This window comes from Papio anubis, chromosome 13 (genome assembly GCF_008728515.1).
Source record: "Papio anubis isolate 15944 chromosome 13, Panubis1.0, whole genome shotgun sequence".
Classification (NCBI taxonomy): domain Eukaryota; kingdom Metazoa; phylum Chordata; class Mammalia; order Primates; family Cercopithecidae; genus Papio; species Papio anubis.
This window is the reverse complement of record NC_044988.1, coordinates 105,174,576-105,307,759: the sequence shown is the minus strand read 5'-3', so window position 1 is coordinate 105,307,759 and position 133,184 is coordinate 105,174,576. Positions and strand designations below refer to the sequence as shown.

The following is a 133,184-nucleotide window of genomic DNA, read 5'->3' as shown; positions in this document are numbered from 1 at the left end:
AAGCCTGGGAGGTCGGAGCTGCAGTGAGTTGAGATTGTGTCACTGCACTGCAGCCTGGGCGACAGAGCAAGACCCTATCTCAAAAAAAGAAAAGCCTGTTGGTGCCTGTCAGCGCAGCCGTATTCATTCTGGTTGTGCTCCTGTGCCTTTACGACTCCTGGAAAGAGGCAGGAGCCGTTGGCCTCGAGGGGCTTCCCGCATGCCTGCTTCCTTCCCACGTTGCTCTTGGGTTTGAGGGAGGGGACAGGACGGCCCCCGGGTGCTCCCGCTGGCTCCCCCGGGCTCCTGCTCCTGAGGCCGGTTTCCTTTCCCGTCTGGGGACCCGGAGCTGTGGCCGCCCCAGATGGGTGGGGTTCTGTCAAGCGGGTGGCAGCCACAGCTTCGTGTCTCGTGGTTAGGACCTGAGGTCAAGTTGCCTTCATGGGCCTCGCTCGGATTCGCCTGCTGAGCCAGCTGCCTCTGCTATTGACAGCACTCGGCCTTGACCCGGGCCGGGCTCAGCGGAGCAGCCTCCAGAGCCTGCCCTGTGGATCGCGGCCGCTCGTCTGCAGCGGCTCCTGCTGCAGTGGGACCTCTGCTTCGTGGCAGCCTCACTCGGGTGGCAGCCTCAGTTGGGTGGCAGCCTCACTCGGGTGACAGCCTCACTCGGGTGGCAGCCTCCCTCGGGTGACAGCCTCCCTCGGGTGACAGCCTCACTCGGGTGGCAGCTCCACTTGGGTTCAGGTGGGGCTGGTGGTATCTGGAAAACCGCCCCAGCTACGCCTCAGGTGCTGGGACCCGCAGTTCCCGGAGTATCTGGTGTGGGAGGCTTCTGTTCCAGATCGAGGTGGTGATGTTAGGCTTACGTTGCCAGGCTGCCAACCCGTGGCGTTGCTGACACCATGAGTCTGTGTGGCCACACTGCACCGAGCCTGGGCATGGGGCCTGGGTGGGGCCAGGCATCGCAGCCCCCTGTTTATAATGGAGCTCCTCTAGATGCTTCCTTTGCTTTCTTGGCAATGATATTTAGAGAAAATACAACCTGTATACAAGCCTAGCTTTAAAAACCCATTTACTGGCAGGGCGCGGTGGCTCATGCCTATCATCTCAGTGCTTTGGGAGACTGAGATGGGTGGATCACCCGAGGTCAGGAGTTCGAGACCAGCCTGGCCACCATGGTGAAACCCCGTCTCAACTAAAAATACAAAAATTAGCCGGGCAGGCTGTGTGCAGTGGCTCACGCCTGTAATCCCAGCACTTTGGGAGGCCAAGGCGGGTGGCTCACGAGGTCAGGAGATTGAGACCATCCTGGCTGACACGGTGAAACCACACCTCTACTAAAAAATACAAAAAATTAGCTGGGCATGGTGGCAGGCGCCTGTAGTCCCAGCTACTTGGGAGGCTGCAGCAGGAGAATGGTGTGAACCCCGGGAGGCGGAGGTTACAGTGAGCTGAGATGATGCCACTGCACTCCAGCCTGGGCGACAGAACAAGACTCCATCTCAAAAAAAATTAAAAATTAGCTGGGTGTGGTGGCGGGTGCCTGTATTCCCGGCTACTAGGGAGGCTGAGGCAGGAGAATTGCTTGAACCCGGGAGGCGGAGGTTGCAGTGAGCTGTGATGATGCCACTGCACTCCAGCCTGGGCGACAGAGCAAGACTCCATCTCAAAAATAAAACAAAAAGTCCATTGACCATGCAGGAATAGAAGAGAAAAGGTAGCAATGTTAACAAATTGTGCATTTGAGTGTGTGGATTCTCAGACAGCGGCACTGGGGAAGGAAGAGTATAGTCGTCAGTCCCTTATCCCTGTGAGTGGACTCACTCTGACATTGAGAGTGACGCGTTCGGGCTGAGGCCGGGATGGGCTCGGTGACAGCGTCCGTGGGGTGTGGCCGTCAGCTGTGATTCTCAGGAGTGGGCCTCTGTCCTGGATGAAGTTCCAAATTCAGCAAAGGACAGGTGACCTGGTAGCAGCCTTCCTGGAGAACTCAGCGAGAACGAAGACTATGCCAGAAATACTGTTTAAAACCATTTGTTTCAAGGCTCAGGCAGCCCCGTTCTCGGTCTCAGCTGCTGAGGGCTGGGCCGGCCCTGGGAAAGCTGGGCAGGACAAGGCCGTCCCCTGCCAGCTGCTTGGGCCCACAGTCCCCCTTGGGGCAGGGCTGGGCTTGCTGAGGGTCCCGGTGATGGGAGAAACAAGAACGAGCAGCGCAGCGGCTCTGCCGCATCCACAGACCGCCCCCCATGTGCCCCTCACCCCAGCGGGCATGCACGGGCCAGGTGGCTGTGTGGCCTTGTGGGGATCACTGGGAGGCACAGTCGGTCTGAGATGGATCCCCTGTATTTTCCGATTATGAGGCCGGCAGTTAAACGTGGCCTATGGAGAGCCCTTTCCCTCAAAGCTTCACATGTAACCCAGCTTGATGGGTGTTACTTTCAACAAAATGCAGTCAGTGTGGAAACCCAGTGGTGTTTCCCCACCAAACGCTGGGGACTTGGTTTTCTAAGTGTGTTTGAAGTCAGGGAGGTGGCGGAGGCGAGGAAGCACCCGAGACCCTTGTCCGCGGTCAGCCCGTCTGGATGGCTCTGCTCGATGCAGGTGCTGCTCGGGAGAAGTGGGCAGGGCTACGGGCCTGTGAGCCCTGGGCCTCCAGCTCCAGGACCTGGGTCCAGAGATGCCTGTCCCCTACCCTCCTGCCAGGCCACAGGCCCTTGGCCCGTCCCACGCCAGCAGGGTCTAGCCAGCCACAGTGCCCCCCTCGTCTGCCATCCTTTTGGCAAACTTGCAAGTCGAAAGAGAATGTTCTCCTCAGTGGGTTTAAGAGTCAAGGTTGGAAATTGCTTCCCAGGAACCTCTGGACAGGTGTGTCCTCGGGGCGGCTCCCGGTACTGCGGGCTGCGGAGCCGCGCTTTCCAGGGGTTCGATGGCTGCCTGGCTCATCTTCTTGCTGTGGCCTGAGCATCCATGAGGTGGGCGAGGGGTCACACCAACACCTGCCTGATGTGGCGGCCGTGAGGAGGGAAGCGTGTGCCTTTCCTCAGAGATGCTGAGTTTGCTGCCGTTGGCTGGTCCTGCACACGCAGCTTCCCCAGATGCGCCTCCTCCACTGGCCCCGTGTTCTGCTGTGCCCGCCTTTCAGCCCCCCGGGGCCCTGGGGTTGGGGATGCACGTTCTCACTCAGCCCTGTCCTCTGGTGAGCGTGGATCCATATGTTAACCTGGTGGCGGTTTGCTTGCAGTCGTGGAGTTCTGGGAAGAGCCACGGCGGTGAGTGAACACCCTGTGCCACCGAGGCCTTCCCCGGGGCGGTGGGCCGTGCGCAGGTGGGTTCTGGAAGGCACGTCGCAGCCGCCCTGGTGAATGTGGTTTCTGCTCCTGCACCGGCTGCTGGCGGGGTGGGGAGCGCTCTGGGCCTGGTCACGGTCCTGCCGCTTCCCTGGGCCAGGCCATCAGCGCACACATGGGCGAGACACCATCCCTGTGAACAAAGCCTGTGTCCGGCGCGCCTGTTTTAGGGCTGAGGTCATATCTTAGAAGGTGAAACAGAATGGCTGGCAAACTCTAGAAATTCTTCCTTTACGTGGACTTCAGTTCCATGACCAGTAACGCCTCTGTCCGCGTGTGCCTTTGCCACAGTGGCCCATGAGCTAGGGGCAGGCAGCTGCCCAACCCTGGCTCTGAGCGCAGTTTTGTTCCAGATGCTGAGGGCCAAGTGGCTTCTCAGCCCATTGGGCCAGGCTGCCCGGCTCTGGGGGGGCGTGGGTGCTCCCATACCATGTGCCAGTGCACAGCCTTCTGTTGAGATAAGGGCCATCGGTGTCAGTTTGAGCTTCTGCTAAGCTGTTTTTCTTCTTCCGGGCAGGCCCCCGTGGCCATGCTCAGGGCTCTAGACCAGGGTGTGGCGCTGAGGCAGGTCACGTGTATGCAGGGAAGGTGGAGGGAGTTGGAGTGCTCACTTGGCCAGCTTCCCTCCTGCGCAGGTGGCCGAGCTCGGCGATGACACACGTGTTTCCTCGTGGAGTGGGATCACGCTGAGATTCCAGGACAGCGTGGGTCAGCCGCTGGAGGGGTGACTTCCCCTGAGATCGTGTGCTCAAGACATTGCCGCGCCTGCTGTAGGCGCCGTCCACGCAAGCAGGGTATTCCTCCCCCCAGGCACAGAGCGAGGTGGCCCAGCCACTTGGGCCACTACAGCGAGATGGCATGGTGGTGGGACCCTGGGTGAGGAGTCTGAAGGCAGGGGTGGGGCTCACTGTTAGCTGGTGGGGACTGGGGGGCTCCAGGAGGTACCGGTTGTGGGACAGGCTGGGGGTCCACCAGCCCGCATCCTTCTCGAGGTCAGGGCCCTGCTCTGTCCCGTTTCAGGGCTGGCTGGTCGTGGCGGCACTGGGACAACACTAACTGGAACAGGCGGGTGGGAGGTGGGGCTGGGACGGGGAGCGTGGGAGCCATAGACCGCAGGAGCCCGAATCCCAGAGGACAGTCCTGCTGGGGGTGTGGGGACAGCACCATCGGGGCCTCTGTGCATCCAGGGAGCAGGCGGGGCCTGCCTGGGTCCGCCTCAGCCCAGCCGTGGGGTTCGCACCTGTGCCCTTTGCTGCCCTCGGAGGTGTGCTCAGTCCCACAGGAAGGCAGGAGGATGAGCTGCCATTTGTGGGGTGTGGGGTGGGCAAAGCATTCATGTGCTGGGCACAGCCTCAGCCAGAGGAAGGGCACAGTCGGCATTGTGGGCCCAGCGCAGGCTGGTGAGAAGGAACCCTATGTGCAGACGTGGCCGAGTCTCCTAACCATGAGAGCCTCCTAGCCATGAGAGCGCCGCCCAGAGACAGCGTGTGCCCGGCGTGCCCCCACCCACCCAGGGGCTCTTTCCCAGGTTAGGGCTGGGGGTGAAGTGTGGCACCTGCAAGCAGCTTTCTGTGCCCAGCAGAGGCTTGGAAGGCACAGCCGCCTCCAGGTGAGGACGCCTGGTGCCTGGCTGGGGACTGGCTCCTCAGAGGAGAGCACAGCCATGTGGCTCTGGGAGACAAGGGTTTGGATGCTGCAGACTGGGCAGGGCTGGGGGGCGGGGATCCGAGGCAGTGAGTGGCTCTTCGAGGTGCTCTCAGAGCTCGCTTTGGTTTCCCGCCTCACAGTCTCCCCTTGAACAGCTGCACTTAAGTGAGGTCCACCCTTGCCCCACTCCCAGGGGGGCTCCCTGGCCTGGCACACAAGGTAGCTGGTGGGAGCCCCCTGTGGGGTTGTGGGAGGTGGTGTCTGCATTCTGGGCTCCCAAGAGCTGGCTCCCTGCAGAGGAACCTGCCAGTGCACCCCCGGCACCTTCCTGGGATCGAGTCTCCGCCAGGGATGTCTCCTGGCTTGGTCCTCAAGGGCCTGCCAGCCTCATACCCCGCAGGGCACGGTGGGCACGGTGGGCTCTCCAAGGCCAGACAGGACCTTTTTTGCTGGGTTTAGCCTAAGCCCAGGGCTGGCAGGACCAGGGCCTGCAGTCAGGCTGCTCATCACCCAACAGTCGCCGGGGAGCATGGCTGAGTGCCCTGACCCCAACTGTCACTGCCACACAACTGGATGTGGGCCCAGGGCTTTCTTTGGCCAGCAGGTGCCCCACTGTCTTCTCCACATTCCCAAGAGAGGCTCCCTTCTCCCACAACCTGTCCTTAGGGGCTCAAAATGAGTCCCAGCCTGTGTAGGGCCCCCAGTGTGGTCCTCCCACACCTCCCAGGCAGTCCCTGGGCTGTGGGCAGGCTCTCGTGCCAGTGGGGCATGAGCCTGGCTGTCCCCCAGCAGTGGGTCTCTGTCCGCCCTGCATCGTGCCCAGCCTCCCCCAGGCAGCTGCGCTCTTCCTCTCAGCAACCACGTGCCCCCTGGGCCGTGGGGCCCCGCTCCTGCCCTGCACTTGGCTTCTCTGTGGGGTGGGCGGGGATGTCCACCCTCCCACTGCCGCCTCCCAGGCTCCCGAGAACTGCGAGCCCCATCCTGGGCTGGCCTCTGCTTCACCCAGAAGCTGTGGACTGCACAGCCCAGGCATATCCCCTTCCCCTCTGGGGACCTGGCTGACCCCTCGTGGGCTCCTGAATGACAAGGGCCTGGATCCCAGACTTGTGAGGGCCCTTCCAGTTCCCTGTCAGAGTGGACCCCACCCACACCCAAGAGCACGCTCCTGCCCCGGTGTGAGTCTGGGGCACCAGGGCCGCAGCCAGGGGTGCCGAGGGCTGTGGTGGAGCAGGCACTGGACCAGGAGCCCTGTGGCCGTAGCAGCTCTGCAAGCTGACAGGGTCCTGACAGAAGCTCTGGGATCTGCACCCCCGTCCTTGAGTGGAAATGGATGGAGACAGGAGACCCGGTGTCCTGGCTCCGCTGCAGCAGGCACTGCCGTGGCAGGTCGAGGTGATCCTGACTTCCAGGGCCCAGCCTCAGAGTCTAGAGAAACAATTTTACTCGGGCTCGGGGTGGGGGGGACACAGGTGCCACAGAGCAGGAGGTATGGTCAGGTGGGGCCTTGGCTCCAGGGCCTGGGGCCTTCCCGCCCACAGCACTGGCTCTGTCACCAGAAAGATCCTCCTCGAAGTGAGCTCGGAAGCGGACTCGCCCAGAGGGCAGGGGTGTTGGCTGTGGGGCTGTGGTACACTCTGCCTGCGGCATCGCCCGTGTGTGGCCTGTGAGGTGTGTGTGGTGTTGTGGCATGCGTGTGTGCATGCACAGGTGTGTGTGTGTGTGCCTGTGTGCTCTGTGTGGGGGAGCATCACGGGGAGGCCAGGCGTGTGCCCAACTCCCCAAACAAGGCCTCCTGGCTTCCCTTCCGGCTGTCCCGTGGCTCCTGTGGGACCGGGGCCTCTGGTGTGGACCGGCAGCTCTTGGCCCCTGATGGGGATGGAGCAGCTCCAGGGTGCCTGGGACCGGGCTGACACTGCTGGCGAAGGCAGTAGGATGGGCGCAGCCCCTGGGGACAAGGACAGGAAGCAAGGCCAAAGGCACCGCCAGGACAGGCCAGGACAACTTCTTGGCTTCCATGCGGCCTTCCAGAGCAGGGCCACAATGCTGTCTGTGTTCCAGGTTTGGAATGTCCTGGAGATGCTTCTCAGGTGGCCAGCCCTGAGTCCTGCACTGGAACCCAGCGCGGCAGGGCACATCCCACGGCCACATCCCTGTGGTCACAGAGCAGGTTAGGGCACTGGGGGATCCCGGCCTGGCCTGCCCAGGAGAGAAAGGGCTCTCTGTGTGGCCCTGGTGCTCGAGTCCTAGAGGAGCCTGTGGCTGCAGGCTCTCAGATCTCCTCCCCTCGGGCGGGGTCTCTGGCACCTCCGCCTCTGACTCACTGGCCACCAATGGTGTCAGCAGATCCCCGGCTGCCTCAGCAAGGCCCTGTGGTACCTGCTTGCCTCTTGCTTTTGTTGTCCTGAGTCACCACCACGCAGGAAGTCACACTGCCCCGAGGCGGCTGCGTTGCCAGGAAGCCCAGGCCACGTGGAGAGGCCACTCAGAGAGCCCTTGAGTGCAGCATGATAAATGCTGTGTGAAGCTGTCACACCTGGTGTCACTGGTCACTTGAAGTCACCACAGCACCAGCTGGAGGTGAGAGGGTCCGGCTCAGCTGAGACACCGCTTCCATGCAGTGACTGGAGGCAACTCTGTTGGAGAGTTTCCCAGCCTGGGACGGATGCAGGGGAATTTGGAGACTGGTCCCAGCCAGGGTGCATCCCAGGGCGTGGTGGGAGCCGCCCCAATCAGCACGTGCCACAGTTCCTCGCACCCTCTGACCACTGAAGACCTCTGAGGCCAGCCTAAGGAGGACCTGCAGGGCTCTCCTTGTTTTTTCTTTGTTTGTTTGTTTTTGTTTTTTGCACACAGAGGCAGAGTCTCGCTCCGTCACCCAGGCTGGAGTGCAGTGGCAAGATCTCCGCTCACTGCAACCTCTGCCTCCCGGGTTCACGCCGTTCTCCTGCCTTAGCCTCCTGAGCAGCTGGGACCACAGGCGCCCACCACCACACCCAGTTAATTTTTTTATTTTTAGTAGAGACGGGGTTTCACCATGCTGGCCAGGCTGGTCTTTAACTACTCACCTCATGATCCGCTCGCCTCAGCCTCCCAGAGTGCTGGGATTATAGGCGTGGGCCACCGCAACTGGCCGTTTTTTTTTTTTTTAGGTTTTGTGTATTTACTTTAGAGACTAGGTCTCCTTCTGTCACCCAGGCTGGAGTGCAGTGGAGCCCTCACGGCTCATTGTAGCCCGGAACTCCTGGGCTCAAGCCATCCTCCCGCCTCAGCCTCCAGGGTAGCTGGGACCGCAGGTGTGCACCACTGCCCTCAGCCACTTTTTAAATTTCTCTAGAGAGGGGGTCTTGCTACGTTGCCCAGGCTGGTCTTGAACTCTGGCCTCAAGCAGTCCTGCCTCAGCCTCCCAAAGCACTGGGATTACAGGCATGAGCCACAGGGTCCAGCCTCTCAGTGCTTTTTGAAAATGAGCTGCTTTTCTCCTCCGTCCCCAAACCTGAACCTCAGCGCTCCTGGAAACGCCCACACTTGCATTCTGATGCTGAATTAATCACCGTGTCCCCAGGTGGCTGCTCTTGCCAGCCAAGCACTGAGGCCTCCAAACTCAGTCCTGGGATGGAGGTCGTCAGACCCCATGCTTCCCTGGGGCTCGCTGAGGGAGGGGATCTGACCCCACAGGCCCTACCCAGGAGTGAATCTGGGGCCAAGGTGACCCTCGCTGACGGCGGACGCTCTGGCTGCTTCCCTCCTATCCAGGCTGGCCCCGCCACATCCGTGATGCGGCTGCCCTCACGCCACTGCCAGCCCTGGAGCTGTCTGCTGTGTCACTGGCCTCTCAGAGGCTGGGGAGCAGGTGGTGCATGGTGGGGAGGGACTATGGCTGATTTACAGTCCCCAGGGGCAGGAACGGGTTTGGGCTTGTGGGTTTGAGCAGGACCCTGCGAGGGTGGTGAGGACGGGGGGCAGGACAGGGGCGACTCCGTGCGTGCCACTTAGGGCTGGGGATTTTCATGAAAAATGCACACGAGCCCTGAGCTACACCTGTGGGTGCTCCTGCTGGAGGCACTCACTGCAGAGGAGGTTGCTGCCACCCACCGGAAGGGAGGACTGTGCCCTCCTCACCTGGCCTTTGTCCCCAGCTCTGACACTGGCTGTCCAGCCTGCATCCCGTTACACACTGCACCAGGGTGCCCAGGTGTAACCCCCATGAAAATGGCTCTCAGATTCCCACTCACTTCACTCAGTGCAACCAAACCTGGCTGCCCCAGCTCTCAGCTGCTTCCGATGCCTTCATGAGCGCACTGCCTCTGCCTGCACTGGGTCATCGTGGGAAGGATGGCACTGTCCTTTGTCAGAGCATCCACCTCCTGAGAGCATGCAAGTATGCCCCCTACAAACATGCACATGCACGCACCCACACACATGCACATGCACGCACACCTACACACATGCTCACACCTCCATGCATGCACACACACCCACACGCATGCACATGCATGCACACCTACATACATGCTCACACACCTATATGCATGTGCACACACACATGCACATGCATGCACACCCACACGTATGCACACACACATGCACATGCATGCACACCCACACATGCTCACACACCTACATACATGCACCTGTGTGCACACTTACATGCATATGCCTATATCCATTGCATGCATTCCTACATGCATGTACACGGCTACATCCATGCACATGCCTGCACACACCTACATAGATGCAAGCACACACCTACACATATGAACATACCGGCATATGCACACACACCTACATACACATGCACATGCATGCACACGTCTACATGCATGCACCTGTACTCACACCTACATGCATGAACACAGATGTGCATGTGTGTGCACATGCATGCCTATACGCACGCATGTGCTTGCACATGTATATACACAGGCACACACAGTGCACGTATGCGAATTCCCTCTTTTTGCCTCTTTTTGTGCTGTCCAGTTAACTTTCTCTTGGAGGGAAGTGCTCCACGGGCATCCTGTCCAGTACTGTAGCACAGGCTGCATGAGACTCCTGAGCACTGGAGGAGCTGAATTTTTTTTTTTTTTTGAGACGGAGTCTCGCTTTGTCGCCCAGGCTGGAGTGCAGTGGCATGATCTCGGCTCACTGCAAGCTCCGCCCCCTGGGTTCACGCCATTCTCCTGCCTCCGCCTCCCAAGTCGCTGGGACTATAGGTGCCCGCCACCACACCCAGCTAATATTTTTGTATTTTTAGTGGAGATGGGGTTTCACCGTGTTAGCCAGGATGGTCTCGATCTCCTGACCTCGTGATCCTCCTACCTTAGCCTCCCAAAGTGCTGGGTTTACAGGTGTGAGCCACCGCGCCCGGCCTGAATTTTTTATTTAAGTGAAATTGTCATTGTGTCTGGTGGTGTCTGTAGGGGTGCACGGTACTGGCCAGGATCTGGAATTTAGATTTGTGGTTTTTCCTGGCACCAATGCTCAGAACATTTTAGGTGCTGCAAGGAAGAGGTGCTGCTGGTTGGCACCTAAATAGAACCAAAGAACTGTCAAAAGGTTGGGCGGGCAGTCAAGACCTGTAATCCCGGGCATCTGGGAAACCATCACAGCTCACGCCTGTAATCCCAGCGCTTTGGGAGGCCGAGGCGGGTGGATCACGAGGTCAGGAGATCGAGACCATCCTGGCAAACACGGTGAAACCCCGTCTCTACTGAAAATACAAAAAACTTAGCGGGGTGTGGTGGCGGGCGCCTGTAGTTCCAGCTTCTAGGAAGGCTGAGGCAAGAGAATGGCGTTAACCCGGGAGGTGGCGGAGCTTGCAGTGAGCGGAGATCGCGCCACCGCACTCCAGCCTGGGCAACAGAGCAAGACTCCATCTCAAAAAAAAAAAAAAAAAAGGCCCCCAGCATGGGGGACCTGCAGCTGCCAGGCCACTGGTTGCACCGTTCCTGAACCTGTGGGTTTCTTTCACCCTCTGTAGATTCGACACGGCTTGGTGTTTCACACCTTGAAACTACAAGAGTGAATCTGAAAGTTAGTTCAAAAAGTCAAAGGGGTTCACAGCAGCCAAGAGGTGGAGACAACACGAAGCCCACCGGTGGAGGAGTGGGTGGGCAACGTGTGGTCGACCAGACGATGGGGTGTTCTGCGCGCGAGGAGGTGAGTCCTGATGCAGCGACAGGTGTGAACCTTGAAGGCATCATGCTGAGCAGGGCAAGCCAGGCACGAAGGGTCACATGTTGTCTGATTCCATTTCTGTGAAACGTCCACAACAGGCCAATCCACAGATACACAAAGATGGGTGGTTACCAGGCGCTGGGGGAGGGAGGAATGGGGAGTGAGTGCTCATGGCGGGGGGCGCGTTTCCTTCGGGGGGCATGACGGTGTTCTGGAACTAGGTGGAGGTGCTGGCTGTGGTGCATTGGGAATGGATCAGACGGCACTGAATTGTCCACCTTAACAAGGCTGCGTTTGTTATGTGAATTTCTCTCTTTTTTTTTTTGAGACGGAGTCTCACTCTGTCGCCAGGCTGGAGTACAGTGGTGCGAGCTCGGCTCACTGGAAGCTCCGCCTCCCGGGTTCAGGCCATTCTCCTGCCTCAGCCTCCTGAGTAGCTGGGACTACAGGCTCCCGTCACCACGCCCAGCTAATTTTTTGTATTTTTTAGTAGAGACGGGGTTTCACCGTGTTAGCCAGGATGGTCTCGATCTCCTGACCTTGTGATCCACCCGTCTCAGCCTCCCAAAGTGCTGGGATTACAGGCGTGAGCCACTGCGCCCGGCCTTTTATGTGAATTTCCCCCAAATACAAAAAAAAAAAAAAAAAAAAAAATTGCCTCCACCTTTCTTTCCAGTTGTAACTTTTGTGATTTTTAAGGCGTTGAACCCAATCCCTCCATTTTACATCCTCTATGAACTAATCGATGCCACCAAACTACTAAATTTCATTTCCCAGAAAGTTCATGAAAAACCAAAATTCCAAGGAAGAAAAACTTGAGACCCAAGCTAGTCTCATGTTTTTTTATCAACTGTGATTTTTCAAAATTTCCATGCTGGGCCTGAAGTACTGTAAGAATCAGAACAGTTTATTTAAGCAAACCAATATGCATGTTTCGTCATAAAATAATTTCCACATGGTAATACATTTGTTTTTTCTGTTTGTTTTTTGAGACAGAGTCTTGCTCTGTCACCCAAGCTAGAGTGCAATGGCGTGATCTCGGCTCACTGCAACCTCTGCCACCCGGGTTCAAGCGATTCTCCTGCCTCAGCATCCTCAGTAGCTGAGATTACAGGCATGTGCCACCATGCCTAGCTAATTTTTGTATTTTTAGTAGAGACGGGGTGGGGGTGTTTCGCCATGTGGGCCAGGTTGATCTCGAACTCTTGACCTCAAGTGATCCAGAATTACAGGTGTGAGCCACCGTGCCAGACGTTATACAATAATACATCTGTAACAGTGGTATTTTATTTTATTTTATTTTTTATTTTTATTTTTTTTGAGACGGAGACTCGCTCTGCCGCCCAGGCTGGAGTGCAGTGGCCGGATCTCAGCTCACTGCAAGCTCCGCCTCCCAGGTTCCCGCCATTCTCCTGTCTCAGCCTCCCGAGTAGCTGGGACTACAGGCGCCCACCACCTCGCCTGGCTAGTTTTTTGTATTTTTTAGTAGAGACGGGGTTTCACCGGGTTAGCCAGGATGGTCTCGATCTCCTGACCTCGTGATCGGCCCGTCTCGGCCTCCCAAAGTGCTGGGATTACAGGCGTGAGCCACCGCGCGCGGCCAACAGTGGTATTTTAAACATGATGGGCAGGCACGTTTTGGTTTGGGTTCTGCACATTTTTAGCCTTGCAAGTCAGTGGAGACAGAGGTGTGTGCTGCGCTGTGGGAGGTAACTAGCCTGACCGGGAAGGGCTGGGGCACGGAGATCCCCAACCCGGGGCTCCCCACCAACTCCTGGAGCCCAGTCTGGGGGTCGCAGGGGAGTGGGCTGTGCCGCACTCCCATGCATGAGTGGGCGGTGGCCACGCTGACCCCCACACCAGACCTCCGTCCCCAGGACTGGAGGGAGAGGAGGAAACGAGGGAAGTCCTAAAGCTAAGCCAGCTGTTTAGCCCGTTTTCCTGACCGGCGCTGTGGACAGGCCCTGCCTGCTAAATGGTAAATGTTTTAATCTCCAGCGACCTAATTTAGTTCTTTTAAAAGCACAACTCAAAGCAAAAATGAAGCTGCCTAATAATATTTGTTAAAACCCTATTATCAGGAGAAGTGGTAATATGTTGAAATTACCTTTGCAAAAATTAAAAAAAGAAAGTCGGCCGGGCACAGTGGCTTACGCCTGTAATCCCAGCACTTTGGGAGGCCGAGACAGGCGGATCACGAGGTCAGGAGATTGAGACCATCCTGGCCAACATAGTGAAACCCCACATCTACTAAAAATACACACACACACACAAATAAATAAATAAATAAATAAATTAGCCAGGCGTGGTGGTGCACTCCTGTAATCCCAGTTACTTGGGAGGCTGAGGCAGGAGAATTGCTTGAACCCGGGAGGCAGAGGTTGTGGTGAGCCGAGATCACGCCATTGCACTCCAGCCTGGGCAACAAGAGGGAAACTCCATTTCAAAAAAGAAAGTCTATGCGGGGTGGCTCATGTCTGTAATCCCAGCACTTTGGGCAACTGAGGCAGGCAGATCACATGAGGTCAGGAGTTTAACACCAGCCTGGCCAACATGATAAAACACTGTCTGCTAAAAGTATAAACATTAGCTGGGCGTGGTGGCGGGCATCTATAATCCCAGCTACTTGGGAGGCTGAGACAGTAGAATCACTTGAACCTGGGAGGTGGAGGTTGCAGCGAGCCGAGATTGAGCCACTGCACTCCAGCCTGGCAACAGAAGGAGACTCAAAAAACAAAACAACAACAAAAAAAACACCTAAAAAACAAAACAAAACAAACCACTGTCATTGGGGAGATGGTAATATGTTGAAATTATCTCTTTACAAAAATTATTAAAAAAAAGAAAGAAAGGCTGGGCATGGTGGCTCACACCTGTAATCCCAGTGCTTTGGGAGACCAAGGTGGCAGGATTGCTTGAGCCCAGGAGTTCGAGACCAGGCTGCGCAACATAAGACTCTGTCTCTATTATTATTATTATTATTATTGTTATTGATAATGAAAGAAAAGACCTCCTTAGGATGAGGTGAGCAAGCGTCAGCCTGCAGGCCAGATGCCCAGGAGCATGGGCTCACCCTGCCCTGACTTCCAGCTAGGCTGGAGGCCAGGTGGGGAAAAGTCCTGTGCCCCTCCTGAGGGGGAACAGGGCCCGATTTGGAAGGCCTGGGTCCAGGGCGGGACACTGCCACCTTTACCAAGCTTGTGTGACCTTGTTGCCAGGGGAAGGTCTGAATGGGCTGGCCCACTGGGGATATCTGGGCTACCAGCTGGGCCATCCTGGGGCCACTGAGAAGGCAAAGGGCGCAGAGCTCAGCCAGGCCAGGGTTTCCTCTCTCATCACTCCCCACTCCTCCGTCCATGCCCAGGGGCATCTGCAGGGCTGGCCTGGGGCCGCCCAGAGGCTGTGAGGGCCAGAAGGCCTCACCTGGGTCACCACCCAGAGTGAGAGGTGAGCTGGGGGCACGGGAGCAAAAGGGAGGCAGGCAGGCTCCGGGGGAAGAGCCCCAGGAGGCAGGTGTGCGGTTAGGGTTAGGGTTATGAAGGAGGGGAGGGGATGTGTGCGTGATGGTGCATTTTGCCTTCCCCAGCAGCTGGGTCTGAAATGCCTGGGGATCAGGTCACCCAAGAGGGTGGGGTGACCAGAGGCCAGGGTTCCAGAAAGGGCTGGCACCTGACCGTGTTGGATGAACTGGGTCCATGTGCCACAATCCATACCAGGGTGTCCCATTTGTCCCTCTACCTCCCCCCATGGAGGTGGGAACCTGGGGCTGGTAAGGACGATGGCACCTCTCTGCAGGGCCCCCAGATTCCTGACGCATAAGGAAACAGCGCCTACTCGCCCCACTTCTCAGGTCGCTGACCACCAGAAGTCATGAAACACGGGAGGATGATCCACGCAGCATGAGGACAGGCAAGCAGGGTAGGGGAGCAGGGCCAGAGCTGGGGAGCCCGAGGTGGCCTCAGAGAGCACCTGTGTGGAGGGAGGCCCGAGGGTGTCCTGGGCTCGCCTGTCCCAGGAGCCTGATGGCCGGCCGAGCAGTGTGAGAGAGGACAGAGCCCAGTGCAGGACGGGCAAACCCAGGAGGTGTCTGGGAGCACCAAGAGCAGACAGCTTCTCCCGTGGGAGAACAGAGCACAGCCGCTCTTGGGGGAAGGAACGTGTGTGAGGCTGAAACTTGGGCGTTCACCAGGTCTCGGGTGGCACAGACCTCTTAGCTGTTCCATGGCATGGCCGTTCAAAGCTCACCCGTACCTGGCAAAATTGCATTCCTTACTATTTAATTTCTCTCACAAGGGAGAAATTGAATTTAATTCACTTAATTAAATTAGCATTTAATTCACTTAATTAAATTAGCATTTCCCCCTTGGGGGAGTGATGACGTGGTGAGGCCGGGAAGCCCTGCTTTAAGTGTGCCTGCCTGGGCGCCACCTGTGCCAGCCTGGAGCGGCCTGGTGGGAGTGTTAGGGGCTGTGGTGTTGGGTGGGTGTCCAGGTCTGATGGGAGACGGTCCGATTCTCTTGCATACTTGTAGAGAGCGACATTTTTCCGTGGAAGTGTCCACAGGTTTTCTCCCCAGCAGTGGGTTAGCCGTGGGATGGGAGGTCTGTGAGCACCCCTGCTGGGTCCTCCCAGGGCTGGGCCCCAAACCCAGCATACAGTGCCAGGCCTGGTTCAGGCCTCAGGAGAAGCAGCCCTGAGATTCACAGAGGCCAATATCCCTGAGTCTCTGAGACTCAAGTTTCCACATTTGCAAACTAGGGGACATCGTGGGGCCTGGGTGCAGCTCCCAGTCCTGACTCGGCACACAGCAAGTGCCCAGGAGTGGCTGGCAATGTCAGTGTGCCAGGATCTGAGCCTGCCCCGAGGGACTGGGGATGGTGCCCCCAGCCTCCAAGGCTCCCAGCGAAGTGGGGATCCATCCTTAGGGTTCATAGATACGGTGCGCATCCAGAGAGAAACTCGGCAGCTGCAGGGGCACCTCCCAGGTGATAGCTCAGCTTTCAGCGCTCGTGGAGCCCACCCCAACCCCAGCCCCCATTGTTCTTGCTCGCAGTGCTCACTGCCGTGGCTCACAGGCTGTAAACTACCCCCTCCTGGCAGAACAATCCAGTGGGCCAAAGCAATCCTCCTGCCTCGGCCTCCTGGGTAGCTGGGACCACGGCCACATGCCACCACACCCGGCTAATTTTTTTGTAGAGGTGGGGTCTTGCTATGTTGCCCAGGCTAGTCTTGAACTCTTGGGTTCAAGCAATCCTCCCACCTCGGCCTCCCAAAGGGCTGGGATTACAGGAGCGCACCACGGCCTCAGTCCGTTTTTATTTAACAGGTGGAGTTTTTGCGTTGGCTCCGATGGAGGCCAGAGGGGTCAGAAACCTGCCTCCGAACTACCCTTCCCACGTCATTCCTGGACTGGGGTCTTCTGGGGCGCCTCCTTGCAAGTTAGCATGAGAGTCCTCCCTCCTATGGAAGAGTCCACAGGGGCTCTGCCAATGTCCTTCCTGCTCTCATTTTCTGCTGAGGGTGTGTTTTGGTAGGTTCAAGATGCCCAATAAGCTGGGATTTCCTGGGTTCCAGCAGCCCCTGCCATTTCCCCAGGAGCTGGGACTGCAAGTGGGCCCACCACAACCACTCTATTTTTCTCGGGGGGTGGTGCAGAACCTAGGGGAGAAGGGGCCAGACAGCACGGGTGGAGCGAGGAGGGGGCCCATGGGGAACAGAGTGGGGGAGGTGTGTATGGTGTGGTGGGGACAGGTGCAGGGCCCTGGCCTGAGCTGAGGCTCCAACCCTCAGCGGATCCCAACCTGATAAGAAGTTGCTGCACTGTGCACCTCAAGATGAGGGGGGCCTGGCACCACGGGGCACCCGCTGGAGGGCAGAGATTGACCATTGCAGGTGCGCAGGTCAGTGGCACTAAGCAGTCACTGCAACGCAGGACCATCACTTCCCTCCATCCACAGAACTTTCCATTTGCCCACTCTGTCCCCATGAAACACTCACTTCTGTCCCTTCCCCAGCCCGGCAGCCACCTTTCACCTTCTTGTCTCTATGAACCTGATGACTCTGGGGACTGTCAATAAGCGGAACCACAGGATGTGTCCTTCGTGACTGGCTCATTTCACTCTGCATAATGTTCTCAAGGCTCATCCGTATTGTAGTGTGGGTCCAAGTTTTCTTCCTTTTTAGGGCTGAGTAGTATTTTCTTGTGTGGCGAGGCCACATTTTCCTTGTCCATCATCTGTCCACAGACACTTCAGCTGTTCCCACCCAAGTGGAATAAGGTGCCATGAACAGGGGTGTCCAAACACCCCTTGGAGACCCTGCTTTCTTTGAGACGGAGTCTCATTTGTCGCTTGCTAGTTGGAGTGCAGTGGCTGATCTCTAGCTCACTGCAAGCTCCGCCTCCTGGGTTCCCGCATTCTCCTGCCTCAGGCCTCCCGGGTAGCTGGGACTACAGGTGCCCGCACCTCCTGCTGTTTTCCTTGTATTTTTAGTAGAGACGGGTCTCACCGCATAGGGCCAGGGATGGTCTCTGACCTCCTGACCTCGTGATCCGCCCGTCTCGGCCTCCCAAAGTGCTGGGATTACAGGCATGAGCCACCATGCCCAGCCTCTGCTGACAGTGTCTTTTAATGCAAGCAATGTTTTAATTTTCTTGATTTCCAATTTATCTTTTCTTTTGTTGCCTGTGCCTTTGATGTCATATCCAAGAAATCATTGCCAAATTCAGTGTTACGAAGCTTTTGCCACATATATACATATATGTATATTTTTTTGCTACAGGGTCTTACTCTGTCATCCAGGCTGGAGTGCAGTGGTGCGATCACGGCTCTCTGCAGCCACGAACTCCTGGACTCAAGTGATCCTCCCACCTCAGCCTCCTGAGTAGCTGGGACTACAGGTGTGCACCACCACACCTGGCTAATTTTTAAATTTATTGTAGAGCCGGGCTCTCTCTCTCTCTGTTGCCCAGGTAGGATTCAAACTCCTGGGCTCAAGAGGTCCTCCTTTCTTATTTTTCGAGATGGAGTTTTGCTGTTGCCAAGCTGGAGTGCAGTGGTGCAATCTCGGCTCACTGCAACTTCTCCCTCCTGGGTTTAAGCAGTTCTCCTGCCTCAGCCTCCTGAGTAGCTGGGACTACAGCGCACGCCACCATGCCCAGCTAATTTTTGTCGTTTTGGTAGAGACAGGGTTTCACCACTTTGGCCAGGATGGTCTTGATCTCTTGCTTGTGATCCACCCGCCTCAGCCTCCCAAAGTGCTGGGATTACAGGCGTGAACGACTGCACCCGGCCTCAGGGTTGGGGGGGGGTCCTCCTTTCTCAGCCTCCCAAAGTGCTGGCATTACAGGTGTGAGCCACTGTGCCCGGCTTTGCCGTTTATTTTCTTTTTAGAATTTTATAGTTTTGGATCTTACATTTAGGTCTTGGATCCATTTTGAATCTTTCTATCTGTGGTAAGGGCCAAACTTTATTTTTCTGCGTGTGGATATCTACTATTCCCAGCACCATTTGCTGAAAAAGACTGTCCTTTCCCCACTGAATGGTCTTGGCACCCTTATTAAACATCATTTGGCCATGTATGCAAGGGTTTGTTTCTGGGCTCGCTATTCTATTCCATTGGTTTGTATGTCTGTCTTTATGCCAGTGCCACGTTGCTTACTATAGCTGTGTAGAAAGTTTTGAGATTAGGAAGTAAAAGTCCTTAAACTTTGTTCTTTTTCAGACTGTTTTGGCTAGTCAGGGTCCCTTGAGATTCCAAATGAATTTTAAGATGCTTTTCTGTTTCTGCAAAAAATGTCATTGGGATTTTATAGGGATTGCATTAAATCTGTAGATTGCTTCAGGTAGTACTGAGGTCTTAACCATATTAAGTCTTCCAACACAAAATGTCTCTCCATTTATCTGTCTTTTAATTTTTTTCAGCACTGTTTTGTAGCTTTCGTTGTACCAGTCTTTCACCTCCTTAATTCTTGTTTTATTGTTTTTATGCTATTGTATGTGGAACTGTTTTCATAATTTCCTTTTCAGATTGTTCTTTGTATCCTGCTGCTTTGCTGAATTCATTCATTAGTTCTAACAGATCTTTTGTGGAATCTTTAGGATTTTCTTCATATAGGATCATATAATCTAAAAATATTCATAATTTTACTTCTCCCTTTTCCATTTGGATGCCTTTTACTTTTCTTGCCTAATTGCTCTGGCTAGATCTTCATGGAAGGGGCAGAAGTGGATATTTTGCCTTATTCCTGATTCTAATTTTTTTTGAGATGGAGTTTTGCTCTTGTTGCCCAGGCTGGAGTGCAATGGTGTGATCTTGGCTCACCACAACCTCTGCCTCCTGGGTTCAAGTGATTCTCCTGTCTCAGCCTCCCGAGTAGCTGGGATTACAGGTGTGTGCCACCATGCCTGGCTAGTTTTCTATTTTTAGTACAGATGTGGTTTCTCCATGTTGCTCAGGCTGGTCTTGAACTCAAAACCTCAGGTGATCTGCTCACCTTAGCCTCAAAGTGCTGGGATTACAGGCATGAGCCACCGCGCCCGGCCTCTTATTCCTGATTTTACAGGAAAAGTTTTCAGCCTTTCATCACCGAGCAGTGTTAGATGTGGGCTTTGCATAAATGGCTTTTATTATGTTGAGGAAGTTTCCTTCTATTCCTAATCTGTTCAGTGGTTTTATCATGAAAGGGTGTTGAGTTTTGTCAAATGCTTTTTCTGCATTGAGATGATCATGTAGTTTTTTCCTTCATTCTGTTAGTATAGTGTATTACATTGATTTTTTATTTTTATTTTTTTGTATGCTGAGCCATCCTTGAATTCCAGGAATAAATCCCCTTGGTCATAGTGTATAACCCTTTTAATATGCTGCTGAAGTTTGCCAGTACTTTGTTGAGGTTTTTTGCATCAGCGTTCACAAGGAATATTGGTCTATAGTTTTCTTTTCTTGTGGTGTGTATGTCTGGCTTTGGTACCAGGGTAAAGTGGGCCTCACAGAATGAGTTAGGAAGTGTTCCCCTATCTTCAGTTTTTTGGAAATGTTTGAGAAAGGCTGGTATTAGTTCTTCTTTACATGTTTGGTAGAATTCACCAGGAAACCATCAGGTCTTGGACTTTTCGGATTCAGATAATGCTTTTAATGCCTATAAAGATTAAAAATGAAATTAAAAGACTTTCATCGCAAATTTTAAATGGTGGTACAGCACTGCATGTGCTTCTTTACGAATGCATTAAATAATGTAAGCGAGCAGCTGGTCTAGGAGTTATGGTAATTTTGAAGCGATGATGAGCAGAATGGTATTCTGTGGCATCTGCAGCAATGGTGATGTGATGTGAGACATCCATGACTTCTGTAGGAGGTGGAGTCCCAGACACTGCTGATGCTGCTGCAGCAGTTGGTTGCCTAGATTCATAATTCAGGAAAATGTTAAATTTTGATTAACGGCCAGTGATGGTAAAGATGGTATTTTTTTTCTGTCCCAGTTCTCAGTATCAACCTTCTTGGTGTGCTGGGTATGGCAGCTATCCCAAACACCCCCATGGGCCCATGTCACACATGAACAGATTCTGTTATATCTTTCCAGAAAAAAAAAAATGCTGAGAATTACCACAGTAAGGGACATTTTACTTTGAAACATTCACTGGTGTACCCAGCCCTGACCAAGGGCCATGTGGAGGCTGGAGTGTGCAGGTGCAGGGGGTGGTGCCCTATGCAGGAGGGTGGCCTTGGCTCTAGGGTGCACAAGCATGGCCTCTCTGCAGGACCTGTGCTTCCACTAGGAGGCTGGGGTGGTTACATGCTCCTGAGTGTGTTTGGGGAAGGAACTCAGTAATTAGTCACCACGTGTATACGTTTCCTGCAGCTGCTGTGGCAAATTACCACAAATTCAGTGGCTGAAACACAAGCATTTATTCTCTTACAGTTCTGAGGTCAGAAGTCTAAATTATCTCACTCTGGTAAAGTCAAGGTGTTGGCAGGGCTGGCTCCTACTGGAGGCTCTAGGGTAGGGGGGAATCTGTCTCTGCCTTTTCCAGCTTCTAGGGGTCTCCACATTCCTTGGCTTGTGGCCCCTCCCTCTGCCTTCAAAGCCAGCATCTTCTCTCCTCTGACCCCTGCTTCTGTGGTCACATCTTCTGTCCAACTGTGAAGCTCCTGTCTCCCTCTTATGATCATGATTACATGGGACCTACCTGGATAATGCAGGACAAACCCCCTTCTCAAGGCCCTTCACTTAATCCCATCTCCAAAGTCCCTTTTACCAGGTACGATGATTTAAAAGATGTCATCCCCTCCAAAATTCATGTTGAAACTGAAAGTTGGCCGGGCGCGGTGGCTCACGCCTGTAATCCCAGCACTTTGGGAGGCCGAGACGGGCGGATCACAGGGTCAGGAGATTGAGATCATCCTGGCTAACACGGTGAAACCCCGTCTCTACTAAAAATACAAAAAACCAGCTGGGCGAGGTGGTGGGCACCTGTAGTCCCAGCTACTCGGGAGGCTGAGGCAGGAGAATGGCGTAAACCCGGGAGGCGGAGCTTGTAGTGAGCTGAGATCCGGCCACTGTGCTCCAGCCTGGGCGACAGAGCGAGACTCCGTCTCAAACAAACAAACAAAAAAACAAAAAAACCCAAAAAACCTTTGTCTTCCTTGAACATGCACAGTTACTGTAATATGCGTGTTCCCGTTGCAAGGCCCTCTTCCTGAATAAATATCTTTTTAGAGAGCTCCTCTGTTATTTAGGTTAACTAACAACAAACTTGGTACCCACTGTGGTGACAGAAGAGGTAGGGCCATTTAGGACTAGGTCACTAGGGCTCGTCTTATAAAAGAGGCTTCCTGTGGAGTTTGGCTTTTTCTTGCCACTCTGTTCATCCCACCTTGTGAGGACACAGCATTCTTCCCTCCAGAGGAAACAGCAACGAGGTGCCCTCACCAGACACAGGACCTGCCAGTGCCTTGATCTTGGACTTCCCAGCCTTCAGAACCATGAGAAACAAATTTATATTGTTTATAAATCACCCAGTCTGTGGCATTTTGTTATAGTGGCACAAATGAACTAAGACACCAGGTAAGGTCACACATTCACAGGTTCCAGGAATTAAGATGTGGACATCTTTGGGGGGGCGCCGTTGCTGTTACTGCACTATTTTGCTAGTGAGGTTGCAACAGGAAGTCCAGGGGCCTCATCCTGTTGCTTGTATCATAAGCCAATGTCCACTTGGTGGGACCCTCAGGATGTGTCTAGGAACAAGAGGGGAACAGCAGGGCAAACAGGATGAGTTCTCCTCTTGTGCTCTCCGTGGGCAGGCAGGAGCCTCTCAAGGTATGTGCCCATCCAACTCCTCCCCAGAAGACGGGGCCCTGGAGTTACTGGAGCTGTGCCTGAGCTGCTGCTATGCTTGTAGGAGACTTCTGAGCAACTTCCCTCTACCTTCGTCATGTCTAATGATGCTGTAACTTGGTCTCAACATTAAAGATGGAAAAAAGGGCCAGGTGCGGTGGCTCATGCCTGTAATCCCAGCACTTTGGGAGGCCGAGGCGGGCAGATCACGAGGTCAGGAGATCAAGACTAACATGGTGAAACCCCGTCTCTACTAAAAATACAAAAAATTAGCCGGGCGTGGTGGCGGGTGCCTGTAGTCCCAGCTACTCGGGAGGCTGAGGCAGGAGAATGGTGTGAACCTGGGAAGCGGAGCTTACAGTGAGCCACTGCACTCCAGTCCGGGCAACAGAGTGAGACTCTGTCTCAAAAACAAAACAAAACAAAACAAAACAAAAACAACAAGAAAAAAAGGTCAGCCTGTTTTGCTCTAACAAAAATATTTTTCTCCTTTTTTTTTTTTGAGTCAGAGGGTCTTGTTTTGTCACTTAGGCTGGAGTACAGCAGGACAATCCTGGCTCACTGCAGCCTTGACTTCCTGGGCTCAAGTGATCCTCCTACCTCAGCCTCCTGAGTAGCTGGGACCACAGGTGCACACTATTGCTTCCTGCTTTTTATTTTTTATTTATTTTTATTTTTTGTAGAGGTGGGGTCTTATTTTGTTGTCCAGAATGGTCTTGAACTCCTGGGCTCAAGCGATCCTTCTGCCTTGGCCTCCCAAAGTGCTGGGATTACAGGTGTGAACCACCATGCTGGACCAGAATTAGTTTTTTTTTTTTTTTTTTTTTTTTTTGAGACGGAGTCTCCCTCTGTCTCCCAGGCTGGAGTACAGTGGCACGATCTTGGCTAACTGCAACCTCGCCCTCCCAGGTTTAAAGCAATTCTCCTGCCTCAGTCTCCTGGGTAGCTGGGATTACTGGCACATGCCACTGTGCCCAGCTAATTTTTATATTTTTAGTAGAGACGGGGTTTCACCATGTTGGCTAGGCTGGTCTTGCAGAACTGGGTTTTAATAAGCAATGAGAAGCATTATAGCAGCCCTGATAATGAAACTTCGATGATATCGAGACTTCTTCCTCTTCTCCTTGTGGCTTGCTCTTTAAGCCTAGGGGGACTTCTGGTCCCTGGACTCTCCCCTCTTCTCACTTCCCACTGAGGTCTGGCGTCAGCATGGATCCTCACATGCGCCCTCAACTGTTCTGCCCTGGTCAAACCAGCCACTGTCTAGGCCCCACCTTCATCCTGTGTTCTTGGTGAGTGGACATACACCTGTACCACCCGGCCTTCCTGTCCACTTAAGGGATGTCCCCAAGGAGGTGAGAATACTGCCCCACATCCAGCCCAGATAACTATCCCGGGCCTTCTGTGCCTCCAACCTGCCGTGCCTCTGCCCTGCCCTGCCCTTAACCAGTTCCAGGGCCACCAGGGGAAAACCAGCCAGGCTCCCATCCCAGCCCAGCCCAACCCTCCTTCAGTCCTGCACCCTGCTGCCTTCTCTTCTGCTACAAGAGGAAAAAGGGTCTCTCTGCTGGGCTCCTGCTCAAGGGCACACGATGCCTGCTCCCCATCATCAGATCCTGTCTACTGCATCACTCCAACGGGAACCTGTCATCACTCCCATTTTAAACACGCCATTCTGCACCCCATGCCTGTCTCGCTGCTCTCCTTTACAGCAAACTCAGGCATGGAATCCAAATACGCGTCCTCAGAACTCCTGCCTGTCTTTTGTCCCCACCCAAATCTCATCTTGAATTCCCACGTGTTGTGGGAGGGACCCGGTGGGACGTAATTGAATAATGGGGCAGGTCTTTCCCATGCTGTTCTCGTGATAGCGAGTAAGTCTCACGAGATCTGACAGTATTCAATTAGGGCGAGTTTCCCTGCCCACTCTCGCTCTTTGCCTGCCGCCATCCACGTAAGATGTGACTTGCTCCTCCTTGCCTTCCACCATGATTGTGAGGACTCCCCAGCCATGTGGAACTGTAAGTCATTAAACCTCTCTCTTTTGTAAATTGCCCAGTCTCGGGTGTGTCTTTATTAGCATTCTGAAAACGGACTAATACACCACCATTCCACAAAACCTGCACTCGCCAAATCTGAGTCAGCTCCCAGGCCGTAAGCTGGGGACCCCTCTCCTGACTTCTCACCTTTCAGGCTGGCTCCCTAGGCCCAAGCACCATGCCTCAACTTCCCCTCCACCTGAGCAATGGCTCCTTGGTGCCTCTTCCTGTCTGACAGCTCTAAAGGCTCTCTCTGTGGTCACAATTCCCAGTCTCCAACATGGGCCACGCCGGTAAGTTGTTCATCCAACCACTCACCAGCGTTTCCATGAGGGGGCCCAACAGGCATCTGAGACTCACACATCCAAAGCCACAGCCCAAACTCCGCCGGTATTATATTAGGAGAAGTTTGTGGGAGGGACCCGGTGGGAGGTAAAATCCCTGCATACCCTGCCCTCACCTTTTCCATCTTGGTTAAGGATAACTTTCTCCTTAAAATTGCTTACGCCCAAAACACTGTAACTTAAATAAAATGGACAAATTCCTCTAAAGACACAAACAGAGGATCTGGAAAGACCTATAACAAATAGAGATTGAATTCGTAATCAAAAAAGCCCAGACTCAAATGGCTTCAATAATGAATTCTACCAAACACTTAAACAATTAAAGCTGAGTCCACTGGCTTGTGCCTGTGATCCCAGCTACTCAGGAGGCTGGAGGTGGGAGGATCAGTTGAAGCCAGGAGTTGGTGACCAGCCTGGATGGTATAGTGAACACCGATCTTCTAAAAGAAAAAAATTAATAACAATTACAAACTCTTCCAAAAAAAAAAAAAAAAAAAACAAAACACTTACAACTCATTTTATGAGGCCAGTAGGACATTAATTCCAAAACCAGACACAGACACCACAAGAAAACTTCAGACCAATATCTATGACGAATATGGATTAAAAAAAAAATCACCCAAAAAAACTGCATTAACCCGAATCCAGGAAGAGAGATACTCTATGACCAACTGGAATTCATCTGAATGCAGGGGATAAATACCTTTTCAATACCTGAAAGTCAATTAATGTAACACACCACATTCCTAGAACAAAGAAAAAAAACCCATGATTATCTCAATGGACGTGGAAAAATCATTTAACCAAATCTGACACCTTTTCATGATAAACACACTCAACAAACTAGAAATAAAAGATACTTCCTCGGCTGGGCGTGGTAGCTCACGCCTATAATCCCAGCATTTTGAGGGGCTGAAGGGGGGTGGATTACTGGAGGTCAGGAGTTCAAGACCAGCCTGGCCAACATGGTAAAACCCCATCTCTACTAAAAATACAAAATTAGCTGGATGTGGCCGTGTGTGCCTGTAATCCCAGCTACTCGGGAGACTGAGGCAGGAGAATCACTTGAACCTGGGAGGCAGAGGTTGCAGTGAGCCAAGACCCAGCCACTGCACTCCAGTCTGGGTGACAGAATGAGACACTGTCTCAAACAAAAAATAGGTTTTATCAGGTTGAGGAAGTACCTTTTTTTTTTAGACGGAGTTTCCCTCTTTTAGCTGGGATTACAGGCACCTGCCACCACCCCCAGCTAACTTTTTGTATTTTTAGTAGAGATGGGATTTCTCCATGTTGGCCAAGCTGGTCTCAAACTCTGGACCCCAAGTGATCCGGCCGCCTCGACCTCCCAAAGGGTTGGAATTACAGGCGTGAGCCACCACACCCAGCCTGATAAAACCTATTTTTGAAGCACCCACAGCTATCATCATACCCAATGGTGAAAGACTGGATCTGAGATCAGGAGCAAGACAAGGATGTCCACTCTCGCTGCTGCTAGTCAATATTGTACTGGAGGTTCTAGCCAGGGCAGCTAGGCAAGGAGGAGAAATAAAAGGCATCCAGATTAGAAAGGAAGAGGTAAAATGTTCTCTATTCACAGATGACACGCTTTTGTATAAAATCCCAAGGAATCCACTAAAAGACTAGAAGAACTAATAAATGCCACTAAAAGACTAGAAGAACTAATAAATGGGTTTAACAAGGTTGCAGGATAAAAGATCAATATACAAAAAGCCCTTGGAGTCACCCTTGACCTTTCTGGGTCACACTCCACATCCCATCTGACAGTGGATGGCCTCCGGCCTCCTGCCTCCTTCTCAGTCCTTCCTAGTCTGTTCTTCACCCAGGAGTCAGAATGACCCTTTTAAAGACTTAGTCACATCCTTCCCTGTGCTCAGTCTTCCGAAGGCTGCCCATTTCCTGCAGAGAAGGGGCCACAGTTCTGACTGTGCAGGACCTGCCTGCATCCCTTCATGTCCCCACCTCCCATTTCCCACCAGTCCTTCCAGCTCCTGGGTTCTCGACTTAGCGGCCTCTGCTGTTTCTTACACTCCAGGCTCTCATGTCTCAGAGGCGCTGTCTGCCGTGCCCCCTGCTCAAGACACTTCTGCAGATATCCTCACCCTCGACGCCTACTTCCCGCCGGTCTTTGCTCAAATAAGTGCCCTCCTCCTGTGGCTTTCCTTGACTGTTCCGCCCTGTCCACCTCGTGTTCTTTTCAGACGGCTGACTCAAGAAAAAATAGACAATCTCAACAGACCTATAACAAGTGAAGAGTCTCAATTAGTAACCAAAAAACTACAACTCAAGTCATCAAAAAAGCCCAGCCCCAAACGGCTTCAACGCTGAATTGAAGCCTGCACGTGGGTTGGTATGTGAATGATGGACTGCCCGGGTCCTCTGGGCACTCGGCATTTCCTACACGCTTTGACTCTGGCACAGGGTGTCTCGACCAGGTACAGACAGGTTGGGAGCCCCGTGCCGGGTGCCCGCTCCCGGGAAGCTCCACCTCTCCCTGCAGTCAAGGCGCCGGTGGGCGGCACGTGGGCCGGCTCTCCCGGGGGCAGTTCTCTATTCCGGCCATGAGGTTCTCAGACCAAATCCTCGGAATGCAAACTCTCACGGCGTTCCCGTAATTCTCAGCCCAGCGCGGGCCCCGACGCAGGCTCCAGGGGAACGAAGTCAGCGTCCCTTCCGGGGGATGCGCCGGCTGCGCTGCACCTGTTTCTGCCTCAGGGGTCCAAACGCCCATCTTCCCTGCACCGGTACTGGGGCCTGGAGACCGTGGCACGTCCATCTGGTGCCCGTCCACGGGCTGTCGCCTGCCGAGGTCGCCGCCGGCCACACCCACGAGGTCCCCAGGGTGCAGGCGGCGAGAGCTCGGCCGGCCAGGGGGCCGGGCTGCGGCTGAGGTGGGACGAGCCAGGGCCGGGGAGGAGGCACGGCACGGAGAGATGGCTGCTGCAGGCTCAGCAGGGTCCCCGCCGCCAACCCACTCCGCCCACCCCGCGCCGCCGATCCCGCGCCCCGCACCGCAGGCCTCAGAACGTGATGGAAGCAGCGGAGCAGGCGCGGACCGGGGCGGGTCCTATTGGGCCTGCGAAAGGGGGCGGAGAGAGGCGGGTCGACGCCTCACTGGCGCCCTGCGAGCGGGCGGGCGGCACCGCCGGCGGGTGCCACCTACTGCGCCTGCGGAAAGGGGCGGGGCCGGCGCGAGCTTGCAGGCGGTGCCTAGTGCGCCTGCGGGAAGGGGCGGGGCGGGCGCAAGAAGGGAGAGCAGCTGGGGCGTGGGCCGAGGGCATGGGTGGCGTGGCGGCAGCTCACTGCGCCCGTGCGGGAGGCCGCGGCGGTGAGCGCGCTCCTGCTCCTTGGCCGCCGCCTCAGCGGCTGTCGCCGCCGCCGCTCACCCGGGGCCGCGCACGCGCTGCCACCGGCCCCCGGCCCGCGCCCGCCCCCGCCTCCGCCCCCGGCCCGCGCCCTCCTGCCGCCGCCCTCTGGGGCCGGGTGGCCTCCCGGCTCCTCCTCCGCCCGGGCTCGGCGCCCGCAGCATGCAGCAGCCGCGGGGGCGGCGACGGCGGCGGCTGTGAGGTGAGGCGGGGGCCGCGCTCGGGCGCCCCTCCCGGCGGGCCGGCTGCGGGGCCGAGTGGGGGCTCGGGGCGCACCGGGCCCCGCGCGGCGAGGGGCGGCGGCGCCTTTGTTGCGGCCGGGCCGCCGCCTCAGCCCTTTGTCTGCAGATGGTGGACGCGGGCGGCCGCGCCGCCGCCGAGGGCTGGAGGAAGATGGAGGCCCCGCCGGACGGCGCCGCCGACCTCGTGCCCCTGGACCGCTACGACGCGGCGCGCGCCAAGATCGCCGCCAACCTGCAGTGGATCTGCGCCAAGGCCTACGGCCGAGGTGGGCCGGGCGGGGGGCGCGGGCCGGGGCCGGGGGACGCGGCCGGGGTCGGGCCGGGTCGGGGTCCGCGCGCCGCGCCTTTGTGCCGCGTCCGCACAGGGTCGGGGCTGGGCTGGCCGCCTCCGAGATCCCGGCGGCGCCCGGGCAACGCGGAGCGTGGGGACGCGGTCACCTGGCGAGTGGGCGTCCCCGCGGCGGAGGGCGGCGTGGGTCGGGGCTTCCGCTCCTATTTCGGGAGTGCCCCCAGCCTTCCGTTGGCGGCGGCGGCGGCGGGAGGGAGCCTGCCCGGTTTTGGGCGCAGGGAGGGACCATGGGGACGCGGGGCCGCTGTCTGAGACGCCGCTTCCCAGCGCGCCGGGCATCGCCAAGTGCTGGACCTGTGATTCCGAGCCTTTCACTTGTTAAGAATTTTGATGCTTACCATCCATCAGCTGTTGAATTCCCCAACTAGAAATTGCGTATTCCGCGGATTGTGCTTAATCATAATGATCCCCTTTGCTTAATTCCTGTTTGGAAGAACTAGGTAACCTTGTTACCGAGTCCAATTTGTTAGGCCCTAATGTGCTTAGTGGATTAAGACGCTTCTGTTTCGTGCCCTGGGAACAGGACAGACCTGGTGATTCTCATAAGTGGCTGACTTCTTTATTAATTTCAGGTGCTTTGTTTCAGGTACCATATTAAGGGTTAATATTTCTGTAATCCTCTTTTCATTTGAAGCATTCTTCAACAATTTGCCTTTATCCTGGTGAAAAATTAACCTTTTTAGAGTATGACTAAAGGAGACAGAGAGCCATTCCAGAGAGGAGTTCAGTTGACCAGTTTGGAAAACGCTGAGCAGGCGTTACCCTGTTTGACAGTGGCCTGTGCCCCAGCTAGACTCTAGTTAGTCATAAGGACAAACGCGTTTTGTAAGTTTTAGGGATTAAATACCTCGCCTTATTTCAAACTGGTTTTTGTACTGTGTAAGTAGTAATTGGGAAAGAGTTTTTCCTTTCTTTGATAGTTTTCAGTTTTACAGCTCTTGTTTACTGGCTCAGTGGAACCTTAGTTTCTGTGTTGTAATGATGAAGAAACACTGCTACATCCAAGACTTCACATGAGTTTTTGAGAACGGAATTGGTAAGATGTATGTATAAAACCTGAGTCAGGTGCAAACAACCATCCGAGAGCAGACCTTGGTTATCTTGCAGTCACTGCCGGTTGCATGAGCTCACTTGCCTCACACCTTGTGTTGCTCACTGTTTTGCTTTTCTTTGTATTTTGCCGTATGTGCTTACACCACTATAGTTTTTACACCTTTGCCAGTGATGTCTCTTTCTGAGACTGGCTTTTGCTATTCCATTATCCCACGTTGTGTTCTTAGGTTCTTCTCGACTTCATCTATACTTTTCCACTGTATTTTCCGCTGCTGTGGGAGTGTCCCACCGAGGCCCGTCCACCGCAGCTGCTTGTGGGCGCTGGCTGGGCTCCCGCAGATGCAGTGGAGCCCAGGGCATTCTTGGGCATGGCTTCTGGGGTCCGAGCACAAAGTTTTACTCCTGCATGTTTTTTTAAGATTTTATATGTGGAGAGGGCTGAGGGCTCAGGCAGCGGATGTTAGACAAATTGCTATAAAAAGAACTTTCATGATCTGCTTCCCAATTTCTTCAGCAAGGTGCATGCATTTTTATGTCGTTGCATTTAGTTTTGGCATTCAGCATGGAATTTGTCAGCCGTCCAGCAATAAATATGCATGTCTCTGTGTTAGTATTGGGTTCGTCTAGTTTCAGTTCCGGTACCAGATCACTCTTTAATACTTGTTGACTCATCAGATGATGAATTCAGAATCTTATACTAAAATGGGCTTTCGAGTTTTGGAATTATTAAAAGGTGGGCATTTAAAGAAAAGAAACACGAACAGGAGCTGGGGAAGACTGGATACCATCTTAGGAGCTGAGACTGGAGTGCCCCTTCCTGGTGGGTGGCAGTGCCTTTGCACATCAGACCCTGATTTCAGGAGGTCTCGTTTCCACTTTTTTTTTCTTTTTTTTTTTTTTTTTTTGAGACTGAGTCTCTGTCTTCCATGCTGGAGTGCAGTGGCGCGATCTCAGCTCACCGCAACCACTGCCTACTGGTTCAAGTGTTTCTTCTGCCTCAGCATCCCGAGTAGCTGGGATTACAGGTGTGCGCCCCCACACCCGGCCAGTTTTTGTATTTTTAATAGAGACGGGATTTCTCCGTATTGCCAGGCTGGTCTCAAACTCCTGACCTCATGATCCGCCCGCCTTGGCCTCCCAAAGTGCTGGGATTACAGGTGTCAGCCACCGCGCCTGGCTGGTTTCCACTTCTTTTTGCCGAGGGAACAGGGGAGCGTGTGTAATTACAAAAAAAAAAAAAAAAAAAAAAAAAAAAAAATTAAGCCAGGTGTGGTGATTTATATTTATAATTCTAGTGAATTAGAGACAAAGGTGGGACGATCACTTGAGGCCAGGTGTTTGAGATGGAGTCTGCTTGGGTTTTCCAGGCTGGTCTTCAACTCCTGGGCTGGAGTGATCCTCCTGCTTCAGCTTCCTGTGTAATTTTCTTTTTTACTTTTCTTTTTTTTTTTCTGTAGGGGACAGGGTCTCACTCTGTTGGCCAGGATGGAGTGCAGTGGTGTGACCTCGACTCACTGCAATCTCTGCCTCCCAGGCTCAAGTAATCTTCCCGCCTCAGCCTCCCGAGTAGTCACCAGCACGCCTGGCTAACTTTTTGTTTTTTTTGTAGACATGGGGGTTTTCTTTAAACAATTTTTAGTTTTGTAAAAATGGGGTCTATTTGCCCAGGCTAGTTTTGAACTCCTGGGCTCAGGTGATCTGCCTGCCTCGGCCTCCCAAAGTGCTGGGATTACAGGGTGAGGCACCGCACTTGGCCGTCCTGTGTAAAACTGTGTAAAAATTGAGAATCTTTATTTAAATTTACAGGTTGAAGAGATCCCAATTCAGATGACCGAAAGACTTGCCTCAGCTCAGCTGAAGTGATTTATGTTGTTGGGGGGGGTTGGTCACAGCCTGGGTGTGAGATTCGCTATTACCCAGTGTGCTTGTGTCTTGTAAGAGACTGAGTGGGGAGGGGGTCTTGGTAGGATAGTGTGTGTCCCCCCAACACTTCTTCTACTCCAGCACCTTTTGCTCTGTTTCTTCTTTTGAATGTCTCCATGTGCCTCTCCAGCTTAGTTTTCAGTTAATCGGACATGGTTCTTTCAATATGGCTGCTTTAATCGGAAATCGCTTTTGGGGGTGATGGTGAAAGTGGCTTAAATGTTTAACTTGTTAGAGGGTTGTTCATTAGGTTGCTAAATAAGGCCCATCTTCCATTTGTATAAAGATGGAAAGCATGCTGGAACTCCAGGGCTGGCTGCTGTCTCGCTTTGCATTTGCCTTTTGAGAGTTTTGGTGTTCCTGGGGCCACCAGTCTGCCGTTGTAGTAAGTGGGTAGGCTCAGGAGAGCTTGCCCTTGGCGAGGCCTTGTGGCATATGGCTGTGCAGAAACACTTCCTCCAGTTTCATTTGTCTCTGGGGCCACAGCCAAGAATTGTGGGCCGCCTTAGGCTTTTATTTTTAGGTCCCCTCTCCCTTTCTTTTTTTTTTTTTTTTTGTTTCATTGTGAGACGGTGTCTCGCTCTGTCACCCAGGCTGGAGTGCAGTGGCCGGATCTCAGCTCACTGCAAGCTCCGCCTCCCGGGCTCACACCATTCTCCTGCCTCAGCCTCCCGAGTAGCTGGGACTACAGGCGCCTGCCACCTCGCCCGGCTAAGTTTTTGTATTTTTAGTAGAGACGGGGTTTCACTGTGTTAGCCAGGATGGTCTCGATCTCCTGACCTTGTGATCCGCCCGTCTCGGCCTCCCAAAGTGCTGGGATTACAGGCTTGAGCCACCGCGCCCGGCCCCCCTCTCCCTTTCTTTTGGTAACTCTCTTGTTTCATTGACAGTGTTTTCATTTTTTTTAAGAAATAATGTATTGGACATGTTGAAAATGGGCTGGTTGAAAATGTCTGTAAGAAGGTGTGGAAGCTGCTTAGTCAGTACATTTTGTGATGATGTTTGAGTGAAAGTTGTAATAAATTGGTGAAAGAAGTTGAGAAGGGTGGCTGAAGTTCCGTTTATTTTACAGGATAGCATGCTGGACTAGAGCAGTGCAGTCCTGGCGTTGATCTTGGCCACTGTGCATTTTATACATGCCCTTAGGAAACTCAGGTATCTAGACCTTGGTTTCAGGGGACAATGTGGAGAGCAAGCTTTTATTATCTCTCAAGGACAATGTTAAAAAACAACCCGGGGCAAGTACTAGCATGCACTCCATTCTTTGCAAGGATGTTGTGGTGTAGCTCAGTGGAAACCAGGTTTTCCCTTTGCTTGCAGAGCTAAGCTGCCCTGAACCCTAGGGCACTGGATGGGAGCTTAGGGTTCGGGAGTTCATCTCCTCACCTTACTGACAGCACATGGCCCTGCCCAGAAGCCACATGGCCTGCCCAGAGGCACACTGTTGGGAGGAGTTGTCTGGTCCCCTCCTCCTTTTTTGCTCAGTCTTGTAGAGTAATTTGAACTACGGATTTGGAAACTATGTTATGAAATAAGAAATCAGTGTGAGGATGCTGTGGCCTGTGAAGCCTGGGTTTTAGTCCCCATCTCAGGGACCAGCAGTTTCATTATGTAGGCAACAAGAAGAGTTCAGACTCCGGTTTGCTTACTTGACGTGATGAGCAAAACCCCTTTGTAATCAACTCTAGAGGGTCGCCATATTTCGTTGTAGTGACTTTGGGTTAAAATGAAATCTGTACTCAGAGCCCCTTTCCAACCCCAGAACTGGCTATGAAGCCACTGTGCCTCTTCCTCCCTGCATTGGCAGGAGGGCAGCGGTGGCTGGAGTCTTGGTGTGAAGAGCCTGCTCTGGATGGCAGCACACTTGTGAGCACATTGTCACATTTCTGAAGGTGATGACTTGTTCGGATGATTGGTTTTTGAGTTTAGATTGTATATTTAAATCGTCTTTGGTTGTTCTTGATAAGCGATTTGGGTGTTTCCAAGATGGAGGTTACAGAGCATCTTCAAATGCTTCCTGAGCACCTGTTAGGGGGTACTAGATACTGTGGGAGGTGCTGGTTGGTCCAGCTAGCATGACCTTTCCTCTGCAGAGGTGTCCTGAGAACCACCTGCTGCCTAGTTATGTGTGCATCTCTGTGAGGCCAGGGATTATGGTTGTCCCACTTACTGCTTGTCCACAGCACAGAGTGCTCAAATACTTGTTGAATGGTTAGCCCCCAAGAACAGAGGGGAGGGCGGCTGGCTGCAGCCCTGTGCAGAGGAGAGGTGTCTTCGCGTGTACTGAGTAGATTAACCTTGTTGAGGTGGAGGATTTGTGGACTGAAATAGTAAGTGATTAGTTTGGAAAATAGTCTGGGGCCAGATTGTTTGTGGTGCTCAGGTTGGCTGGGGATTTCTTTGATAATGTGTGCCTGGGAGGGTTTTTAAGTAGGGGGATGTCGTGCTGAGAGAGCGAGCCTGGGAAGATGTTTTTAGCAGGTTGGAGTGGGTAGAGGCCATAGACAGGTGTACTACCTGAGAGCTGATGTCGTTAGGCTGGAAATGCCAAAGACTTGGCTGTTCTTCTTTGTATTTTTTTGGGACAAGGTCTTGCTCTGTTGCCCAGGCTGGAGTGCAGTGGCATGATCATAGCTTACTGCAGCCTTGACCTCCTTGAGCTCAAGTGATCCTCCTACCTCAGCCTCCCGAGTAGCTAGGATCACAGTTAGGACCACAGGCCTGCACCTCCAGGTCCGGTTAATTATTATTATTTTTTGTAGAGGTGGAGTTTTCCTGTGTTGCCCAGGCTGGTCTCAAACTCCTGGGCTCAAGCAGTGCTCCCACCCACCTTGGCCTCCCAAAGTGCTGGGATCACAGGTATGAGTTGAGTGAGTGAGTGAGTCCACTGTGCCCGGATGGACTTGCCTGTCTGTCGGCAGAGGGAATAGGAAGGGTACACAGAGCAGCAGATGTACACGCTGAATCCATGGAGCTGGACTGATTGACAGTGGGTGTGGGAGGCAGCCAAGGGTGAGTTACGGTCAGCTGGACTGCCATGGGGAGCCCAGACATAGGAACGATGGTGCCCTTGACAAGAATATTTAGTCATTATTTCGTAGTATTTTTCTGCTTTCGTAACTTTTGTTATCACTACAGAAAAGATCTTTGAGGCCGGGCGTGGTAGCTCATGCCTGTAATCCCAGCATTTTGGGAAGTTGAGGCAGGCAGATCACCTGAAGTCAGGAGTTGGAGACCAGCCTGGCCAACATGGTGAAACCTCGTCTCTACTAAAAATACAAAATTAGCCAGGCGTGGTGGCAGGCGCCTGTAATCCCAGCTATTCAGGAGGCTGAGGCAGGAGAATTGCTTAAACCCAGGAGGCGGAGGCTGTGGTGAGCCGAGACTACACCACTGCATTCCAGCCTGGGCAACAGAGTGAGACCCTGTCTCAGAAAAAAGAAAGAAAGATCTTTGAGCTTTTTCTATTTCTGGCTTTCCTGAGCTCCCACCTAGTCCTCCTCTTCTTTCTTTTTCTTTTTTTTTGTTTTTTTTTTGAGTCGGAGTCTTGCTCTTTCACCCAGGCTGGAGTGCAGTGGCACAATCTCGGCTTACTGCAAACTCCGCCTCCCGAGTTCACGCCATTCTCCTGCCTTAGCCTCCTGAGTAGCTGGGACTACAGGCGTTCACCACAATGCCCGGCTAATTTTTTGTATTTTTTTTAGTAGAGATGGGGTTTCACCGTGTTAGCCGGGATGGTCTCGATCTCCTGACCTCGTGATCCGCCCACCTTGGCCTCCCAAAGTGCTGGGATTACAGGCGTGAGCCACTACACCTGGCCCTCTTTTTCTTAGAGTGGTTTGCTATTCCCCAGTCACTCTCCTCCCATCACTTCATACTCAACTAGTCAACATTAAACTTGTATCTGGGGGCAGAATGTGGTGGCTCACACCTGAAATCTCTGCACTTTGGGAGGCTGAGGTGGGAGGATTGCTTGAGCCCAGGAGATTGAGACAGTCTGGGCAGCAGAGTGAGACTGTGTCTACAAAGAACGTAAAAGTTAACTGGGCATGGTGGTACATGCCTGTGGTCCCAGTTACTTGGGAGGCTGAGGTGGGAAGATCAGTTGAGCCCAGAAGATCGAGGCTGCAGTGAGCCATGATTGTCACACTGCACTTCAGCCTGGGTGACAGAGCAAGATCCTGTCTCAAAAAGAATTAAACCTACATGAGTTCAGTTGGGCATTACATTTTGACCGGTGGGGCCCTTAGTATCCTTTTCAGGCCTCCTGTAGTGATGGAAGTGTCCGCATGTACAGAGACCCATAGTGACAGGCTGAGGAGGCTGGCTCTCTAAAGGGCAGATGCTACTGGCAGAACAGGGGAGGAGCAGAGGGAGGGAGACTCCCCTGAGGGAATCTGGAATGTTCCATTAGAGTGAAAACTGAGTTTGTAGTCTAGGTGTGTGAGAATCAGATGGTGGTAAGGGAATGAATTAAGAGAAGCAAAGACAGGGGGAAGTGGAGGGGAGAGTGTGAAGAGCACACGATGTAGGAAAGGCTGGTGGCCTCATAGGGGTAGAGGCTGCAGAGTTGGAAGGCAAAATTAGACTGAAAAAAGTACTGAGGCCAGAGCATGGAATGCTTTGAGGGGCTGATTGATGAATTGGGGAACCACCGAAGGTTTCTGAGGAGGGGAGAGATGTATGAAATTTGAGCTTTTCAGAGAAGTCCCTGCTAGGATACAATGGTTAATGCCCATTGTAAGGCATAAAGTAAAGACTTGACTTTTGTTTTGGCATTTTTTTTTTTTTTTTTTTTTTTTTAAGTAGAGACAAGTTCTGCCAGGGATGGGCTCGAATTGCTGGGCTCAAGCGATCCTCCTGTCTCGGCCTCCCGAAGTGCTGGGATTACAGGTGTGAGCCCCCGCGTCCGGCCATTTTGGACCTTTGAGAGAACCACTTTTACTGAGGTGTAATTTACATGTGGTAAAGCACACATGTTTTAAGAGTGTAGTTTGAGGAATTTTTTTTTTTTTTTTTTTGAGACAGAGTTTTGCTCTGTCGCCCAGGCTGGAGTGCAGTGGCGCGATCTCGGCTCACTGCAAGCTCCATACCCCGGGTTCACGCCATTCTCTTGCCTCAGCCTCCTGAGTAGCTGGGACTACAGGCGCCCGCCACCACGCCTGGCTAATTTTCTTGTATTTTTAGTAGAGACGGGGTTTCACCGTGTTAGCCAGGATGGTCTCAATTTCCTGACCTCGTGATCCACCCGCCTCAGCCTCCCAAAGTGCTGGGATTACAGGCTTGAGCCACCGCGCCCGGCCGATTGGCATAGTATTTTTGAAATTCATGTTGTGTAGATCTTTTTTGCTTAGTAATAATATTCCATGGTATGGCTAGCTCACGTTTTATATCTCCATTCATCTGTTGGTGATTATCTGGGGACATTTCCAGCTTTTGGCTATTATGAATAGAGCTTCTGTGAACATTCATCTATGTGGACAGATGTTTTCATTTATCTTAAACAGCTGTGCTTGGGATTACTGGGTAATAATAAGATACATATGTGTAACTTTCTTAGAAAGTGCCCAGTTGTTTTCCAAATTGACTTATTTATTTGGCCAGCAGTGTATGTGAGTTCCAGTTGCTTTGCGTCCTTGCCAACACTTGATGATGTCAGTCTTTTTGATTTTAGTTATTTAAGTGGGTGGGTTATATCTCACCGTAGTTTTTGTATGCATTTCCTGATGACTAATGATGAGCATTTTTATATGCTTATTGGCCATTCGAGTACCTTTTTCTATGAAGTATCTTAAAATCCTTGGCTAATTTAAAAAATTAAATTTTAGTTTTGAGTTAATTGTGTATGTATATATTTTTCTTTAAACAATTTTTATTTTTGTAGAAATGGGATCTCACTGTGTTGCCCAGACTAGTTTGGAACTTCTGGACTTAAGTGATTCTTCCACCTCAGCCTCCCAAAGTGCTAGGATTACAGGCGGGAGCCACCACGCCTGGCCAGTTGGAGACAATTGTATATTAACATGCATTTTAAAGAAATACAGAGATCCTTGGTACCCTTTATTCAGTTTCCCTAATGATGACTTGTTCTAAAATTATAGCATAATATTACACCAGGATATTGACATTTATCTAATCTAAGTATAGATCATTCCATCCCATGAGGACCTCTTCTGTTGCCCTTTTCTAGCCATGCCTGTCTCCCTTCCTTCTGCTTCTTTTGGGTTTATTTTGCTGTTCTCTTTCTAGTTTCTTGAGCTAGGAACTCGTATTATTGATTTGAGACCTTTCCTCTTCTGATGGAAGAGTTTAGTGCTATAAATTTCCCACTTACTACTGCCACAGCTGCATCCCACATATGTGTTGTATTTTCATTTTCGTTCAGTTCTAGGTATTTTTAAAAAATTTCCTTTGATAACTACTTTGATGCATTGTCTTAGTCCATTTGGGCTGCTATAACAAAATAGAGTAGTCCCCTCTTACCAGTAACCTTTGGTCAACTGTGGCCTGAATATATTACATGGAAAATTCAGAAATAATTCATAAGTTTTAAATCGCGTGCTGTTCTGAGTAGCATGATGACGTCTCACACCATCTTGCCTGGTACGTGACTCATCCCTTTGTCCAGCATGTCCACACTGTATATGCTGTCCTCGTAAGTCATTGATATCATCTGCTCCTGACATCCCACTGTGGACATTGTCATGGCTTGATGACCCAGGATCTCCCCAAGCAGATAGTCAGTCCTCTGTCTGACCTATTGTCAGAAGATTGGGAGTAGCCTAAAGCTAGGTCACTACTACGCTTATGTCGTTCAGCTTACTTCATCTCATCATTTAGGCATTTTCTCATCTCACATCCTCCTAAGAAGTGTGAGTATAGTACAATAAAAGATGTTTTGAGGGCCAGGCGTGGTGGCTGACACCTGTAATCCAAGCACTTTGGGAAGCCAAGGTAGGACGATTGCTTGAGTCTAGGAATTTGAGACCAGCCTGGGCAACATAACAAGACATAGTCTCCACATTAAAAAAAGAATTAGCTGGGCGTGGTGGCTGTGGGCCTGTAGTCCCAGCTACTAAGGAGGCTGAGGTGGGAGGATCGTTTGAGTCGGGATTTGAGATTACAGTACCACTGAACTCCAGCCTGGGTAACAGAGTGAGACCCTGTCTCAAAAAATTTTTTGTGTGTAGGAAAGTATAGTACTGAGCCCAATATGTATGTATTTTGTTTCAGGAATCCACTGAGGGTCTTGGAGCTTATCCCTTGGGGATAAGAGGGGACTGCTGTACTTTTGAGTAATTTATAAATGACAGAAATTGATTGTTCACGGTTCTGGAGGCTAAGAAGTCCAAGATTAAAGTGCCAACAGATTTGGCGTGTGGCGAGGGCCCGTTCCTTATAGATGGCACCTTCTGAGCGTCCTCATATGTCAGAAGGGAGAGGCTCCCTCAAGCCTCCTTAGTCTCATTCACGAGAGTGAGGCCCTGGCGATCTGATCACCCCCAAAAGGCCCCACCTCTCAACACTGCCACATTGGGGATTAGGTTGCAGCATGAATTTTGGAGGGACAGAAAACACTTAGACCACAGCACTCCTCAGTGATTTCAAACTCTGATTTGCAAGTGTTGAGAGATTTTCCTGTTTTGTCTTATTATTTCCCTTATGATTTCAGTAAGATAACCTAGTTTGATTTCTGTTCTTTTATACTTGTTAAGGTTTGTTTTGTGGTCTAGGATATGGTCTCTTTTAGTGAATGTTGCATGGGCATTTGGAAAAAAATGAGTGTTCTGCTGTTTGGTGGAGTGCCTTATCAGTTGTATTCTGCTAGTTGGTTGTGTTCTACTTTATATCTTTGTTGATTTTATGTCTAGTAATTCTGTCTAGGGGGTGTTGAGTCTGTAGCTATACTTGTAGATTTGTTCCTCTTTTTAGCTGTGTCAACTTTTTCCGTGTACTTTGAGGCTCTGTACTTTGGTGCATGGACTTTCAGGATTTTAAGGTCTTTCTGGTAGATCGATCCTTTTATCATTATGTAATGTCCCTTTTTGCTTCTCATAATTTTTCTACTTTATTAATGTAGTTCTGCTTTTTTTTTTTAAAAAGTGTTTGCATGGCATATCTTTTTTTCCCTCCTTTTATTTTTTAACCTACTTAAGTTGTTGAATTTGAAGTGTATTTCTTGTAAAAGAGCATGTAGTGATGTCATGTTTTTTAATCTACCCTCTACCAGTCTGTCTTTTGATTGGTGTATTTAGAGTATTTACATTTACTAATAATATTATATTGTTAACAATTAGTATTGATATGTAGGACTTGAGCCTGACATTTTATTGCTTGTTTTCTGTTTGTTTCCTCTGTTTCTTGTTCCTGTTTCTCTTCTCTTGACTTCTTATTGGTTAAATGACCATTTTTTAGGATTTTTATCTAGACTTATTTATATTGTTTTTGGGTGTATCTCTTTGTATAATTTCTTAGTGATTGCTCTGGGTATTACGGTATACTTACGTGACTTACAACAGTTTACTGATATCCTTTTTTTACTGTTGTCAGTGAAATGCGGAGACCTTTTTTCCATTTAGCTGCCCTTACTCTCCCCACTTTTAAATACCACTGTCTTGACCATCTGACGGTGTTATAATTTTTGTCATTGTGTGTAATTTAAAAAACTCATCAGGAGGGTAGTCTGTTGTGTTTACTCATTACTCACATATCTCCATTATTTTTTCTTTCTGGTCCTCCAAGATTCCTTATTTTCTTGCTGTTTGGACAGCTTCCTTTAGCCATTCTTTAAGGTTTGGCAGATTATTTTATTTTCCTTCAACAGAGAACATCTTTATTTCCTCTTCATTTTTTTAAGGATACTCTTGCTGGCTGTAGAATTTGTGGTTGATTGACAGTTATTTTCCTTCAGCACTTGAAAACTGTGCCACTTCCCTCTGGCCTCCATAGCTTCAGATGAGAAGTCATAGTCATTGGAGTTGGTGTTCCCCTGTATGTATCGTGTCATTCCCCTCTGACTGCTTCAAAATATTTTGTCTTTAGTTTTAGAAGTATAGTCATGATGTGTCCTCGTGTGGATTTCTTAAAGAAGTTTATCTTTTTTGGAGTTCACTCAGTTTCTTAAAACATTTCATTCATTTGTGTCATTCAGCATGTTTGGGAAGATTTTCTCTTTCTGTTGCTCTTTCTCCACTTTGATCTGGCCTGGGGTGATAGAACCCTTGGGTCTTTTGTTATTCTCCCGCAGGTCTCGGAGGCTCTGTTCTTCTTTTCTTCATTGCATTTTCTGCCTGTTGTTCAGATTGGGTAAATTCTCTTGATCTGACCTCAAGTTCAGTGATTCTGTCTTCTGTCATCTCAGCTATTGCTCAGCCCATGCAGTGAGTTTTAAAATGTCTGTTACTATATTTTCCAGTTCTTCATTTGGCTCTCATTACCAAAATTTTCTGGTTTTGTTTCAGGAGAATTTGTGATTACTTGGGAGTGATTTCATGCTAGTTGCTTTAAAATCCTTGTCAGATAGTTCCAACATTTGATTTATCATGGTGGTTGTGCCAGTTCATTGTCCTCTGGTTAAAGTAATTTCTGATGGCTTCCCGATCATTTTGGCTATTTTGTTAGGAAGCTCTGGGTACTGGTTTTATTTTAGCAGCAATCACCTTGTTGAGGTTTAGCATGCAGGCCTGTCCTACTTTTGTGACCGTGGTTCTGGTGATAGTCTGACCTTCCTAGCCTTTGTGGTGCTTTTTCAGTCGCTTGACTTAGCCTCTCCCCTGGGGCTCCCGCGGGTCCCTGCTGATGTTGCTCGAGGGCAGAAGCAACTTCCTAGGCTGGGCAGCATGCTGCCTCTGGGTGGACATGGGAGTCTCTGCGCACAGGACCAAGAGCTTCCCAGGCTGGGTGTTTGTTTTATACCCCTGCCTCTGAGGGGTGGAACATTTCAGCATCACCACCAGGTGTGTGGAGTGTGGCTCCTGTGCCGGTGTCCACCCCTCCCCTCAGCTGGATGGCTTCCCTCAGTGGGGAGAGGAGTCCCATGACCAGTGGGGAAGGAGAGTGCCTTCTAAGCCAGATGCTGGTGATGGTGGTCCCACTTGCTGGATTACCCTGGTGCAGGGTGTGTCAAGTTTGTGGGAGGGTGTCTGAGGTCCGCCCGATGGGGAAGGAGAGTGCCTCTGGCCTGAGTGCTCTCTTGCTGTTGTCCCTGCCTGCTGATTGTTAGTAGGGCTTGGGCTCACCTGGGGTGGTAGGTGGGACTCCCACTCGATCCAGGCCAGAATAAGTGTACCTGGGTTGCCTCTGTTGCTAGGCAGGGAGTCAGGAAGCATCAGGCCTGGGTCACCTCCTATTGGATGGGGGTCATAAGAACACCCTGTTGCTGTGTTGGTCCTCCAGTCCTGGGGCTCCAAGCCAGTTTGCCTTCCTCTTCCACCTTTCAGAGTCCTCCTTTGTCTCTTGGGTTCTCTCCAGGGTTTGTGATTGTGCTTAGAGGAGGGGAGCAGGGAGAGACAAGTCTGTGCCGTTTTGTCCTGGCCAGAAATTCCTTCTGGCTGCTTGAAAAATCTTCTCTTTGTCTTTGGATTTCATCAGTATTCTTGTGAGTTCTTTGGTCTGTAGATGTCTTTTTTTGAATCCTGCTGGCATTTTGTAGTGCTTCTTGAGACTATGGTTTCATGAGTTTTACAAGTATTGGAAGATTCTCATCCATTGTATGTTTACTGTTTCTGCCCCATTTTTTCTTCTCCTTCGTGGGCCTCCAGTTACATTTCAGTGGCATAGGGTATGCTACTTATCTTCTCTACTCTAATTTCCATTCTTCTGTCTCATTGTTCACTCAGGATGCTTTAATTCTCTCATCTGTATCTAATCTGTTCATCAGTCCATTGTATAAAGTTAAATTTAGTTACTATGTTTTTCTGTTCTATAACTTTTCTTTCTTCTCTTTTCTTTTTACCTTTCTCCTCTTTTTTCCTTTCTCCTTTTCTTTCTTCCTGCCTTTCCTGCTCTTTTCTTTTCATTTTTTTCTTCTTTCTTTCCTCTCTCTCCTCTCTCCTTCTCATCCCTCTTCTCTTCTCCTCTCTTCTTTTCTTCTTTCACTGTCTTTCTCTCTCCTTCTCTTCTCTCTTTTTTTCTTTCGACAGGATCTCATTCTGTCTCCCAGGCTGGAGTGCAGTGGTGCAGTCATGGCCCACTGTAGCCTTGAACTCCTGGGCTCAAGTGATCCTCCAGCTGCAGCTTCCTGAGGAGCAGGGACCACAGGCAGGTTCTACCTTGCCCGCCTAATTTGTAAAGCTTTTTGTACAGATAGGGTCTTGCCATGTTGCCTAGGCTGGTCTCAAACTCCTGAACTCAAACGATCTTCCTACCTTGGCCTCTGAAAGTGTTGAGATTATAGATGTGAGCCACTGTGCCCAGCCTAGGATTTCTGATTTGTTCTTTTCTTTTTTTTTTTTGAGACAGAGTCTCTCTCTGTCGCCCAGGCTGGAGTACAATCGTGCGATCTTGGCTTACTGCAACCTCTGCTTCCCGGGTTCAAGAGATTCTCCTGCCTTAGTCTCCCGAGTAGCTGGGATTACAGGTGCGCGCCACCACGCCTGGCTAATTTTTGTGTTTTTAATAGAGACGGGGTTTCACCACGTTGGCCAGGATGTTCTCGAACTCCTGACCTCGTGATCTACCCACCTTGGCCTCCCAGAGTGTTGGGATTACAGGCATGAGCCACTGTACCTGTCCATGATTTGTTCTTTTTTGAAAAATTTATTTATAGAGTTGGGGTCTTGCTATGTTACCCAGGCTGGTCTCCTGGGCTCAAGTGATCCACCTGCCTTAGCTTTCCAAAGTGCTGGAATTCCAGGTGTGAGCCACCACACCCAGCCTGTTTTGTTCTTTTTCTAATCTGTCAAGTTCTTTTTTCTTCTTCTTTTGATTTTTTGTAATTTCCACTTTTCTGTCCAAAATTTTAATCGTGTCTTTTTTGTTGGCCGTTGTTTGAAGCATGGTAACTGAAAGTCTATGGCTGGTATCTCAAGTTGTAGGGTCCTGCGGGCCTGTTTCATCACCTTTGGTCTCCAGCAGTTTATTATGAAGTGTCTGCACGTGGTTTTCTAGGCTTCCTGAGCCTGTAAATGGGTGTCTTTCACCAGATTTGGGGAGATTTGGGCCATGTTTATTCATATACTTTTTTGCGCCAACCTTTTCTCTACTGACACAGTGTTGGAACTTTTGACATCATCTCATACTTGCCATTTTATCCCATGAGTTTCTTCTCTCTGTTCTTCAGATTGGGATTGTTTCTGTTGATCTATTTTCAGATTCACTGACTCCTCTGTCGTCGCCATTCTGTTGAGCGCATCCGGTGAATTTTAGGTTGCCATTGTACTTTTTAGTCCTGAAATTTTCGTTCTAGTTTTTAATTTCTCTACTGAGAACTTCTATTTTTTCATATATTTTAAGAGAGTGTATGTAGCTTTACCTCATGGAACTTATAATAGCTGTTTTAAAGTCTTTGATAACTAACATCTGGGTCATTTTGGGGTTGGCCTCTGTTGGTTGTCTTTTCCCTTGAAAATTGGTCACATTTTCCTTGTTCTTTGTTGAATAATTATGGATTGGGCTCTGGACATTTTGAACATCATGCTGTGAGACTGGTTTCTGGGTCCTGTTAAAGTCCTTTGGATAATGTTGATTTTGCTTTGCAGCTGGGTTGCAGTAAAGCCCATTGGGTTCAGCCCAGGAGTCCGTTTTGCTGTCATGGGTGGTGGCTGCAGTGTTGGTTCAGCTTTCACAGCCTTGGCCTGTGGCCCCAGGCTTGCCCAGGGCGCACACAGCTCAGGAGTCAGCCCGGATCGTGCAGGCTCATGCGTGTCTCTGGGGATCCCTCTCCAGCTCTCCTTTTGTGGATTCCCTCCACACTTTCTGGCTCCGAGGAACCCTTCTTCCTCAGCCACTGCCTAGAAAGATGGGGCTTTTCTCCTTCCTCACCCCACGCCTGGGCTTCCCTGTTTCCGCTGCTCGTGCCGCTACTGCACAGCTCTGTGACTGCAATCAGCTGGGTCAGGCTGGGAGAGAAAAGTGGGAGCCCTCAGGATTGCCCCTCCAGCTTGTAGGGGCCCCTTTTCCTGGTCCTCTGGCCAGACAAAGACAGGGTTTGTCTCCGAGCCTGGCTGTCTGGGGCTGCCCTCAGGTCCAGCCAGGGCAGGAAAGAGAAAATGAACCTGAGGAGTCCCCCGTTTCGGGTTCCGTCTTCAGGATGGACCCTCCTCCCCAATGTGCCTGCTGTGGCTTACTTTCCAGAGTCCTTAGGTGAGTGTTTGTCTCTTGCCTAGAGTTTTTAGCTGTCGTCAGCGGGAGAGAGGGGCTGTCTTGAACTGTCTTCATCTTGGCAGACTTCAGGAGTCTGGGAGCTTGCTTCTATTACTGTTTCTGCTGGCGTTTGCTCATGATATCTTGTCATTTTGCTTAACTGACCATTGTATGTGAAAGATTTGGAAATAATCTGAGGCCTAAGATGTCCTCTTTTCCCAGGGGCAGTGTCCGTCGACTTTCAGTGGTCCTTTTAGAGACAGGAACAGATCTGGTCATCCCACGCGAGGCCCTGGTGGAGGTGCCTCAGAGCTGTGCTCTAGTCCCCCTGAGGCTGGGCTGCTTCAAGTTCGCTCCTGCTCCTGGGTGCAGCCCTTCAAGTTTCCCACCCAGAGTGTGTGGTAGGTGTCACTGGGCAGGCCCCAGAGTCCAGATTTTGTCCTTAGAAAGGTGCAGTGCCAGAAACGCAGCCTGCCATCTTTACCACCTCTCCTGGGATGGACAGCTCCTCCCAGGCACCCTCGGGGGAGAGCGTGGTCCAGGAAGCGGGACGGGTTCTCTGGATTGCGTCTTCTTCCTGAACTTGGCCTGGTGATTCCTCACCACCCGGTTGGGTGACCAGAGCCCCCCGCAGGTATGGATTGTGTGTGCGGAGCCTCTGCGGGTATGAGGGGTGTGTGTGTGTGTGTGTGTGTGTAGCCTCCTGCAGGTGTGGATTGTGTGTGCGGAGGCTCTGTGGGTGTGAGCTGTGTGTGTGTAGCATCCTATGGGTGTCAGTTGTGCGTGCGGAGCCTCCAAGGGTATGGGTTGGGCGTGTGGAGCCTCCGCGGGTGTGAGCTGTGTGCACCGTCCTGCTGTGTCTGCCACTGGGGCTTGCTGGCCTAGCGTGGGGTCCACTGTGCCTGGAAGGAGGCTTCCTCCCACCCCGTCCCGAGGGGCCTCCCATGCTCCTTTGCCCACATTTGCTCCGTGCTTCCTTTCCAGGCTCAGGCTGTGCAGTTTGTGTTTCGGTTGCAGTGGCTGTGCCCCTTGGGGGTCTCGAGATTTCTTTGTGAGCTTGGGGGAGTGAGCTACGGGTGGGAGCTTGTGAGGAGAGAACCTGGTGCCAGCACTTTTCCTGATGGGTTTCTGAGGTGTGAATGAGGATGGCCGGCCAGGCCTCAGGTGCAGAACCTCTGGCCTTAGAGTTTGTGCTCCGCTCTTACGATCCCATGCCCTCCCACGGCCTCTCAGAAGAGCTCAGGGGAAGGAGGAGGAGGGGCTAGGAGGGTTGCCCCTTAGTGTCTGCCTCCCGGCCCATTGGGGTCACTGTCACTGTGCTCATGAGATGGCCCAGGGCGGCTGCTGGCAGGCGGGCTCTGCGGCCCCTCCAGCCTCTCCTCACCAGCACATGGCCTCTGCTCCAGGCTTGCTCTTTCTCCACACTGGGGCTTCTCTTTGCTGAGAGTTCTCTGAGTTTCTGGGAGTGTTTTTGTTTCGTTCGGGCTTCTGCATGTGCTTCTTGGGGCATTGTTCCACAGTCACTTTGGATTCCTTGTCAGTCAGTCCCAACCTTGGGGACGTTGCTTTTTCTCCTGGGGGTTGCAGGTTTTCCTGTGGGTCTTTCTTTTTTGTCAAGGAGCTTTGGGTTGTGTGTTGGGCATTTAGAATATTGTATTTGGAGGCCACGGGTCCTGTTGGAAGCCTGAGATGTTGGTTTTGGTTTGTTCCAGCAGTTAGTCCACCCAGTTACGTCGAGTCTGCAGGCCCCGGCCTGCCTTCTGGGGGCTACAGTTGAGCGTGGGTTTCATTTTCGGTCTTTGTCCTGCTGCTCTGGCTGGGCTGCAGGCTGTGGCTCTCAGAGTGGCTGCTGTGCCACTGTAGTTGCTTTAGGAGTGGCCAGGATGTGACGCAGATTTAAAGGGTCCCTCTCTCCAGCCCCCTGTTCTCTGGGACCCTCTCCCCTCCCTGGGAGGGGAGGAACCTGAAGGTTCCTGAGGGTCTCCCTTCCTGGCCTTCTGGCTGGAAGCCGGGTCTGTACCTGAGCCTGGTGTGGCGTGGCCGGGCCAGCGCCCTGTGGGGTGCGCGCTTGTCTGTGCACCTGGTGCTCCGCTGTTGAGGTGCCGTTTGTTACTGGTTGTCCCTGGGTGGGGGTCAGGTGGTCTTGGCCCTGTGGGGACCATTACATCAACTTTTCTTATCCTTGTGTCTGGCCCCTCCAGGATGGAGCTGGGGCATGGACCACTGGTTGCTTTTACCTCGAGTTGGAATTATTTCCGTTGGCTCCTTACATCCAAACAGGAAGAGTATCCACGTTTTCCAGGTGTAGATGCTCACAGCCACCTTTGGGGCCTCTGTGGAGGTGACTGTCAGTGTCAAATGCTGATAGCCAGTCCGCCCACGGGGACATTCTGGGTGAGTTGGTCTCAGCTCCCAGGTGGCTCAGACAAGCAGCAGAGCAGAGACTCACTGTCCTGCACATCTCGGGGCTGTGCCTGGCACTGCAGTGGCCTGATCTCTTTTCCTGGGGCTGAGTTGGAGGCTGCGGGAGGAGCTGGCTTTAGGTTGGGCAGTGGCCACAGTTGTGGCACCTGCCAGAGGGGTCTTTGCCGTGTGCCGCCATGGAAGAGCCGGCGGTTGGTGTGGGCGCCTCCTCCCGAACCCTGTGCAGGTGCCGCAGGAGGGCTGCAGTCGACAGATGGCCACTTCCTCACGTGCCCTTTCATCCTCATTGCAATAATAGTGACGGAAGGAATAACAGCTGAGACTCCCTTTTGCGTCCATGGAGCTTAGGCTCAGCTGGCGCAGGGTGGGAGATGGACCCTTTCATAGTTCGGAATGGACAGGTAGGGGGCCAAGGTTCAGAGGATCCAGTAGGAGGCCGAGCTAGGACTCTGGGCCAGGTGGCTTTGCTGGGCCCTGCCCGTGGGAGACCCCAGCGCTCCACCTCCTACTCTCCGTCAGCTGCCACCCTTCTGAGTTCCTCCTGCACTTGGTGTTGACCCCTCTGCAGACTGGTTAGAGTCTTCTGACCCCTTCCCAGGGCCTTTCTTTGCAGCTCCCACTGAGGCCTGCCCCGTAGCAGTCCGGCAGCCACCGCAAATGTGCTGCTCATGGGTACTGATGCAGCAGTCCGAGGAGTGACAGACAGCGCTGCCACCCTGACAGTGCCGTTGCCGACTCAGTCTCTAGTCTCTGTGGGTCCCTGCCCTGCCCGTGTCCTTGTTTGACTTTCACTCTGCCCCCTGTAGCCGCACTTCTCCCTACTTCCTCCAGGCCGGGCCCTCCCACTCAGCAGATGCCCTGTCTCCTGCTTAACGTAGTAAGACAAACTGCAGGTGCTGATGGGCCGCCCACCCCTTCCCTGCGTCTGTACCCTGACCCAGTGGAAGACGCTGCCCCGCCTGGGCCCTGTGTCCCTCCCCTCCGCCTCCCGAGGGGCCTCCTTCCTCAGGAGCAGCCCCCTCCTCTTCAGCCGCTCCCGTTGATTGGGTTTTCTTTTCGTCAACATTTCTCCAATCCTTAAAACAGACACATCTCTTTTGACCACACTTTCCCCTCAGAGCAGAGGCATAATTCCTGCTATCCTCACTTCCTTCCTTGTGTGCCTGCGGCCGTCTCTTCACCAGTTCTCAGAATGCTCTTCTTGAGGCTGCCAGCTGAGTCTGGCGGGCTCTGTGATATTCATGCATGCATCCTCTGAGCCTTCCCAGTTGCTCGCTGCCCCTTCAAAACCTTCTCCTGTGGCCTTGGCAGCACCATGTTCTGGCCCCGCCCCGCTCTCGGTTCACTTGTCTGTTTTTTTGGCTTCTCTCCCGACGTCTGTCCTGTGGGCTTGGTGTCCTCAAGTTGCCTTGACCAGCTTCTCCCACCGTGCCCGGCTCTCACTGGATGACTCGTCCCCCTGGGCATCAATGACTGTGTATATGTAATGGGTTCCAAACCACGTCTCCAGCTGGTCCTTTTACTCTAGTGCTTCCAGTCTCCACGCCTCCCCGTTGGAAAGCTCCCTTTGGGTCCCACAGGCTCATCTCTCCTGTCCCCGACTGCCCTCCTCCTCCACACTGCTGGTTTCCTGTATTAGGAAAAGGGACCGTCCTGCTCCAGGCTAGCAGGAATTACAAGTTTGGTGTCTTTGTCGTACTGCATCAGGCACAGGCCTGCTGCTAACGCCTCCTTGGTGGTGGCGCCCCTTCCCGGGGCTGCCTGCCTGTGTCAGCCTCCATTGTCTCTCCTGGCGATGACCGCAGCAGCCTCCTGAGTCCAGGCTCATTCTCCAGTCTTGTTTACAGGGAACTCTAGCAGATGGGGTCTCCTTGTCCTCTGGCTTCTCTGACCCCCTTACTTGACGTGGTCTCGTTCCATTCCTTGTGTGCCTGCCTAAGCCTGTCTCGCTCTGCTCACAGATCCCACAGTGTCCAGTTCCTCCTGGTGCAGGCACGCATAAAAACCTGGTGAGTTAATGAATGAAACATCCAGTTTGCCTCTCCTGTGCAATTCTGAACTGTTGTCATTTGCTAAAATTCTCTTAACAGGTTCATTTTCATGTTTTCGTCTCCCTCTCTCCTACCCACCCCCCTGCTGGCTGCTTCCTTCCCTAAGAAATTTCTCCATCTGCACATCCCACTGCCCCCCTGCCCTACTCCTCAGTGCAGGACTGGTGTCTGTTGCACCTCAGTCCCCCAGCACTCATCCTGTGTGACATCCCTCCATATTGCGTGGAAATTACCTGTTGACTTTTCAGTTGTCTTATGAAGCTCAGCCTGAGAACACTGACTTTATCTCTTTCTGTTTGACTCTGTGACATTTTTGTACATTTTCTGGCTAACATGGGTACTTAGTAATTGTCGAATGAATGTGTATTAATTCTAACAGTCTTACTAGTTTGTAGAAACAACAACAACAACAAGAAACTACTAGAAGTGCATTGAAGGCATTAGAAAGAGTTTTTTTTTTTTTTTTTTTTTTAAGTAGGTATTGATTTTGATAGAACATTAAACGTTCTAGAACTGTGCACATCCAACTCTTGCAGTAGCTGCCTTCATTGAAGTCGGTTACTCATGGACAAGTTCAGTATCTGAGGGCAGAACTGCCATGGCAGGGCCATGGAGGAGCGTGGCCACTGTCACCCTGTGGGGGGTCTGGCCAGGGTCTTCCTTAGGTCGGATGGGAAGGAGTGACATACAGTTAGGAGGGCTTCGCCACTGTCTGAAGCTTTTATCTTTAGGAAGTGTGTCGTTTGCCTTTAATTCTCATTTTCCTACATCTGAAGTTGATGTGAATTAGTTGTGTTATGCATATTCATATATGAGTCAAAAAGGTGATTATATGAATCCCTTTATATTGATTGATTTTAAAAGTGGGCCACCCTATGGCAAACGTTTCTGCTTGGTGGATTGTAAAAGAGAAACTTAAATCAGAGCCGTGGTTGCTTTTTCCAGCCTAGCCAGGTTTCTGGATCTGTGACGTAGGCTCCGCCATTCTCCCTGGGGCTCACTCTGCTTCCATCTAAGGCCAGCCCTCCACTTACGTGCCTGTTCCATCGCCCCCTCTGCACAGAGCCATCACTCTGAGGGGTCCCCGGGGGACTTTCTCCTCAGCTGTGCCAGTTTCTGCTCTCCTAGGGGGGCTGCATCGCAACTGTCCAAGTGGGAGGAGAGGGTGACTTGGACCAGGCTGGTTAGGCTCGAGGTGCCCCCAGACATCTGCATGGAGATGTCAGGTAGGCAGTTCAGGGCAGTGGTCGGGGCCAGAACTGTACATTTGGGGATGACTGTGTGTCTGTGGTATTTCTAGCCATGAGACTGAATCACGTCATTAGAGAGGAGATAGGAAGTGCCCCTTCCAGTATTTGGGGAAATGCGGGGCAGCTGGCCTAGGAGATGGGGATGGAGCGGGCAGTGAGATCAGGAGACAGAGGTCAGGTGTCCCGAAAGTCAGGAGAAAGGCTCCCTCCAAGAGCCCTAACTAGGTGGGCTGCTGGTGTGGTCAGTTGAGTAAGAGGAAGGCTGAGAGTGACTGTTGCATCTTTCCCCCAGCAGCCGGTGTGAACTGCTGCACACGTTGTCAGGTTATGGGATCCCTCGCTCAGTGCCCTCCCCTGACTTCCCTCCACGACCCATGGGTGCACACTCCACAGGCCGCCTGTCCCTGGCCACCTTGCTCCTGTTTCCTGGGACGTCTCAGGCGTGTGCAGGGTGGCTCTGTGCGCTCCTCTGCAGGTCAGCTTTCCTTGAGCAGTTTGTAAGGAGAGCAGAAGTCTTCCCCTGTGCTTGGCGTTGGGTTCTGTTCCTTGTGTCACTGCTGGGCCCTGTTGTATTTCAAAAGTTCCGACGATTTCAGATTGGGGGCTGCTGGATGTGGTCAGCAAGTATAGGATGTGAGTCTGTTAACGTCTGCTAAGCCAGCCTGCCATAGCTGGAGCCCTGTCTGCCCCTGGGTTGCCGTGGGGACCTAATCATCGTGTACAATGGTGCTTAAAACAAAAATGCTGTGTAAACGGTGGCTGCGGCCATTTAGAAATAAACCAGCTGTGAGGTGCTCAGATTGTGGGGAAATGACCAGACTCCACGGGACCATAATGAAGTGACTCAGGGCTCAGGAAAACAGTGAAGGAAGCCAGAAGAGATGGCAGCAGAGAGAGAGAGGGGTGCTGTGGGGACCATGGCCACAGCTGGTTCTTCCCCGGGGAAGAGCTTAGGAGAGCTTGGCTCTGAGCTCAAGACAGGTTTGTTAGTGTCCCCGTGAATGCCTCTAGTGTTACCGGTTGTCTCAATACGAGGAATCAGTGGGGTTTCTTCATGAGCTGTTCTGTGGAGATGGTAGTCCTTTCTAAACTCTGTGAGGTGGGAGTGTCTGCACCTCCTGGCAGATTGTTGAGCATGGGGCACATTAAAGACCTGGGAGTCACATGTTTCCCAAATGCATCTGACCGTAGAGACGTCCCTCGTCCTCCGTCTTCAGTGGGACAGCCGTTGACGTCTTGTGAGACAGTGTGAGGGGCATAGTGGCACGGCTAGAAAACTGGGTGAGGCCAGCCATGACACATTTAGTGTCCTGTGTGTATGCTGCTCCTGTGGTGTTTGTGTGGGAGGTGGCGTATGTTGCAGCCGGAAGTATACAGTAGGCTCTCTGGATCAGATTGTGTAGGTTCAGGCTGGTCTCTGCCTCCTGTGGCCTTCAGCAAGTCACTTACTTTCTCTGTGCCTCAGTTTCTCATTTGTAATGTGTGGATGGTAGTCCTCATTTGAGGGCACTGCAGTGGCAAGATTAAGTAGCATAGTTCATGTCAAGAATTTGATGCTGCCTGGTCCAAAAATGGAAAAAGGCTGATTGCTGCTGCTGCTGTGTCGTTGTCATGGTTACAGTGGCACCACGCCTGCCTGGCTGCCTCTTCTGTAAAGACCATGGGTGTCCAGCCTCTGTTATTACTTCCGATTTTCATGTCAGAAAGAGGATGCTGGACTCTCTCCCTGGGCTGATGCTGGCCATGCCCACATGCCCTCTCTGCTGGTGTCACCAGGCACTACATGGTCCTCGCCTGTGCTGGTTTCCCCTCAGCCCCATTAACACCCTCAGGGCTCCCATGCCTACCTTCTTACTACTCTTAAGTTAGGACAGTTGTCCATTGAGGTCAAGTGGTGGAGGTCACAAAATGATTTCAGTTGTCTGTGTTCACAGAGTAGGCTGAGATGCTACAGTTGCCTTTGTAAGCACAGAAGACAACAGAATTATTGAGACACCTGGAGCCTTTTCATGTTGTTAGTTGCCCATTTAATCAATCAATCAATCAATCAATTAATTTTTTTGAGACTTGGTCTCCCTCTGTTGCCCAGGCTGGAGTACAGTGGTACAGTGATAGTTCACTGCAACCTTGAACTCCTGGCTGAAGCAATCCTCCTGCCCCAGCCTCCCAAAGTGCTGGGACTACAGTGGCACACCACTGCGCCCAGCCATTCTCCTTTTTTTGATTGTGCCTTTTGTCTGGGATTGCACTGGAAGGGGCTCCCATGTGGGCCCTTGTCGTGGTGCTGCTCAGGACGCATGTGGATCTTGTATGTCATGCTCACCTGGTCATCCCCTCCCTGTCTTAGATAATATCCCCGAGGACCTCAGAGACCCTTTCTACGTTGACCAGTATGAGCAGGAGCACATTAAGCCGCCTGTTATCAAGCTTCTTCTGTCCAGCGAGCTGTACTGCCGTGTCTGCAGCCTCATCCTGAAAGGGGACCAGGTGGCCGCCTTACAGGGACACCAGTCTGTCATCCAGGCCCTGTCCCGGAAAGGGATCTATGTGATGGAGAGTGATGACACCCCCGTGACAGAGTCCGACCTCAGTCGCGCACCCATAAAAATGGTGAGTGGTCTGCGGTGGCCGCCCTCAGGGGCCATCCTCTGGAGCTGTGGGCTCTCGTGTGGTGCACCTGGCGCGTGGATGGTGTGAACACGGTGTGCAGCGAGGTGGTGGAGACCCGTGCTTTTGCACACTGTCGTTCCTTAGGAAACTGCATCTCTTTTAAAGCACATGACTGTTGTGGAGGATGGGGAAAAGAGAGCTTCCACTGAGCCCTTTTTCTCATTGGGAATGCTCTGTGAATGCTGAGATTGGAGTGAGGCGTATTCATACAGATACTTGAGGCAGACTCTATACAGATGAGAAATGTGATTGTCGCGCCCATTCTGTTAGGTTGTTTCATGCATACTTTGTGCTAAAATAACTCAGTCTGCCTTTTTCTCCCCCAAGTATCCTGCCCCCATCTTTCTCTGAAGGCTTGCTACTGGTGTGCCTTTTGCAGAGTGTTCTGGGTCAGGGCCATTCTCAGTGCCTCCTGCACTGCCTTTGTTTGGTTGCTCCCATGGCATTCCCGCTGAGACCGGGTGCCATGTGGTGGGTGAAGAGAGTGTTACTCCTGTCGTGAGGAAGCTGCACTAAGTCGTGGTGCAGCTCTAGCAGGTAGAGCTCTGGACTAGGAGCCTGAGCCCTTTGGTGGGCAGTTGGCCTGGGACAGGTCTCCTGTCTGCCTTCCCACAGCCATGATGTGGGAATCACATTGCCTCTCCTGGGAGTCCCACAGGGCTGTTGAGGAAATAATAAATGACAGTGTGAGACAGTGCACCATGGGCCGCAGGGCTGGCCTGCCTGCCTGAGAACGGACTCCTGTTTCCTAGCGGTCTCGAGGGTTGGCCAGAAATGCCAGGCTTGAAATAGTGATGGTGAGGGGGAGGCAGATCTCTCTGAAGAGATCTGAGTATCTCTTCAGACGGAAAGGGCGAGGGATGAAGCAATTAGGCCAGGATTCTGAGTATGAGCAGGTTCTCTGCATCAGAACCTGGTAAGAGGGGTGGGTTTGAGGGATTATAGCTGCTGCCTCTGCCCCTAGAGTGCCCACATGGCGATGGTGGACGCCCTCATGATGGCCTACACTGTGGAGATGATCAGCATCGAGAAGGTGGTGGCCAGTGTCAAGCGCTTCTCAACGTTCAGTGCCTCGAAAGAACTTCCGTACGACCTCGAGGACGCCATGGTGTTCTGGATCAACAAGGTGAGTGCCCTGCCTAGATGTGTCGTGTGACTCTGCTCCTGTGTCTGGTCCCCTTTTCACTTGAGAGCAGCACGCTTTGTCATGCTGAGACCCAGCTCTTCATTCGGGACAAATCATATTTTGTGTCCAGAAATGTGTCTGCTGTAGTTAAGAAGAAGCAAAGCAAGCAGACGTTGTTCCCGCAGGCCGAGAGTAGAGGGTGATGCATTTGTGTCTGAAAATGCAACACATGTCGGTGATTTAAGTGCCTTAAAAAAATTTTTTTTTTGAGACAGGGTCTCACTCTGTCCCCCAGGCTGGAGTACAGTGGCACAATCGTGGCTCACTGCAGCCTTGACCTCCCAGGCTACAAGTGATCCTCCCGCCTCAGCCTCCTGAGTAGCTGGGATCACAGGCACGTGCTACTATGCTTGGCTAATTTATTTTTTATTTTTATTTTTATTTTTAGTAGAGATGGAGTCTCACTCTGTTGCCCAGGCTGGTCTTGAACTCCCAGGCTCAAGCAGTCCTCCCTCTTTGGCCTCTTAAAGTGCTGGGATTACAGGAATGAGCCACCACACCCGGCCAGTGAATAATTTCTTTTTATTTTCATAGTATGCACCTACATGCAATAAAGGAATTTATCAAAATGCCTTTAGAAGGCATTTTGATTATTAAGAAAAAAACATGGCATTTTCCCAAACGCTATTTTCTCCTTTTACATTTAGAAGCTCGTAGTGTAATTTTTAATACAATATATGTGAAGAATGTTTATTTTTAGTAGTGTAATTATTTATAGGGTTACCTTACCAGAGGTTTTGGTTAGTAAGCATCCTGTTATGTATGTAAAAAGGTGTTGAAGTTTGTGTGTTAACACAGCGAAGGAACTAGAGGATTGTGTGGCCTGTGTAAGGCTGTATTAGTGCACCTGAGGAGGAGGCTCACGCGGGATGGCTCTGGAGTTACTGATGGTTAGCTTGCACATGCAGAGCCAGGCCAGTGCTCCATCTGCTGGTTCCCTGGAAGGCCCCTCTGTCTCTGTGACAGGCGGGTCTTTGTCAGGAGTTGGCAGAGGTTTGTGCTTTGACTTTTTCTAAGACAGTTGCTCTGCTTTTTAGCTGTTTTCCTCCCCAAGCTTGGGGTTGGGGAAGCAGGTCTTACATTTGCTTATCCTGCAGTGAGGTGGGGACAGAAAGCCACAGCGTTTTCTAGGACTCACTGGAGCCTCTGGGCCCTAGTTCAGATTTGGGTGCCAGTCAGTACCATCTCTGCTCCACTCTGCCTCTGCCCATGAGGACGCCTCTTGGTGGCGAGCGCCATGCCTTACTCATCCCTGGCTCTCACCTGACAGCGTGCGTGTGGGAAGTGCTTGCAAGAATTCTGTGAAAAATGGTGTTCAGGACTAGTTCACGTTTCCAGAGGACCCTGAGCTTTGGGGACGCTCCTGTATCCTAGCGGAAGCTTCCTGTGATCAAAAGTCAAATTTTAGCTTTTCTTTAACATCTTTTATCGATTTTTTCCTTATATTAGAAATGACATAGTTATAGAAAATATAGAAACTATGGATGAGCAAAAAGAATAAAATGTAAATTACCCATAATCTTATCACCTATGCAAATGGTTAACATTTTGGTAAAAATTCTGGTAGTTTTTCTTTTTTTGTATGTGTTATATAGGCCTGCAGCCCAGTGGGGAGCTTACTGTACATTCTGTCGTGAGCCACATTTCTACTTGGTGCGGTACTGTGCAGTGAGTTTCTGCCCATTGGCCAGATACTTGATGCCAGCCGTTCCAGTGACTCCCCCATGGCCCTTCTGTGATCTCAGTGTTGCTGGAGGTCAAGTTGTCCCTTCTCTGTCTGTGCAGTAGTCTCTGTCCAGCCACGATGATTTCCCTCAGGCCGCGTTCGTGTCACGAGGGAATGGTTGTTCCTATTTAAGGACTTTGTTTTTGTTTGCTTGCTTTTTTTTTTGGCCAAATCTGATCCTAAAGATTGTAACATTTTCCTTCCTATTAGTTTGTGTAGCTGTCTTTTCCCATGTCTTCCCATATCTTGGACATTATTAAAAATTACTTGCCCATTTGAGAGGTTAAAAATAGTGTCTTTTTCTATGGTAAAGGCATAGAAAAACTTAATTCTGGGTAAAGTTGCAGTTTAGAAAATAGAGCATCTGTCAGCTCTTTTTTTGAGGCCAGTCTTGCTCTGTCGTGGGGCTGGAATTACCCAGTGGCCAGATCTCCAGCTCACTGCAAGCTCCGCCTCCGGGTTTCGCGTTCTCCTGCCTCAGCCTCCCCAGTAGCTGGGACTACAGGCCATCACCTTGCCCGGCCTAGTTTTTGTATTTTTTTAGTAGAGACAGGGTTTCACCGTGTTAGCCAGGATGGTCTCGATCTCTGACCTGTGATCCCACCCGTCGGCCTCCCCAAGTGCTGGGATTACAGGCTTGAGCCACCGCGCCCGGCCTCTGTCTGACTCTTTACCCTACTTCTCTGGTGAATCACTTGTTTGTTATTTTGCCCATGTTTCTTTGGGCAGGAGAGTATGTTTATTTTTCTTTGCCGTATTTCTTTGGGCAGGAGGGTGTTTCTTTTTCCTTTGCTTGGTCGCGTTTTTCATATTTGCTGTGCATTTATAAGTGACTTTTCAGGCTGTTGCTGGCCTCTGTGTTTCTGTGGACTTGGCAGATAAATAGAAGGTAGTCTCCTTGTAACCCAGAGGCATCATTTTCCTTCCATGCTATTCTCGTTTCTACTGTTTCTACCTCCGTATTTTAAAGAAATACATTGTATTTCCGGCTCCTGACTCCTCATTTGTGGACATGATCTACTGAGGTAGGATTGTGACAAACAGCAGTTACAGTGGCCCTCCATTGCCGTCCTCCTCATTCCCCTGTGGTTGCACTGACAGCTTTGGGCACATTCACGGTCAGACTCGATGTTCCTGTGTCAGGCACCGTTTTCACAGCTCATGTGCCTTTCCTTGTATTATGCTTTGTTTTTCCTGGAGTTAATATTTGCTTTAGTTTTCATGACCTTTTCTTTTTTCTCATGCATTAGTTACATTTGTATTCAGTGTTTTCCATGTTTTACTGTTTTCTTGGCATTTCCGTATGAATTTCAGTTCCTTACGTTAGTGGTTTCTGCTTGTGTGACTTTCTCCTGGGTGTGAGTCCTCAATGCAGGATGCGATGCCGGCTGAATGCTTCCAGAGCACCTTTTGCAGTGTGAACGCCCGGGTGTGTAGGAAGCACCAGTTCCCCGAGCAGCCTCTCACCCGCGCTGTGTTCCTAGGCGCTCTCCATGATGGGTTCTCAGATGCTTCACTGGCTTTGAGCTGTGCCCCAAAGCTTACACCGTTCAGGTGGGTTTTCTCCCCACTGGAAATCGCTGCATGTTTAATAAGCTTGGGGCGGTTGGTATGATTTCCATAAGGGTGAGTTTTTTCTCCAGCATCAATTCTTTGATGCATAAGGTCTGAATTCCTTTTGGGCGTAGGTACCATGTTTCCAAGATGCCTGCTGTGCGCAGCTGCATTTGAGTGCAGGTTTCAGCTTCTCACACCCACACCTGGGTCACTCCCTCCTTGGGTTTGGCTCTGTGTCATCCTCTGCAGCAGCTGTGGGGGAATGGCCACGTTCTGAGTCTCTGTGGCGTCCCTCTGGGACTGTGTCCTGCCCCTGCCTGCATGGTTTCTGCTCCGGCCACCTGCGTGTCTGCCATCCTGAACTTTCCTCCCTTCACCTCTGCTCCAGGCCGCTCACCCGCCTCCTCCTGGCCGGGGTCCCCACCCTGGGTGCAGGAGCCTTCCTGCCGTCTGAGGAAAGGCTGATGCTGTGCATTTCCATGACCGTTTCTGAGAGAGCTTCTGAAGGAGCCTTCCTCCACCTTTCCTTGGTGATTGTGTAACTAGATGGAAGCGCTTTCCCCAGCTTGAGGGGGTTGCCCAAATGTCTTCTGTCTTCCAGGCTGAGGAATCCGCTACTGTGTGGGTTCCCTGTCCTGTGTGTGACCCAGATGACCTCACTCAGGTTCTCCTCCTTCCTGGGTGCTCTGAAGTTTCACCGTGAACCACCTTGCAGGGGCTCTTTTTATTTTTTATTGATGCCCAGCCAGTTGTTGTCTCTTTCTGTTTTTTTTTTTTTGGAGGCAGAGTCTCGTTCTGTGGCCTGGGCTGGAGTGTAGTTGTGCCATTGCGGCTCGCTGCAGCCTGACCTCCCAGGCTCAAGCAGTTCTCCCACCCCAGCCTCCTGAGTAGCTGGGACTACAGGCATGCACCACAGTGCCTGGCTGATTAAATTTTTTTTTTTTTTTAAATTAGAGACGTGGTCTTGCCATATTGCCCAGGCTAGTTTTGAACTACTGGGCTCAAGCAATTCTCCTGCCTTGGCTTCCCAAAATGGTGGGATTACAGGTGTGAGCCATCACTCCTGGCCTCTTTTTGTCTTTTTTTTTTTTAAAGACAGCTGTACTGAGATGTATTTTATATGAAGTCAGTGGATCTGTTTCCTTGAGGTTTGATAAGCAGTCGTTTGTTTAGCATTCGCCACGATCAAGGTAATGTTTCCATCACCCTCAACAAGCTCTTCCATGGTCCTTTGCAGTTAATCCTCTACCCCAATGCAGGTACCTACTCATCTGCCTTCTTCACTGTGGATTGGTTTTGATAAAAGTGAAGTTGTGTGGCACGTGCTCTTCTTGTGTTTGACTTCTTCCAGTGAACCAAGTGTTTCTGAGACTGGCGCGTGGCGCTGCGTCTGTCGGAAGTTCTGCTGGAGCTTGGTGGAGTTCCGTCGTGTGCATACCCTGGTTCGTTTATCCGTCCACCTGTTGACGGACACTTGGGTTGTTTCCAGTTTTTGCCGATTTTGAATAAAACGACTAGGGACATTTGTGTGCAAGTCTCTGTGTGCAGATATATTTTTATTTCTCTCTCTCTTTTTTGTTTTTAGACGTAGTCTCACTCTGCCGCCCAGGCTAGAGGGTCAGTGGCGAGGTCTCGGCTCACTGCACCCTTCGCCTCCTGGGTTCAGGCAATTCTCTTGCCTCAGCCTCCGAGTAGCTGAGATTACAGTTGCCCGCCTCCACACCTGGCTAATTTTTGTATTTTTAGTAGGGACGGAGTTTCACCATGTTGGCCAGGCTGGTCTTGAACTCCTGACCTCAGATGATCCACCCATCTTAGCCTCCCAAAGTGCTGGGATTACAGGTGTCAGCTACTGTGCCCAGCCATATTTTTATTTCTTTAAGTAAAAATTTAGGAGTAGAATCGCTGGGTCATGTGATGAGTATATATAACTTAATATAAGTATATGTGAGTTCAATCTTCAGAATAAATGGCCAAAATGTTTTCCAGTGATTGTAGCATTTAGAACTCTCACTAGCAAGATAGAATTCCAGTTGCTCTACATTTGTTATTGTCCGTCTTTTCTCTTTAGCCCTTTGAGTGGATGTGTAACTGTCTCTCATTGTCGTTTTAATTTGTGTTTTCCTAAGATGCTTGTCTCCATTCTTTTGTGAGGTGCTTTTTCAAATATTTTGCCCAGTTTTTAACTGGGTTGTCTTATCAAGTTGCAAGAGTTTTTAGAAATGTATATATTGAGAATCAAGTGCCTTGTCAGATGTGTGTATCGTGAAGATCTTCTCCCAGGCTGGCCACCTTTTTGTTTCCTTAACAGTGTCTGTTAAAAAGCAAAGGTTGGCAGGGTGTGGTGGTTCACACCTGTAATCACAGCACTTTAGGAGGCCGAGGCGGGCAGATTGCCTGAGGTCAGGAGTTCAAGACCAGCTTGGCCAAAAGTGGTGAAACCCTGTCTCTACTAAAAATACAAAAATTAGTCAGGCATGATGGCAGGCACCTGTAATCCCAGCCACTCGGGAGACTGAGGCAGGCAAGACTTGAACCAGGGAGGTGGAGGTTGCAGTGAGCTGAGATCATGCCACTGCACTCTAGTCTGGACGACAGAGCAAGACTGTGTTTCAAAAACCAAGCAAAGGCTTTTGAAGTTTTCTTTGTAGCCTGATTTATCAGTATTTCCTTTTATGGTTTGTCCTTTTGTGTCTTACAGAAGAAATCTTGACCAACTCCAAGGTTGTGAGGAGTTTCTCCTATGTTTTCTTCTAGAAGTTTTATTGTTTTAGCTCTTACGTTTGCCTCTATGACCCATTTTGAGTTCATTTTTATGAATGATGTGAGGGAAGGGTTGAGATTCATTTTTTTCTTTATATAGATAGCAATTCTGAAACCATTTATGGAAGAGATTTTTCTTTCCTTATTGAATTACTTTGACAGCTTTGTTGAAAATCAGTAAACCACATATATGTGAGTCTGTTTCTGGATTCTGTTCTGTTCCGCTGATGTTTGTGTCTGGTTTATAGGAATACTTGTAATTGGACAATGTTAAGTCTTCCAGCCATATCCTTTGTATTAAAAAATAATTGTTTTTGGCTGGGCGTGGCGGCTCACACCTGTAATCTCAGCGCTTTGAGCGGCTGAGGTGGGTGGGTCACTTGAGGTCAGGAGTTCAAGATCAGCCTGCCTAACATGGTGAAACCCCATCTCTACTTAAAATACAAAAAACTAGCCAGGCATGGTGGTGCATGCCTGTAATCCTAGCTACTCGGGAGGTTGAGACAGGAGAATCTCTTGAACCTGGGAAGCAGAGGTTGCAGTGAGCCGAGATCATGCCACTGCACTCCAGCCTGGGTGACAAGAGTGAAACTCCGTTTCAGGGAAAAAAAAAAATTGTTTTTACTATTCTAGGTCCCCACAGACATGCTTGTATCTCTCATTTTGTGTAGACTTGACAGCTTCACAGCTTCTCTCAGCCATGTTTCATGGTTTTTCAGGGTAACGTTTTGTGTATAGTTTAACTTTATTCTCTTTTGTGTTTTGGATTCTGTTATAAATGGTGTTCTCCTAATTTCATTTTCCAGTTGTTTACTAGTCTGTAGAAATGTAATTAATAATTTGTATATTGACTTTATATTTTGTGACCTTGCTCAACTTATTTGTTCTAGTGGCATTCAGAAAATTCCTTAAGATTTTCTACGGGCCGGGCGCGGTGGCTCAAGCCTGTAATCCCAGCACTTTGGGAGGCCGAGGCGGGCGGATCACGAGGTCAGGAGATCGAGACCATCCTGGCGAACACGGTGAAACCCCGTCTCTACTAAAAAAAATACAAAAAACTAGCCGGGCGAGGTGGCGGACGCCTGTAGTCCCAGCTACTCCTGAGGCTGAGGCAGGAGAATGGCGTGAACCCGGGAGGCGGAGCTTGCAGTGAGCCGAGATCCTGCCACTGCACTCCAGCCCGGGTGGCAGAGCGAGACTCCGTCTCAAAAAAAAAAAAGAAAAAAAAAAAAAAAGATTTTCTACGTATGTGATCATGTTGTCTGTGTATAAAGTCATTTGTATTGCTATTTAAGGTGTATGCTCTTTTTTAATTATAAAGGATTTTTTTTTCCTTATTGCACTGTTTAGTACCTCAGGTAGAATGTTGAATAGAATTGGTGAAAGAAGACATTTTTGTTTGTACTTAATCTTAGGGAATAAAGATTTACTGTATTAACCATTGAAATGATGAATGTTGGTTGTAATTTTTTTCATCGGTGCCCTTTATTAGGAGTTCCCTGCCCCTGTGCCCCCCCCCTTTTTTTTTTGAGACATGGTCTCACCCTGTGGCCCAGGCTGGAGTACGATCATAGCTCACTGTAGCCTCATCCTCCTGAGCTCAAGCAATCCTTCTGCCTCAGCCTCCTGAATAGCTGGGACTACAGGCACACACCACCACGCCTGGCTAAGTTTTAAAACAGTTTTTGTAGAGGGGATTTTTGCCATGTTGACCAGGCTGATCTGGAACTCCTGAGCTCAAAGGATCCGCCCACCTCGGCCTCCGACCCCTGGCCAGGAGTTCCCTTCTATTTTGAGTTTGCTTAGGGTATTTTTTTCACGAATACATATTGAATTTTGTCAGATGCCTTTTCTGTATTTATTGAGATGATTATATGGCTTTTCATTTTTAGTGTGTTGGTACAATGATTTATGTTAATTGATTTTCAGGTGTTGAACCAGCCCTTCCATCCCCAGGACAGATACAAATTGGTTGTGTTTATTATTTGTTTTGTATATTGATGGATCCTATTTGCTAATGTATTGTTGATGATTTTCGTGTCAATGTTCTTGGCAGATATTGGTCTGTAGTTTTTTTTCTCATAATGTATTTCTCTTGTTTTGGTGTCAGAGTAATGTTGGGCTAAAAAAGTGAGTTGGGAAGTATTAATAAAGTAAAAGGAAATTAAATATTAAATTCACTGGTAAAGCAATCTGGAAGTGGAGTTTTCCTAGAAGATTTTAATTATGAATTTAATTTCTTTAATATACATATGATAATAGATTTTCTATTTAGCATTGTGTCAGCTTTGGTAATTTGTGACTTTCAAGGGGTCAGTTTTATTTAAGTAGTTGAATTCATTGGCATAAGGTTTGTATTTCTTTATTTTCCTTTTAATATACCTGCGATCTCTAGTGACAGAGTCCTGTTTGTTTCCTGAGGTTGGCAATTTCTTTTGTTTTTCTTTACGTTGATTAGTCCGATTTATCAAGTTTATTAATCTTCTAAAAATCTGCTTTAATTTTTATTTTCTCTATTTAATACTTAATTTCCTTTTACCTGTATTATTATATTCTATTCTGGGTTTAATTTGTTCTCCTTGTCTAATTTTTTAAGGGGGGAGTTAGTTATTGAAGCCGGTTTTCATTTTTAAGACAGGTGTTTAAAGCTGTTGATTCCTCTCTAAGCAGTGCTTTAGCTGTGCGTTATATATTTTTATAGGCCATGTCTTTCATCATTCTCTTTAAAATATTTTGTTTCTCCTGTGGGTTCTTGTTTTGTCACTGGGTTATCTAGAAGTCGGATGTTTAACTTCCAAACACTTAAAGAGAGGTTCTAGATAGCTTTTTGTGTTGTGATTTCTGGTTTAATTCTGTTGTCAGGGAACATACTCTGTGTGATTTTCAACCTTTTAAGTTTATTGGGACTTAGGGTCCGCCACGTGCCTTCCATTGCAGAATGTTTAATATGCATTTGAAAAGAATATTCTGCTGTTTGAAGGTAGCGTGTCTTCAGTGTCAGTGCAGATTGGTTGTTGGTGGTGTTTGCGTCTCCTTCACCGTTTTCCTGTTTTTGGTCCTATTAGTAGGTTAATCTGAGAGGAGGGTGGAAGGTCCTGAGCTGTGCGCTTGTAACCTGCCATTTGGTTCTGTCAGTTTTTGCTTTGTGTGTTTTCAAAGTCTGTTATGTTTACACATATTCATGTTTTTGATATTAGTTGATGAATTAACCCTTTTGTCATTATGAGATGTTGCTTTTTATCACTGGTGATAATCATTGTCCCAAAAGTCTACTTCATTTAATGTGGATGTGGATTCAAGAGTGCTTGTGAATTGTGGCTGCACGGTGTGTTTCATTCCTTTCACTTTTAACCTCTCGTCTTTCTCTTTAAAGTGAATTTTTTGTAGATGCTGTATAGTTGCTCTTGCTTTTTTATTCATCTGATAATCTCTTGGAGTGTTTAGACCAATTGCGTTTAATGTGATTATCCATAAGGCTTGGTTTTACCATCTGGTCTGTTTCTGTATCTCTCTCTTCTTTTTCTTTCCTCTTTTAAGGCTCATGTTGGATTTTTTTAGTATTCCCTTTTATCCTCCAGTATTGTGTAGGGGTTGCTTTAGGCTTCCTGTCTGCATCTTTAGACCATCGCAGGCTGCCTGCAAGTCCCAGTGATGCCACTGCACAAATAGAAGATGCGTCTTTTCCTTGCTGACCTTTGTGTCACTGTTGTCATTCATTTTGCTGCAACCCCAGCTGTGCTGTTATGGCTTTCTTTTGTCTTTTAAAGTATTTAAAAATTGAGAACAAAAGTCATTAATATGTATCCATATAATTTTCATTCTTGTTGTTCTTAATTCTTTTGCATACATCAAGAGTTTCACACATTTTGGTCTCAGGACCTTTTCTTTTTTATTTTTCTTTTTATTTCTTTTTTTTTTGAGATGGAGTTTCGCTCTTGTTACCCAGGTTGGAGTGCAATGGTGTGATCTCGGTTCACTGCAACCTCCCCCTCCTGGGTTCAGGCAGTTCTCCTGCCAGCCTCTGGAGTAGCTGGGATTACAGGCGCCTGCCACTATGCCCAGCTAGTTTTGTATTTTTAGTAGAGATGGAGTTTCTCCATGTTGGTCAGGCTGGTCTCGAACTTCCGACCTCAGGTGATCTGCCCACCTTGGTCTCCTAAAGTGCTGGGATTACAGGCGTGAGCCACCGCGCCTCGCCAGGACCTCTTTATACTCTTAAATTGCTGTGGACCTCAGATAACTTACATTTTTTTTTTTTTTTTTTTGATAGAGATGGGGCCTTGCTGTGTTGCCCAGGCTGTTCTCAAACACCTGACCTCCAGCGAGCTTCCTGCCTTGGTCTCCTAGAGTTCTGGGATTACAGGTGTGAGCTAATGCATCTTGCCGAAGTTGTAAAGACAATTTTAATCTATCAATGTTTGCCATACTAGAAGTTAAAAATCAGAAAGTTTAAAAATACTTATTTAAAAATAACAGTAAGTTGATTTCATATTAATACTAATAATGTTTTAGTGAAAAATAACTATTTTTCAAAACAAATTAGAAGGGGCTGTGTGTGGCTCACATCTGGAATCTCAGCACTTTGGTAGGCTGAGGTGGGAGGATTTCTTGAGCCCAGGAGTTCAAGACCATCCCTGACAACATGGTGAGGCCCCATCTACAAAAATTATTAAAATTAACCAGGCATGGTGGTGTGTACCTGTAGTCCCAGCTACTTGGGAGACCGAAGCAGGAGGATTGCTTGAGCCAGGGAGATTGAGGCTGCAATGAGCCATGATCGTGCCACTGCACTTCAGCCGGGGTGACAGGGTGAGACCCCCATCTCAGAATAAATTAAGGAAATAAATAAAGAAGATGGCAGTATTTTACAGTTTTGCAAGTGTCTTACTATCTGGCTTGCGAGAAGATAGCTGATTCTCCTATCTGCTTTTGCATTTAATCTGTTACAATATGTTGTTTTTATTGAAGTTCATGAACAAAATCTGGCTTCATGTAGATATATAATTGGAAGAGGGGATAGTATTTTCAGTCTTTTCTGAGAAGTATGCAAATGTGTTTTTGCTGTTACACCAAAACTTGACAAACAATAGTTTCTCAAAGATTATTATGTGGAATTTGAAACTATCATCAATTAATGTTTTTAAAAATTTGAGAGATAATTCACATGCCATAAACTTCACTATTGTTAAAGTGTACTAGTCAGTGGATTTTTGTTTTGTTTTGTTTTTTTGAGAGAGAGAGAGAGAGAGAGAGAGAGAGAGAGACTCTGGCTCTGTCACCTAGGCTGGAGTGCCGTGGTGTGATCTTGGCTCACTGTCACCTCTGCCTCCTGGGTTCAAGGGATTCTCCTGCCTTAGCCTCCCGAGTAACTGAGATTACAGGTGTGTGGGACTGTGCCTGAGTAATTTTTTTATTTTTTGTAGAGGCCAGGTTTTTGCCATGTTGGCCAGACTTGTCTTGATATCCTGGCCTCAAGTGATCCGCCTGCCTCGGGCTCCCAAAGTGCTGGGATTACAAGTGTGAGCCATTGTGCCTGGCCTAGTCAGTGGTTTTTAATATATTCATAAGGATGTTGTATTAATCTGTTTTCACACTGCCTAAAGAACTGTCCAAGACTGGGTAATTTATAAAGGAAAGAGGTTTAATTGACTCAGTTCCACATGGCTGGGGAGGCCTCAGGAAACTTACAATCGTGGCGGAAGGGAAAGAGGCACATCTTACATGGTGGCAGGTGTGAGAGAGCAAGCAAGAGTGGGGAAAACTGCCTTATAAAACCATCGGGTCTTATGAGAGCTCGCTCACTATCACAAGAACAGCATGGGGAAAACCTCCCCATGATCCAGTCACCTCCCATCTCGTCCCTCCCTCAACATGTGGGAATTACGGGGATTACAGTTTGAGGTAAGATTTGGGTGGGGACACAGAGCCAAACCATATCAGCTATATAGTCATAATCACTGGCTAATTCCAGAGCATTTTTATCACTCCCGAAAAACTCTCCGTACCTATTAGCAGCCAGACCTCATTCCCTCCTCAGCCCCTGGCAACCACCAGTCTACTCCGTAGCCATGGGTTTGCTCAGTCTGGATGGACAGTTTTCATGAATGGCATCATATAGCATGTGATCTTCCATGCCTGGCATCTTTCACGGAGCGTGTTTCCAGGGTTCATCCGTGTTGTAGCGGGTGTCAGTGTTTCACTCCTTTTCATGCCTGAATAATATTCCACTGTGTGCTTACACCTTATTTTGTTTATTCATTTATCAATTGATGGGCATTTGTGGTGTTTCTGCGTGTTGGCTGTTGTGAATAATGCCTGCTTTCATGTACAAGTTTCCTATGTGAATACATGTTTTCATTTCTCTTGGGTATGTACGTGGGGTGGAATTGCTGGGTCATGTATTCATTCTGTGTTTAGCTTTTTGAGGAACTTCCAGACTGTCTTCCACAGCAGCTGTGCCATTTTACATTCCCACTAGCTGCATCTGAAGGTTCTAGTTTTCCCCATCCTTGCTAACATTTATTATTTTCTGGCTTTTTTTTTTTTGAGACAAGAGTCTCACTCTTTCGCCCAGGCTGGAGTGCAGTGATGCGATCTCGGCTCGCTGCAACATCTGCCCCCTGGGTTCAAGCAGTTCTCCTGCCTCAGCCTCTCAAGTAACTAGGATTACAGGTGTGGGCTGCCACGCCTAATTTTTGTATTTTTTGTAGAGACAGGGTTTTGTCATGTTGCCCAGGCTGGTCTCGAACTCCTGAGCTTGAGAGATCCACCTGCTTTGGCCTCCCCAAGTGCTGGGATTACAGCTGTGGGCCACCGTGCCTGGCTGTATATCTTCTTTGGAGGAATTCATACCCTTTGCCTATTTAAAAATTGGATTGCCTTTTTATTATTGCATTGCTCTTTTGTAGATTCTGGGTACTAGATCAGTGAGTTTTTTATACTCTATTATTGCTATAGTAACCATTTCTGGTTCCTGCATTCTCCCTGGACTTTTTACCCACCCAGGGTTTTGCACCTTCATGCTTTGGTCATTTGGAAAATTGTTTCACTGAGTTATGTAGATGTTCCAAATGTTGTCACACTTCATGTTACAGTATCAAAACTTATATTCTTTAATATCACCAATCTCGGCCGGGCGTGGTGGCTCATGCCTGTAATCCCAGCACTTTGGGAGCCCAAGGCAGGTGGCTCACGAGGTCAAGAGATCGAGAACATCCTGGCTAACACGGTGAAACCCCGTCTCTACTAAAAATGCAAAAAATTAGCGGGGCATGGTAGTGGGCGCCTGTAGTCCCAGCTACTCGGGAGGCTAAGGCAGGAGAACCCTGCCATGTGTGAACCCGGGAGGAGGAGCTTGCAGTGAGCCGAGATCGTGCCACTGCACTCCAGCCTGGGCAACAGAGCGAGACACTGTCTCAAAAAAAAAAAAAAAAAAATTCGTCAATCTCATCAGAAAAGCCTTTATATATTAGGAAGTTAACTAGCTTTTGGTGGCAGAAATAAGTTTTCCAAAATTTATTTATTTTTTTCTGAAATTCATATTTTATTACTGGAAACAAGTAGTTTTCCTTTAGTGACAGACATTCATTTAAAAAAAAAAAAACACTTCTTTGGTTTTTTGTTGATGTCTTAACACGTTTGCAAATATGAATAACTGATTTGCTAGTGGCTCAGCTTGTAACTCAAGTTAGGTGCACAGATGCATGTCCCAAGGTCACTGTTGTCATTTGGTCCACAGGAGAGGTGCTTGGTGCCTGCTGACCATGTGGTCACGGAATACAAAATAAGTTGTACGATAAGGTAGAGATTTAATAAAACTGTTTTCCATCTGTATCGTTTCCTTCAGCCCAAAAAACTTCTTTTAGCATTTTTTTTTTTTTTTTTACAGGCAGTTCTACTGAATTCTCTCAGCTTTTTCTTCTGAAAAAGACATTATTTTGCTTTCATTTTCCAAAGATATGGCTGGATATAAAATTTTAGGTTGTCTGAATTTTCTTTCAGGTGAAAATGTGGCTCCATTCTGTGGTGCTGCTGGGGTTGCTTTGTGAGATGAGGTGGGACTGGGCTGACAGTTCTTGCTCCAACTGTTTTAGACACTGACTCTCAACCGTTGTCTTGTCTGCAGCCTTGTCTCTGGTCTGAGGATGGGAGGCATCTTGGGGGTGTTTGCACGGCCCCTGCCTGGCATCTCTTCCCCAGCACTGAGACTGCACTGACTCTGCTCTGTGTAGCTTTCCCTTGCTTATAGGGTTCCCCTCTTTCCTTCTTTGTCCTGTGGATTTTCAGCTTTTAGATTTTCTTTTCTGTGTTGTTTTTACAGGGATCAGAGTTACAAGCAAATGTTTGATTTACTATGTTTAGTCTTCTTGATTTTTTGGTAATGTATAATTATATTTTCCTTTAAAATGTTAGTTTCATTAAAAATTTCAAATTAATTTGCATTTTAAGAAGGGTGTGTTTTTACATGGTGCTTTTTTAGTGGCTTTGACTTTCCTCCAAAAATGTGACTATTTGTTTCATGTTATGTATTGGTATTTTCATTCATTTTCTTGATTAGATTTTCCAAAGGCCTTTTTTTTTTTTTTTTTTTTAAAGAGAGACAGGGTCTTGCTGTGTTGCCCAGGCTGGCCTCCAGTTTTTGGGCCCAAATGATCCTCGTGCCTCAGCCTTCCGAGTAGCTGAGATTATACGTGTGAGCAGCCACACTCGTCCTTTACGAAGGACTCTTTCAATCATGCATACAAAACTTCGTTGTGGATTTAAATATCCTTTCTTCTACTTTCTCGTTGATTGAATTTTACATTATCTATATTGATTTTTTTGTCTTTTTTTTTTAGTTTTAAAGACACTTTTCATTCTCCTGATTTGATGTGCATGGTGGACTCCCTTGTCTGTGTTGTTTGATGATGAAGCATTCAGCTCTGTGCCTTTTCGTCTGATCATGGCTTTTACCTCGTCCCTTTAAGCACTGCTGAGTGTTTTCCATACTTCATAATTGCAATTTTGATACTGAGTTAGGAATTATAGGAGAGAATACTTAAATTTCTAAGAAGTTGAAGTAATTTGTAAGGGGTTTATAGTTAAACTTTTATAATTAGATTTGATTTGGTATGATTTTTGCATGGTCTGGGATGTGTGACCTGGTCATCCTGTCACAAGTCAGGCTCTTCAGTGAGATGTCTCCACCAGACTGTTTTGTAAGTGGCACTTGCTGTTCGTGTTGGAGAAGCTGAGCTGTTTGACAGCAGTTGTTCGGTGGGTGACCACTGCCAAGATGCAGTGACTCCGCCCCGCAGTGAAGGGGGAGCACTGCGCTGGCGTCGGAGTGGGGGTCGGGGCAGGTGGTTTCCTGGTGGTAACAGGTGGACCTTGTTGTGGATCACAGGGAATCCATGTACTTCTGTGTCTGTGTAATTGGCCTAAACAATGCCCATGTCTAGGAGTCAGAGGTAAATCAGGTGAAGTGGGGGTCTCTGGGGGATAATTGTGGAGATACAGTGGTGCGGGACAGCAATTACCTCTTTAATGCATTTCTCTTCTACTTTAGGTAAATCTTAAAATGAGAGAGATAACAGAGAAAGAAGTGAAATTAAAACAGCAGTTATTGGAGAGTCCAGCTCATCAAAAGGTAAAGGGTGAATTTAGTTTCTCTGGAATGCGCTAAGTTAATGTTGCTCCCAATCTTAAAGAATTCTGTTAGTTCCCATCATTTGCTTATTCTCTATTTTTACTCACCAAAGAAGCAGCTAGTCTCTTGGATTCACCTGGTGGGCTGATTCTCCACACCTCAGTGAGATGTGACCACGGCAGCCTGTCCTGTCTCTCCCTGGGAAGGGGTGTTTTGTATTGAACTTGATGGTGGGTGAGGGTATTTGGGGGAATTGGGAACCTTGAGTGAGGGACGTAGGGCCCACCTGGGCGCTAGCTTCCACAAGTCAACAAACAAGGGGAAAATTGCCCATTGCTAAAGATGCCCCCGGAAAGTCCTTGAATGGCCCGTGAGGTGCAGCGTAGCTGGTGGCGTACCTGTGTGCCTGTGCCATCACTCTGCTGGATGAACCCTACATGCCTCCTGAAGTGGCGTGATGGCTGGGCTGCACCTTCCAGCCATTAGCCTTTTTCTTCCTCTGACATTATTTTCTCTTTTGCAAGCACATGTGACTGAATTCACTCAGTTCAGTGCACACAAGATGCAGCCCGACCATCTATAAGTTCTCGCCTTTGGAGGGCAGTGTGCCGCCTTCCCCTGTTCCTTTTTCCCCGTCCAGGGGCACCGGCCCCTGGCCATGCATTTGTTAGCTGGGTGGGCGGGTGTGTCAGGCTGCCTGGTGTGCCTCCCTCGTCTGGATCTTAAGCATCGAGCTTCCTCCCTGTTCCTCAGATGGTCATGTTTAACACATGGGTACAGACTAAGCACTAGGCCCTTCCCGCGTCAGAGCTGACTTCTTGCCTTTTGGTACCCAGCCCATACCAAGTTTCCGAAGTATTCTTTGCTACTGCAAAGAATAGTGTTGTGGAGGTGACTCGTGATCTTCCACTTTAATCATCTGCTAATACAACATGCCTATGGCCACGCACACTGGGAAGACTTTGCTTACCAGAGGCCCTCCCGCCTCTGCCGTGTAAACGCCGTGGGGAAGTGTGTGTTACCTCGTCCACACGTGGACCTGCTCTGCTGATGCTCCTCTCCTGCCTTCCTTCTCTCGCTTCCTGAGCAGTCTCCCTCCAAGTGGTATTGGAAGTTAGTGCCTGTAAGTGAACCCCGAGCCTCCAGCTGCCATCTACAGAGCCATCCTGTCGCGATCACTTGCTTCCATTAAAAATTGCTCGCACCCAAAAGTGTTTTTTTTTTTTTTTTTTTGTTGTTGTTGTTGTTTAAATGTCCCACCTTGGAGTTATTTATATAGTACAAGAATTGGCCTGATTCTGAGCCGAATAGGCCTTGTAATATGGCACTTTGGAACTCTAAGTTACATTTCACCCAGTTTCCTAGTTACTTCTTTAAGTGATCAACATGCACATAATGAGAAGGCGTTCTCTTTTGTGATAGATACAGAGAGAATGAGAAGTGGTCTAGTTGCCCAAGTTACTCTTTATATTTTGTTATTTCTGATGTTACCTTGCCTGACTGTGGTATTTAACATGACATCTATTAGGAGCCATCAGCTGGGTGGTCCAGGTATGCGGGTGATGCACCTGGTAGACTAGGGCTGGAGGGCTGCAGAGAGGGGCTCTCACCAGCGTGTCAGATTCCTCTGTTCTCCTCTGTTCCTGCTGCCTTGGTCTGCATGGAGTGGCGAAGGGACATTTCCTTATTGTCAGGAAAGGGTCTGAGTTTAGGTCAGCCTGGCCACAGGCTTTCTGTAGTTAAGTGTGAATTTTCACATAAAAAGAAAGGTGAAAATAGCATTTGGTTTTCCAACCCTAGTTGTGCTCCACCTGGTGGCCCATTCTGGAAGCAGAGCCAGTTTGTTACCCAGGCCCCTGGGGAGAGTACTTGGTGCCAGTGGTGCCTGTCTCGGGAATTTTGGATGCAGATCTTCCAGAGGGCTTTATGCGTACTCCATTAACTGCCTGCATCCTTCAGTGTCATTATTGGGCCCCTGTTTTCCTTTGAAGTCCGTCCTCAGTGGGAGTAAGCTGGGAGACAGGGCTCCTTTGAGCAGCGGTAGATTCTGCTGCGGAGCTCACAGATCGTTTTGCTTCTCTTGAAATATATTAATAAGACGGAAGAAGAAAGCATTTTAAATCAGTATAGATCTTTTAACTTTTTGAATCCTGAAGACTGAAGAGCTAAATATCAAAGCACTTACGTGATTTAGTCAAGGGCTCACAGACTTCATCTGTCCTACAGGAAGTGAGGTTTCACTTGGGAGTTTTATAAAAACAGAAACGTGTTACCAAGAGCAGTAGGTCCCTTAATGCTTTTTTATTAGATAGTTCGTAACCCTAACTTTCTGACCCCAGTGTTTGGTAGGTAGGTCAGTGAGGAGAAGCGTGGAAAGGCCTGGGAAAGACGGACAGATTTAGAGGTCTAACCTCAACACTGTACAGCCTAGAGGTTCAGACCACCTGATTTGCAAGGCAGCTATACAAGTTCCTGGACTCTCGTAGTTCAGGAGTGTTTCACCTGACCTTAAGCCCACCCCATCCATCTTTAATCAAGAAACCATGTGCTTTCCCGCATGCCTGTGGCCACCCCTCACGTGTCTGCTGTCTGTGTGGAAGCCTGGCCTGGCGCATGCTGTGGTGCACTGCATGCTGGAACCCGTGGAGTTTGCACGCGTGGTACAGTATGAGGCGGGTCACGTTTTGTAGAGTGTGCCGTGGGCTCCGAGAAACAAGTTAAAGTGTGTGCTGAAACGGATTTTACTGACATAAAATAAGCCTTATTGCTAAATTTGAGAATGTGTTACACATGTTTTTTGCTAAACATCAGTATTGATTATTCTGTATGATGTACTTACTGACATAACAACTTGAAATTATTGATTTTAGACAATTTCTCCTCAAGTTGATTCAGCTGCATGACTCTCAGAATTCAGTCATTTTTATTGTAGATTGCTGGTTTTTTCCTCTAGTTTGCATCGTGTATTTTCCTCCTGTGGAGAAAATGTGGTTGGCAAGAAATGCCATATTTTAAAGCTGTATTGTGGCTGTTAATGCAGAAAACACGAGTGTACTGCAGGCTGTTTGGCAGTGGGGCTGGGGCTGAGCGTCCTGCCCTCAGTCGCCTGTGTCTGTACTCTTGTACGCTGACATGCAGATACGGGGCGGATCTGAGGGTTTGATGGAGCGCAGAAGGCCACACGTGTGGCTTCCTCTGAATGCAGAAACACAGAATCCTTGAGCAGACACTTGTCTTCTGGAACACCTTGCATGGATTTCGTCTCCTGATGCTTCATTGCCGTTAATAGAGTGGTGGTGGTGATGTTACGAGAAATTTTGTCTAACCTGGCTTCTGAAATTTCTCAAGCTAAATATTAATGCTGTTTTGTGTTTTTCTTAATGACTGAGGCTAGTGATATTACTTAGAAAAGTAACAGTAACTTGGGTCTTCTTAGCGTCAGGATGTTCACCATTTAACTTGTTTCTCGTTAGTGTCTAGTACGTCAGCTTTCGGTAGTGTAGGTGTGTGTTCTGTCTCCTTTCCCGTGTGTGCCTGCACTAGTGGCAGCCTCTGCTTCCAGGTCAGTTTAGAGTAGGCTGGCTCTGGTATTGCTGGCAAGTAGTTGCTGTTACCCAGTGTAGCCATGAAGCCCAGCTCCTTGGATCTTGACATATATGTTCCAGGCAAAGTACGTAATCCAGACGTTTCTAACTTTTTCTAGATGATTGCAATTGTTCTCTATGTTGTCTGTTAGGTGTTATGTTAATTCTTGATCTAACAGTGTGCCTGTAACATATATGGTAGTGAAGAGACATCACATGCAGAGACCGTTTTCCTTTTATCAACTACAGGTCCGCTATCGACGAGAGCACCTTTCTGCTAGGCAGTCACCCTACTTCCCGTTGTTGGAGGATTTGATGAGAGACGGCAGTGATGGTGCTGCTCTCTTAGCTGTGATTCACTATTATTGCCCAGAGCAGATGAAACTGGATGGTGAGTGGAGAACGCTTCCCTGAAACAGACCCGAAAGGGTTAAAAGAAAATTACAGTGTACATTAATCCACATATAAAAAAAAAAAAAAGAAAGAAAATGGAATCCTTAATATAAATGGGGATGTTAGCCTATAGATGAAAAAATTGGGGGATGATGTGCTCATACTTAACCTGCATTTTATTTGATGACAAAACTGCACTTTGAAATTAGCCGGGTGTGGTGGTGCACGCCTGTGGTCCCAGCTACTTGGGAGGCTAAGGAGAGATGATCACCTTAGCCCGGGGCAGGGGCGGGGGGTGGTGGAGAGGGAGAGAGAAATTGTACTTGAAAGTATTTGAGTGATGTGTGAAAGTATTTGTGACTTTACCTATGTCTCAGAATGGGTAGCTTTTGTAAATCCTTCCTCAACTGATTTAAATCATCTAGAACTTAGTTTGAGGATGGGAAAATTAATGCAAAATTGAGTCTGTTTATGAACCATTTATGAACAACTGCCACACGCTTGGTGTTGGGGACATTCCGATGACAGCATATCTCCCTCCAGGTGTTTACAACCTAACAACGAGGAGAGAGACAGTGAATGACTATCACCAGCATGACAGTGGGTGTCTGGACAGGGGCCAGGGGGAGCATGAATTCTGATTTAGGTTTTGCTAAGCACCCTTCCTTCTGAAGTAGGCAGATACCAGGCCAAGAGGTGCCCCCCGAACTAATATGGAAGCATTTGTGTCGGACTTCAGGCCCTGGGTGCATTGAGCTGACATTGATCTTGTTCCTGCTGAGCGTAAAAGTGCTGGAAAATACAGTTTTTTAGACAAAATAGTTTCACAAATATATAGCTGCACTTAAAGGAAGAGGCTGGGCACGGTGGCTCATACCTGTAATCTCAGCACTTTGGGAGGCCAAGGCAGGTGGATCACCTGAGGTCAGGAGTTAGAGACCAGCCTGACCAACGGGGCAAAACCCCGTCTCTACTAAAAATTAGCCGGGTGTGGTGGCACGTGCCTGTAGTCCCAGCTACTCGGGAGGCTGAGACAGGAGAATTGTCTGAACCCGGGAGGCAGACACTGTGGTGAGCCGAGATTGCACCACTGCATTCCAGCCTGGGTGACAGAGTGAGACTCTGTCTCAAAAAAAAAAAAAAAAAAGGAAGAAGGAGAGAGCCTCAGGTACCAGGAGATGATCTGTCATTGAGTGAAAACTCCTCAGTGGAGGACAGGTAGGTGCCCTGGGGCCCCTGGGCCTGAGTTTCCATGTTCGTTTGGCCCTGGGCCTGTGTGCTGTCAGGAGCTGTGACTGGGACCTCTTGGGAAGAGAACTGGAAAACTCCACCTACTGCCCAGGAGTGAACCAAGGAGGTCTGACAGATGCCCTTGGCTCTGGGGATGTGGAGGAGAAGCTCTTTAAGGAGGAAATGCAGCTCTTGGGTACACAGTGGATCAGAGGACGGTTGAGATGTGTGTCACCCATATGGCGTGGGAATGCCAGTTGAACGTTAGTGCAACAAGTAGTCTAGGACTAGTGAAGCTCATGGACCCTGGCAGGGATAAAGCACAGCTTGGCTATACAGGGACATTTCCACGAGCCGGGGGATGCTGGCTGCCCACTGAGAAGAGCCCCTGCTGGAAGACGAACTCTGAGAAATCAGAAACCATGCAGGGAAAGCAGGTACTGCAGCTGATTTGGCACCAGGACATGGGTGAAAGATAACAGGATGTTTAAAATGATGGACATAAAAAGAGAACTAGACAAATTAAAGAAGACTGGGGATGGGGGATGGAGTCTTGAGCTGTGTTGCGATTTTCTTCATCCCCCAGGTCTTATCTTGGCACTTTTTTTTTTTTTTTTTTTTTTCTTTTTGAGCCGGAGTCTTGCTGTGTCACCCAGGCTGGAATGCAACTGCGTGATCTCGACTCACTGCAACCTCCATTTCCCAGGTTCAAGCGATTCTTCCACCTTAGCCTCCTGAGTAGCTAGGATTACGGGTGTCCGCCACCACAGCCTGCTAATTTTTTTATTTTTAGTAGAGATGGGGTTTCACCATGTTGGCCAGACCGGTCTTGAACTTCTGACCTCAGGTGATCCACCTGCCTTGGCCTCCCAAAGTGCTGGGATTACAGGCGTGAGCCACCACGCCTGGCCATGGGACCTTCTTTTATGTGTTCATCTCTTATATTCTCCCTGCTGAGTTCTGGATGCCTTTTATTTTATTTATTTATTTATTTTGGAGACAACGTCTCACTCACTCGGTCACCCAGGGTGGAGTAGAGTGGTGTGATCATGGTTCACTGCAGCCTTGACTTCTCTTGACTTCTCAGGCTCAGGTGATTATCCCATCTCAACCTCCTGAGTAGTCAGGACTACAGGCACATACAACCATGCCTGGCTAACTTTTGTATTTTTGTGTGTGTGTGTGGAGATAGGGTTTTGCCATGTTGCCCGGGCTGGTCTTGAACTCCTGGGTTCAAGCGATCTGCTTGCCTTGGCCTCCCAAAGTGCCGGGATTCCATGTGAGCCACCGCATCTGGTCCTGGATGCTTTCTGAAGTCTACCTTCTAGTTCATAAATTTGACTTTTCCTTCATTGTGTGCGGCCTGCCCTGTATGTCTGTTGGGGATCTTAAGACAGAGCGAATTGCTAAGGATACAGGCTCATTACCAATTATAATCATGTGAATGGTTTACGGGAAGGTGTGACTGTATTGAAACTCATTATATGTAAGAGCAGAACATCAAAATGGATTTTAAATAATGGCAAAGTTATGACCAGGTGCGGTGGCTCACGCCTGTAATCCCAGCACTTTGGGAGGCCGAGGTGGGTGGGTCACGAGGTTGGGAGATCGAGACCATCCTGGCTAACACAGGGAAACCCTGTTTCTACTAAAAACACAGAAAACTAGCCGGGTGAGGTGGCAGGGGCCTGTAGTCCCAGCTACTCCGCAGGCTGAGGCAGGAGAATGGCGTGAACCCGGGAGGCGGAGCTTGCAGTGAGCCGAGATTGCGCCGCTGCACTCCAGCCTGGGCAACAGAGTGAGACTCTGTCTCAAAAAAGCAAACAAACAAACAAAAATGACAGAGTTACAAGGAGAAATGGACAGAGCCACATTGCTGACTTTTGTAGCAGAAACTGATTGATAAAGCAGACAATTTAGTAAGGCCATAGAGGACTTCAGGCTTTATCCAGTGCACCAGCCACTGTGGAATCTGCTCACTTAGAGACAGTAAAGACAAGCACTGGAGCCTTTATAAAACGTGCAGTCGATTAAGGCCACAGGTGAGACTGCAGCAGATCCCAAAGAACCAGTACATTCTCCACAGTAAGGTCAAGTGAGAACTCACCAGCTAGAAGATGCAGCCTTTTTTCCTGCCTGTGAATTAATGATGGTTCATTTCAGGTATGAATTTGACTGGATTGAGAGATGCCTAGGTGACTGGTGAAGCATTGTTTCTGGGTGTGTGTCTGAGGGTTTTTCCAGGGGTGATGGGTGTGAGTCAGTGGCTTGAGAAAGGAAGACCTGCCCCCAGTGTGGGTGGAGGAGGGGGACTCTCCCTCTCTGCTCTCTCTCCCTTCCTGAGTGGGGCACCTTCTCTCTTCCTGTCCTTGGACATCACACTCCAGGTGTTTTGACTTTTAGACTCTGGGACTTGCACCATGGCCTTCTGGGGGATTTTAGGCCTTTGGCCTTGGCCTGGGGGCTGCACATCAGCTTCACTGGCTCTGAGGCTTCCAGACTTGGACCCAGGCATGCTGCCACCCCTGAGTCCCTAGCTTGCAGTTGGCCTGTCGTGGGATTGCTCTGTCTTTGTGATCTTGTGAGCAAACTTCTCTCGTATGTCCTATTGGTTCTGTCTGTCTGGAGAACCCTGACAAATGCACAGTTATTCTAAAATCTTAAAAGATGGAGTGCCTGGAAGCCAGAGAAGACATTTAAATATTTCATGGACCGTAGGGGAAAACGTAGTGGTACTTGCTAGTGTGAGCTCAGCAGGGGCAGAGTTTTACCTGGTTTGCTCACTGATGTATCCCAGTCATCTGAAGTAGTGTTTGGGGCCAGTTGGTGTTGAGTAGGTGTTTGTTATCAGAAAAAGAACATAGAAGTAAACCCAAAAAAAGTTGAAGGAGAAATGAAGGGCAGTTTTCTGTCCATTTCTGTTAGTCAGAAGTCACTCCCAAACAAGGAGAATAAGGAACTGAATTGCAGATTCCATTTTGGATGAAACTAGGATATATCTGGACTCTGAACAAGTCCACTAATGGAGAAGTAATTAAAAAAAAAAAAAAAAAAAGCAAAGCGGAGGAGGGGTGGGTGTCAAGCTGGGGAAGCAAAGAGGCTCATCCTGTAGGACCCTGGACAGCAGAATGGAGCACCAAGGATGCTGGTGGACAGCAGTACCTGGGGTGGATTCTTTGAAAGTTGGTCTATAGCAGCGAGAGCTCCGGTTCACTTTGCTTCTCGTGCCTTTCTCCTCACACGCCCTTAGTAGATGCGGGACACTCTTGAGGAGAACTGAGCCAGATAAACTCTAGCCTCAGACCCCAGGTGCAGGCGGGGATGAGGTGACACTGAAATCAGGGCTTTTGTGTAAAATTCTTCATACTTGAAGATGAGACTGGTTCTCCTCCCAGTGCACCCTGCCCCAGAAGCCACCATTTCTCTTGCTTGACTCCATGACGCAGACCTGCCCCACATGCAGCACGGGGAAGGATTCTTCTCTGCAGAAATCGGCCTCAGGAAAAAGACCCACAGTGACTCACTCCTTACTAAGAGCGGCAGCCAAAGATTCCTGACATTTGAGGAAAACCACTGACCTGAATGAGAACCCAAATCAACAGAGATGGTGCAGGTGAGCAGCAGAAAATGTTAGAGATGAGAGGGTTTGGACCTCAGAACCAACAGCAGGACTCTGGAAACGATGTCTGCAAGGTAGTGGCACGTAAGTATGTACTGAATCATCAGACTCAGAACAGCTGTTGGAGTGCTACAGCTTGTTTAGAATTCTCTGGCAAAGTCTGAAGAGCCCCCGAAAACCAGTTCTTGGGAAGGAAATCTTTGGTGCTAAGATGGGAGAGCCACTGAAGTGCTAGAGGACAGAGTTGAAGAAATCTCCCAGAAAGTAGAACCAGAAAAGCAAAGAGATGGGAAATAAGGGGAAAAAGATAGAAAAATAAGGATCAGTGTACGAAGAAAGAGAGGAGAAAGTAGGAGAAAAGAACTCAGTCAACATAAAATGCAGAAAAATGTCCCAAGGACATGAGTGGCAAGTAGGAAGGACCCACTGGGTGGCCAGCAGGATTTCTGAAGAAGGGCCATGGCAAAGCATACCACGATGAACTCCAGAACCCCTGGGAAAGAGGAGATCCCAAATAACTGTGGAGAGACCAAGCGGGTTACACACAAGGCAGGCAGCCCCAATGACACCAGATTCCTCAGCCACAGTCCTGGAAGGAAGATGACTGGGTGGTGGCTTCCCAGTGCCGGGGAGCGTGCCCACGCACACCATCCTGAAGAGGAGGTGGAGGGAGGCTCGGGCCGAAATCCACTGTGCCAGCCTTCCCATGGATGGGCCAGGAACGTGGGACAGAGGCACAGATCAGTAGAAGGCAGTTGGCCTGTCTGGCCCAGAGGCAGTAACATAGGTGAATAACTGAGCCAAGTATTAAATCCAGGAAAAATGAAGAGTTGTCCAAGGAGTGTAAGTAGAGATACTGTGTAGCCCAGCTGTGGAAGATGGTTACATAGTTATGGTGTACAGAGACTCAGTCTGGGTTTAATCACACATCCTTGGCTGTGTGGCGGCTGGGGAGGCACACAGAGGACCACCCACACTGTGGTTGTTGTCTGCTGTGACAGTGGGCTGTAGCCTCTTAGTGATAGGGTAGGGGATGGGGCTGCATGTTCTCTTACCAAGGCCACAGGCAGAAGGAGTGGAACGGGCAGTGATAAGGTTTGGCTCTGTGTCCCCGCCCAAATCTCTTCTTGAATTGTACTCACATAATTCCCATGCGCTGTGGGAGGGAGCTGGTGGGAGATAATTGAATCACAGGGGCGGTTTCCCCCCAGCTGTTGTCGTGGTAGTGAATAAATCTCATGAGATCTGATGGTTTAATAAGGGGAAACCCATTTCGCTTGGCTCTCATTCTCTCTCATGCCGCCGCCATGTGACATGTACCTTTCATCTTCTGCCGTGATGGTGAGGCCTCCCCAGCCATGTGGAATTGTGAGTCCAGTAAACCTCTTTCTTTTGTAAATTGCCCAGTCTCAGGTATGTCTTTATCAGCAGTGTGAAAATGGACTAATATAGGCAGAGACCTATTTCTCTTAAGCTTTTCAAAACAAATGGTTTGGCTTTTTTTTTTCTTTTTTTTTAAATTGAGATGAAATCTTGCTTGGTTGCCCAGGCTGGAGTGCAATGGCCCGATCTCTGCTCACTGCAACCTCTGTCACCACCCAGATTCAAGCAATTCTTGTGTCTCAGCCTCCCAAGTAGCTGGGACTACAGTCGCGCACCATCACACCCGGCCAATTTTTAAATATTTTTAGTAGAGATGGGATTTCACCATGTTGGCCAGGCTGGTCTCGAACTCCTGACTTCAGGTGGTCTTCCCGGGAGCCTTGGCCTCCCAAAGTGCTGGAATTACAGGCATGAGCCCAGCCAGCTTCTTAAAGTAAAATAAAAATTTTAAAATTTTGCCATGCAGCGATAGAAAAGATTGTGATCATGTTTTTTGCAGGAATGTGGATGGAGCTGGAAGCCATTATCCTTAGCAAACTAACAGAGGAACAGAAAACCAAGTACTGCATGTTCTCACTTAAGAAGTGGGAGCTAAGGCCAGGCGCAGTCACTCACGCCTGTAATCCCAGCACTTTGGGAGGCCAAGGTGGGCGGATCACCAGAGGTCAAGAGTTCGAGACCAGCCTGGCCAACATGGTGAAACCCGTCTCTACTAAAAATACAAAAATTAGCTGGGCGTGGTGATGCACACGTGTAGTCTCAGCTACTCGGGAAGCTGAGGCAGAAAAATTGCTTGAACCCGGGAGGTGGAGGTTGCAGTGAGCTGAGATCATGCCACTGTACTCCAGCCTGGGTGACAGAGTGAGGCTCTGTCTCAGTAAAAACAATGGGAGCTAAATGATAAGAACTTAAGAACACAAAGAAGGAAACACAAGACACTGGGATCTCCTTGAGGGTGGAGGGTGGGAGGAGGGAGAGGAGCAGAAAAGATAACTGTTGGGTACTGGACTTAATTCGTGGGTGATGAAATAATTTGTACAACAAACCCCTGTGACGTGAGGTTACCTATGTAACAAGCCTTCATATGCACCCTCCCAAACCTAAAATAAAAGTTAAAAAAAAATTGGCAGATTTGCTCGATGTGGTAGCTCATGCCTGTAATTCTAGCACTTTGGGAGGCTGAGGCAGTGAGTTCAAGACCAGCCTGGGCAACATAATGAGACCCCAAAAATTAAAAAGTTAGCTTGGCCTGGTGACGTGCACCTGTAGTCCCAGGTACTCAGGAGGCTGAGACAGGAGGATCACTTGAGCTCAGGAGGCTGAGGCCACAATGAGCTGTGATTGTGCCACTGCACGCCAGATGACAGAGTGAGACCTGCTCTCAAAAAAAAAAAAAAAAAAGTTTTGGCAAATTTAACAGCAAAAAGTGAATAAAGTAGAAAAAATTCCAAAGTTCTAGAGAATATGTAAAACTAAAAGCTTATTGTTTTAAAGAATTAACAAAATAGATAATCTGGAAAGATTGATCAAGAATACATATATAGCAGCTACTAAAATAAAAATACTGAGAATATTTGTGTGCCATATGTGTTTGAAATGTTAGACAAAATGGGCAATCTTCTTTGAAGCCAAAAGTGGTGGGCAGTCTAAATAGACCTATAACTACAAAGAAAACGGACTCAGGAGTCAACAAATGCATCCACAGGGACCAGCTTCTTCCTGGGGCATTTCCCAGACTCTCAAGGAATTGTCAGCTCCTGTGTTATGTCCCCTGTCCTAGATAATAGGAAAAGATGGAGTGGCCCGAAAGCGGGGGATTATTCCCTGACACCAAGTAGACTATGAGAGGAGATTCTAGGCTGGCTTTCTATGTTCGTATAGATTGAAAATCCTATGTAAAATGTTAGAACAAATTGAACACGTTTCTGTGGCAGTGACTTGTGGGCAGTCACCGCCCCCTTCTGATGGTGGCTCTGGGCCTTGTAGGGACGTGATGGGACCTCATAGACTTTTGACCCCACCGGTGGCAGGTGCAGTTCCAGTGAAGGCCCAGGAGCAGCGGTGCCTTTGTGTCCTGACAGAGCGGGTTCTCCGAGCCTGGCAGGGGGCAGGTAGCGGGAGCCGTAGCCAGGGCTGCCCTGTACCCCTGCCCTGCACTTCAGTGCCCACTCCGTATGAGCATTCTCTTGTCATGTGAGAACTGGGAGGCACTTGGGAGTGAGTGCAGCAGAAAAGAGGCGAGGAAAATCCATACGCTTTTGTATTTCTCTTGGGAGAAGACTGAAACAAGTGTTCTTAGATCCCCAGTCCGTATTAAAACTTGTGTTTTCTCCAGATTGTTCTGAAAACTTGTTGCCAGTCCAGTGAATACTTTTGTCTTCACAGATATTAACAAGGCAATGCAGAAATTCTCTTGGATTGTGTTATTCTTTGTCTCTCTCAACCATTTGAGAGTAACACAGCAAAAGTTGGGAAAGCTAACGTTGGCACACAGATCCCCAGCCTGGTCCAGACTCGCTCAGCTACCCAGGAGCACCTGCTTGGCCCAGCGTCCCCTCATAGTTTCCCTTCATCTGGAGTCATTTCCAGCCTTTACCTCTCTTGACTCTTGATGTTTTCAAAGAGTAAGGTTGTGAGTAGTGGCCCTTGGTGTGTTTGTCTGGAGTTTCCTTGCGGTGTGTCCTCCCAGCGTGTCACCTCAGGGGCATAGTACTGGGACATCTCCGTGTTGGTGACTCTAGCTTCACCCCTTGGTGCAGGTGGCATGTGCTGGCCTTCCCCGCTTCTAAGCTTGCTGTTTTTGCTTTAGAATGCATTAGTAATTTGTGGGGAGAGGCTTTGGACTATGAATATCATGTTTCTCATCAGATTCTCACCTGCTGGTCTCCACCTGCGGATGGCTTCCAGCCTCAGCGCGTCTTCCCGTCTTGTCAGCATTTGCCCCGCTTGCTTGCTTCTTTATTCATGTATTTGTTTATATCCGGATGGCATCATGGATCTTACTTTATTCAGTAGGTCATAATTCATTACTTTCATTTTTATTTTGTTGCTTAAATTGTCCCAGATTTTAGCTGAGTAGTTTTGTAGAATAAGAATGTGCGGGGGTATGTGCCCTAAAAATACCAAGTTTTGCTTAACTTGACATTACCAAAAACAGTGTGGTTTTGGTTCCGGGACAGTCACGTGGACCAGATGAATGAACCACATGTAGAACCGAGAAAAGAGATGCTTTGCAGGGAATCTGGTGCCTTTGAGGTGGCCTCACCGAGGGGAGCCACCCTGGCTGGCCAAGCACATGGCGGCATTGACGTCTCTGTGGGAAAGTGCCGTAAAACCCCACCCCACCCGAGCCAGAAACACCCCTTCTTCTGAGTAAAGATGCGAACCTGAGAAGTAAAATTTAAGAATTTTGAGAAGATAAAGGAAAATATTTTTATGATATTCGTGTAGAGATGGATTGCCGAAATTATAAAAAGCACAAATAGAAAAGATTGTTAAATGCAACCATATTAAAATGTAAAACTTTCCTGTGACAAAAGCACATCATAAACAAAATGAAATGATAAACTGTACCCATTGAAAATATTTGCAGCACATGTGGCCTGATGAAGGACTGTCACCCAGTCCTTTCATAATCACAATCCAGAAAGGATTCCAGAATCGGTAAGAAAAAGATGCACAACCCAAGGCCGATATGGACAGGGCCCACAGGAGAGGACCCTTCATGGCCAGTAACCATGAAGAAGTAAAACACACCAGTCGTCAGAGGCATGCTCTTTGAGAAGGAGGTGCTCACGCCCTCCACCTGGCAGACATGGACAGGTCGGTCATTCTGAGGTGCAGGTGGGAAGGGACAAGCTATGGAGTGCCGCTGATGGGACTGGAGCTAGGCACAACCATGCAGAAGGGCGCTGCGAGGTGACGCAGGAGGGCGTGCCTAGCTCGTGGCCCAGTGAGTACCCTCTCGGAGTGTGCCTGGGCAACACCCGTCTGTACACGCGTAGACAGCACACGCAAACACTGTGATGGCAGCATGTGTCATAATGGTGAGAAATCATGGAGGATCACATAGCGGTCAAAATGAGTGACGGAAATCTCCCCATGTCAATATAGATCTGTTTGCAAACATGAGTTTTGGGGGAAAAACTGGCTGCTAAAATAAGGCATAGCTTGATACCATTAATGTAAGTTTCTCAAGGCTGAGACAACACTGTGTTACTTGTGGATGCAGACAGTGTAGAATACTCAGGAGGAGTGGGAAGGGTTCGCGGCAGCGTTCGGAGAGTGGTTCCCTTTGGAGATGGAGATGATGTCGGCTGTTTTATTTCTAAAAGAAAAGATCTGAAGCCCATAAGACGTTAACATTTGATGGTCAGAACCGTGGCAAAGGAAACATCCTTAGCGGTGTAAGTGTGCGCAGTTCCTCAGCTTTAAAGGTCTCTTTTGAGAATGAATCTGCTTAGGTGACCGAGGAGGACAGAATTCATGAATGACTCTGGATGCTGTGGGTCCAGTTTGTGCACACTTCTAAAGCCTTGAAAATGGTTTTTTCCTTAGAAATAAAATTTATGTAAAAAGTTATTTCTGAAAAAAATTTTTTTTTCACTATGTATATATTTACAAGCAAAATAAAGTCAAGTCACTTCCCAGGGAGTCCTGAGCTGCACCCTGCTCTCCGCAGGGCTCTTTATCGGAGGGCCACCCGAGTCCACACCAAGGTGCCGAGACTGGGGAGGGGCATTCTCTTTGGTCCTGTGACTTGTTGCCCGTACTGGCGCTTCCTCCATGGAGGGTCTGCAAAGTCGTGTGCAGTGGAAAGTTGCCCTGCAGATGCTTATAGCCACCAGTCTCCACCTCTTCCTGGAAGGAGACTCGGGCTATGCATCGTCCTTGATCTTTGTGATTAGTCACATTCCTGTGTTATCACTGAGTGGGCGTGGATGAGCCTGATGCTTTACATTTTATTCATTTCCCTTCCCCCTGCCCTTTACAAACACGGAAACAGAGGGTTTTGATGGGTGGAAGAAACTTGGCTCAACATTTACTGGCTACATGCAGCAGGGCTCTGCTGTAAACCGAAAGGTGATTGTTGCTGTTTGTTTTGGACGCCCACTCTTGAGATCTGAGCGCTTTCTATTATGCTTTCTGGATGTTCACCATCAAATTCAGACTTGAGAGGTTCCTGGACTTGTCTTGTTTTCTTTTTATACTTAGTGTTATTTGTTATACATCCTATACTCCCTACATTTCTCAATGTCATTACCTTCATTACTACCTTTATATAAAATGGTTTTCAGTTCAGAATGCTTCTCCCTCTCTCTCTCTCTCTCTCTCTCTCTTTTGAAGCAGAATACCTTTATAATAAATTGTGATTTTCTTTTCGTCTATTAGATATATGCTTAAAGGAGGTAACGTCGATGGCTGACAGTCTGTATAATATTCGGCTTCTGAGAGAATTCTCCAATGAATATCTTAATAAATGTTTTTATCTCACCTTGGAAGATATGCTGTATGCGCCCTTAGTGTTGAAGGTAATAACGAATTATTTGGCATGCAGTTTTAAAACCGTGTGTGGATAACTACTTACCATACTTTGGTTTTTTGTTTTTGTCTTTTAGCCGAATGTTATGGTTTTTATTGCGGAGCTCTTTTGGTGGTTTGAGAATGTCAAGCCAGATTTTGTTCAGCCCAGGGATGTTCAGGAGCTGAAAGACGGTGAGTGACAGACATTCCTCAGGTTGTCAGCGGCTTCCTTGCGAGCCCAGATAGAGTATCCGAAAGTGCTCTCCAGTGGGTCCTTGTTTCTCGCACAGCAGAGTTCTTGGAAGAGCTCTGTACAGCTGCACAGCCCTGGGCCTTGCCTTGCCCTGTGCAGTCAGAATCCCAGGGATGGGCCTGAGAGTTTGGGGAAAGACTTTCTAAGTGATTTTGATGAACTATTAAGTTACGAATCACAGCTCTAAAAATTGCACAACTCTAAAAGTTCCAGGATGGCTGTTCTCACCGCCAGAATGAACAAACTGAAAAAAAATCTGTTTACTACAGATTAAAATAATCTGCCAGGCTTGACAATCTGGAAAGTTTTAAGAAGATAGTATAGAAGAATATCTTTATAACCTTGGATTAAGAAATTATTTCTTACAAAGAATATGAAAGTATTAGCCACAAAGGAAAAGATTGCAAATTCAGCCACGTTAAAGTTTGGACCTTCTTTTCCTTGAAAGATGATAAAGATAATTTAAAAAAAAAACCCAACTATTAATAACCATAGAGGGGGAAAAGGTACTTGCAGTGCATGTAGTAAAGAGCTAGGATCCAGAATATATAAAGAGCTCATTCATAGCAATAAGAAAAAAGAAGAACCAACAGAAAAAAAAGGCAAAAGAACAAACACTTGATGAGAGTGGGACCCCATGTGCCTAACTGATTTATGAAACGCTGCTTAGCATCAATCATCAAGGATATGCAAATTAAAGATGACACCCAGACGGCCTGCAGCTTATAATGCTTAAGATTTTTCAGCTTCACAGTGGTCCAAAAGCGATGCGTGTTCAGTGGAAACCGTGCTTCCCGTGTCCTACGAGCATTTTGTTTTTCACTGTCAGTACAGCATTCAGTAAATTACACGAGATATTCAGCACTTTATTCTAAAACAGGCTGTGTGTTAGATTTCTCCTTGCTGTAGGCTAATGTCAGTGTTCTGAGCACACTGAAGGCGCCTAGGCTAAGCCGTGATGTTTGCTAGGTTAAGTGTATTCAGTGTGTTTTCTACTCACCGATATTTTCGTTTTACGATGGGTTTATTGGGTCATTACCACACTGTAAGCTGAGGAGCATCTGTGTGTGTATATATCCTCCCGATCTATTTGTGGCAAAATGGTAGAAGGGAACCAGGTATGGGATAGTGTCTGAGAGTGCACCTTTCACCACTGCTGGCAAGAGTGTTACTTGGAGCAGCCTCTGAAGCTGTTGAGTGTGTTACCCAGTCCTGTGGGTTGTCTGCCCTTTGGCTCAGCAAGCCAATTCCTCTGGTGTATCCCCAGGGAAACTTGGTACTTGTGCGTCAGGACACAGGGAAAGGATGCTCAGAGCAGCTCTGCTCATAATAGCTAAAAAGAAGCTCCCAAATGTGCCTCTGCAGTCAGAGGGGTGCATTGTTCTATGTCCATGCCACAAGATGCTATACAGCACTGGGCATGTGTGAGCCACAGCCACAAGCAGCTGCAGGGAAGATTCTCCTGATAATGAAGGCACAGAATCACATGGACAGGCTGGAGAGCAGGCAGAGCTCCACTGTGTTTTCCAGGGGGTGTGTATGTGCGTATGTGTGCGTGCACGTGCACGTGTGTGTGTGTGTGTGTGTGTGTAGGGGGGTAAAAAGCAGTGGTTAATTGGGCATGTTGGGTGCTCTTGGCAGACTGGTGACTTTCTTCTGGACCCAAGTGGTGGTTACCTGGAGTTTGCTTTATAATTATTTGTTAAGCTCTATGTATGTTTTATGCAGTTTCTGTCTCTGTGTGTGTGTGTGTGTGTGTGTGTGTGTGTGTGCGCGCGCGCGCGTGCTATTTTGCAATAAGAAAGAGTAATGGCAAAAAGCTTAGAACTGGGTTACCTTGCTGTTAGAATGTTTTTAAGTCACCTCATTTCCTCATGGGTGACCTTGAACTAATTTTTCATCCCTGGACTAACTTTCCTTCCCAACTCTTCTTCTGCCGTAACAATTCCATCTTATAGCAAGAAACACTGTAGTGCTGTTAAACTTGCTTCCTTCATTTTCATTGAGTTTAGCCCTAAGTCAAGGCTATTGCTAACGCCTGTTTTCAGATTAGTTTCTATCCTTCTTGAATTTAAGGTAGAATAGGCTTTCCTCGTTTGATGCCTTCATGACTGCCGCACTGTCTCCACTGCTCCATGCTCTCTGGCTTCCCTTCACTCCTCCCCTCCTCCGCCTCCCCTCCCTTCCCCCTCCTCTGCCTCCCCTCCCTTCCCCCTCCTCTCTTCCCCTCTTCCCCTCCCCTCCCCTGTTCTGGGATACTTGTGTGGAACCTGCAGGTTGGTTGCCTTGGTATACACGTGCCATGGTGGTTTGCTGCACCCATCAACCCATCTACATTAGGTATTTTTCCTAATGCTCTCCCTCTCCTAGCTCCCGCCACCCCTTGGCAGGCCACGGTGTGTGATGTTCCCCTCCCTGTGTCCATGTGTTCTCATTGTTCAACTCCCACTTATGAGTGAGAACATGCGGTGTTTGGTTGTCTGTTCCTGTGTTAGTTTGCTGAGAATGATGGTTTCCAGCTTCATCCATGTGCCTGCAAAGGACATGAACTCATCCTTTTTTTTGTGGCTGCATAGTATTCCATGGTGTGTATGTGCCACATTTTCTTTATCCAGATGGGCATTTAGGTTGGTTCCAAGTCTTTGCCATTATGAATAGTGCTGCAGTAAACATACGTGTGCATGTGTCTTTATAGTAGGATGATTTATAATCCTTTGGGTATATACCCAGTAATGAGTTTGCTGGGTCAAATGGTATTTCAGTTTCTAGATCCTTGAGGAATCGCCACAGTGTCTTCCACAATGGTTGAACTAATTTACACTCCCGCCAACAGTGTAAAAGTGTTCCTATTTCTCCACAGCCTCACCAGCATCTGTTGTTTCCTGACTTTTTAATATCGCCTTTCTAACTGGCATGAGATGGTATCTCATTGTGGTTTTGATTTTCATTTCTCTAATGACCAGTGATGATGAACTTTTTTCCTATGTTCGTTGGCCGCATAAACGTCTTCTTTTGAGAAGTGTCTATTCAGATCGTTTGCCCACTTTTTGATGGGGTTGTTTGTTTGTTTTTGTAGATTTGTTTTAAGTTCCTTGTAGATTCTGGATATTAGCCCTTTGTCAGATGGATAGATTGCAAAAATTTTCTTCCATTCTGTAGGTTGCCTGTTCACTCTGATGATAGTTTCTTTTGCTGTGCAGAAGCTCTTTAGTTTAATTAGATTCATTTGTCAATTTTGGCTTTTGTTGCCATTGTTTTTGATGTTTTAGTCTTGAAGTCTTTGCCCATGCCTGTGTCCTGAATGGTATTGCCTAGGTTTTCTTCTAGGTTTTTTATGGTTTTAGGTTTTATGTTTAATTAAGTTTTTAATCCATCTTGACTTAATTTTTGTATAAGCTGTAAGGAAGGGATCCAGTATCAGTTTTCTGCATATGGCTAGCCAGTTTTCCCAACACCATTTATTAAATAGGGAATCCTTTCCCCGTTGCTTGTTTTTGTCAGATTTGTCAAAGATCAGATGGTTGTAGATGTGTGGCATTATTTCTGAGGCCTCTGTTCTGTTACATTGGTCTATATATCTGTTTTGGTACCAGTACCATGCTGTTTTGGTTACTGTAGCCTTGTAGTATAGTTTGAAGTCAGGTAGCGTGATGCCTCCAGCTTTGTTCTTTTTCCTTAGGATTGTCTTGGCTATGAGGGCTCTCTTTTGGTTCCATATGACATTTAAAGTAGTTTTTTCTAATTCTGTGAAGAAAGTCAATGGTAGCTTGATGGGGATAGCATTGAATCTGTAAATTACTTTGGGCAGCATAGACATTTTCACAATATTGGTTCTTTCTGTCCATGACCATGGAATGTTTTTCCATTTGTTTGTGTCCTCTCTGATTTCCTTGAGCAGTGGTTTTGTAGTTCTCCTTGATAGGTCTTTCACATCCCTTGTAAGTTGTATTCCTAGGTATTTTATTGTCTTTGTAGCAGTTGCGAATGGGAGTTCACTCATGATTTGGCTCTCTGTTCATCTGTTATTGGTGTATAGGAATGCTTGTGATTTTTGCACATTGATTTTTGTATCCTGAGACTTGCTGAAGTTGCTTATCAGCTTAAGGAGATTTTGGGTTGAGACGATGGCGTTTTCTAAATATACGATCGTGTCATCTGCAAACAGAGGCTTGACTTCCTCTCTTCCTATCTGAATACCCTTTATTTCTTTCTCTTGCCTGATTGCCCTGGCCAGAACTTCCAATTCCAATTGCCCATTCAGTACGATGTTGGCTCTGGGTTCGTCATAAATAGTTCTTACTATTTTGAGATACGTTCTATCAATACCTAGTTTATTGAGAGTTTTTAGCATGAAGTGGTGTTGAATTTTATTGAAGACCTTTTCTTCATCTATTCAGATAATCATGTGGTTTTTGTCATTGGCTCTGTTTATGTGATGGATTACATTTATTGATTTGTGTATGTTGAACCAGCCCTGCATCAGGGATGAAGCCAACTTGATCGTGGTGGATAAGATTTCTGATGTGCTGCTGGATTCGGTTTGCCAGTTATTTTATTGAGGATTTTTGCATCGATGTTCATCAGAGATATTGGCCTGAAATTTTCTTTTTTGTTGTTGTGTCTCTGCCGGGGTTTGGCATCAGGATGATGCTGGCCTCATAAAATGAGTTAGGAAGGATTTCCTGTTTTTCTATCGTTTGGAATAGTTTCAGAAGGAATGGTACCAGCTCCTCTTTGTACCTCTGGTAGAATTCGGCTGTGAATCCGACTGTTCCTGGGCTTTTTTCGGTTGGTAGGCTATTAATTACTGCCTTAATTTCAGAACTTGTTATTGGTCTTTTCAGGGATTTGACTTTTTCTGGTTTAGTCTTGGGAGGGTATATGTGTCCAGGAATTTATCCGTTTTTTCTAGATTTTCTAGTTTATTTGCACTGAGGTGTTTGTAGTATTCTCTGATGGTAGTTTGTATTTCTGTGGGATCAATGGTGATATCCCCTTTATTTTTTGTGTGTGTGTCTATTTGACTCTTCTCTCTTTTCTTCTTCATTAGTGTGGCTAGCAGTCTAGTTTGTTAATTCAAAAAACCAGCTCCTGGATTCATTGCATTTTTAAGGGTTTTTCATGTCTCTGTCTCCTTCAGTTCTGCTCTGATCCTAGTTATTTCTTGTCTTCTGCTAGCTTTTGAATTTCTTTGCTCTCGCTTCTCTAGTTCTTTCAATTGTGATGTTTGGGTGTCGATTTCAGATCTTTCCAGCTTTGTGATATGGGCATTTAGTGCTATAAATTTCCCTCTAAACACTGCTTTAGCTGTGTCGCAGAGATTCTGGTACGTTATCTCTTTGTTCTCATTTGTTTCAAAGAACTTCTTTGTTTCTGCCTTAATTTAGTTATTTACTCAGTAGTCATTCAGAAGCAGGTTGTTCGATTTCCATGTAGTTGTGCGGTTTTGAGTGAGTTTCTTCATCGTGAGTTCTAATTTGATTGCACCGTGGTCTGAGAGACTGTTCGTTACGATTTCCGTTCTTTGGCATTTGCTGAGGAGTGTTTTACTTCCAATTACGTGGTCAATTTTAGAATAAGTGCTATGTGGTGCTGAGAAGAAAGTATATTCTGTTGATTTGGGGTGGAGAGTTCTGTAGATGTCTATTAGATCTGCTTGGTCCAGAACTGAGTTCAAGTCCTGAATATCGTTGTTAATTTTCTGTCTCGTTGATTTGTCTAGTATTGACAGTGGGGTGTTAAAGTCTCCCACTATTATTGTGTGGCAGTCTAAGTCTCTTTCTAGGTCTCTAAGAACTTGCTTTATGAATCTGCGTGCTCCTGTATTGGGTGCATATATATTTAGGATAGTTAACTCTTCTTGTTGCATTGATCCCTTTACCATTATGTAATACCCTTCTTCGTCTTTTTTGATCTTAGTTGGTTTAAAGTCTGTTTTATCAGAGACTAGGATTGCACCTCTTGCCTTTGTTTTGCTTTCCATTTGCTTGATAAATATTCCTTCATCCCTTTATTTTGAGTTTTTTTGTATCTTTGTACATGAGATGGATCTCCGGAATACAGCATACTGATGGGTCTTAACTCTTTACCCAATTTGCAATCTGTCTTTTTATTTATTTATTTTTTTGAGATGGAGTTTTGCTCTTGTTTCCCAGGCTGGAGTGCAATGGCGTGGTCTTGGCTCACTGCAGCCTCCGCCTCCTGGGTTCAAGTGATTCTCCTGCCTCAGCCTCCCAAGTAGCTGGGATTACAGGCATGTGCCACCATGCCTGGCTAATTTTGCATTTTTAGTAGAGATGGGGTTTCTCCATGTTGGTCAGGCTGGTCTTGAACTCCCAACCTCAGGTGATTCACCTGCCACAGCCTCCCAAGGTGCTGGGATTACAGGTGTGAGCCACCACGCCCAGCCCAGTCTGTGTCTTTTAATTGGGGCATTTAGCCCATTTACATTTAAGGTTAATATTGTTATGTGTGAATTCAATCCTGTCATTATGATGCTAGCTGGTTATTTTGCCTGTTAGTTGATGCAGTTTATTTATAGATAGTGTCGATGGTCTTTACAGTTTGGGATGTTTTTGCAGTGGCTGGTACCGGTTTTTCCTTTCCATGTTTAGTGCTTCCTTTAGGAGCTCTTGTAAGGCCTGGAGGTGACAAAATCTCTCAGTATTTGCTTCTCTGTAAAGGATTTTATTTCTCCTTCGCTTATGAAGCTTAGTTTGGCTGGATATGAAATTCTGAGTTGAAAATTATGTTCTTTAAGTATGTTGAATATTGGCCCTCACGCTCTTCTGTCTTTTAGGGTATCTGCAGAGAGATCTGCTGTTTGTCTGATGGGTGTCCCTTTGTGGGTAACCCGACCTTTCTGTCTGGCTGCCCTTAACGTTCTTTCCTTCATTTCAACTTTGGTGAATCTGATGATTATGTGTCTTGGGGTTGCTCTTCTCGAGGAGTATCTTTGTGGTGGTCTCTGTATTTCCTGAATTTGAACGTTGGCCTGTCTTGCTAGGTTGGGGAAATTCTCTTGGATAATATTCTGAAGTTTGTTTTCCAACTTGGTTCCATTCTCCCCATCACTTTCAGGTACATCAGTCAAATGTAGGTTTGGTCTTTTCACATAGTCCCATATTTCTTGGAGGCTTTGTTTGTTCCTTTTCATTCTTTTTTCTCTAATCTTGTCTTCATGCCTTATTTCATTAAGTTGATCTTCAATCTATCCTTTCTTCTGCTTGATCGATTCGGCTATTGATACTCGTGTATGCTTCATGAAGTTCTCGTGCTGTGTTTTTCAGCTCCATCAGGTCATTTATGTTCTTCTCTAAACTGGTTATTCTAGTTAGCAATCCCTCTAACCTTATTTCAAGGTTCTTAGCTTCCTTGCATTAAGTTAGAACATGCTTCTTTAGCTCAGAGGAGTTTGTTATAACCCACCTTCTGAAGCCTACTTCTGTCAATTTGTCAAACACATTCTTTGTCCAGCTTTGTTCCCTTGCTGGCAAGGAGTTGTGATCCTTTGGAGGAGAAGAGGCATTCTGGTTTTTGGAATTTTCAACCTTTTGCACTGGTTATTTCTCATCTTTGTGGATTTATCTGTTTTTGGTTTTTGATGGTGACCTTCGGATGGGGTTTTTGTGTGGACGTCCTTTTTGTTGATGTTGATGCTATTCCTTTCCGTTTGTTAGTTTTCCTTCTAAAAGTCAGGTCCCTTTGCTGCAGGTCTGCTGCAGTTTGCTGGAGGTCCACTCCAAACCCTGTTTTCCTGGGTATCACCAGCAGAGGCTGCAGAACAGCAAAGATTGCTGCCAGTTCCTCCCTCTGGAAGCTTCGTCCCAGAAGGGTACCCTCCAGGTGTCAGCCGGAGCTCTCCTGTATGAGGTGTCTGTTGACCCCCGATGGGAGGTGTCTCCTAGTCAAGAGGCACGGGGATCAGGGACCTACTTGAGGCAGTCTGTCCCTTAGCAGAGCCCGAGTGCTGTGCTGGGAGATCTACTGCTGTCTTCAGAGCCGGCAGGCAGTGATGTTTAAGTCTGCTGAGGCTGCACCCATAGCCGCCTCTTCCCCCAGGTGCTCTGTCCCAGGGAGATGGGAGTTTTATGTATAAGCCCCTGACTGGGGCTACTGCCTTTCTTTCAGAGATGCCCTGCTCAGAGAGGAGGAATCTAGAGAGGCAGTCTGGCTATAGCGGCTTTGCCGAGATGTGGAGGGTTCCACCCAGTTAGAACTTCCTGGAGGCTTTGTTTACACTGTGGGGGAAAAACCACCTACTCAATCCTCAGTAATGGTGGACGTCCCTCCTCCCACCAAGCTCGAGCACCCCGGGTAGACTTCAGACTGCTGTGCTGGCAGTGAGAATTTCAAGCCAGTGGATCTTAGCTTGCTGGGCTCTGTGGGGGTGGGATCCACTGAGCTAGACCACTTGGCTCCCTGGCTTCAGCCCCCTTTCCAGGGGAGTGAACAGTTCTGCCTCGCTGACTTTCCAGGTGCCACTGGGGTATGAAAAAAACTCCTGCAGCTAGCTCGGTGTCTGCCCGAATGGCCGCCCAGTTTTGTGCTGGAAACCCACGGCCCTGGTAGTGTAGGCACCTGAGGGAATCTCCTGGTCTGCGGGTTGCGAAGACTGTGGGAAAAGCATAGTATTTGGACCAGAATGCACCGTTCCTCACGGCTTCCCTTGGCTGGAGGAGGGAGTTCCCCGACCCACTGTGCTTCCTGGGTGAAGTGATTCCCCACCCTGCTTCGGCTTTGCCCTCGGTGGGCTGCACCTACTGTCTAATCAGCCCCAGTGAAATGAGCCGGGTACCTCAGCTGGAAATGGAGAAATCAGTCGTCTTCTGTGTTGGTCTCGTTGGGAGCTGCAGATTGAGCCGTTTGATCTTGCCAGCCACCTTCCTCCTGCCTTTCTTCACCTTTTTCATGATAGTGTCCAGCTTAAGAAGGAAGTCTTGTTTTTCCTGCTGCTTACAGAGCAGTTTCACCCGTTCTGCCTTGTGGGAAAGGCCTCGTCCCATCGGACCCCATCGCGAGTCGTGGCTGGAGCCCTGTTCTTCCTGCGGGGCTCCTCTTCTTGCCTGCTGGTCCTTAGGAATGGGGAGTCAGGGATGCTAGGAAGCAGCTGTAGCTCCAGTTCACTCTGGGATGAGACATAGCCGGGGAGGGGGGTCTAGTAGTCCTGGGCCTGCTCTGTACCTCCGAGGCTGGGGAGTGTCTCTGGTCTGATACAGTATTACGTGGGGCCCTGTGCAGTGGGTCCTACTGCCAGCTGTTGGGTAGTGGTGCCTGCTGAAGCCCTATGGCCAGGAGAAACCAACACTCAGATGCAGAATGCAGGTCTGCTCTTGGAAAAGTGAATTGCTGGCCCTTCCAGGCTGCAAGGGGTCTATTGTAGTTACCTTGCTGTCAAGTGATTGTCTGGTCTTCTCAAGGACGGTGCCATATTAGGAGTCAGCACTGGTCTTGGCAGGTGGTAGTCTGTGCTCTTAGTCTCCATACCTGCCTACCTCTAGCTGTTTCATGTGTGCGCCTGTTGTCCTGGCCTGAGAGTGGCTGATGGCAGAGTTTGTCTGCATTCCCAGTTGACCCACTGTTAACCGTACCCAGGCTTTCCCCTTTTCCATCTGTGGTCGTCAGGGGCCCTTGTGTGGCTGTAGAGAGGAGTTTGGTGGGCTGCTGGTGCCCTGGTGGCGGCTCGTGCAGGCTCGGTCCCAAGGCACAACCCCATCTTACTGGTGCACTCGGCCTTATGCCCTGGAGTGAGTGGCAGAACCCAGCTTGTGATGGGCAGTTCTGAACACACTGTCAGCAGGCGTGCAGTGCCCTGTGCACATCAGGGGCTGTTGTTAATGTCATGTGATTCTCTGTGGCTCTAGAGTCCCAGAATCTTGCGTCGTGCTCTCCCACCTGACTTGCCAGAGACTCCTGTGGCGTGTTCTCCCTTCACTGATACCTGTAAGGCCATGGGGTGTGATGTCCTCTCCCTTTCCCAGTGCATACTCATCTGTGAACGTAGCTGGTGGTCCCTCTGGGAATGACTGGGGAACCACTGCCATGCATGCTCACCTTAGTGTTGCTGGTCCCAGAGACGGCATTGTTGGGAGGAAATACAGACACAAACAGTCTCACAGCTATTCATATGCATGTGGCGGGCACAGAAGCAGTGAATTGCTGAATAACTAGAAATAGGGACTCATACACCCTGCATCAGCAGGGAGAGGCAGGGAGAGAAGAAGCTTGTATGGGAAGGACAAATCAGTTTCCTCAGGAAAGGCAGATAGGTTCGTAGGGTAGCACAACTGAAGGGAGCCGAACCGAGTAGAAAGTGTGTGGCGATGTGTGTCTGCAGAACGGGTAGAAAGTGTGTGATGATGTGTGTCTGCAGAACGGCTATAAAGTGTGCGGTGACATGTCTCTGCAGAATGGGTAGAAACTGCGTGGTGACGTGTGTCTGTAGAACAGGGGAGAAGGTACGTGGTGACGTGTGGCTACAGAATGGTAGAAAGTGTGTGATGACGTGTGTCTGTGGAACGGGCAGAAAGTGCTTGATGTGTGTCTATAGAATGTGTGTCTGTAGAATGGGTAGAAAGGTGCGGGTTGATGTGTGTCTAGCGAAACGGGGTAGAAGTCGTGATGATGTGTGTCTGTAGAAGCGGGATAGAAAGTGCATGATGATGTCTGTCTGTAGAACAGGGTGAAGAAGTGCGTGATGATGTATGTCTGTAGAATGCGTTAGAAAGTCGCGTGATGATGTGTGGCTGTAGAGCGGGTAGAAAGTGCGTTGATGTGTGTCTGTAGAGCGAGGGGTAGAAGTGCGTGATGATGTGTGTGTCATAGAGCGGGATAGAAGTGCATGATGATGTTCTTGTCTGTAGAACAGGGTAGAGATGCGTGATGATGTATGTCTGTAGGAATGGGTGAAAGTGCGTGATGGCGTGTCTGTAGAACCAGTAGAAGGTGTGTGGTGATGTTATGTCTGTAGAACAGAATTAGAAGTACATAGTGACGATGTCTATGAGGAACAGAATTGAAGGTCACCGTGGTGGCGTATTGTCTGTAGAACAGGGTAGAAGGTACATGGTGACGAGTGTCTGTAGAACAGGGTAGAAGGTACATGGTGACGTGTCTGTAGAACAGGGTAGAAGGTACATGGTGACGTGTGTCTGTAGAACAGGGTAGAAGGTACGTGGCGATGTGGCTGTGGAATGGGTAAAGGTACGTGGTGACGTGTGTCTCTGTAGAACAGGGTAGAAGATACGTGGCGATGTGGCTGCGGAATGGGTAAAGGGATGTGGTGACGTGTGTCTGTAGAACAGGGTAGAAGATACGTGGCGATGTGGCTGCGGAATGGGTAAAGGGATGTGGTGACGTGTGTCTGTAGATGCACATGGGCTTCTCTGGGTGCTTTTGGGCAGGAAGTCTGCCCCAGAGGGGATTTTGGCACCTCTCCTTCCGAAGTTTCTGCCCCTGGTTAGATAAGAGAAGCTCTGAAAAAGCTGTTTTTTGAGTCTGTTGGATAGCAAATGTCAAAATAATTTTTTTATTTTTCTTTTTTAGACAGGGTCTTGCTTTGTCACCCAGGCTGGAGAGAAGTGGCATGATCTCAGCTCTCTGCAACCTCCACCTCCTGGGTTCAAGTGATTCTCCTGCCTCAGCCTGCTGAGTAGCTGGGATTACAGGTGTACACCACCACGCCTGGCTAATTTTTGCATTTTGTAGTAGAGACAGGATTTCGCCATGTTGGCCAGGCTGGCTAGAACTCCTGACCTCAGGTGATATGCCCACCCTGGCCTCCCAAAGTGCTGGGATTACAGGCGTGAGCCACCGCGCCCGGCCATCAAAATAATTTTTATGCCACTAGGGTGTAATTTGGATCCGTCCAGCATGGCATACTGAATTCCAGTGGGGGTGCAGCGGCCCTTAGCATCCAGTCATCCTTTCTTGGTTTCTTCTCATGGGATAAGCACACCAGTGCCCTTGTTGGCTCTGCATTTTGTGCCTAGTGAAACAGTGTTCAATTCTGTGACTCTGCTGACCAGGCCCCATGGCTGCCCCTCCAGCCTTGCCATTCACCATAGTCACTGCGGCCACCTGGTTTCTGATACCTCCGTGAAGCCTCTCACTTTGGAACTCTGTCTCCCTCTTGCCACGGTGATTGCTTCCCCACCAATCCAATCGTTGCTTCAGACAGCCCTGGTGTACTGAAAGGGGCGACCACAGGGCTGCCTGGTGCTGCTGTGGGTACCCTTCTGACGGGCACGCTCCCCATGCTTCTGCTGTGTGTGTGTGTGTTGGGGGGTGCGGGGGGTCCTGGCCCCTCCTCTGCTGTCCCGTGGCAGTTACGGTACTTCTCCCTTACTTGATAAGGGCCATCATCACTCCGTTCCTGCCGAATCCTGTGCTCAGGGGTCCTCCCAAATGGACACATTCTTCCTCAACCCACTCCCTTGACAGAGGCCCTGAGTCCAGCACCTCACAGCCTCCCCTGGCTGCTGAAACTGGCTGGCTACACCCTGCAACTCCACAGGGTGGGTGGGTATGTGGCCCTTTTCTCCCAGGCAAGGGCTTTGTTGGATATCACCCTGGTTATAGGCCTGGTGACCGGGAGGGAAGATGGGAACAGGTCCTATTGAAGATTAAAAGTGTATATATTTAAGGTGTACAGCATGATGTTTTGATACACGTATACGTAGTGAACTGGTTACCACAGTCAAGCTAGTTAACGTCCATCTCTTCACATAGTTACCTTTGTATGTGGTGAGAACACTTACAATCTCTCAGCAGATTTCAAGTATACAACACAGTATTGCTAACTATATTCCCATGCTGCCTTACTCACCTTAAAATGGAAACCTGGTACCCTTTGACCATGATCTCCTTATTCCCCTCACCCTCCAGCCCCTGGCAAACACTTCTCTGCTTAAGTTCTACTTTTTAGATTCCACATACACTTGTGATCAAGCAGTATTTTTCTTTCTGTGTCTGACTTATTTACTGTACATAGTATCTTCCAGGTCCATTTGTGTTGTCACAAATGACAAGACTTCCTTCTTTTTTGAGGTTGAGTAATATTCCATTGTATGTCTCTGTATAGCACAATTTCTTTATTCATCTGTTGACAAACGGATTGATTATGTATCTGGGCAATCATGAGTCGTGCTGCAGTAAACATGGGAGTGCGGATAACTCTTAGCGACATTGATTTCATTTCCTGGATATATACCCAGAAGAGGGATTGCTGGATCATATGGTAATTCTATTTTCAGTTTTTTGAGTAACCTCCATATGTTTTTCAGAATGGCTATGCCAATTTGTGTTCCCACCAACAGTATACAAAGGTTCACTTTTTCTCCACATTCTCCTCAATACTCATCTCCTGTCTTTTTGATAATAGCCATCCTGACAGGCGTGAGTGATGCCTTATTGTGGTTTTGATTTGCATTCCTTGATGGTTGGTCATGTTGAGCAGCTCTTCACATACCTATCGGCCATCTGTATGTCTTCTTTGGAAAAAATGCCTATTTAAGACCTTAGCCTGTGTTTTATTTGGGTTATTTGTATTGTTGCTGTTGAGTTGAGTTACTTATGTGTTTTGGATGCTAACCCCTTATCAGCCACACTGTTTGTAAGTAGTGTCTCAGTCTGTGGGCTGCCATTTCGTTTTGTTTGTTTCCTTTGCTTTGCAGAACCTTTTTCATGTGGTGTCGTTCCTGTGGTTTATTTTTGTTTTCATTAGTTGTGCTTTTGGTGTGATAATCAAATAATTGCCAAGGCTAATGTCAAGGAGCTTGTTTCTCTGGAGTTTTACAGTTTGAGGTCTTAATTAAATTAATTACTCTTAGTTTAAGTCTTCAGTCCATTTTGAGTTGATTTTTGTATATGGTGTGAAATAAAGGTCCAGTTTCATTCTTCTACATCTGGTTATCCAGTTTTCCCAACAACATTTATTGAAGGTACTACTATCCTTTCCCCATGGTGTATTTTTGGCACCTTTGTCGAAGATTAGTTAACCATATATCTCAATTCTGTTTCTTTGGCTTGTGTCTGTTTTTATGCCAGTGTGATACTGTTTTACTATAGCTTCGTAGTATAAGTTGAAATCAGGAAGTGTGATGTTTTGACCTTTGTTGTTCTTTCTCAAGACTACTGTGGCTATTTTGGGTCTTTTGTGGTTCCATACAGATTTTAGGTTTGTTTTTCTGTTTTGGTGGAAAATGCCATTGGGATTTGGATAGGGATTGCAGTGAATTTGTAGGTCATTTTTGGTAGTATGGACATTTTGACAATATCACTTCAATCCATGAATATGGGATATCCTTATACTAATTTTGTTGTCTTCAGTTTCTTTCATCAGTGTTTTATTGTTTTCAGTGTACAGATCTTTTAGTCATTGGTGATATTTATTCCTAAGTATTTATTCTTTTTGATACTATTAAAAATTGGATTGTTTTCTTGATTTCTTTTTTAGATAGTCAATTGTTAGTGTATAGAAATGCTACAGTTTTTTTTTAATGTTGATTTTGTATCCTGCAACTTGACTGAATTTGTTGATTAGCTCTAACACTTATTTTATGGAGCCTTTAGAGTTTTCTGTGTATAGGACCTTGGATCTGCAGTGAAACAATTTTATTTCTTCCTTTCCAATTTGGATTTCCTTTTTTCTTTCTTATTTATTTATTTATTTATTTATTTTGACTAATTTATCTGACTAGAATTCCCAGTACTGTGTTGAACAGAAGAGGTAAGAGTGGGCATGCTTGTCTTGTTCCAGATCTTAGAGGAAAAACTTTCAGTTTTCCCCCATTTATTATGGTACTGACTGTGGGCTTTTCATAAGTGGTTTTTATTGTGAGGCGGTAAGCTCCTTCTATAACTGTTTGGTGTAGAGTTGTTTCTTTTAAATCATGAGTAGATGTTGAACTTTGTCACATGCTTTTTCTGCATACCATTGAGATGATCTTGTGGTTTTTATCTGTAATTCTGTTAATGTGTTCTGCGTTGATTTGCCTGTGTTGAGCCAACCTGGCATTCCAGGGAAGAATTCCCCTTAATCATGGTGTATCATCTTTTTGATGTAATGTTGAATTTGGTTTGTCCGTATTTTACTGAGGATTTTTACATCTGTGTTCATCAGAGATACTGGCCTGTAGTTTTCTTTCCTTCTGGTGTCTGTGTCTGCCTTTGGTATCAGGGTGATGCTGTCTTCATAACATGAGTTTCAAAGCGTTTTCTCTTTTTTGGAAGGATTTAAGAAGAATTGGTAGAATTCCGTAGTGAAGCCATCTGGTCCTGGGCTTTTTCTTTGTTGGGAGGTTTGTGATTATTGCTTCAATCTATTTATTACTATCCATTTGGGCTTTAGATCTTGCTCCGATCTCTTTGTTTATTACTATCTGTTTGGGCTTTAGATCTCCTTTGTTCAGTCTTCATAGATTGTATATTTCTAGAGAGTTATCCACTTCTTCTGCATTATTCAGTTTGTTGGCATATAAGTGTTTGTAATAGGCCCTTGTGATCATTTTTATTTCTGAGGCATCTATTATAATATCTCCTTTTTTATTTCTGATTTTGAGTCTTCTTTTTCTTCATTAGTCGATTTTATCTTCACCAACCTAGTTTTGTTGATTTTTTTCTATTGTTTTTCTCTATTTGATCTATTTCTGCTCTGGTCTTTATTATTTCCTTCCTTCTGCTGACTTTGAGCTTAGTTTGTTCTTCCTTTCCTAGTCCTTGAGGTATGAAGTTAGGTTGTTATTTAAAGTCCTGCTTCTTTGTTAATGGAGGTGTTGATTGCTACAGAATTCCTTTTTTTAAACAATTAAAAAAAGAGAGATGGAATCTCACTATGTTGGCCAGATTTGTCTTGAACTCCTGGCCTCAAGCAGTCCTCTCACTTCAGCCTCCCGAAGTGCTGGGATTACAGGCGTGAGCCACCGCGCCCGGCCAAGACAGCGTTTTCAACGTGTTGGCCAAGCTGGTCTTGAACTCCTGACCTCCAGTGATCTGCCCGCCTCAGCCTCCCAAAGTGCTGGGATTATAGGTGTGAGCCCCTGCGCCCGGCCTTCTTGCTGTAATTAATTTTAGGTTCATTCCGTTGTGGTTGGAAAAGATACGTGACATGATTTTGATCTTCTTAAATTTTTTATGATTGGTTTTATGACCTAACATGTGATCTGTGCTGGAGAACGGGCCACGTGTGCTTGAGAAAAATACGTCTTCTGCTGCCGTTGGGTGAAAAGTGTGTATGTCTCTGTGGGGTCGTTTAGTCTGGAGCGCTGTGTAAGCCTTCTGTTCTTTGTTTTTGTCACTGTTAAATTTCCTGTCTGGGTATTCCATCCATTATTTAAAGTGGGGTATTGAAGCCTTCTGCTATTACTGTATTTCTCTTTCTCCTTTGAGATCTGTCAGTATTGCTTTATATATTTGGGTCTGATGTGGGTACACAGATACTTACAGTTGTTACCGCTTTCTGTTGAATTGACCCTTTGTCATGACGTAACGACTTTTTTGTCTCTAGAGACAGTTTTTGACTTAAAGTCTGTTTTGTCTGAGATAAGTATAGCCATTCCTGCTTTCTTTGGGTTACCATTCTTACACATGGAATATCTTTTCATCCTGTCACTTTCAGCCTGTATGTGTTCTTCACTCAAAAGTGAGTTTCCTGTAGGCAGTATACTGTTGAATCATTTAGCTGCTCTCTATCTTTTGATTAGTGAGTTGAATCCGTTTTTATTCGAAGTAATTATTGATAGGAAAGGATTTCCTTTTTCCATTTTGTTAACTGTTTTGTCTATCTAACAGTTCTTTTGCATGTCTTTGTCTCTTGCTGTCTTCATTTGTGTTTTGTTGTTGTTTTTATGTTAATGGTCTTTGTTTTCCCTTCTCTTTTCCTTTTGTGTAACTTCCGTAGTCATTACCTGGGACTTACATAAAATACAGTTGTCTGTTTTATGATGGCAACTCACCTTCACTTATATGCTAGACCTCTCAGCTTTTACCTCCCCCTTCTACATAGTATGCAGTTAATGCCACCATTCACAGCTATTTATGTAATCGTTAACATAACTTGTTATTTATTTATTTATTTATGAATGACAGATTCTCACTCTCACCCAGGCTGGAATGCAGGGGCACAATCTCAGCTCACTGCAACCTCCGCCTCCAGGTTCAAGTGATTCTCCTGCCTCAGCCTCCTCAGTAGCTGGGACTACAGGTATCTGCCACCACGCCCGGCTAATTTTTGTATTTTCAGTAGACATAGGGTTTCACCATGTGGTCAGGCTGGTCTTGAACTCCCGAACTCAGGTGATCCACCTGCTTCAGCCTCCCAAAGTACTGGTGTTACAGGTGTGAGCCACCATGCCCGGCCAATTTATTGTTATTTTAAATATTTTTGTCTTTTACCTTTTTTTCTTCTTTAGGACAAGGTCTTACTCTGTTGCCCAGGCTGGACTGAAGTACAGTGGCTTGATCATTGCTCACTGTAACCTCAGACTCCTGGGCTCAAGCAATCCTCCCACCTCAGCCTCCCAAGTAGCTGGGACTACAGGCTTGTGCCACCACGCCTAGCTACTTTTTTTTTTTTTTTTTTTTTTTTTTTTTTTAAGTAGGGATGAGGTCTTGCTGTCTTGCCCAGGCTAGTCTGGAACTCCTGAGCTCAAGTGCTCTTCCCACCTCAGCCTCCCAAAGTGTTGGGATTACAGGCATGGGCCACTGTGCCTGGCCTCTTTTAACTTTTATAATGGAATTAAAAGTGATGTATCTACCACTGTTAGGGTAATACAGTATTATGTTTGTGTCTGTATATGTCCCTTGACCAGTAAGTTTCATATTTTTTATGCTTTTGTGTTGCTATTTAGTGTTCTCTTGATTCAGTATGAAGAATTCCTTTTAGTCATTCTTGGAAGGCAGGTGCAGTGGTGATGAACTCCCTCAACTTTTGTTTGTCTGGGAATGTTTTTTTTCCCGTGTTTCTGAAGTGTTGCTTCGCCAGATACAATGTTCTTGGAACATTATATCTGAACACCCATCTGAAAGGAAGGGTTTTTTTCCCTTCCTTTCAGCATTTTGAATATATCATCCCATTTCTTTCTGGCCTGAAGGTTTCTGCTGAGAAATCTACTGATAGTCTAATGAGGGTTCCCATGTATGTGATGAATCACTTTTCTCTTGCTGCTTTCAGAATTCTTTTTGTCTTTGACAATTTGATTATACGTGCCTCGGGGAGCACATGTCATCTTGAGAGAGACGCCTCTGTATCATCTAAATATGGGGCCAGCAGGGATGCTGGCCCTTAACAGGGAGGGGAGCCCTCTTCTGTAGGCTCAGAGAATTTTAGGTAATCTGAGAATCCGAGGTTCTCCAGGCCTAGAAGTTTGTATGCCACGAGTCATAGTCTCTTTCCTTCCCATCTAGGGTCTCACCTTGGCCTTGCAGCCTTCTTGGATTGGGGGTTTAGCTTCCCTGGCAGCCATTCATTTCTGGTCCCGGCCCCTGGCTGCCAGAGAGCACAGCTCAGTGCCCTTGGCTTTTGGTCACATTGCTGCCTCTCAGCCTTCTTTGTCTTTTCCCTAGACCATCTGCAGAGCTCAGTGCAGCCGCCACCCCCTCGTCCTTACACTTCCTGCCTCCATGTTCACAACACATCACCTAGTGGGTGCCCTCCCACTGGTCCCCACCACTGGTCCCCACCATATGGCCCCACCTCTTGCCTTCTTGAGCTGCTCTTGGCACCACCTCCCATAGGTTAGTTCTCTGGGAAGCAGCCTTAGAGACAGAGTCACTGTTTGGGGCTGACCGTTTGGGAGAGAGGTGGGTGAGCAGGCATGGGCCAAGAAAGGGAATGGCGCCCAAGCCAGGCTCAGCACCTCACCTGACCCCCAGGGGCTGGGCTGAAGGGACCCGCCAGAGCAGCTGCCCACGTGCTGGGCCTAGATAAGTGCCCTTCAGACCCTGCCTCGGCCCCTTGCTGACTGGGTGGCTCTCTGGAGCTGAGCCCCAAGCCTTCTCCCAGGAGCCTGGGTGGTGGCGTCTTGTCTAGCACCAGGATTAGTGAAGGTGGCATGTGGTTTTGGAAGCAGCTCACCAGTGGAGTGGAGGACTTTTGTGCGGGTGCTAAACGATGACCAAGACAGAGCCCATCAGCTGGGCTTATGTTTCCTCTCAGTTCTTCTTCTTCTCATGTGTGTTGTGTCTTTTAATTTTAGTATTTATTTTCATGCAATATTTACAGTACTTATTATTGTAGAATGCATTTGTTAAACTTGAAACCAGTTTTTTGTTTGTTTTTTTTTTTTTTTTTTTGGCAGAAGTTTGGTTTCAAGAAAAGGTTGAATTGGTGCTTATAAAAGCTGCAGGATTTTTCTGTGCTTTCAGTTAGTGTTGTAACTAACGATGCAAAAACACTATTTCTGCAGCTAAAACAGTGTTACACCAGAAAAGCAGCCGGCCTCCTGTACCTATCTCCAATGCGACCAAACGCAGTTTCCTAGGCAGCCCTGCTGCAGGGACCTCGGCTGACCTGCAGCCCCCCGCGCAGCTGCCGGCGGACGGCTGTCACAGGCACTACCTGCACCCTGAAGAACCTGAATACCTGTAAGTCTGTCTGTCTGCTTTCAAAATCAGTTCACCATCTTGTGTCCCTATTTGTGTTACTTTAAAATATTAATTGAAGTTACGTTTTTTAACATAAGCAATCTGTAGTAGCTTATGAAAGGTTTTCTTTCTGCCACTGCCCTTCTGGCCACTCGGTCCCCTCTGCAGAGGCCGGGAATGATACTAGCAGGAAATTCCTTCGAGGATGTGTACCTAATTCTAACATTGTTTATGGAACAGGTGTTTTTCTCTTCTCTTTTCCACCATGTGTCACACTGTTTAAGAAATGATCTAAAGATTAGAAAGTTGAATTGACGGTTTAGATGTGCTGTTTATGGTCTGATAGACATAAAGAGTGAGATCCTCTTGCATTTCAAATATTGTGAAGTCTTCAAAGAAGAGTATTTGTTTGCTTCATTAACTTTGGGGAAGAATTAATTTGATTCTAGTGAAAAAGTTTATAGAGCCGCTTAAAGGCTAAACAACTCTAGAAAAAGAGTTGTTTAAAAAGCGTTTTTTGGAAAATGAATTTTCATCACGAAGACCTAATTTGGATAACCATATCTGAGCTAGAGTGATTGTCCCAGAACTGGGGGAGGGGATGAAGGCACCTTCCCTTGGAGTAAGAGTGAGCTTTGTGTTTCACAAAGCTGATTCCAGCCTGGAGCCAGTTAGCACACCTAAAGTGGATGAACACTGTGAACATGTGGCGATTTCAGAGGAAAACACTATTTAAAAGTGATTTTAAGTAATCACATAAAGGAATGGTTCAGTGGGACAGCATGGCATAGAACGAACTCATTTGTTTCAGGTTGTTTGAGGAGCTAACACTGGCGACCGTGTTGAGGGTTGGGCTGCCGGGGCTGCCGGAGCCGGGAGGAAGGAGTTGAGAGGCCTTGTGATACAGGCAGTGAGGCGGGTGCACACCCAGGGGCGGGGCTTAGCTGAGGGAGGGGTTTGGATGTGTTCTGTGTTGGGGGGCTTTGAGACTGGTGTGTGTCCCCAGAGCTCAGAGCAGAGGTGGGGCGGTAACTCCGTGCCCGCGGGCACAGGCGAGGTCACTGAGTGAGGAGAATGCCTCGAGGCTGAGCCATCCCTCACATGGGCCAGCGCGGACACTTGGCATCCTTTCTCTGGTCTTTGCGTGTCTGTTGTTGAGCCCAGTGTGTGTGTGTGTGTGCGCGCGCGTGTGTGCGCGCACAAGAAGCTGGTGCCCGTGTACACACTGCTCTGTGACCTGCTGTTTGCACCCAGCAGCCTGTGGTGAGAATTTTCCCACTTGGTACATCCTCCTCTGCCACAGTTTCAACAGCTACCCAGTCTTTCACGTCACGGGTGTGCTGTGAGCGTCCACTGTCCCCACGGTATCCAGGCTGCAGGGTTTGCATTGTGGCCCTGACACAGGTCCCTGTGCCATTGATGCTCTGCCCAGCTTCCCCGGTCTCCCTGCCCTGAGCCCCTCTCTCCGCAGCCCTTTCGCTTATGTGCTCCTGCACACGTGCTCTCACTGTGTCTCTGTGGTGTCTGTGTCCTGACTCTGGTGTCCTCTGTCCGTCTTTGCCTCTTCAGGCCTAGGTGTGCTAACTCTGGTCCAGGGTGCTGAGCTGTCCCCTGCGATTTCCCCAGCCCGTCTGCACCTGGCAAATTATCCCTTTACCAAATTCTCCCCAAAGTGAAACAACCAAGATAGCTGCCCTGCAGTGTGAGCGTGCTTGTTTCTCGGGAGCTGGTGCCTGTGGGGTAGCAGGGGCTGCTGGGTGCCGGTCTCACGGGTGTTTCTCTGTCAGAACTGTGCGATCCGCACACGTGTGACCTCGGCCTTTCCTGCACGTGCCGTTCTTCCCGGGATTGAGGCCCTCACACCCGTGCCTCTGTGTGCACCTCTCATCCTTCTCACACCCGTGCCTCTGTGTGCACCTCTCATCGTTCTTTCCCTTAAGCTGTAATCCAAGGAGTGGTAAAGGTGTGAGTGATTTTAAGAGGTTTTTATAGATATTGCCATATTGTCCTCTAAAAATGTACATTTTTACCCTCCCACCAGCAGTGTGGGAATGTTCATGCTGCTGTCTGTGATGGGTTTAAGTTACTCATCAGTATCTTCACAGTTGTGGCTTAGTACAGTGGGCATCATCCTTGTGGTCTATTTTATCTCTGAAGTTCTCTCTCTCTTATTTTTTTATTGAGGCAGTAATGTGCATTTTTGAAAACTGTTGCTTGTCAAAGGATCACTTTTTCTTTTTACTTTCGCTCATCTCAAAAAATCACTCTAATTGCACGCTTGGGTTTTGCTTTTCCCGTGGGAAGCTGGTTGTGTTGTGGACACATCGGAGGGTCGGTGTGCCCCTGTTCACGGTGTGTGGATGTCCATCCCAAGTTGGAAGTTCCTGGTACTCTTGGCTCATTTTTCCAAAACAGTCCGAGTTTCTCAAAACTTGGTGTGAATTCAGGATGGTCCTGTATACTCGTGCATTTGCTGTTGACCTTGAAGTGTGATAAAGGAGGGATTTTCCCTGTAATTCTTTTTCCATTTAGTGGGAAAGGAACTGCTGCCTTCAGCCCATCTCATCCTTTATTGCCACTGCGACAGAAACAGCAGAAATCCATACAGGGAGAGGACATCCCCGGTAAGAATGTTGTTTCCTCCTCATCTGTTTTCCTTAATTTCTCGTGACTATAGATTAGTACAATCATATTTCTCAAAATTAACTCATTTTTTTCTGATGTATTTTTTTTTGTTTTGTTTTGAGATGGAGTCTTGCTCTGTAACCAGGCTCCCTGGTTCAAGCGATTCTCCTGCCTCAGGCTCCCATGTAGCTGGGATTACAAGCACTTGCCACCATGCCTAGCTAATTTTTGTATTTTTAGTAGAAACAGGGTTTCATCATGTCGGCCAGGATGGTCTCCATCTCCTAGCCTCGTGATCTGCCCACCTCGGCCTCCCAAAGTACTGGGATTACAGGTGTGAGCCACTGTGCCTGGCCAATGTAGTCATTTTAGTTAAGACTGTGGCCAGATAAATTTTAACTTGTGTTGATGTGTATCAAAATTTATAGTCTTGCTGTGAAACTATCGTTGAGAGCGATTACCTTCTGTGTAGTAGACACAGAGTAACTTAGACATAAGCAGGAGCTCACTCACGCTGAAGCTCTCTCACAGTTCTGGTTACTTCGTTGGGCCGGTCGCTGTTGAACCGTGTGTGACCATCAAAATGTGGGACAAGTGCGTGGTTTTGCCTCTCTGCTTTCCGTGAGGCCCTTCTAGTGTACTAACTTGCGAGGCATTTTTCTGGAGAAATGGTCATACTGAAAGAATTTCCAGTGATAGAAAATTGGTTACTCAGCACTGTCTGTTTCCTCTGAACTGCAGATCAGCGACATCGATCGAATTCTTTGACCCGAGTTGATGGTCAGCCTCGAGGAGCAGCAATAGCATGGCCAGAAAAAAAAACCAGGTGAGTCTCTGTTTCAGCGATGTTTCTGTTTGGAATTTTTTTATACTAAACAGCAGTTCTTAAGATGTCGCCCCAACCCCCTGAGGATCACCGAGACCCTTTTAGGAAGTCTCTGTGATCAGAATTATTTTTATGACAACACTAGGAAGTTGCTGCCTCTCTGCAGCCGCACGCTCGTGGGTGTGCTGTGGGATTTTTCGGAGTCTGCACGCCATGTGGTGTGGCAGCAGGTGGAGTCAGGTATGAGGATCCAGCCAGATCCCAGAGCTACACAGGTGTCAAATAGTGCCTGGCCTTACACTGGAAACTTCCCTTCTGGAGAATATAGTCATTTATCATGGAATGGACTAATTACTGTAATTTCAATCAATGTTTAGAAAATGTCTGAGCTTTAATTTCTAGGATGATAAATAGAGATTAATACTGATAAATAGAAACAAAAGCTCTTTGGGGTCCTCAGTAATTTTTAAGGGTATCAGGAGGTCCTGGGACTAGAGTGAGAATCACAAAGCTGAAATGATCTCTGATTTTCTTCTGCCTCGCGGAAGAATGAGTTTAAATCTCCTGCGTATGAGAGGCGTATTCTCGTTGCATGGCCGGCATTCTCCCCCACCGGTCCGTGTTGGGGGTCTCTGGTGTATACAGCAGCGCACCCAGTGGGCCTTCCCTGTGTTTCAGGCCTGCGTCCCAGCCGACACCTTTTGCTCTCCATCATGCTGCGAGTTGTGAAGTGGATCCCAGCTCTGGTGACAGCATCAGCTTGGCCCGCTCCATCAGCAAAGACAGTTTGGCATCCAATATTGTTAATCTGACCCCACAGAACCAGCCACACCCCACGGCCGTGAAGACCCATGGGAAGAGCCTCCTGAACAATGTCAGTATTGAGGATGAGGAAGAGGAGCTTGTGGCTATCGTTAGAGCAGATGTGGCTCCCCAGCAGGCTGACCTGGAGTTCCCCAGGGCCTCACCCCGGGCCTCAGGCCTTATAGCAAGTGCCCGGTCTCCCCAAGGACAACTGGACACCTCAGAAAGTAAGCCTGACAGTTTTTTCTTGGAGCCTTTGATGCCAGCGGTGCTTAAGCCAGCGAAGGAGAAGCAGGTGATCACCAAGGAGGATGAACGGGGGGAAGGGAGACCGAGGAGCATTGCGTCCAGGAGGCCCAGCGAGGGCCCCCAGCCTTTGGTACGAAGGAAAGTGACTGGTAGCCGTGACTTGAATAGGACTTTTACCCCAATTCCATGCTCAGAATTTCCCATGGGCATCGACCCCACCGAGACAGGACCGCAGTCAGTGGAGACCGTGGGAGAGGTGTGTGGGGGGCCTCTGGCCCTTGGCGGATTCGATCCGTTCCCCCTGGGACCATCCACAGATGGCTTCTTCCTTCATGTAGACAGGGCTGATGAGGACACTGAGGGAAGGTTGTATGTTAGTTGTTCAAAAAGCCCCAACTCCCACGATTCAGAGCCGTGGACTCTCCTCAGGCAGGATTCTGACTCGGATGTGGTGGACATAGAGGAAGCCGAGCATGATTTCCTGGGTGAGGCCCATCCTGTGGTTCTCAGCAGATACATCGGGGAGGAAGAGTCGGCTAAACTGCAGGAGGACATGAAGGTGAAGGAACATGAAGACAAAGATGACGCCAGTGGCCGCTCGAGCCCCTGCCTGAGCACAGCGTCTCAGATGAGCAGCGTCTCTGTGGCGAGTGGGAGTGTGAAGATGACCAGCTTTGCAGAGAGGAAGCTCCAGAGACTCAACAGCTGCGAGACCAAGTCCAGCACCAGCAGCTCCCAAAAGACCACACCAGATGCGTCCGAGAGCTGCCCGGCCCCTCTGACGACATGGAGGCAGAAAAGGGAGCAGAGCCCGGGCCGGCATGGCAGGGACCCCGCCAGCCTCTTGGCGTCTGAGCTGGTACAGCTGCACATGCAGCTGGAGGAGAAGCGCAGGGCCATTGAGGCCCAGAAGAAGAAGATGGAGGCGCTGTCGGCAAGGCAGCGCCTGAAGCTCGGCAAGGCTGCGTTCCTGCATGTGGTGAAGAAGGGCAAGGCCGAGGCTGCCCTGCCCCTCAGGCCGGAGCACTTTTCAAAGGAGTACTCTCAGCACAACGGGGAGGACTGTGGGGATGGCGTTTCCAAAACTGAAGACTTCCTCGTGAAGGAGGAGCAGAGAGAGGAGCTCCTTCACGAGCCTCAGGATGTGGACAAAGAGAGCCTGGCCTTTGCTCAGCAACATAAAGCCAAAGACCCTGTGGCTCTGCACGAGCTGGAGAGAAATAAGGTGATCTCCGCCGCCCTCCTGGAGGACACCGTTGGGGAGGTGGTTGACGTGAACGAATGCGACCTTTCCATCGAGAAGCTCAACGAAACCATCAGTACGCTGCAGCAGGCCATCCTGAAAATCTCTCAGCAGCAGGAGCAGCTTCTCCTGAAGTCTCCCACAGTCCCAGTGCCGGGCTCTAAGAGTAACTCGCAGGACCACAAAGTGAAGGCGCCAGTCCACTTCGTGGAGCCACTCTCTCCTACGGGCGTGGCTGGCCACCGCAAAGCCCCCCGGCTGGGTCAGGGCCGGAATTCCCGTTCCGGAAGGCCGGCGGAGCTGAAGGTCCCAAAAGACAGGCCACAGGGCTCCTCCCGAAGTAAAACCCCAACGCCCAGTGTAGAGACGCTCCCGCACTTGAGACCCTTCCCTGCCAGCAGCCACCCTCGGACGCCCACGGACCCTGGCCTGGACGGTGCCCTGGAGCCCAGCAGTGACCCACATGGGAAGTGTCTCTTCGATAGTTACAGGCTCCACGATGAAAGCAACCAGCGGACACTTACTCTGTCCTCTTCCAAAGACACCAACATTCTTTCGGAGCAGATGAGCCTCAAAGAAGTTCTGGATGCAAGTGTGAAGGAGGCGGGGCCCAGCTCCTCAGATGTCTCGGGAAAAGAGAGCATCCCCGTGGAGGAGCCTCTGAGGAGCAGGGCCAGCCTCATTGAAGTGGACCTCTCTGACCTGAAGGCCCCCGACGAGGACGGGGAGCTGGCAAGCCTCGACGGCTCGGCGGACCTCATCAGCGAAGGCGACCAGAAGCCGGGGGTCGGCTTCTTCTTCAAGGTAAGGGATCAGTAGCGTCTGTTTCAGGCACTCGTGATTGTGAGTGAGTTAGAAAACACAGATCTGTGCCAGGCTGGCCTGCCGCTCCTGTAAGAGGCCAAGGGATGCGTGTGTTTAGCCTTATGGGCCACAGAGTCTCTGTCCCGAGGACTCCACTTGGCCAGAGGCAGCCCTGGGCAGTACGAATGCAAGGGAGCGTGGCGTGGCTGAGATGACTTTGTTATGAGCCCTAAAACTGGAATTTCATGTGATTTTCAACATTGTTTGCTTTGCTGGTTTTCCAGTCAAAACCCTGTTGTCGCCCCATCCCACCCCAAAGTGTAAAAAGCGTTCATCGTTAGAATGCTCTGGCGGTGGCCAGGCCTGGCCTGTGGGCTGAAGTTTGCCAACCTCTGATACAGCAACTTCAAAAAACATTTTTTATATGTCTTTCTTGTAATTTTTTTTCTTAGAGATGAAGGGAAGCGTAAACTGAACTGTTTTAATAGTGCATCACATGATGTTTCGCTGTGACATTCGTCATCTCCTAAGATGATAAGACCATATTTTTGTTGTAGCTTTTCAATGTTGAGACAGATGTTGATACACAGTTACGGTATTGGGTGCAGTAATGTGCCATACAGGTCTGTGGCCTAGGAGCAGTGGCTGACCTCACTGAGGCCTGTGGGGGGCGCTGCCAGCCAGGTGCGCACACACTGCGTGATGCTCACAGGACAGCGAAGTCGCCTAAGGACCTATTTCTCAGAATGTTTTCTCTCGGCAAGGGACACGCGACTGTTTCTGCTTTGCCTCCAGGTAATTATGAATTTGACTGAGAGGATACCAAATCATCAGGCGGATCTTAGCAAAAGAGGCAAGCTTTATTTGGTGGTTGCACTTCTGAAATGTAAACAAATTAGTGACCAATTTCAGTATTCTCTTTTTTGCTTTTTTTTGGACAGAGTTTGGCTCTGTCGCCCAGGCTGTAGTAAAAGGGCATGATCTTGGCTCACTGCAACCTCTGTCTCCCGAGTTGAAACGATTCTCCTGCCTCAGCCTCCTGAGTAGCTGGGATTACAGGCGTGTGCCACCATGCCCGGCTAATTTTTTTTTTAGTGGAGACAGGGTTTTGCCATGTTGGCCAGACTGGTCTTGAACTCCTGACCTCAGGTGATCCACACTCCTTGGCCTCCCAAAGTGCTAGGATTACAGGTGTGAGCCACCCCACCTAGCCAATTTTTGTATTTTTAGTAGAGACAGGGTTTCGCCATGTTGGGCAGGCTGGTCTTGAACTCCTGACCTCAAGTGATTCACCCACTTCAGCCTCCCAAAGTGCTGGGATTACAGGAATGAGCCACTGTGCCCAGCCTCGCTCTTATTTTGGAAATATACGTGTACTTTTTAAGGCAAACTGGATCTCACGTGAGATGTTTGGAAAGTTGGGTTGATGCGGAGCGCCTTTGAAATGCACTGGTTTGTCTTCATTCGTATTTTAGAGTCTGTAACAGTTACAGAAAAGTGTAGAAGTCTTTATGCGTTAAACTTTTAAAGGTGTAGTGACAGTCGGCTGCTGGGTCGAGTGCGGCCGTGTCGGGCATCTGAGGGGGTTACTGTCATGCTCTGTGTGGCTTCTGTCTTGCAGGACGAACAGAAAGCTGAAGATGAGCTCGCCAAGAAGCGGGCGGCCTTCCTCCTGAAGCAGCAGCGCAAGGCCGAGGAGGCCCGTGTGCGCAAGCAGCAGCTGGAAGCAGAGGTGGAGCTCAAGCGTGATGAAGCCCGGTAAGCCTCCCGCGGCGGCGGAAAGCAGACCGGGCAGGAGCCTGGTGGGTCCCTGGCGGCCCCCATCCCGTTCCTGGCACTGGCCATGGACCATGGCAGTGAGTGCCTCTGAGGGTCATACTCCTCCCATGGGTGGCCTCCCTGAACTTTCACGGCCCCTGCTGATCTGCAGTGAGGATGTGCGTTGCTGGTGGCCAGTGAGGCTGTGTGGCCTGGTGGCTCATCTGCAGGACTGCCCTTGCAGCCTCTGTGCCCGCTTGTGGAGGCTGGCCACCCTTGGTCCCAGCGGCCGGGGAGAACCCCAGAAACGCGCCTGGACAGAGCGCCGCGGCGCAGGCGTCGTAGAAGAAGCCCGGTGACCGAGCAGTGTCTGGGCCTGTGTTTCTCTCAGGCGCAAAGCTGAGGAAGACCGGGTCCGGAAGGAGGAGGAGAAGGCGCGGCGCGAGCTCATCAAGCAGGAGTACCTGCGGAGGAAGCAGCAGCAGATCCTAGAGGAGCAGGGGCTCGGCAAGCCCAAGTCAAAGCCGAAGAAGCCGCGGCCGAAGTCGGTGCACCGGGAAGAGTCGTGCAGCGACTCCGGCACCAAGTGCTCCTCCACCCGTAAGCGGCCCTGGCCCTCACGCGGGCAGCGCTTCCTTCCGTGGGCGGCGGCCTCATGTTCTTCAGCTCATTGCAGTTTTGTCAAGAGTGGTGTGAGGCAGGAAGGGTGGGGATGATTTTCCCCGTTTCACGGATGACAGTGTTGAGACCAGAGGCTCTGAGATGTGCGGCACATCCAGGCACAGCCTGGCTCCCTGGGGCGGGGTGGGGATGTGTCCTCTCTGGCCGAGCTCTGCAGAGCCAGGTGAGGGGTAAAGGTACAGAGGACAGGTACGTGTCTGTCGGAATCTGTTCATGAACCATCATCTGTTTCTGTCTCTGGCAGCTGATAACTTGAGCCGGACTCAGTCAGGCTCCAGCCTGTCCTTGGCCTCTGCGGCAACGACAGAACCCGAGAGCGTTCATTCTGGGGGCACACCCTCTCAGCGGTAAGGGACTGGAGACCGAGGCTGGAGCACGTTGGTGGGGGGGGTGGGCGGGGCCCAGGGTGGGACTTCCTGATTAAAAACAATGAGAAAGGCTTTTGTAACTTTAGTTTTGATAGAATTTCACATTTACAGAACAGTTGCAATAATGTCATCAGGAATTCCAGTGCCCTTCACACGGGCTCCCCAACTGGTTAAACTTGGCAGCCTTTGCCTTATCACCCTCCCCTTTCCCCCACCCCACACATGCACGCCTGCTTCTTCATCATTATGAGTCCCTTGGAGTCCAAGCATGGTGGCTTACCCCCATGATTCCAGCACTTTTGGAGGCTGAGGCAGGAGGATCACTTAGGCCCTGGAGTCCCAGACCAGCCTGCACAACAGAGTGAGACCCCCATCTCTACAAAAAATACAAAAAAAGTTAGCTGGGTGTGGTGGTATGCACCTATAGTCCCAGCTACTTAGGAAGCTGAGGTGGTAGCATCACTTGAGCCCAGGAAGTTGAGGCTGCAGTGAGCTATGCTCACACTACTGCACTCCAGCCTGGGCGACAGTGAGATGCTGCCAAAAACCCGAAAACCAAACAGAAAAAAACCACTCCGTTGGAGATGTTGGGCCTTTTTTGCTTTAATACTTCAGTGTGTATTTCCTGGAACGAGGAAGTTTTCTCGTGTAATCAGTTACCAAGCCAGCACTTTCATCCAATTTGCGGTCCCCATTCAGCTGTCCTCAGTTGTCTCAAGAGTGTCCCTGACAACCGTGGTGTTCCCTAGTCTAGGATCTGGTTTGGGGTGACGAATGGCCTTGAAATGCCATGTCCCTTTAGTCTCCTTCCATCCAGAGCAGTTCCTTAGCCTTTCTGTGCCTTTCTGGACCTTGACTTTTGGTAACCACAGGTCAGTTATCCTTCTGGCTGCCTCTCAGTTTCGCTTTCCTGTGATGAGACTGGGGCCTCACGCTTCTGACTGAGCAGCCCAGAAGTGAGCGTGTGTCTTTCTCAACGCAGCCTCTCAGGTGGGCCCCAGGACTGCTCCTGTGGTGAGGAAGTAACTTCGGGAGAGAGGCTGGGGACTGGTCTGGACCTCACGGAACTGTCCACAAGGGCTTTAGTGATCACTGTGGAGCTCCTGCTCACTGCTTCCTCCACGTGTGCTGTCAGCTCCCGTGGGAGCAAGGGCCTCCCCCGCCCATGTGTCCCTTTATTTTTATGTGCACACCGTGTGGCCCCTGTTCTGTCTGCACCTATGGACCATGTTTTCTTGTCTCTTCACCCGACTCGTGGCTCCTTGTTGTCTCTGGGCTTTGTGGCGGATCCCTCCGAGGGACTGCAGATTCTGTTTGGGTTTTTGTTCTGGTGGTCAATTACTGTGGCTGGATTCAGACTCCAGCACTGTCTGCCTGATTTGTGAGAGCAGCAGCCGACATCTCTGAGCAGCTGTGTTTAGCCTTTTGGCATCTTTGGTGCTCAGTGGAGACTCCCTGCAGGGTGGAGCTCAGGCCTTCCAGGGATCAGAGTCACTGGGGCCCAGGTTTTCAGACTCAGCCCACTGTGGCCCCTCCTTCCCTAGGCCTCATCCCTGGCTGGGCAGCAGCACAAGTGGTCCAAACTTCATCCTCTGGCTTCCTGAGCCTGCAGCACTGTGCTCTGTTCTGTGCCTGTGCCCTGCTCAAGGGGGTGGTGCCTCGAGCAAGGGCTGCGTGGAGGTGAACCCCTTCGTTGAAGGACTGACTCCCCTCTGTCCTCATCACTCCCTAGTACCTGAAGTGTTTGCTTTTGTATTTTGCTCGGAGTGTCTGTACTGTGTGGGGGTTGTGGCGACTCAAGCCCTCACCGTCACTGGAAGCCTCCTCCCCTGCTGATGTGCTTCCTGTCCTTGTTGCGGGCCGGCCCCTTGCCAGCGGTGGTGAGAGGAAGCCAGCGCTTCACCTGCCTGTCTCTTGTCTGTTTCTGCCCGCAGAGTGGAATCGATGGAAGCCCTGCCCATACTGAGCCGTAACCCGAGCAGGAGCACAGACCGAGACTGGGAGACCGCATCGGCAGCGTCTTCCTTGGCCTCGGTGGCTGAGTACACAGGTGACGGCCTTCGCCCTCCTTAGAGGTCATCGTGGGCATGGCCGCATGCCTTTGCGTGGCTCTTTCAATGTCTGTTCTCTGTTTTGGTCTAAAAAGTATTTTTCTAACAAAGATGTTTTATTTAGTGAGAGAGAGCTATTTTTAGCTCTTTGGTGCTGAAATTGGCATGTAGTTTAGTAGAAGCTCTTAGTCCTGCCTTGCCCTCCTAGCCATATGCCTTGCTGTCTGCTGTGTAGGGGGCAGCGGACCTGGGGGCGGCAGAGCCCGGGAGTGGCAGAGCCCGGGAGTGGTGGGAGTGCTTGGCTCTCACCAGCTGCCCTTGGAGCAGGTGTGGGCTCAGGGCACGGTGAACTGGAGGTGCTGCTGTGGCTGAGGAGTCTGTCCTGGGGCCTTTGAACTTTAGACTTTTTACAAGTTTTTTTCCTGGTTTTGTCTTTTTTTTTTATAGTTAAGACACTGAATTTAGAAAGGGGATAAATTATTGATTACTTTCGTCTTTAGTTGTCTAAAAGTTTATAACTTAAAATTGTTTTGAATAAATTTTAAGTGACTTTTACTTCCCATTTTTAAATAATCATAAATATCTATAATTCAGCTTACCCATTGCTTGCTTCTAAGACATCGTTGGGTTTTTTTGTGTGTGCGTGTTCGTGCCTTGAAATAATAATTTTGCCAATCCTGGCCTCGTTTCTTAGGTCCCAAGCTCTTTAAGGAGCCCAGTAGCAAATCAAACAAGCCGATTATTCACAATGCCATATCCCATTGCTGCCTGGCTGGAAAAGTGAATGAACCCCACAAGAATTCCATATTGGAGGCAAGTATCACGTTTCAACATGTTTTTATGTGAAGTAAAAAATGTTTATAAATTAAGCATTCCTTCTACAAGAAAACACCCCAAATCTTTGATGAACGAGAGTTGCTAGGGAGGATGCAGATTTCAGGGAAGGCCGTTCCAGGCAGGTGGGAGTGAGGCGTGCCAAGGTCCAGGGGCTGCAGCGAGCCTGTGCTGGAGGAACACCCAGGAGGACGGGGCGGGGTTCAGAGGCTACATCCCTGTGTGGGGCCTCTGTGGGCTGAGGAAAGACTCAGCTTTACTCAGAGTGAGACAGTGGATGCAGGTGTGGGCAGAGGAGAGCCAGGAACCCACCTGCCCTTCCCAGTAGATCAGAGCAGTCAGCAGGGAAGCCAGGGAGGCAGCCTGGTGGTGAGTGAGGAACAGGGGCCAGGGCCGGAGTGGTGGGGTGGGGAGGACGGAGCGGGGAGGGCGGGAGGAGGCATGCACCTGCTGAGCGTGTGGACTCCGGAGCACACAGTGTGCACGCCCAGGGAGGGGATTGGAAGCTGGAATCTGAGGGTCCTGCGTGGGGTCTAGGCTGGCCCCTGAGGGGCAGGACTGGAATTCCAGGGGAGAGGAGGCAGAGCCACTGGAACCCGCCCCAGATTCAGGCCCGTGTGTGGCCTTAAGTTGCTGACCTTGGGATACAACAGCTTGTGAATGAAAATTATGCAACAGTCTGTCACCCACCAGAAATTCTGCTTTTTAATAATTAAGACTAACCCCTGGTCCTTAGTTGGTTTGGTTGTAAAAATTAAAGTGACATACGGAATTTGTGACCCACTTTAAAACGGATGTGTTCTTCTTGGTAGTGAAGATCATCTAGACTAAGAGTGGCTCCAGCCTAGGCAGGTCTCATGGGACTGGGGACGGAAGTGGCCATGGTCATGCCCTTCCTGCTTAGATTTCCACACGGAGAGAAGATCATCTGGACTAAGAATGGCCCCGACCTAGGCAGGTCTCATGGGACTGGGGACAGAAGCGGCCATGGTCATGCCCTTCCTGCTTAGATTTCCACATGGAGAGGTGGTTGGCCCCTTGTATCAGTGGCCCCCAGGATCACCTTGCATGCGGAGATGCACTGGAAGGACTCGTGGCCCTCAGTGTGGAGTCGACCCATGGCTTAGATTTATTCCAGCACTGTGGAGGGAGCCAGAGCCACAGGGTGAAGAGGGAGAAGACAGAGGCAGGGCCAGTCCCTGTGCAGCTCCCTCTGTTCTCGTTCTTCCAGCAGCAGATCCACAGCAGCCTGTGGGCCATGGAAAGCCCTTTTGAGACTGGATGTCCTGAGCTCTCGCTGGGGGCTGGTCACGAGGCACACCCCTTGCCTAGTGTGCAGCAGTGTGCCTGATGCCTGGGAGGAAACCAGCGTTAGCGTGCGGACCAGCAGTTGAGACTCAGGGAGGCCCTCCTGTCAGCCAGTGAGTGACTGGGAGCTCTGCAGATAGCAAGTTCCCAGGCGCCCGCTGAGGGCCGCCCAGCAGGCAGGACAGCAGCCATCTCAGCTGTGCCACGTAAACTGTAGGCACCACATGCTTCCTTACCGCGCAGGCAGCAATAAGTAAATAAGATGAACCCCACTCCCCACAGTCCCACTGCCCCTACAAATTAAATGTTTCTTTCTTTTTGGCATCTAATTCTGTTCATATTTAAACACAGTGTTTGTAGGGTTGAAATCAGTATTATATATACACTTTTGGATTCTTTTAAAATATATATATTATTTAAAATAATAAGCCCCATTATATGCTGATACATTGTGTATTTATGAAAAGTAACTTTTCTAAAGGCAAATAAATAGAAGAGTGGCATTGACATAAGAGGGCTGACATCTCAGCCGCTCGTGCCCTCCGTCCATTACAGCCACACGGCCCAGGACCTTGAGAAGGTTCCGCCGCACACTCGTGAGAGGCAATGAGGCCGTAGCCTTTCGAGGTCAAGGGTTTGACCCTGAGATTCCTGGGAAGGCCTCAGGACGCCTGGGCCACATGTGGAGAACTGCTGGGGCAGACCCATGTGCTCCCATTCCCAGGCATGTGGAGGGTCTGTTTTTAAAAGTTACCAAAACACTTGAAGATATGTTTTAAACTTTAGAATACAATCAACAAACACTGCGACAGGCATCAGCGGTTTGTCATATTTACTTCAGATTCTTCTTTTTTTTTGAGATGGAATCTCGCTCTGTTGCCCAGGCTGGAGTGTGGTGATGTGACCTCAGCTCACTGCAACCTCCACCCCTCCAGGCTCAAGTGATTCTCTGAGTAGCTGGGACTACAGGCATGTGCCACCATGCCTGGCTAATTTTTGTATTGTTAGTAGAGATGGGGTTTCACCATACTGGCCAGGCTAGTCTTGAACTCCTGACCTCAAGTGATCCGCCCACCTTAGCCTCCCAAAGTGCTGGCATTACAGGTGTGAGCCACCGCGCTCGGCCCAAACAGCTTTGTGAGATATCATTCATATACCGTAAAATTTACCCTTTTAAACTATACCATTCATTGGTTTTTAGTACATTCATAGAATAGCAGAACCATCACCACCGCCTAATTCCAGAACATTTTCATCCTCACAAAAAGAAACTCCGCCCCCGTGAACAGTCACTCCCCTAGTCTTCCTGCGCCCCAGCTCTTGGCAGTTACCAGTCTGCTGTCTGTCTCCATGGATTTGTCTGTTCTGGGCATTTATATAAATGGAATCATAATTTATATGACCTTTTGGGTTGGACTTCTTTCACTTAGCATGATGCTCTGAGGTTTCTCAGTGTAATGTGTACCGGGACTCCGTTCCTTTTCACAGCTGGGTAATGCTCCATTGCATGCTCGGACCCCGTACTGTTCATCTCGTCATCTGCTGATGCACACTTGGGTTGATTCTACTGAAAACATTTTTTATCGATACAGAACAGATGTACATGTTTTTGGGGGTACATGTGATGTTTTTGTTTCTGCTTTTTGCCTGTGAGGGATGGTGCTGTTATTTGTATGCAGTGTTTTGTGTGGATGTGTGTTTTCATTTCCCTTGAGTACATACGTGAGAGAGGAATCGCTGCGTCCCACGGTGACTGCCTGACAGTTTGGAGAGCGGCCAAATTGTTTTTCACAGCAGCTGCTGTGCTCTGCATGCTCCCGCAGTGAACGAGCCCCATGGCTCGCCAGCACTCATTGCCGCCCTGTTTCTGGGTTCCAGCCGCCTTGTGGGCATGACGCGGCGTCTCTTTCTGACTGGCATTTCTCTGGTGGCTAATGATGAGCATCTTTTCATAGACTTTTCCACTTAATTGTAAAAGCATTTTTTCCCCTTGCTTGCCTAGACTTCTTAAGTCAAGTCTCAGTGGCACGTAATGCTGTAGGACGGGTCTGCCATAATTGTTTACAACAGGCAGGCTGTAGGTGACAGGTGGGGGAGCTTCCCACGGAGCAGTGCCGGTTGAGCCGCTGTGGGAGCCTAACTCATGGCGATTGGAGTGGCCTTGAAGTGTTTGTCTCTTTCTCTTTTCTCTCTCCACACAGGAGCTGGAGAAGTGTGACGCCAATCACTACATCATACTGTTTCGTGATGCTGGCTGCCAGTTCAGGGCACTTTACTGCTACTATCCTGACACTGAGGAAATCTACAAACTCACTGGCACGGGGCCAAAGAACATCACCAAGAAAATGATCGACAAGCTGTATAAATACAGCTCAGACCGAAAACAGTTTAACTTGATCCCAGCCAAAACCATGTCTGTCAGTGTGGATGCACTCACAATCCACAACCACCTGTGGCAGCCCAAGCGGCCCGCAGTGCCAAAGAAGGGCCAGACTCGTAAATGACCCCGGTGCAGCCGGTGTCCGAAGGGTGACCCAGACTCGTAAATGACGCCCTCGTGGCTGGCATCCAGAGGGTGCCACGGGGTCCTTATTTATTGTTTTCATCTATTTGGGTACGAAGTGTGCAAAGTCACAGACCTTTTGCAAAGACGTTTCTAGACAACAGAAGAAAACCCTTCTCTCAGCGCTCATCTCACGCAGAGGATGCCAGGCAGGGCGAGGATGGGGGAGTAGATGCCGCCTTTGCAGTGGCTCGCACTGCTGTGGCCACCACTGACCACTGGGGCTCCCGGAGGAGAGTGTTCACAGCGAGGTCCCAGGCCACGGAGCTCCCTTACTTGAAGTTCTCCTTCAGCATAGATTAGATGCGATCCACTTTGCTTTCTCGCTTCTCACCTCACCCCCTTGCACATTGCCTGACACCCTCATGTTGGCCAGCTGTAATCTCATGTGACTGTAGGACTGAGGCTCAATCTTGGCTTGGGGTGTTTGAATGTCTATAGCAAAGGAATTCATAATGGGAAATCTTTTTCATTTGAGAAATTGTATGATACTTATTGATTGTGTCTACTGCCAACATTTATATTCAATTCTAAGATTTCTGAAAAAAAATTCTTATCCCTTGCTGCTCAGAAAGAGTTTACTGAAAATACCAGTTCACTAAAAGCACTGAAATCTGCAAAGTCTGTCTTCTGCTAAAATAACGTTTACAAATGTGAAGATGATTATTTCTGGCACACAGTCATGAGGATGGGGAATGGCACTAGGAGCTGATGTTTGCTTCATTTAAAGTAGGCAAGCCAAGCCAACTGCAGCCATCATTAATTAAGTTTCGGATAGTACTCTAATGATTTGTTCACTGTAATAAAGACAGATATTGGTGAAGTAGAATATTTTTCATTCTGAGCATGTTTGTCCCATAAGGTGATGCACTTAAGCTGACAGTCCCTTTAGTGGTTTTGTTAGGTCACGGCTTGTCCTGTCTGGATTCTGCATCTGGAAGCGCTGCATGCTCTCAGAGGAGCATGCTCTTTTCCGTGTAGATGGATAGTTTTGTTTTGTTGCCTATTTGAAAACAAGTGGTTATTTGCAGTTATTTCAGAACTCCAAGTAAGTGGATGGCTTTGGGTGCTTTCTGCCTTGGTCCCAATGGTGTTGATGCTTCTGCGGAGCGGACATTCCCGGGAGCAGGTGCGTGCCAGCCACAGCTGCCAGACACTGCAGCGACTGACCAGCTGCCGGAAGATTCTGGAGCCACTAACATTAGTTTTGCACATATTTTCTTGGGAGTGTTACTTGAATCTATCTCGAACTGCAGAAAAAAAGATCAATAGGGAGAAACAGAGACAAGTGTAACTGTTACATAATTTTAGATAAGAAACGTGAGTCGTGTACATAAGGAAGGCGGGAACGTGGTACAGAAGGCTAGAAGGAATTACAGGTCTTATTCCCCTTTCCTCAGTCCTTTGAAGAAAAGGACAGTCTCTTGAGATTTTGTATATATCGTGTTCAACACAGCCGCTCTCTGTCCTGTAAATAGGGAACTAAAGGCTGTATGATTTCTCAAGTGCTGAGTTACACATCCTGAGTGAGCTTTCTGTTACCATACTTTCACACGTGGGCTTTATTTCTCACTGTATGTTTGATATGATATTACCGTATTTATTTTAAGAAAGCACTAAGATGTAATAAAGTGATGAACTAATTTGCTTTACATTGAATCGTATGTGTGAGGTTGCTGTGGCTCATTTCTCTGACCAGGCGACACCAACTCCTTTATAGGAGTTTCACGTTGTTTTTTTTTGTTTTTTTTTTTTTTAACCATGGCCCTATTGAAGTCAGTGGAATTGGATTATTTTTAATGAAGAGCTAGAAAATGTCTGTCATAGAGCAGGAAAGTTGCATTCCCATGGGACTTCTGAGTCAATTCTGGATTTTCTCCATGGAATGAGTCAGTTTGTGGAACATCCTGAAACTTGTCCTTGAGCATATAGGATTTTTCACTGTTTGTTGCGAGTAAGCACCAACATGGCACGGACATTCCTGATGTCCCAAGTCCCCAGGCCATTGTTTGCCTAATGGTTGACAGAACCGTCCCTGCATTCTTCATGCTTGGACACAGCAACCCTTTTAATTTGTCTTGAAAAGGTTCGGACACAGGATTAATTTTCGTGGTGGTGCTTTGGGCCTTTCTGGCTTGGGTGGTGGTAAAGTCATGATTTTGCAGTTGATAACACTGACCGATAGCTCTGTTATCAATATCTGCCATTTTCAAAGCCTCTGCAGTGGTATTTGTGTCTCGTTGCAAATTTCTTTCAGCGGAAAGCTTGCACATCTTTCCTTGCCTCTCAGAATTCAAACCTTGTTATTTAAGACAAGCTGCTCTACCCATTTAGGATATCACTTTGTAAAGAAAGTATAAACCAAATGATTCAATGTATGACGAAGTTTATGTGTAAATCCTTGGTATGCTAGAATTCTGGGAGCCCAGAAGGGTTGAAAGAGAAATGAAACTTGTGTGAGTCCTATTATTTTACACGTGTATGTGCAGATACGTTCTACCCACACATGTGCGTGCACATGGCTGTGTGCGTGCACCAAACGCACTGCTCTCCATGTGTCCTTTTGACTTTCTACGCGTGTCACTGCGGTGCAGTCTCTTAGCAGACTTCAGGCCCAAACTGTATTCTTCACTCAGGCAAAATTGAAAAGTGGAATAATTCTAAATTACTTCTAGGTTATACTTTTACCTCCCTGAAATTGTAGTTGTCACTTGGAGGGCAAAATATTTATTGAAATAAAATTTTCTGTTAAAAATTCATCAACTTGGAGAATGTTTTACAATTGATTGTGATTTATTTTGTGCAATGGGATTTGACTTGTGAGAAGTGCCAACGGGCATCTCTGCAGCAGTTGCGTTTCACCTTTTCTGGGAATGTTTTTGAAAAGGACAGTAGCTGTATCTCTCCATCATTGTTTTGGTCAAGTCTGTCTGTGTTACTGGGAAGCAGACACACCCAGGACTGCATCTCTGACTTTCACACCTGCCTTTTCTTATAGGGCTTGAGTGGGTGCCTTGCTGTTGTCTAGAGTTTTTTCTGGTGTGGAAGGTGGAGGTGTATTTTTAAGGACAGTCCAGGGGATTCGGACGTCATCAGCGGAGCCATGTAGGATACTCTGTCATTCACAGTCTCCATTTGCTACAATTTATCACATTTGAAGGCCCAGGCTGTGGGGTTTGTTAGAGGTTTCAGAGAGCCGAACTTGCTCTTGTAAGAAACTTGGACTCTGGGGAGCATCTCGCCGTACAGATGGCAAGTTCCTCTCCTTCCTCCTCGTGCCATTTTTCAGGATTATGAACTAGGAAAGTAAATTTCAGCTGTGGAAGTGAGTGCCCTCGTCCCTCCACCATCTAGAAGAGGGGTGATCTCCACCTGCAAGCTGTTTGCAGATGCCTCGTTTTGTTCTTTCTCCTTTAGAAAGAGCAAGTTAAATTTCCCCAGTTATTTCTCATGTAGCAATACTTTGCCAAAGCAACATATAATGGGAATGAATGACAGGGGAAAGGAATAGATTAGCAGACTCCACGTAGACAAGCCCAGGCACAAAACTTGTGAATGAATTGCTGAGTGATTTGTTTCAGGGTAGAACATTTATTTGCAATGAAAAATTTGGGTTGCTTCTGGTTCAAAAGTATTAAACCACATTTCCCATACGAATGAATTTCTACGCTAGTATCACGATGATGGTCAGCAACTAACCAGTTTGGCCTTGGAGCCGCTTCTCAGTAGCTCTCTTTTTTCATCTGGTAAATGATGCTCCCGAACTGCAAACTAAGATACTTTAGCTCTGACAGCCTGAGATTCAGGGTGCAGCCTGCCATTCAGATGTGCATAGCGTGTTGGCTTCATCTGTGCACACAGCCTTCAGGAGGATGATGATCCTGCTCTGAGTGTGGCTTGCCACTAACGGGGCTCCAGACATGCTGTCGGGGGCACACAGGGATGATGCTTGCAGGATCCATGTTGCTGCCACAGGGCAAGGTCGAGAAAAGCCCACGTGGCACCCATCTTGCTTACTCCCAGTTGGAGATCTCATGTCCTTTCTCTCTCATTGTGGCAAGAATGACACACATCCTTCTAGTTTTATGCTATCATGAAAAGTTAAGTTCGCTTTATAGTTGAAATGATTAATAACAAGGTGGGTTTGGATGGACGGAGACTCCTGTACGATGGGTGTGCTGGCAGAGGCATCAGCTGTTGGAGTTGGGCCCAGAGGACCCCAGTGGGTGCTTGCTTTATGTCTTCCCCAGGCAGCCCCTGGGCCTGCGTCGGTGTGCACCATGGGGTGCTGACGCTTCAGGACGGGCATTTTCAGGCCGGGTGTGGTGGCCCACGTCTGTAATCCTAGCACTTTGGGAGGCTGAGGTGGGAAGATTACCTGACAGGTCAGGAGTTTGAGACCAGCCTGGCCAAAAGGGTGAAACCCCACTTCCATTAAAAATACAAAAATTAGCCGAGTGCGGTGGCGGGCGCCTGTGGTCCCAGCAGCAGGAGAATCGCTTGAACCTGGGAGACGGAGCTTGCAGTGAGCTGAGATCGCGCCACTACACTCCAGCCTGGGTGACAGAGTGAGACTCCGTCTCAAAAATAAATAAATACATCTTGGGTTTTTTAAAAACTGATTTTTTAGTTGAGCTGATAAATCTCTCTAATTTCCATTTTTTCCAGGACACCTTTTTTTTTTTTTTTTCTTTTTATGCCAGGTGGTAAATTTTTGTTTTCATTACAATGCAATCCTTATTCTTTCAAAGTTTAAAGTAGAACATACTTAGAGAAAAGCAGATTCCCAGCATCCAGCCCAATAAACTTTTGGCAAAGTACGTGTTCTGGTTTTAAAATCAGTGGTTCCCAATATTTGTCACCAAAGTTCCCCCCTGTAACATCTGGCTCCTAAATTGTATTTCTCGATACATATCTTTGCTCTGTTTTAGTAGACATTTGACTGCCAGTACAAGTCGGCCTGGCAAGGTTGACTGACAAGCTGGACAGTCCCTGTGGCCCCTTGGAGGTGCTGTGGAGGCAGAGTGTTGGGCCTCTGGTGGGCACGCGGGTTTCTGTTCCATTATTGACATCATTTCTGTGTATGTTTCTTCAGGTCGGACTCTCGTTCAGCTTGCAGGTCGCCGCGTTGTTTCTTGGGTAGTGTTTCCTCATCCCAGGAAATCAACTTGCTGGGGCACAAGCGTTGTCATTCCTGGGGAAGACACTCCCGACTGCCGACTGGCTGCACGCTCGATCCTGGAGCAGACCTGCCGGTTGCAGACCTGGGCATTTGATGTTTATTTTCCTTGAGGATGACTTTTGCTGTCGTTCTTCCGTGACAGTCTTCAAGGGCCAGAGGTGGACAGTGTAGCCCCAGGTGGCACACAGCCAGGTGAGGGACGCGGGGACAGCGAGGCCTTTTCCTTGGTGGGCTATGCTTGGCTCTTAGATCGTGGTGGCTGCACCAGGAGGTGTTGGTAAAGGCCGGTGAAGCCTCCTGTTGGGGTGAGGTCAGCGACGCCGCCCTCGCTCCTCCAACAGAGGAAGCCTGTGTTGTGTACATCAGCGTCCCGTGCAGCCCACAGGATGTGGTGGTGGCGGCCGCGGAAGGCAAAGGGGAGGTTGCGACCACCCTGAGCTTTGCAGTTCGGGTCAGAGAGCAGCCGTGGGCCAGTGGGCAGAGGCCGGGCCATCTTCCCTGCGGGTGCTGGGTAAGTGCCAGTGGCCGGCGCACGGGACAGTCAGTGCGTGGTGAGGATGCCGGCCTGGGCCCGGGTCTTGGTGGAGGCTCTGCCTGGAAGCCCGCTTGCTGTAAGAATGCCACCATGTTCTCAAGGGAAGGGGGAACATTTTTTAGGGAAGAATGGTAGCCACGGAGTAGTCAGATAAAATTAGCCTTAATAACTGTGGGCCTGTCTGTTAGGGAAAGAAAAGAAATGAGATCACCACTTATGTGACTAGTTTGGCTACAAATCGGGTTTTTAAACTAAGCTGCAAAACTTCAAGTCCTTTGGTGCAAAGACTGTGTCTGAACGGTGGAGACCGTGGGGCTCCCGGCCTAAGCCCTGCCTTCCAGGAGCAGTGAGGGCCCGTGGGCTGCGCGCACGCCCAGTGCCCAGTGGCTCGGGAGCGCCCTCTGGAGGGCTCCGGTGCACACAGCAGGCCAGACATGGGATGAGGCGGCGGCACCCTGAGCCTCGTGGTTGAGTCCTAGTCCTGGGCTGGGCACACTGGAGAGGGCTGTTCCAGTCAGCCTCCCGCTGACTTCCTCAGGAGGAGGCTTGGGCGGAGTGTGTGTGTGTGTGTGTGTGTGTGTGTGTGTGTGTGTGTGTGGCAGGTACAGGAGCTACGTCAAGCGAGGAACAGGGGGTACACAGGGCAGAGCCCACAGTGTGCCAGGCTGGCAGTTCCTGCAGAGCAACCGTGTCACAAACGCCACCTGTGAACACACTCTTGTGTTTGGCACCTCGTCCCTGGGAGTCTGTTGTGTGTGGAGCAGTCTTGTGAGTGTGCAGACTTCGATCTGGTGCTGGGAGGGGGGCGACAGCAGACGATTGGCGGTTAGGCTGAGGATCACCTCCCCATACTCCGTCCCTTAGGGACAGCACCAGCCACACCCTCCCTGCAGAGCACTTGGGCGAGGTGTGGACCCAGCTGGCAAGTGGGTGGTAGAGGGTTCATTTATTGTTTTGAAGATGGATCTGCTTTTTGTTTTTTTCTTTTTGAGATGGACTCTCACTCTGTCGCCCAGGCTGGAGTGCAGTGGCGCGATCTCAGCTCACTACAACCTCCGCCTCCCAGGTTCAAGTGATTCTCCTGCCTCAGCCTTCCGAGTAGCTGTGACTACAGGCACACGCCAGCACGCCTGACTGATTTCTGTATTTTTGGTAGAGACGGGGTTTCACCATGTTGGCCAGGCTGGTCTCGAACTCCTGACCTCAGGTGATCCGCCCATCTCGGCCTCCCAAAGTGCTGGGATTACAGGCGTGAGCCACCAAGCCCGGTCTGCATCTTCTTTTTTGTCTGAGAATTCAGAAGCAAATGGGTTTTCCTCTATTTACTAAGAAGCTGCAGGGCTGACTTCTATGCTTTCAAATAAAAGCTGGTCATGTAGATCTTGTTTTAGAAGCCCTACAGAAGTAGCATGTCAGCCTCGGAGATTTACGGTACAAAGGAAAGGCCTCGTTCTGAAGTGCGAGGCAAGGGGTGAGGGGGGTTTCCCACAAGCCTGGCTGGGGCTGTGGTGGGAGCCAGCGCCTCTTTTCTTCCCGGAACACACCCAGGTGGGTGCCCTGCAGGAAGCTCTGGGCTGCAGTCTCTCCTTTGGAGTTAATATCCTTGCCCTGCACTGGAAGTGAATTGATTGCATACACAGCCCTTGAGATATATATATATATATGCTTTCCTTGAAAGTATCAGCTGTGCAAACAGTTCGGAAGTGCACAGGAGAGAACAGAACAAAAAGCTGCCCTGCCCTGCCCCTTCCCCACAGCACATGGCTGTTGGTGTCTCCAGACTCTCTGAATGGCAACACCCGTCTCCACACACCCGTCTCCACACCGTGCACCCCACTGCGTCACTGCGTGAGCAGATGCACCTGCACCAGTGCTTACCAACCTGCCCTCCTGGAGCTTATGGGCCAGCCAGTGCACAGGCAGATGAGGATAGCAGCGTCCAGTGACAACTTCGTATTTCACGGAATCTAAGATGTCCTTCATTTTAAGATGCATCATGATTTTGTGTCACCAGGAAAGAAATGCTGCCCATGAAACTATGCCACGTTGTTGATGTTAAGATGCTCTGCTTTCAAAGATGTTGAAGTGTATACAGCACCGGTGGGGGTGTACGTCTGGGCCTCAGTGGAGCTCATGGGAGTGGCCATTTGAGAAAGTGGAAGGAGGAGAGGAGCTGTTTGCCCAGCTGGGGTGGAGTCCAGGGCCTGAGGATGACTCGGGATCCTCCCCGCGTGGCTCATGAAGCAAGCCTGGACGTGCTCGGGTCTCGGCAGGTGGGGGAGGATCTGCCCAGAGCATGCCCTGTCCCAGGCCCCTCCTGGCACCACCACGGCTCTGCCAAGCCTGTCTCCAGCCCTGAGCCCAGGTCCTGGGAGCGCTGGCTGGGGGCTGGGATGTGCTGGGCTAGTGTGGGATTCTCGAGGCCCCAGGATTGGACTTTCCTGGACTGGTGGGTGTGGTGTGGGTTGTCACTGCTTTGTCTGTTCCTTTCCCGGGCACTGGGGAGGTTGACTTGTTTTTTCAAATAGGGATGGGCTTAATACGCTGCTGCTTCTAGGAGATTTCCATTCATTTCCTTGGCCCACTTTTAATGAGGTTGCTTTAATTGGGTGGGCTTTTTTCCCTATTGATTCGTAGAACTTCTTTCAGCGATCAAGATGACAGGGCACCTCTCCTTTTGTGAGCAGCGGACGTGCCAAGCTGGGGCTCCTCTGTGTGGTGTTGACGTTTGAGATACACCACACGCCGCCTGGTGTCTTTGGCATTTTTTTTTTTTTTTTTTAAAGGCGAAGTCTCGCTCTGTCACCCAGGCTGGAGCGCAGTGGTGCAATCTCAGCTCACTGAAACCTCTGCTTCCTGGGTTCAAGCGATTCTCCTGCCTCAGCCTCCTGAGTAGCTGGGATTACAGGTGCCCGCCACCACGCCCAGCTAATTTTTGTATTTTTAGTAGAGACGGGGTTTCTCCATGTTGGCTGGGCTGGCCTCAAACTCCTGACCTCGTGATCCACCCACCTCGGCCTCCCAAAGTGCTGGGATTACAGGCCTGAGCCACCGCGCCTGGTCGATTGGCAGTTTCTTGATGGCAACAGAAGTTGAGCCTATTTACATCTTTTTATGGTCATGGAGTTTCCTCCTGTGAAACGTCTGTACAAGCTTTTCTGTTTTTCTCCTGAGTCATCTTTTCCTAATTAATTTACAGAAGATAAATTTTTGAAAGACAATATACAGAAGGTGTAAGTATCTTCTATTCTGTGGCTCTTCAATTTTTTTGTTTGTGATACACAGAAGTTTTTAAGATTATGTGGCCAGATTGTCAATGTTCTTATTAGAGTTTAAGAAATCTAGGCCGGGCGCGGTGGCTCACGCCTGTAATCCCAGGACTTTGGGAGGCCGAGGCGGGCGGATCACGAGGTCAGGAGATCGAGACCATCCTGGCTAATGCGGTGAAACCCCATCTTTACTAAAAATACAAAAACTTAGCCGGGCATGGTGGTGGGCACCTGTAGTCCCAGCTACCTGGGAGGCTGAGGCAGGAGAATGGCGTGAACCCGGGAGGCGGAGCTTGCAGTGAGCCGAGATCATGCTACTGCACTCCAGCATGGGCAACAGAGCAAGACTCTGTCTCAAAAAAAGAAAGAAAAAAAGAAATCTAGGCCTGGCACAGTGGCTCACGCCTGTAATCCCAGCACTTTGGGAGGCCGAGGCAGGTGGATCATCTGAGGTCAGGAGTTCAAGACCACCGGCCTGGTCAACATGGTGAAACCTCATCTCTACTAAAAATATAAAAACTAGCCGGGCGTGGTGGTGGGCGCCTGTAATCCCAGCTACTCAGGAGGTTGAGGCAGGAGAATCGCTTGAACCCAGGAGACGGAAGTTGCAGTGAGCTGACACAGTGCCACAGCACTCCAGCCTCGGCGACAGATTGAGACTGCCTGTCAGAGAAGAAAAAAAAAAAAAGAATTCTTTCCCTACCGTGGAGTCATGAAGGTATTTTTGAAACTACCTTCTAAACCTTTTTCTTTTTTCCTTTGGGTTTTGTATTTCAGCCTATTATTACGCACCTAGATTTGGCTTTTATCGGGCTTGTGAATGAGGTGGAAGTCCATATAATTTGTTTTCTATGAGGGTATCTAATGATCCCAGAGCCACTTCTTGGATACGCCATCCCTCCTCCACTGTTTGGCAGTGCCAGTTTTGCTGTGGTTTTGTTTCTGTACTTCAAGTCCATTGGTCTCTGGTGAGCAGAGCAGTGCTCTCCCTGCACCCTCAGAGTTGTCCATATTCTGACCTCTGGGTGTTTTGTTACACAGGGAAGGGGAATCAAAGTTGAAGATGGGCTGGGTGTGGTGGCTCAAGCCTGTAATCCCAGCACTTTGAGAGGCCGAGACGGGAGGATCACGAGGTCAGGAGATCGAGACCATCCTGGCTAACACGGTGAAACCCCGTCTCTACTAAAAAATACAAAAAACTAGCCGGGCGAGGTGGTGGGCGCCTGTAGTCCCAGCTACTCGGGTGGCTGAGGCAGGAGAATGGCGTGAACCCGGGAGGCGGAGCTTGCAGTGAGCTGAGATCCGGCCACTGCACTCCAGCCTGGGCGACAGAGCGAGACTCCGTCTCAAAAAAAAAAAAAAAAAAAAAAAAAGTTGAAGATGGATTTCAGGTTGCTAATCAGATGATCTTGAGATGGGAGATCAGCCTAGACTGTTAGGGGAGTCCCGTGTCATCACAAGGGTGTCTCAAGTGTGGGACGGGTGCAGAGGACAGAGCAAGACCGGGCGCACGGAAGAGAGCACAGAGCTGCAGATTGCTGGTTTTCCAGATGGAGGGAGGGGCTGTGAGCCAAGGAATGCAGATGCCCTCTAGAAGCTGGAAAGGCTTCTAGATTCTCTGGAGAGTCTCCAGAAAGCTGGAAGCTCTGCTGATAACCTGGATCTCAACTCAGCTATTTGTTGGACTCCTGGTCTACAGAGCTGTTAAGTTTGTGGTGTTTGAAGTCAACTACGTTTGTCACAGGAGCAACAGGAAGCGAATCAGTCTACTCGTCTATCTGTGCAACACACAGGCAGGGTCCGGATTCCTGTCGCTTGATAATGAGACTCGCTCTCCGGTAAACCAGCTGCTTCCACTAGGAGTGTTTTGGATATTCTTGGCCCTTGGCATGTCAGGTTCTACCTCCAGCCTCCCCTCCCCGACCCTGAGTAATTAAGATTTGGTTTGGGATTGCCTTGAAGTTAGAGAGATTTGACATCTTTATCGTTTTGGGTCCTTGATCCATGAACTTGGTGCGGCTTCATTATTTAACTCTTGAAGCTTGATAATTTTTCCCGTAGAGGTCTAATAGTTTTTTTGCTTTTTTGTTTGTTTTTGTTTGTTTTTGAGACGGAGTCTCACTCTGTCGCCCAGGCTGGCGTGAGT

At 49.0% G+C, this 133,184-nt stretch overlaps 1 protein-coding gene and 1 long non-coding RNA gene across 8 annotated transcripts; one reads left to right on the top strand and one right to left on the bottom strand.

Moving 5' to 3' along the window:
- Window positions 1-24,524: 24,524 nt before the first annotated feature.
- LOC108582297 lies at window positions 24,525-25,795 on the bottom strand. Its single transcript, XR_001895570.3, has 2 exons — window positions 25,569-25,795; window positions 24,525-25,305 (listed from the first exon to the last, which is right to left on the bottom strand). It is a non-coding gene; the product is annotated as an uncharacterized LOC108582297 (long non-coding RNA).
- A 2,418-nt stretch (window positions 25,796-28,213) lies between these two features.
- On the top strand, window positions 28,214-124,812 carry CAMSAP1 (calmodulin regulated spectrin associated protein 1). Of its 7 annotated transcripts, none has more exons than XM_009187864.4 (18): window positions 28,429-28,450; window positions 53,190-53,452; window positions 54,477-54,638; window positions 70,292-70,372; window positions 72,973-73,032; window positions 74,206-74,347; window positions 85,973-86,112; window positions 86,200-86,296; window positions 105,761-105,938; window positions 108,471-108,562; window positions 109,305-109,389; window positions 110,068-112,489; window positions 114,111-114,247; window positions 114,639-114,847; window positions 115,173-115,275; window positions 117,231-117,346; window positions 118,042-118,160; window positions 121,691-124,812. In XM_009187864.4, exons 2-18 carry the CDS (start codon window positions 53,393-53,395, stop codon window positions 121,991-121,993), a joined length of 4,506 nt encoding a protein of 1,501 aa, XP_009186128.2. In that variant the 5' UTR covers window positions 28,429-28,450; window positions 53,190-53,392; the 3' UTR covers window positions 121,994-124,812. The 7 variants fall into 7 exon arrangements, with proteins under 7 accessions (XP_003911145.2, XP_009186128.2, XP_021782749.2 ...); XM_009187860.4 differs by lacking the exon at window positions 28,429-28,450 and adding an exon at window positions 28,529-28,756; XM_003911097.5 differs by lacking the exons at window positions 28,429-28,450; window positions 72,973-73,032 and adding exons at window positions 28,530-28,756; window positions 71,463-71,495.
- The last annotated feature ends 8,372 nt before the right edge of the window (window positions 124,813-133,184 follow it).

Coding starts and splice junctions, on each gene's coding strand:
- CAMSAP1 (XM_009187860.4), top strand. CDS start 28,597: ATGGTGGACGCGGGCGGCCGCGCCGCCGCCGAGGGCTGGAGGAAGATG. Junction 73,033..74,205: donor CCGTGGAGTTTGCACGCGTG/GTACAGTATGAG, acceptor TATCAACTACAG/GTCCGCTATCGACGAGAGCA. Junction 74,348..85,972: donor AGAGCAGATGAAACTGGATG/GTGAGTGGAGAA, acceptor TTCGTCTATTAG/ATATATGCTTAAAGGAGGTA.